General features: G+C 39.6%; 1 protein-coding gene across 2 annotated transcripts; it reads left to right on the forward strand.

The window, feature by feature from the left end:
- Positions 1–8201: 8201 nt before the first annotated feature.
- INTS4 (integrator complex subunit 4) lies at positions 8202–116847 on the forward strand. Of its 2 annotated transcripts, none has more exons than XR_004382146.1 (23): positions 8202–8430; positions 13260–13454; positions 29424–29541; positions 36738–36844; positions 54014–54199; positions 54790–54840; positions 58500–58588; positions 59789–59909; positions 67349–67420; positions 69156–69330; positions 75709–75914; positions 82898–83040; positions 85953–86068; positions 88774–88907; positions 89979–90136; positions 96520–96613; positions 97988–98068; positions 100300–100430; positions 105940–105999; positions 107511–107670; positions 107865–107901; positions 112515–112635; positions 116605–116715. XR_004382146.1 is itself a non-coding variant. In XM_032852984.1 (23 exons), the coding sequence occupies exons 1-23, from the start codon at positions 8377–8379 to the stop codon at positions 116781–116783; spliced, it is 2895 nt and encodes a 964-aa protein (XP_032708875.1). In that variant the 5' UTR covers positions 8204–8376; the 3' UTR covers positions 116784–116847. The 2 variants fall into 2 exon arrangements, 1 of the variants encoding a protein (XP_032708875.1); XM_032852984.1 differs by having other exon boundaries at positions 8204–8430; positions 107865–108008; positions 116605–116847.
- The last annotated feature ends 5049 nt before the right edge of the window (positions 116848–121896 follow it).

Raw genomic sequence — 121896 nt, forward strand, 5'->3', positions numbered from 1 at the left:
TATTTTTTATTTTCAAAACATTTTTCATGTTTTCCTTTTAGTATTTAATATGGCTGACAATTTTAAGTGAAAAAAATCCTGAATGTCTATTTGACCTTTTTATCATGAACCAATTCAACATTATTTATCAAGAACCTGAAAAAAAGTTTATACTCTTTGATCAGTAATCACATTTATGAGATTAGATTACCAGGAGACACTCTGTTCTGTAAGATCTAAATAGGATTGCTTAAAATCTCAGTTTTGCAAATTATGTAAAGGTCTGCATCCTCCTCAAGATTTCTGTACATTCCCAGATGGCTTGTTGTCTTATGGTCAATCCTGGATCTTTGCTTCTGCTGGATTCATGGATCATCTAGATGTCTTGAGCTTGTTTACCGCTCTTCTACACAATGCTCACCCAGACAGAACACACACATATTTTTCCCAATTTTTACAAATGCTACTCCCATGAGCTGTTTGTGCACACAGCTGACTGTGGCAAGTATAGGTACATAAAGGAGAGAGAGTTTACCAGACAGAAATGCAAATAACTTCAAATTGAGGACTGGTCTCATCTCTTCTTAAAGTCACCCCCATCACTAGGGGCTTTTCCCTAGCAGATTGTATTTGTTTCCTATTCTTTCTTCCCTCCCTGTTCTTGCCATGCTTCTCTGTAGGTGGGAGTAATTCTCCCACCCCAGTGACTTCACGCTTGGCTTCATGACTTAATCTGGCCAATGGGATATGCAGCAAAGTGACTGTGCCAGTTCTAAACTCAGGCTTTAGAGGCATGCCAAGTTTCCGTCAGCCCTCTTGTGCTCTTGTCATTTGCCAGGGGAAGACCACATTCCAGTTATCTACCTCTTTTATTGTTTTGGTTTAACCTGCAGGCAAGCCCTTAGGATCTGACCTTCTTCCTGAGCGATTTATCAATTTATTTTATTAAATAAAGGAAATTTCAATATCCCCTCCCATTCCCAATCCATAATACAGTTAACATAACATACTATTTTCATCCCACTTAAATTATAAAAGCTAAACAATGGGAAATAAGTCAAGCATATTATATTACCTTTATATAATGCAATGTTATACAGTGACAAAAATTATATTTATAGAGGCTTAAAATTATTGGGGAGGAGAATACACATTTAATGCAATGCAACTTAATTTAATCTGTGCTCAAAAAAAAAAAAGGGATTTAAGGTGGTGGGGCATAAAAGGCTATGAAAAAAAGAAATATCCAAAAAGATACAAGTAAGAAGTACATAAATGAAGGGGACACTCTCGGTTGCTTAGCCAACAGTACCATCTCCTCCCTTCCCATTTCCCAACAGAAAAAGCAAAATAGTAAAACACATTAATAATGTTTAAAAAACTATCTCTGGATATTTGTACGGGTACATGATACTTTTCCTAATCTATTGGGATTAACTAAAGAGAATTAGAGTCAGAGGAGGAAAACCTAAAAATGAGTGGTAAATATAACTGTCATTGTAATCCAAAGGAAAACACAAAGATTGAAACCTGTGAGAGTGCCCCACTGAGGCACACTAGTTCATAGCACTCTGCCAAGTTCTCAGGTCTCCATTGTCTTAGAGGACCTCCTTTTTTTTTTTTTTTTTTTAATTCTCTATTTTCCCATCCTTTCCTACTCCCCTCTGCCATCAATTTCTGCTGTGATCAGTGTCCTGGGAAGCTGGTCCTCCCTGTTCCTCTGTTTCCTAGAGTTGGAAAGTCCTAGAGTGGAAGATCAGTGACAAGAAGGCTTGAGGAGTTGGTATGTTCTTGGAATGGTGAAAGTATCTGTGTTTCTTACAAATGCCCACCAGAGGGCATCCATTCTAGAAAAGGCTCTAAAAAAAAAATGGACACAATGATATTACCTATGGATGTCAGTCAGCCTCTTTTTCCAGCTCCCCAGTGTTTGTTCAGTGGAATCATGAAAATGGTGGACACAATAGCTATGCATGGGCTCTACAGTATAGATTTTCTTTCACCAGAGCTGGTCTGGCTCCTGATGGATGTCCAACAGCAGAGACCAACCCGGTATTATATCTGCAGGATGGGGAGGGGGGTGGTGTGGAACTAGACACTTCTAAGTAATAGGTTGATGGCACTGCAAATAAGTTAGCTGTGCTACTCTGTAAGAAACCACTGGGAGTAACGCTGACATTTCTAAGCAAATGGCATTGACAGCTTTGTTTGAAGATGTTTGCAAATCTGCTTAGGGGTAGGGAGGAGATTTCCTTACTTAGAAAAATTTAAATAAATAATAGTCATAAAGATAATAAAGCTGAGGGGTGCCTGGGTGGCTCAGTGGGTTAAGCCTCTGCCTTCAGCTCAGGTCATGATCTCAGGGTCCTGGGATCGAGCCCCGCATCGGGTTCTCTGCTCAGCAGGGAACCTGCTTCCCTCTCTCTCTCTGCCTGGCTCTCTGCCTACTTGTGATCTCTCTCTGTTAAATAAATAAATAAAATCTTAAAAAAATAATAATAAAGCTGACATCACCCTTCAATTCTGGGGCTATTTCAGAATGATTAAAAAAACAGCCCCTACTGGGATGCCGAAGTGGCTGGTCAGTTAAGCATCTGCCTTTGGCCCAGGCCATGATCTCAGGGTCCTGGCATTGAGCCCTGTGTCGTGTTCAGCTCCCTGTCCCCCTGCTCAAGTACTCTCTCTCTGTCTCTCAAATAAATAAAATCTTTGTTTAAAAAAATGTCTCCACTGGGCTGGAAGGCAGACTTGTTTCCTGACCAGTATAATAACGTCTCTCTCCAGAGGGCTGATTTGCTAGCATTCCTCTTTTGAGATTGACGGTTTCCTAAACTTGGTGTTCTTCATCTGTGTTACAGACCTATTGTGTGCATTGTGTTCACCTGCATCACCTCCATGGTGCTTGGGGGGCAAAGGGAACCAATGGAAACATGAGGTTCATGCTGCCTTGCTATGCTGTGAACAATAAGCTATCTAAATTGATTTGGGCTTGTCTCCTTACCAGCTGAATCTATGGAAGTATTGCAAATCTACATCTTAGGGACTGTTTGACCACATGACAACTTTCTGATTCCAAACTTAATGCCTTAAGGCTATAATATTAATTATTTCTCACAAAACCACAGATTGGGCAATTCCTCTGGTCTTGGTTGGGCTCCTCATGCATCTGTGGTCAGATGGTGGATCAGCTGGGGTGGGCTGGTTTAAGATGGCCTCAGCTTGGTCACTTGGTTTGTTTCATCTGGTCACCCAATATCCAGCAGACTAGGTTGGAATGATTCTCATGGCAATGGTAGGGTTCCAAAATCAAACAAAATGTCTGGAGAATGTGTATGTAGATGGACCTAAGGCCTAGCTAGAAAACTGTCACACTGTCACTTATGCCATTTTCTATTGGCTAGTCATGAAACAAGCCCAATTCAAAGGATGGAGACACAAATTCCATCTCTTAATGGAAGCAGCTTCAAAGTTAGGGGCATACATACAGAGAGGGGAAGCATCGGGCCAATTTTGCAATCATTCTACCACACACTGGATCCTTTCCATCAGGGAAGAAGCAGTGATTTATCTCACAGGAATTGATACATATTCCAGATTCATATTTGGTTTTTCTACTGCTATAGACTGGATTTGTGAGTCTCCACCACCACCCCCCACCCTGCCCCAAATTCACAAGTTGAAATCCTAACCCTCAAAGTCATGTTAATACAAAGGTGGGGCCTTTGGGAGGTAACTAGGTCATGAGGTAGAATCCTAATGAACGGGATAAATGTCCTTATAAAAGAGACCCTAGAGAGATCCCTTGCCTCTTGGGCCATGTGAGGACTCAGTGAGAAGACAGTGGTCTATGAACTGGGAAGTGAGCTTCCGCCTGACAGTAAATCTCTCTGCACCTTGATCTTGGACTTTCCAGCCTCCAGAACTGTGAGAAATAAATTTCTGCTGTTTATAAGCCACTTGGTCTGTTATAGGAGTTTAATATCTATCTATCTACCCACCCACCTACCTATCTTCTATGGTTCTATTTCCCTGGAGAGCCCTGACTAATACACCTAACTGCAGTGTTTTCCTCAGCTCTGCTATGCATGGATACCTTGTGTATTTTCATGGTATTTCATACATTGCTTTGGACTAAGGAGTTATTTTTAAAATATTTATTTATTTAAGAGAGAGAGAGCGTGCCTGTGCGTGTGCAAATGGGGAAGGGACAGAGGGAGAGAATCCTGAAGCACACTCCATTCTGAGCATGGAGTCCCACCTGGGGCTCAATCTCATGACCCTGAGATCATGACCTGAACCAAAACCAAGAGTCAGAAGCTTAACTGACTGAGCCACCCAGGTGCACCCTACGGAGCTTATTTTGTGATGAAAGAATTATAGTGAAGAAACTCTTGCTTGGTCTTGCTAGGTACCCCAACAGCCAGAGGTTGCTGCTATGATAAAAACGGTGTATGACCTTCTGCAGACTCACGGGGCTAGCCAAGAGACAACACATTGTGAGTCTGGGGTGCTGTTTTTTGTTTTTGTTTTTTTTAAAGATTTTATTTATTTGACAGACAGAGATCACAAGTAGGCAGAGAGAGAGAGAGAGGAAGCAGGCTCCCTGCCAAGCAGAGAGCCCGATGCGGGCTCAGTCCCAGGACCCCGGGATCATGACCTGAGCTGAAGGCAGAGGCTTTAACCCACTGAGCCACCCAGGCGCCCCCTGGGGTGCTGTTTTACAGATCTGTGGTATATACCTTATGGCAATAGCTAAAATATAGCACCTTTGTTCCCACAGTTAGACTACATAGGTCTGGGGACTAGGGAGAGGAGGTAGGACTGGTTCTTGTCACTTTTACACCTAATAATTCCTTTATGAATTCTTGTGTTCAGAGGGTTTGGAGTATTTAGTCCCCAAGGGAGGGACAGTTCCACTAAGAACACTGCCATTGTTCCATTACATTATAGCACTAATGAGACTGCCCCCTGGTCATTTGGAGCTCTTTTTGCTGAGCCAACAGGCAGAGAAGGGGTTATTATACCAGTCTGAGTGAGTAACCCCAATTTCTAAGGGGAAATTGGGTTGCTGCTATACAATTGGGATAAGGAAGACTCTGTTTGAAGCTCAAGGGATTCACTGGGGTGCTTCATTCTATCTCCAAGTGCAATAATGAAGGTCAAATGAAAATATCACCAATCCAATTAAGACAGCTTTTCATTTGAACATTAAAGAACACAGAATACTCTTGTTTGTATACTGGTCCAGCCCCAGTTTCTCCCTGTATGCAGTTTACTCTCAATATAACCTGAATTTTCTTTCATTTTTTAAAAATTTGAGAGAGACCATGTGTGGGATAGCACAGACGGGGAGAGGGGGGCTGAAGGAGAGGGGCAAGCAGACTCCCCACTTAGCAGGAGCCCAACTTGGGGCAAGATCCCAGGACCCTGGGATCACAACCTAAGCCAAAGGCAGGTGCTTAACCAACTGAGCAACCCAGGTACCCCATGAATTTTCTTTCATTTTCTAAGTGTACCAAACTCCTCCCTGCAGCCATATTAATAATAACTATGTTAGTACTTTTTATAATTGATGCTTAGATGCACATTCAACGTCTCTGAAATCAGGATACATCTTAAGATTGCTGTTGGCCAATTGTTCATGTGTAGACTGGGTCATAGCAGTTTATGTCACCATCACTTCCCTTGAGCTCTACATCTGTTGTCTTTGATTGCCATTTAATGACTCTTCGAAGAGATTACCCTGTAATTAGCATTGAAATGAAAAGTTTTAATGTGCACAGAAAGGCAGGGAAATACAGCAGTATATGACAAAGGATATAAATATGTGTGTAAGTTTAAAAGAGCTCCTTCAGTAAATATACATAACAAATCTAAGCAATAAGAAACCACTGGTTTTAATTTTAGGGGTTTTTTTCTTAATTCTTAATTTCTCAATTCTAATTTTTTTTAAGTGAGTTTTCCTTTTTTTTTAATTTTTTAAGATTTTTAATTTATTTGACAGAGAGAGAGAGATCACAAGTAGGAAGAGAAGTAGGCAGAGAGATGGGGGGAAGCAGGCTCCCCACTGAGCAGAGAGCCCGATTTGGGGCTCCATCCCAGGACCATGGGATCATGACCTGAGCTGAAGGCAGAGGCTTTAACCCACTGAGCCACCCAGGTGCCCCAATTCTCCTAATTTCTTGACTGTTTTCTTAATTTTTATATATGTCACATAAAATAATGGTTTGTTTCACAATTGCTGGCAGCTTAGATTTGATAGAATATGGTAATGATAGTAGCTGCTAATATTTACTAAAGGCACAGTTTCTAAGTGCTTTTTATTTCACTCGACACATTTGTACATGTGGTAGTCTCTGTGATCTGGGATACCTTTCTTTCTTTCTGGAAAACTCACTATTTTGGGGGCGCTGGGGTGGCTCAGTCTGTTGAGCATGGGACTTGATTTCTGTTCAGGTCATGATCTCAGAGTCTTGAGATCAAGCCAGGTGTCTGGCTCCACACTGGGCATGGAGAGTGCTTGGGATTCTCTCCCTCTTCCTCTGGCTCCCCTCCAGTACCCCCACCCAACTCTAGCTCTCTCTCTCTCTCGCTCAAAAAAAAAAAAAAAATATATATATATATATATATATATATATATATAGTCACTATTTTTTTAAAAAGACTTTATTTATTTGACAGATCACAAATAGGCAGAGAGGCAGGCAAAGAGAGAGGAGGAAGCAGGCTCCCCAGTGAGCAGGGAGCCGAATGCAGGGCTCGATCCCAGGACCGTGGGATCATGACCTGAGTTGAAGGCAGAGGCTTTAACCCACTGAGCCACCCAGGCGCCCCAATAATCACTATTTTTAATGCCAGAGCAAAAATCGTTTCTTCGGTACTTCTATGAGGCACTGCAGGAAAACTTTTCTTTCTTCTAGTTTCTCTGGCTGGTCTAATAATTAGAAGACAGAACAAGAGGGGGGAAAAAAAAAACCAAAACCATTTCATTAGGTACAGGAGCCCCAAAGTCATGAGGCCCAAAGACAGGCACTTGAGGCTTCTACGCCACGCTGAGCTCGGGAAAAGAGGAAGAGGTGTGCCTCTTCCGAAAGTGGAGAAAGACAATTCACAGAAAGATAAGAGCAAATGTTTGGTGAACAAACGTTTGCCGGACTCTGTAGATTAGGCCTTGAGAAAACATTACCTGTGGTATTAGAGTTCTCCGGCAACAGGCCCTCTAAACGCTTTCAGGAAGTTAAGCGGAAGGTAAACAGCTCTTCTGAGTCTGTTGCGCCCCGACTGTCTTCAGCTATAAATACTCCCCACACCAAAATGGCACATTTTGTGGTCATTATTCTGCACCCCCAATCCTGAGGAAGTCAGTAGTTCTGTGACTCGCATTCCTGTTATCCAAGGATACTTGACCTCTGATTATGTTTGGGCGTCTCTCTTCCCAGTTATACCGTAGGGCTTTAGGGCAAAGACCGTTTTTCCGGGTGTTGGGGTCTTCTGCACCTACCACGGTATCCCGCGCCAGCGCTTCTGAAAGACCTTAATGAACAGCTAAAGCTTCATGAAGTAAAACTCGACCGCGGGTTTCACCAACACGACTAATCCACTTTCGTCTGCCAAATGTTTCTGCATTATTCCCTTCCACTGTCACTACACCTCAGTCAGGTCAGCTGGCGGAGGCTCTCTGTTCATTAAGTGCCAATCAAAGTCTGAAACTTGGGTGCCTGACCCTTGACCTCAGGGTTCTTTCCTCTCTCCCATAACTATGGGGGTGAGGAGGGAGGGCTGATTCCTGAAAAATAAATGGATTTCAAACAACTGGAATGAGACAGCAGGAAAAAGAACCCCATGGCAGGAGAGAGGTGTCACACAACTAAACCTTAAAGAGAGCTCAAAAAAGCTACAAGCAGCAAACGTGAACAGCCAAAGACGACCAAAACGCCAGCTGGTCCGCTCTCGCACCTCTCTCCTCCGAAAGGCCTCCCGCCGCTCCGGGTTTTGCCTCTAGCTCTGGATCGTCCCGCCTCTGACCTTTGCCCCGTACGTCCTCCCTCCCTTCTCTCAGCACCGCTGCCAGGCTCCCGACCACTCTGAGTCCACCAGCGAACCCCCGAAGGCTGCCATTGGCTCATCTGCTTCTTCAGTCCGGTCACCTCCTGCCAGAGGCCCCGCCCCCTCGCTCTGCGCTCTCATTTTCGTTCCGCCGGCACACAAGGAGTAGGAGGACAAATTCTGCTGCACCGCGGGGAGGGCAGTGGAGCAGCAGGAAGCGGTCTCTCTTTCTCGGAACTCCACTGCCTTGTGGGATAGTGGCGAGTTTCTCAGGCCCGGGCAAGTTTTCCGAATTCCTCCACCACCGCCTCCCTCGTCGAGTACGGAAGCTGAGAGGATACGCGGGCAGTCATGGCGGCGCACCTAAAGAAGCGGGTGTACGAGGAATTCACTAAGGTGGTTCAGGTAATTGATGGAAGGAAAGATCCTAGGACTAGTTCGGGGCGGGGAAGGTTATCCACGCTCCAGACACTTTGCCAAAACAGGCGCCGCAAACCTGGGTTGAGTGCCGACTACTTTGATAGGCTCTCCGAAACTACACTTAAGTGGGCGTGTTCGTTTGCAGCTGCTGTTGTCATTTTTAATATGTGCAATCTGACACTTAATAAAGTTATTAGAACAGAAAGCTCTTTACAATGTATGAAGATGTCTTATCCGTTAGCTCAGTTTATTCTGGTTACGTTAGCACTTCGTTCTACAGATGTGGCTCAAAAGCTTCTGTAGGGATAGGAGGATTCAGAGTCAAATTCTGGTGGAGCTCCTCCCACCTCCTGGTTCCCCCCAAAAAGCGCCCGGGGACAAGTTGGTTGTGTGCAAAACTCTAAGGGGTTGGAGGAAGAGTCTGTAGAAATCCTCAAGACCCAGCTAAAGCAGGTGAGGGTTCCAGGCTGTATAGGGGCAGAAGTTTCCATTTGTGGAACAGCTTACTTAGGAAGGAGAGCAGTTACTTCCTCCTTTTGGAGTTAAGGACAGGTGGTCTGAGCCCCTGTTAGAGCAGTGACTCTCCATGTGTCTCCTCACAGATGTTGCTAAAGTAGAGGTTATCTCGTGTGTCCTGCTTCTTAGACTTTTTATGCAAATCACCTGGAGATCTTGTTATAATGTAGATTATACTCAGTGGGGTGGGAGAGGTGGAGGCAATAATTTGCATTTCTGACAAGTCCCCAATTGATTCTAGTAGTTCAAAAGCATCCTTAGATCCCTAGAGTACCCCTAGGTCCTCAGACTTCTAGAGTAGCAGGATTTAGACCATCCAGCAGTAAACTTCTTAAATATTTCATTCATCCTTTCAGCAAGAGTTTGTTGAGTGGTTACTATGTATTAGGTATAGTGAAAGGTGTTGAGCTACAAAGTCCAATACACATTAGGGTCCTTGTCCTTTAAGAGCTCACAGCCTAGTGGGAGAGACAGAAAAGCATACCGGTGATTATAATACAGAGAGATTATTGTATTGACAAGTTAATAAATATAAATATATAAATATATTTATATTTATTTAAATATAACTTTGAGATTTAAGCTTGGCACTTTTTTGTTGCTTCATTTTATGTGAAATTCGTTTTCTTGAACTTTTGGAATGAGTCAATATTCAGGAAGGTTTTTCTTTTTAAAATTTTTAGATTTTTAAATGATCTCTCTACCCAGCTTGGGGTTCAAGCTCACAACCCTGAAATCAAGAGTTGCCTGTTGCACCAACTGAGCTAACCAGGGCCCCCTCAGGAAACTTTTTCTCATTTCACAGAGCTGCTCCTTCCGTGATTTGCTTTCTGGAATTTTCTGGGCCCGTTTCCCCTGCCCACTTTTTTTTTTTTCCTTCGTAATTGTGGTAAACTACATATATTACCATTTTAAACTTTTTTTTTTTTTGGCTCAAGGGGGGGTGCAGAAGGAGGGGGAAGAGAGACTCTTTTCGCAAGGCCCCACGCTCAGCATAGAGCCCAATGCAGGGCTTGATCTCACCACCCTGAAATCATGACCTGGGCCGAAATTAAAAGAGTTGGATACTTAGCTGACTGACCCACCCATGCACCCCCATTTTAAACATTTTTAAGTGTGTAGTTCGATGGCATTCTGTACATTCACCATTTTTATAGTGTGATTTCCTTTTTTTCCTGTAGTTCTTCTGTTCCCACTACCTAGCAATACTCACCCTTGGTCCAGCACGCCATGTGTTTACACTTCTCCAAACTCTTGGACCTGTTTTCTCTTTCACATGGAGTGCATGTCATTTTTCCCTTTATTTTTGCTTTCCCATTTTTGTTTCAGGACCCATCTAAAACCTCAGCAATAGTTTCGTCTCTTCCTCCTCTGCTTCCGTGGCTAGTACGCTGTTTGTACTCATCTATTTGTACTTACCACTCAGTGTTATCAGTTGTTAAACTTAAAAATAGTTCTTTTACCAGCCAAAATGTAATTATTTGGAAATAACAGAATGTGCAGTTGAGGACATGCAAGCCATGGCAAAACCACAGGCAAGTCCAACAAACAAAAAAGAGGACCCTTATTTTATGGAGAAGAAGGTGGGAGTTTTGAAGGGAAAGTCTAGGATGATGAGAGTTTCTCACTGGCTGAGTTGTAGGAGTGGCTAATTTCTTTTTTTTTTTTTAAATACTTTTTTTTTTTTTAAAGATTTTATTTATTTGACAGACAGATCACAAGTAGGCAGAGAGGCAAGCAGAGAGAGATGGAGAAGCAGGCTCCCTGCTGAACAGAGAGCCTGATGTGGGACTCCATCTCAGGACCCTGAGATCATGACCTGAGCTGAAGGCAGAGGCTTTAACCCACTGAGCCACCCAGGAGCCCCAAGAGTGGCTAATTTCTTGTAGGAGATGCAGTGTACATCTTTCTGTGTTGGGGCCTGTAATTGATGATTCTTTCTTGTTGATTTTTCTGTTGGGGTCTATAATCCACAGTTTTTTCCCTAATTGTAGAGTGACACTGTTTCCCCCTTCCAGCCTCCCCTTGTATCCTCCCTACTCAGTTTTCGTGAGTTTTCTCTTAAATAATTTAACACAGTATATATATCTCTCTACCAGTCTGGACTCCTTAAGGACAGAGATAATGCCTGGTTCATCCCTGTGTTTTTTGTTATGTGTAGGAGACTCTTGAGTTGTATGAATGGAGGTCTAGGTTCTTGGATTTCCCACAAAGATTTATGTGAGGATCCAGGCTCAAATAAAGACAGAAAGAGTGTAACAAGCACAAGCAGTTTATTAAGGATATTACACTCTCAAGAATGGAGAGTGTGCAGGCCCAGAGTGGCTTCCACATTGGAACTAGGGGTGTCTTTTTGTGTTTGCATAGATTCTGGGTCATAGCTATGGTGGTCTCTTACTGAGGTTGTTTCCAGTCATCTAAGGGACTCTTTCTACCAGTTGGGAGGGTGAGTTTTTGGCTCTACCAGGTTCTTGCCAGAACTGTCCTGGCCATCTTTCCCCATAGGAGTTGGTGGGGTTGGGGGTGGGTGTAGGGGTGGATTTGAAACCACAATGTAAGTATATTAAAATGAAACCCTGGGGCAGAGGTTGAAAAGGAGGGCTGCATGTTCTACACCTGTGGCTCTTGGTCTGTCAGCTCCAGGGTTTTGGAAGCCTTGCCAGGATGTTAAGAGCCACAGAGTCAGAATGTTGTGTCCTCAGGCTTCTCATGTGTCACCTGTTTATTACTACCCTTGCCCCCAGCTCATGTCTAACTACTCTGTCACCCATGGATGATCATAGGTCCTGGCTCACTAAAATGTTATTGATGGTTGACTGATAGCAGATAGTGGTTTGTCTTCCCCCTTACATATTCTGTATGGAAAGAAATCTTTCTCAGGTTTTGACCTGATTGGAGCCCAAGTAACACAGAAGACTGAATGGTGTAGAATAGGATTTGAGTGGGTAAGGATTTTAAGAAAAGAGCTCATTTCTTCACTTCATTCTGCATGAATCATTACGTTAGCGTGATGATATGAGATCTTAGTGCCTCTGATCTTTTCCCTTGCTATGAAGATGAGGAGAGAGAGGGAACTGGTATGTATGTAGTGCTTGTTATTATATGTGTGTACACACAAAGACATTGTACTTTAGACTTCTCAAACATCCGTATGATATAGGTATTATATTCTCTTTTATAGAGGGAGGACTGGCCTCTTCTCATGCATAAGTGGTTATTGAACCCAAATTCTCTAACTTCAAAACTCTTAGTCCCTTTATATCATGCCCTACTTTGTTCCCGACTAGAATAACCCTTATCTTTTCTCTGTAGAAAGGTAAATTTATAAAGAGGTGGTTGCTCAGGATATCAAAATGATGCATCTGATGTTAAGGAAAATTCTTGATTACAACATTTGTCTTACTTATTATGCTTTCTGTACCTACCCACAGGGCCTGACTTAAGCCTTGGAGGGACAGGTTCCCTTTTACATGAACTTTTTTGGCACCATTATACATAACGAATGCATCTAGAAAGCTTCTAGTTATGCACCATCCTTGGGAGAATTGAGAAAAGAGTTACTCAAATAATTGTGCGTGTCCTGTACTTCAGATGAGGATTCTTAGTTGGGAAAGACTGGTAGTAGTGTCATAACTCCCATTTTACAGATGATGAAAGTAAGAATTATGACTTACTTAGAATAGCAGAACTGGAACTTAGAGATAAGTCCTAACACTGAATAACCATTCAATAAACATTTGTTCAGTGGCTATAGTTTGTGAGCTATTTGACTGTATTTTTAATTTTTTTATACTACCATTCTTTTAATAGAGGGAGAATGGTTTGGGTAGTTATCTGGAGTAAGGAGAAGACTTACTCACTGTGAGCTATAGGTAGTTCCCATCAGTTCCAGTTTTCTCACCAAGAAAGATAAGCCTGGTGCATGTCTCAGCACAGTCTGAACATATTTATAAAATTGAGATTTCTTTTAAGGAAAGAATGGAGCAGATCCTTTGTGTGTCCTTTTAACCATAAAGCTACAACAGTTCTGAGAGATAGGCAGAACAAAATGTTAGTGGACCTACTTTACAGAGAAAGAAATTGAGACTTGGAGGAATGAAATGACTAGGCCACAGTGGTAGGAGCTAGTGAAAAGCAAAGTGGCGACTCAGCCTGGTCTCCAATCCATTGTCCTTTTCCCAGTTCATAATAGTGCTTTTCCCTAAAAAAAAGTACATTATTTGGTATAAGGGAGTGAGGCAAAGTGAAAATTGCAGACCCTGTGTTTTCATGTGTTATCTTTGCCTGCTCCTTTGCAGCAACAACAGGAGGAAATTGCAACCAAGAAACTCCGATTGACAAAACCAAGTAAATCTGCAGCACTCCACATAGATCTGTGTAAAGCTACCTCCCCAGCAGATGCTTTGCAGTACCTACTCCAGTTTGCCAGGAAGCCTGTTGAAGCAGAAAGCGTGGAGGGAGTAGTCAGGATTCTCTTGGAACATTATTACAAGGTAAGACGGTCTTGAGGACCTGATGGGAGTGTGTGTAAGAATTATATCATGTGTACAGAATGGCTTAGTATCACAAGATAAATAAGAAGGTGTTCATTCAGCAGTCCTTTACTGAGGGTCTTCCACATGCCAGGCACTGTAGATACAGAGATAAAAAAGATCCAAATCCTTTTCTCAGAAATTTGCTGCATCTCTGTGTAGATATAGAAGGTATCCATAGAGTGCATATGGAGACAGATGCGAACATACTGCTGGGGTAGTGTTGCCTGTGTTATGTCGTGTGTGGTGGGCATACAAAGGAGGACTTCAGCTGTGACCCTCTGTAACCAGCTTTGTCTCTGAAATATCATCCTGTCATCCTGCTCTTTCTGCCCTAATTCAAGGCCCTCATATCTAATTGCGATAGCCCTCTTTTTTTAACTTTTTTTTTTTTCCTTTGTGTAGTGGCATTTCATTTCTCCATGTATTTTACTGGGGTAGACAAAACATCAGTTTGTGACTGATTAAATGCAGGAAATAGTTTAAACAAATGAAAGTCACAAGATGTGTTTATTTTTCAGTTTGTATAAGTAAGATCTGAGGTAGAAGGGAAGACAAATTTCCAGATATTTGAATCATGGGTGAATCAAAGTTTTAAACTTTAGTATGAAAATTTTTAAGCCTATAGACAAGTTAAAACAATACTTTAATGATCTCCCAAATACCCGTTTCTAGGATTTAACACATAACAGATACCTTGACAGATTTGCTCCCTCTGTTAGTTTTCCTTAAGTTTTTTTTTTTGTTTTTTTGTTTTTTTTTTAGATTTTAATTATTTATTTGACATAGAGAGAGAGAGAGAGAGCACAAGTAGGCAGAGCGGCAGGCAGAGGGAGAGGGGGAAGCAGATTCTCCACTGAGCAGGGAGCCCAACGTGGGGCTTGGTCCCAGGACCCTGGGATCATGACCTGAGCCGAAGGCAGACGCTTAACTGACTGAGCCATGCAGACACCCCTTCCTTAAGTTTTTTTAAAGTATAATATATTTCCCAAAACAGTTCAGTAAGGGACTTAAAAAAAAACAAGTAACCACATCAGATTGAACTAGATTTCCTTAATATACTCTAACAACTAGTTTGTATTCAAATTTCTCTCATTTTCAAAATATTTTTTTATAGTTGATTGCTTCAAATAAAAATGCAAACACTATTCACACATGGCATTTGTTCTTTTTAATTTTTTTAAATTATTTTTTAAAGATTTTACTTACTTACTTTGTCAGAGAGAGAGCAGCCGACAGAGGGGGAGGGAGAAGCAAGCTCCCAGCTGAGCAAGGAGCCGATGCAGGGCTCAGTCCCAGGACCCTGGGATCATGACCTGAGCTAAAGGCAGATGCTTAACCAACTGAGCCACCCAAGCGTCCCTGGTCATTTTTTAATCTAGAACAATTTTTATTATTTTGGTGACATTGACCTGATAAACTCAGTCAGTTGATAAAATGTCTTGTTTTTTGAATTTTCCTTCCTTGAAGGTTAATTTGCTCCTCTCCCCCTTTTATTTACTAGGAACAGAAGGTTAGGTATACAGTATAGGCCCTGTTAGGTTCAGGTTAAGCATATATTTGAAGTTTTCTTTGTTTTTGTTTTTTTAAAGATTTTATTTATTTATTTGAGAGAGAGGCAGTGAGAGAGAGCATGAGCGAGAAGAAGGTCAGAGGGAGAAGCAGACTCCCCGTGGAGCTGGGAGCCTGATGCGGGACTCGATCCCGGGACTCCAGGATCATGACCTGAGCCGAAAGCAGTCGTCCAACCAACTGAGCCACCCAGGCGTCCCATATTTGAAGTTTTTAAGAATACTTTGTAGATGACGATTTGTATTTCCTTTTGCATCTGTCAGGATGCATGTAATGTCTTCAGGTGTTCCCTTGCAAAAGCTTCTTTTTCTTTTCAATCTCTTTTCTTTCTATAAACTATGTTTATTTAAATCTTTTAAATATGACATAAGGGGTGTTTTCCTTTACACATATAATATTCTAGCTTAATCAGAAATGCTTACAGTTTTCCAAAGATCTTGTGGATTTTCAGAAATCCATGTCTTTTCACAGCAGTTCTCCCAGTCTGTCTTCCACCCACTGCCCTGTGATCTGGTCTGCCACTTTCTCTGTCAAGCATATTCCTTCCTCAGAGTCTTTCCACTTATGTTTCCTTCCCCCTAGAACACTTCCTTCAGATGTTCATATGTCTAATTCCCACACTTTATTCAAGTCATAGCTCAAATGTCATTTTTTCATTAAGGCCTTTTTTTATCCCTATATTTAAAATTGAAACTGCCTGTTCCACCCAGAACCTCCTAGCTCCCTTCCTTGATTTTGTTTTCTCCATTGTACTTAGCATCTTCTCATATTCTTTTTTTTTTTTTTTTTAAGATTTATTTATTTGAGAAAGAGCGCATATGTGCCTGTGTGTGCAGGAGGAGGGAAAGAGGGAGAGGGTGAAAAATCCTCAAGCAGACCCTGTGCTGACCGGGTATCATGACGTGGGGCTTGATGTCATGACCCTGAGACCATGACCTGAGCCATAATCAAGTGTCCAACTGAGCCACCCAGGCACCCCCATCTTCTTTTATTTTATATAATCTTTCATTTATTTGGTACCTTGTCTATTTCCCCATGCTGGAATGTAAGCTTCTCTTAAGCAGGGATTTTTTTTTTTTACATTGATGAATCTGCAGTATCAAAAACAGTGCGTGGTAAAATTAATATCTGTTGAATGAGTGAGCTTATGCTTTTGTGAGACTTTTTACTCAGTTAATGAGTGTTTATATATCAGGCATTTTTTCTGGGCACTGGACAGACCTGTTAGCACATTTATTAGCTCTTATATAACCAGTGTTTGCCATATGTCTCTCTCCTTTGACGTTAAGCCCCTAAATTCAGGGACTCCAAATCTGTTTATCTCTGTCCCAGTTCCTGTCAAGGTCCCTGGAACAATGTGGGGGGTTAATAAATGCATGTTTTACATGAATGTCATCAGGGTTTCTGTTCTCAAGTTTTCAGACACTTAGTAATCTATTTTTAGTTACTTCTTTTCTTAGTAATATCCACCTATTATAGGATAATATAACTCTGTTTCCCATAATCATCTGTAATAATACTTCTTTTTTTTCTGTAATAATACTTTTTTTTTTTTTAAGATTTTATTTATTTATTTGACAGAGAGAGATCACAAGTAGGCGGAGAGGCAGGCAGAGAGAGAAAGAGGAGGAAGCAAGCTCCCTGATGAGAAGAGAGCCTGATGCGGGGCTCGATCCCAGGACCCCAAGATCATGACCCGAGCCGAAGGCAGAGGCTTAACCCACTGAGCCACCCAGGTGCCCCTGTAATAATACTTCTAAGAACAGTTAACATTTATATAGCTTGTTGGAGTTTATAAAGCTCTTTCCACATGTAATATTTTTATTTCTATTTTATTTATTTATTTATTTATTTTTAAAAAGATTTTATATATTTATTTATTTGCCAGAGAGAGAGAGAGAGAGAGAGAGAGAGTGTGCACAAGCAGGCAGAGTGGTAGGCAGAGGCAGAGAGAGAAGCAGGCTCCCTGCCAAGCAAGGAGCCCGATGCGGGACTCGATCCCAGGACCCTGGGATCATGACCTGAGCTGAAGGCAGTGACTTAACCGACTGAGCCACCCAGGCATCTCCTGCATGTGATATTTTTAATCCTAATGACACCACCATTGATATTTATGTAATCCAGCTAAGGAACTAAGCTTGGAGGGGCCCTGGGTGGCTCAGTTGGTTAAGCGTCTTCCTTCAGTTCAGGTCATGATTCCAAGGTCCTGGGATTAAGCCTCATGTTGGGCTCCCTGCTCAGTGGGGAGCCTGTTTCTCCCTCTCCCTGTGGCTCCCTTTGCTTGTCCACTCTCTTTCTCTTTCTCACTGTCAAATAAATAAATAAAATGTTTAAAAAAAAAAAAGGAACTAAGTTTAGAGCAGTTTAGTTTTCAGGGTGACCCAGCTAAGTAAATGGAAGGTCTGGATTTGATGTGGGTTTTTTTGTTTTTTTTTTAAACTTTTGTCATGAAACATTTCAGATATATGTACAAGTAGAGGGAATGGTTTCGTTAATTCCCATGCACCCATTATCCAGTTTCAGCAGTTACCACTGCTGAGTGGCCATGCCCCCACCCAACTGTCCATCTCTACTTCCTCCACTCTTAAGCCTCTCCACCAGATTCTCCCTGGCATCGTGTCATTATGTTCATAAATTTCAGTTTTTTCATCTCTAAATGGTACTCTTTTAAAAGACATAATCACAATACCATTATCATGTCTAAAAGAAAAAATGAAATTGGTATTGTGATGTCTTACCCTAGGCTCTCTAACCAGGCCATGCTGCTTGCATTAGTCTAGCAGATTCTAGCCTCAAAGAAAATGAGGACAGATCCCAAATGTGTCCAGTTCTGGATTGATGACCATAGCGCTTTTTATTCTTTGGTTTGTTATCCATAAATGTGGTCTCTTATATTTTAGTAGATAAGCTACTTGGGCTTTTGCTTCTCCTCCAGATTTTTTGTGGTTCAGATTTTATCTGAACTTCCTTGACATGACGGGTTCTTCACTTATGCTACTCTGCTAGTTGCTGTGGAGGATATAGAACTGTGAGACATGTTCCTTGTCATTGTGGGGCTAGTAGTATAGCTGGTAGACCAAATAATGTATGTAGTAAATAGATAGTAAGGGGTAAGGTTATTCATTTCTTCGTTTTCTTAAATTTTCTTAAAACGTCCTGAATACTAACTCTGTGCCAGGCCTTGTGCTAGTGTTGGATATAAGAGATAATTATGTGATCCCTGATCTGAATCTAGTTGGGTAGATACAGACACAATAAATTGATAATTACAGTACAGTATTGTAGCTGTGAAATCTGGGACAGGTTATGATGTGACCTTAAAGAAGAGGGCAGTCGGTGTGACTTGGGAGCAGGGGACTAGAATGGCGTTAAAGAGTAGAGTGATCATTGAGATGAGTCTTCTAAAACAGATTTGGGCCAGCTGGAAAACAGGAGGAAAGAAAGGTGTTTTAGAAAGAAAGAGCGGTTGTGAGCAAACACATGGAGATGTGAGATAGCCTGTCACATTAGAAGAAATGCAAGCAGCCGATATAGATTTTAAGTTGAAAGTTCTTTAAGAGGTAAGACTAGAAATCATGGAGGGCCTCTATTTTATCTTGTGGATTTTGTTGTAGAAATATCACTCTGGAAATAGGATGGAGAATGGAGGAATTGGACGAGGGGAAAATGGGTGTTAGGGTGACCAACAAGGAGACTCATATATCTGAAGCAAGGTGATGAAAGCCTGAACCAGGGTGATTTTGATGGTGAGAAGAGCAGTTATTAGAGAGGGCTTCCCTGGAGGCAGTTTGTTTTAAACTTAGGTGTTGAGGGTACCAGGGATAATTTCAGAAAGTAGAAGAACTTGGGTAACGTATCCAGATTGCTCAGGAGTGTTACTGGGTCAGATCCTGTTTTCTTTTTTGTGCCATTCTTGCCTCCTCTTGTCTGCTAGGCCCAGTACTTCTGCTTTCTGTGTAGCTCTCTTGTGTTTGGAGGTCTGTGACTCCATTCCAGACCATTGAAAGGCTATATAGCTCTTTTCCTGTCCTCTCTCACTGCAGGTTATTTTTTACTAGGATTTGACTAGTCCATTGTCTCAGAAAGATTTGATTCTTTGATACTTCAGTAATTTGAAGTTCATAAAATAGTTGACTTTTCTTTATATTCAAAACTGAATTCAGGATCTCCCTTCATTCTCCAGTCTACCTTATCTTGGGAAGTTGTCCCGTTATTGATATAGACCCTTAAATCAGAAACCTGAGAAAGATCCTTTACCTTTTCTTCTCCTCCTATTCCCTTCTTTTACTGAGTCTTGTTGATTTTACTTTTTTAAAAATTTTGTTATGTTAGTCACCATCATTAGTTTTTGAGGTAGTGTTCCGTGACTCATTGTTTGTGTATAACACCCAATGCTCTGTGCAATCCTTACCCTCCGTGCCCTCCTTCGTACCCATCACCAGGCTCACGCATCCCCCCACCCTCTCCCTTCTAAAACTATCCATTTGTTTCTCAGTCCGTGGTCTCTCATGGTTCGTCTCCCACTCCAATTTCTCTCGCTTCATTTTCCCTTCTCCTAATGTCAAAATATCTCTTGTTTCCGCTGTTAACCTGAGTAATCCAAGTAACATTTTGTTTTATTTCATTTTACTTATTTATTTGGAGAGCAAGAGCATGGTGAGCGGGAGTGGAGCTGGTATAGCAGAAGCAGAGGGAGAGAGAGAATCCTAAGCGGGCTCCATGCATGCACAGTGCAGAGCCCAATGCAGGGCTCAATCTCAGGACCCTGAGACATGACCTGAGCCGAAATCAAGAGTAGGGTGCTTAACTGACTGAGCTACCACATTTTAAAAATTTTATTGTGAAATACAGCACATAAAGAAGAACAGGTAGAAAAATGTCATACAGCATATTGCTCTATCATACTGTGAACACAATGTGTAACTACCATCCAGGTCAAGAAATGGAGGGGCACCTGGGTGGCTCAGTGGGTTAAGCCTCTGCCTTTGGCTTGGGTCATGGTCTCAGGGTCCTGGGATCGAGCCCCACGTTGGGCTCTCTGCTCAGCGGGGAGCCTGCTTCCCCCTCTCCCTCTGCCTGCCTCTCTGCCTACTTGTGATCTCTCTCTCTGTCAAATAAATAAATAAAATCTTAAAAAAAAAAAAAAAGAAATGGAATATTATCAGCCTCCCGTAAGCCTCTTCAAACTCCCCTCTAGTGATTTAGATCGTTCCCAAAAGATAACCACCAGTATCTTCACTTTCAGGGTAATAACTACCTTTTTCTTTTATTTTTTACCATTAAACCTGTACTCCTAAATACAGTTTATTTTTATCTGTTTTTTAAATTTCATGTAATTAAGGAATATAGTGTAAATCTTTTATGTGTGGCTTTTGCTCAAAATTCTACCTATATTGATATTCATTCATATTATTGATGGTAGCTATAGTTTATTCATTTTTACCACAGTATAAGGTTTCATTGTATGAATATACCCTGATTTATTTACCCATTCCATTATTGATGGACATTTAGGCTGTCTTCACTTTTTAACTACTATAGGAAGTAGTGCCATGAACATTTTGTACAGGTCTCTTGGTATGTATGTCTTACATTTCTATATTCTGTATCCCTCAGAGTGAAATTACTGAGCCAACTTTTTCATGTTTTTGTTTGTTTTTTTTTTTTTTTAAAGATTTTATTTATTTAAGAGACAGAGAGTTAGTGGCCAGGGCATACAAGCTGGAGGGGCAGAGGGAGAGGGAGAAGCAGGTTCCCTGCTGAGCAGAAAGTCCCAGGACCCTGGGATCATGACCTGAGCTGAAGGCAGTTGCTTAACGGAGTCACCCAGGCACCCCCTGAGCCAACTTTTTCAAAGTGGTATTACCAATTTAGACCCCCAATTTAGATCCCCCCCCTTATTGTTAGCGCTGTGAGAATTCCAATTCCACATATTTGCCAACAGTCAAAATTGTTGATCTTTTTCATTTGACAGTTGTAGTCCTTAGATTTGTAGTCCTTAGATTTCTGATGAAGTGGAACAATTTTGTAGTCCTTAGATTTCTGATGTAGTCCTTTGTAGTCCTTAGATTTCTGATGAAGTGGAACAATTTTAGTATACGTAATTTGCCATTTGGATATATATTTTTTAGGTAATATCTATTGATGTTTCTTGCATATTTTTCTTTTTCCTTATTGTTTTGAGTGAATTCTTTATATTCCAGGACAAGTTCCTTAATGGCTTTAATGGTTATATGTGTTTTCAAATATCTTCTTCCTTTTTAGTCCCTCCCACTATCCCCCACCTCTGCACTTTTATTACCTTAGTGTTGTATTTTGATGAAAAGAATTTCTGAATATAGCCCAATTTGACAATTTTTTCATTTATTTTTGGGCTTTTCTTATCTGATGTAAGAAGGGTTTACCTACCTTGAACTCACTAGACATTTTGCTGCATTATTACTAGAAACTTTATTATTTGCTTTTTACATGTGGGATTGATGTGTGTGTATGTTGCTTGGATATATGGAAATCCAAATGTCCAGCAGCATTTATTGAAAAGAATGTCCTTTCTCTATTTTTCTGCAGTTACCACCTTTGTGGTAAATGAAGTGTCTATATATGGGTATTTCAGGGCTTTTTATTCTATTCCAGTAGTTTGTCTGTTCTCGTGCCAGTACCATGCTATGTTAGTATAGCATTATATTAAATCTTGACGTCTGACAGGACAAGTTCACTCACCTTGTCTTCTTTAAGAATATCTTAGTTATTCTTGGTCTTTTCATTTTTTTATGAATTTTGATATCAGCTTGTGAAATTCTGCCACAAAACAAAATTTCAGCTAGGATTTTGATTAGGCTTGCATTAACTCTCATTCTGCTGACATTTAGGGATTAACATTTTACTATATTGAGTTTTCCAGTCCATAAACATGGAAGATTTTGTACATTTTTTTGCTAGTTACTCCTAGATATTTAATATTTTGTTATTGTAAATGCTAATATTCTTAAAATTTCATTTTCTAACACTACATAGCTGGTATTCAGAAGTGCAGTTGACTTTTATTTATTAACTCATATATCTTACAACCTTACCAAGCTCACTTTATAATTTTAATAATTTACATATAGATAATTTTGCATTTTTTAAATAAATAATCATCAGCAAATAATGGCTTTAATATTAATACAGTGAGACCAGCTATCTTTTGATTATAGTTTGTGTGATATACCTACTTCTACATTTTATTTTCATCTTTTTTATGTCTTTTTTAATTCAGGTAAGACCTATGTAAACAACATGTAGTTCTTAATTTTTATCTATTTACTTTTAAAGATTTATTTATTAGAGAGTGAGTGAGCAGTGGGAGGGGCAGAGGAAGAGGAAGATAAACAGACTCCCTGTTGAGTAGGGACCCCGATGTGGGGCTCAGTCCCTGGACCCCAAGATCATGACCTAAGCCAAAACCAAGAGTTGGATGCTTAATTGATTGAGCCACCCAGGATCCCTAACGTTTAGTTAGTTTTTTAAAAAATGTTTGTTTTAAAAATTAATCATTTATTTCATTATGTTTAATGTAATTATTGATATATGTAGATTTAAAGCTGCCCTGTTATTATATGCATTATATTTATCTTACCTGGTTAATGTTCTTTTTATCTCTTGTTTCTTGCCACCTTTTGAATTTTTTTTTTAAATTCTTTTCATCTTTAGCTTTGAGTTAAATATTCTTTTATACTTTCTTACTGGTTAGCCTAGATATTACAACATGAAATTTTAAAAAATTTGATATGAACATTTTTTTTTTAATTTTATGTATTTATCTGAGAGAGGGAGAGAGAGAGAGAGCAAGGGGGAGCAAGAAAGGGGGAGAGACGGTTGGGGGTGGGAGTGGTCTCCCTGCACAGCAGGGAGTCAGGTAGTGGGCTTGATTGCAGGACCCTAGGATCATGACCTGAGCCAAAGGCAGACACTTATCAGACCGAGCCACCCAGGCACTCCTGACGTGACATTTTAAAAAATTTAATTTTATTTTTATCAAAGTGTAATAAAATATGAATTCTTGACTTTATCAAAGTCAAATGTTTTATGGCACAGTAACCATTTTGGACAGTGCAAAGACTTACCTCCGCTTATCCATCTTCCTGACTTGTATGAGTGTAATTGTATATTTTAATTCTCCGTCTTTCACTCTGTAAGACAATGTGGTGGTTTTTTTGTTTTGTTTTGTTTTCTTTTTCTTGAGAGGGAGAGAGAGCACATGCATGCAAGGGAGTGGCAGAGGGAGAGAGTCTTTTTTTTTTTTTTTTAAGATTTTATTTATTTATTTGACAGAGAGAGAGATCATAAGTAGGCAGAGAGGCAGGCAGAGAGAGAGGGGGAAGCAGGCTCCCCGCCGACCAGAGAGCCTGATTTGGGGCTTGATCTCAGGACCCTGAGATCATGACCCGAGCCAAAGGCAGAGGTGCCCCAACAGAGGGAGAGAGTCTTATGCAGGCACCTTGGTCAGCACAGAGCCTGACACAGGGCTCAATCTTATGACCCTGAGATCATGACCTGAGTGGAAATCGACAGTCAAGACACTTAACTGACTGAGCCACCCAGGCACTCCAAGAGAGTGTTATTTTATATAGGCAATATTCATTTAGATTTACTAAATATTTATCATTTACTCCAATATGTTTATCATTACTTTTCTCTCCCCACATCTGTGACTATTCATCTGGGATTATTTTCCTTTTGGCTAAAGAATACCTACCCTCTGATATTTCCATTTATTGTAAGTTTAGTGGTGAGACTTCTTTGTGTTTCTTGTATGGAAAAGTTCTATTTTACTTCCATTCTTGAAGGATTTATTTTTATTATTAAAGATTTTTAAAATTGAGTTATATGTGTTATTAGTTTCAGGTGTGCAGCATACTTTTTTAACAACTGTATACATTACTCATTGCTTACTCATTGCTCTGCCTACTTGTGATTTCTCTCTCTGTGTGTCAAATAAATAAATAAAATCTTAAAAAAAAAAAAAAAAAAAGAAGAAGAAGCACTGTTTACTTGGCCCCTCATTTCTCCATTCCTCACTCTCCCATTTGGCAGAAGCCTGAAGAAAAAGCAGCCCCACACTCTAGGTGAACCTCCCTGGGTTCTTTCCTTATGTGGTCCTATAATTATTTATCTTTTAGTTTTCTAATACTTTCAAATACACATATGTTTATACATGCACCTATATTGTATACGTAGATATATATATACGTGTTTATCTATATGCGTATATGTTTGTATGTGTGTGTGTGCACATACTTTTTTTTTTTTTTTTTTTAAACATCCATGGTACTTTTCTGGTTTTCCTCAGCAGAAAGATTGGTCTGAATTAATCTAGCTTTTACCTTAGTGGAAGTGTAAGTCATGCCAACGTCTTTTGCTGGCTATTACAGTATACTCTTAATTTGTCTCTCTGTTTAGTTTTGCCCCTTCCAACCCAATCATTATATTGAGGCTGGATTGATATTTCAAAAATTAAAATCTGTTCATGTCACTCTCCTGTTTATAGTTCATCAAAGGATTTTTATTGCTCTTTGGACAAAGGTTACTCATTTGTTTATTCAGCAGTGAACAAATATGTGTTGAATTCCTGCTTCATGGTAGGCATTATCAGAGAGATCCTTGCCATAATTCTCAAAAAGATGTGGTGTGTGTTAGTCTTTTAAGCCTCATCTAGGGGCACCTGTCATGGTCCCAAGGTCCTGGGATCAAGCCCCTCATCCTGCTCAGGAGGGAAGCTCCTTCTTGTCTCTTCCCGGTGTGTACTCTCACGCTATCTCTGTTGCTAACTCTGTTTCTCTCAAATAAATAAATAAAATCTTAAAAAAAAAAAGCCTCATCTCCTGTCCATGTACATTCTAGCCACATTACCCAGTTTTTCAGTTCTGAAAGTTGTGGTATTCCTTCCTGACTGAGAGCATTGATTCATTCTTTTTCCTCTGCCTCAAATTAGATCAGGAACTCTTTGACCATAATATCCAGTTATTTTAAAGTCCTGTCTGATATGTCATATGCTTTCATAGAACTCTGTATTTTTTCCGTACAACTTTATAATTACTAAATGGACGTTACTTGATAAATGTCTGCCTTGCCCCTCAAACTGCAAGTTCCACGAGGACAGTGTATCCCCATGGCCTGGTATGGGGTGGCTCCTAGTGTGCAGGAAATCTGTGTTGAACAGATACGTAGATGGATTATTTACTGAGTGAATTAAGGAGAACACTTGGCTCTTCCTTTTCTTGTACTCTTTTGTTTTTATCAGAATGTACATAGTGCTTTCTTAGCATTTTGCTAGTCACTTTTGTGGCTCACAGGCCAGATGGGGGAATACGCAATCACAAGTAAATACAATGTACTGTAGTGAAGGGCATGATTAAGGGTTGTTTAAGATTGTTCCATGTCCAGTTCAGGACATGGAACTTTCTGGGGTTAATACACCTAAGGGACAGGAGTAGGTGGGTGTGGGAGAAAGGGAAGGCAGCCTAGGTAGAGGAACCATCTTAAGTGGAAGTACAGAAGCTTGAGGCAGTGTGGCATCACTGGTAGGGAATTGTGGGAGCTGACATAGTGGCCAGTCTTTGCAGGCCTTTGTGGCATGTAGAAAACTGGGAGCTTTTGAAGGGTTGTGTATATTCGTATAGATTTAAAAATTTACACTCTTTTTAAAAAATTGCAACAATTCGGGGCACCTAGGTGGCTCATTTAGTTAAGCGTCTGCCTTTGGCTCAGGTCATGATCCCGGGGTCCTGGGATCAAGCCCTTTGTCAGACTCTCTGCTCAGCGGGGAGTCTGCTGCTCCCTATCCTTCTGCCCCTCCCCAGCGCACTCCCCACCATTCTCTCTGATGGGTGCGCATGCTCTCTCTCTCTGTTAAATAAATAAAATCTTTCTAAAAAATTACAACAGTAATATTTACTGTAACAAATTCAAGCTCTAAACTGTAAAAGAATGAGAGTTCCCTCTGCAAATAAAAAAGTTAAAAAATGGGGTGCCCTGGTGGCTCAGTCAGTTGAGCATCCAACTCTTGGTTTCTGCTCAGGTCGTGATCTCATGGGTTGTGGGATTGGGCCAGATTGGGCCCTGCGATCAGCAGGAAGTCTGCTTGAAAGATTCTCTCCCTCTGTGACTAGCCCCCTGCCCCCGCTCTCACACTTGTTCTTTCTCTCTAAATAAATGAATAAATCTTTATTGTTGTTGTTTGTTGTTTCTTTTTGTTTTTTAATTTATTCATTTGACACAGTGAGAGGGAGAGAGAAAACAAGCAGGGGGAGCAGCAGAGGGAGAAGCAGGCTCCCCACTGACCAGGGAACCTGATGTGGGGCTTGATCCTAGGACCCAGGGATCATGACCTGAGCCGAAGGCAGACGCTTAACTGACTGAGCCACCCAGGCACCCCAATGATAAATCTTAAACAAAAAAGTTAAAAAACAATATGTGCTCTCTAGAGATTACTCTGGAAAAAATCACTGCTAACAGTTTTATACGCATTTTTCTAGAGTTTTATATACAGCATTTTAGAATTTCCCATATTCTGAGTTTGTATCTTTCTTCTGCCTGGAACGCTGCTTCCCTGAATCTTCCTATGGCTCTCTGTCTGACTCAGTTAAGTGTCCTCTCAAAAGTTGGGTCCTTAGAGTGAACTTTCCTCACTGTCCTATCTAGAATAGCCTCTCCACATTACTCTTTAATCCATTGCACACTTAATTTTTCTTCAGAATGTTTACCATGTGAAATTATATATTCTTTGCCAGTCTTACCCATTTGACTATAAGATCTGTGAGAGCAGGAATTGCTTCTGCTTTATTCACTATTGTATCCCCTGAGCTAGAATGATGCTTGGCACATACAATAAATACTTCTTGTATGTATGTTGAATGATTAAGTTAGTTACTATTTTAGATAGAATACAGTACTTTCATGTAATTTTTCCAAAAGGTTAACTTTTGTTTGGTAGCTTCACAAACACACAAAAGGAGAGAAAATAATACGAGCCTTCAGGTTTACCTCGTCTAGCTTCAATGGTTATTAGCTTTTTGCCATTCTTGTTTTGATGCATTTCCCCCCACTTTTGGGGGGGTAGGGCATATCTGAGGCAGCTTATCATTTCACTTGTGAATACTTATTTATCTGTGTTTATCAAATAAGGGCCTATTTTAGGACTTTAAAATAAACCCACAACAATCTTTAATAGCATATAATACCTGATCCATGTTCAGTTTTCACTGATTGTCTTTTTAAAAAAATTTATTTATATATTTATTTTTAGAGAGTATATGTGTGTGTGCATGTATGCATGAGCATGGAGGAGGGGCAGAGGAGGAGGGAAAGAGGGAGTCCTCAAGCGGACTCTGCATTGAGTGGGGAGCCCTATATGGGGCTCGATCCTGGGACCCTGAGATCATGACCTGAGCCAAAACCAAGAGTCGGACACTTAACCAACAGAGCCATCCAGGTGCCTCTCACTGATTGTCCAAAAGAAGACTTTGTATGGTTTGTTGGTTTGAAGTAAAATTCACACATTGTATTTGGTTTATTTATCTATCCCCTTAAGTCTCTTTTAAAAATCTGTAGCATTTTTGCCCTCCACCTTTTCTTTCATTCCCATGCCACTTTTGTTTGTTTGTTTAAAAACCTGGGCATGTACCCTGTGGAATTTCCAAAATTCTAGACTTACCTCTCATGTGTTTTTTACTCACTCTTTATGATACCCCTCTGGGTACCGTATTCACAGCAGTGCAGTTCAGGCTTTATTACCCTCTGCATGAAACAGTTGATGACCAGAGAGAGGAAGGGAGGAGGACACTCATATCTGACTGCATCCTATGTGCTATTGCTGTGCTAGTCATTTTCCTCTCAGTGTCCTTTGAGGTTATTACTAGTCCCATGTCACAGACGAGGCTTAGAGAGGTTAATTTGCCTGTTGAAGACATAGAGCTTATGTCAAGACATAGTGAGTCCAGGCTTTACACCTAGATCTGGTTAATTTCAAAGCCCTTTTTCTTCCCCACAGTTAAGTTCCCAAGAAAATGACTTTTCCAAAGTTATATACATGGCAAGCGGCTTGCCAGGATTCTAGGTCCTCCTACTCCATATCTGTTGCTTTTTGTCCAGCTTCAGGCCTCTTTGGTGTGCTTTGTCACTTCCTTAGAAACTGTAGGTGGGAGCTAGGGAGTTGGTCATATCAAGAAGGTACTTCATCTTATGAGCATACATTTAAGTAATTTTGTCTTTGGTATAGAAATGTGCTGACCTAATCTTAGCATTGGCAAGATACTTTTTTCCCCCATTGTGTGTGTGTATGTGTGTGTGTGTGTGTGTGTGTGTGTGTGTGTGTATGTATATATAAAAACATATTTTTATATATTTGTATGTTAAATATAAATATATATGTGTGTATATATATACACACACACATATATTTTCAATATGTATACCTACATAGTGCCACATATTGTGCTACATAGTTGAGATATGGTGCTGAACAGAAGGACGTGTTCCTTTTTTACTTTGGGAGAAATTTTTCACTATAGGAATGTTGGTGCAAATTGGAGACCAACTCCTAGTATTGTGGCCAAAAGGACCAGACTACTCATTTCTTAGTCTCCCTTGCCCCAGCAGCCCAGACACAAGCCCTAGACCCAGCCAATTAGATTCACCAGCCTCAGACTTCTAATCAGGCTATGGTGATCCAAAAAGCAGGTAGGGTGAGAGATAGATAGATGTGGTAGCTGCAGGACCAGATTTCCAGAAGCTCCGGGAACAGTGGTGCCACCAGCAATGTTGGGTGCCCAGTGCTGGCAGTGTTGGTGGGGCAGCTTGCTGCACTTCATTCTGATGTAGCTGCGCAGTGGAAAAAGGGTACTTTAATCCTAAAATCATGTTTCTGGTTAGGAAGTAATGGTATTAGGGCGCCTGGGTGGCTCAGTTGTTTAAGGGTCTTCCTTTGGTTCAGGTCACGATCTTAGGGTCATGGGATCAAGCCTGGTGTCAGGCTCCCTGATCAGCAGGAAGCCTGCTTCTCCCTCTCCTCTGTTCCTCCCCCTGGCTTTTGTTCTCTCTTGCTCACTCTCTTAAATAAACAAAATCTTAAAAAATAAAAAAGGTAATGGTATCAGGAAGGCATAGAAAAACTCCCATTCACTTTGCAGTAATTTAGGTCTAACATACTGATTGAAAAAAGCTCTTTCCCCTGAAGTTGATAAGATTAATTTTTTCAGAAATAAAACCTTAGAATTCTTGGATCATTGAATCACTTTTGAGATGTTAGTTTCCCATGTTCCTCTTTGTTGGTTAGGTGAGACTAGAGCATCAAGGTAACAACAGCTTCTTTTGTTCCAGGAGAATGATCCATCTGTGAGACTGAAAATTGCATCATTGTTGGGTTTATTATCAAAGACTGCAGGATTTTCACCAGACTGCATTATGGATGATGCCATTAACATCCTGCAGAATGAAAGTAAGTTATAATTTAAAAGCTATATAATCAGAGCAAAAATCTTTAGTTCCATCTATATAGAATTTAGGAGGAAACTTTCTTGTATTGGTTGTTATTGAAAAGGAATTTGAGGATGATTCAGTAAAACATGTACATATGTTTACATTAGAGATAAAATATAGTTTTGTCTCTTAATAGCTATCATTTATTGACTTTTACCAAGTGCCATATACTTAAAGTAGGTTATATATGATGGAAGATAGATATTATTGTCCCTATATTTTAGGTGGAGAAACTGAAGCTCAGAGAAGCTAAGTAACTTGTTCAGGGTTACTTCATATGTGACAGAAAGATGTTTTGTATGTATGTGATATTTTGTCAACTGTACCATGCTAATTCAAGCCATGAGAGGTGCTCTTCTGGTCACGTGGTCTCTCATAGTTTACTACCTATAAAAGTGACATTTGGCTCTCACATGTTGTTTTCCTTTTTGTTCCTCATAAATGCATGCTAAAATTATTCTCGGCTTTTACGTGAAATGGGAAAGCGTTTCACCTTTAAAATTCTTTTGAGGGTGCCTGGGTGGCTTGGTTGGTAAAGCAACTGCCTTCGGCTCAGGTCATGATCCTGGAGTCCTGGGATCGAGTCCTACATCGGGCTCCCTGCCCCATGGGGAGTCTGCTTCTCCCTCTGACCTCCCCTCTCATGCTCTCTCACTCTGTCTCTCTCTAATAAATAAATAAAATCTTAAAAAGAAAAGAAAAAGAAAAAAAATTCTTTTGATTATCTGGTTTTATTTATGTACAAGATTCTATTACAGAGTTGGTCCCTTGCTTGCTTTAATATTTATTTTAAAATTAAATAAAAAGACTGGGGCACATGGATGGCTCAGTGGGTTAAAGCCTCTGCCTTCGGCTCAGGTCATGACCCCAGGGTCCTGGGATCGAGCCCCACATCGGGCTCTCGCTCAGCAGGGAGCCTGCTTCCTCTTCTCTCTCTGCCTGCCTCTCTGCCTACTTGTGATCTCTGTCAAATAAATAAATAAAATCTTTAAAAAAATTAAATTAAATTAAATTAAATAAAAAGAAACCCTCTGTTTCTGTTTTCTGAAAATATTATAATTTTGTTTGAATTGATTATGGCTTCAAAGAATAGTTTTATTTGGGGTATACATATTTAAATAAATATCACTTTAAATATTAGACATTTCATTTATAAATATAAGAGATTATTGGACTAATAAAAGGCCAGGGAACTCAGAGATGATCCAAGTTCATTTATTGTATAGTGTTTAATAACAAATATCTTACATATGTTGCCCATTGCCTGATGTTGAGAATTTTTAAAATTTTGTCAGAAATAACTTCATGTTAAATTTTTACTTGTACTGGGATGTCTGGGTAACTCATTTGGTTTAGCGCCTGCCTTTGGCTCAGGTCATGATCTCAGAGTCCTGGGATGGAGTCCTGCCTGGGGCTCCTTGCCCAGCGGGGAGCCTGCTTCTCCCTCTGCCTGCCACTCTCCTTGCTTATGCTCTCTCGCTCTCTCTCTCTTTGCTAAATAAATAAAATCTTTTTTTAAAAAAATGAAGAGAAATAAAATTTTACTTGTACTGACTTTTGACCCAAGAGTTTTAATTCACAGGAAACAAAGAATACACCTTTTAAAATTATTTTTCAGAGGGGAGTCTGTTTTAATGAAATGCTACTATAATGACAATAAAGAAAAAAATTTAAAAATACTCTTCTTACTTCTGTAAAACAAGGTTTTACATATTGCCTTTTACATATATGCATTTTGTATGGTTGTACTTAACAGTGAATGTACTATTTTGTGTTTTACTATACTCAGACATTACATAAATTTTTTCCATGTTTCTGTATCATCTTCATAGCATTTGAGGTATTGATAATATATTAAATACCAACTGATACAGTAGTGTGTTTTTAAGTTTTTGCTCCTGTAGATAGTGGCAAAAAAATAAATCCATTTCTTTTCAAAGCACCAAAACAGGGATGCCTGGATGGCTCAGTCAGTTAAGCATCCGCCTTCGGCTCAGGTCATCATCTCGGGGTCCTGGAATGAAGTCCTGCATCAGGGTCCCTGCTCAGTGGGGAGTCTGCTACTCTCTCTCTCTCTACACCTACCCCCATTCATGCCCTCTCTCTCACTTGCACTCTAAGAAATAAAATCTTTAAAAAATAAAAGCACCAAAACAATTACATTGCCTTAGTACAAAAGTATCCTTTCTTTCCATGGGAAGTTCTTATAGAAGCTAGCTATATACCTGTACGCATTTCACACTTTAAGGTTCGGGATTTCATAGAGCCATAGACTTAATCAGCTATAAATGGCCTTTTAGAGGTCATCTTGTCTAATTCCTTCGTTTTGCAGATCATAGAAGTTTAGTCCCAGAGAGATGAAATGAGTCCAAGTGAGTTCATTTAGCTAAGGAGTTACAGAACTGAGAATTTAGTGCAGTACTCTTTCTTAGGGTTTAACTGAAACACTTTGCCTCTAAAATAGAAACATTATGAGAGAGTTAATTTGGATGCAAACCTCATCCTAACCTTAAAAAAGAAAGAGACTCAAATTACACAGTATACATGGAAATAGCTGTTTTGCTTTTAGTTAAATATTCTAAGGGTTTTTAAAAGAATTAATTTATTTAAAGATTTATTAATTTATTTCTGAGATAGATAGAGAGTGCACAAGTGGGAGGGGCAGAGGAGAAGGAGAGAGAATCTTAAGCAGAATTCATGCTGAGCTTGGAGCTTGATGTGGGGCTCAGCCCTACAACCATGAGATCACAGCCTTTGCCAAAACCCAACAGGCAGATGCTTAACTGACTATGCCACCCAGGTGTCCCTATTTATTTATTTTAGGGAGAGAGAGAGAGAGTGCAAGCATACATAAGTGGGAGTGGAGGGGCAGAGGGAGAGGAAAAGAATCTTGAACAGACTCTGTGCTGAGTGGAGTAGTAAAGGGCCAGGGAACTCAGAGATAGTCCCTTGATCTCATGAACCCGAGATCATGACCTGAGTAGAAGTCTAAGAGTCAGATGCTCAACTGACTGAACCACTGAGGCACCCCTATTCTAAGTTTCTTACTTAATTGTCTCTGAGAGATTTAATCTAGGTCTTCTGGTTTCCAGTTCCTGGTCTATCTAGATTCAGAGTGGGAGATAGAACTGGAAGGGACCATAAAGATCATCTAGTTCAAGCCCTTTATTTCATTGCTGAGGAACATGAACTCCAGGGATGTAAAGTGATTGCTAAAGTTACCCTGTATTTGTGGCTTAGAACAAGGCACAGACTAGAATTAGGAGTCTTTCATTTATCAGTCTAGTGTGCACTTTCAAATCCAGCAGTGTGGGCCACCCTCTGGACCAGAAGTCCTTCATTTCAGTTCATCGCATGTATGAGTTCCACAATTCCTTGGCAAGCACTGGACTAGGCACTTTGAGGGTGTCAGGTACCTCTGCTTCTCCAGTACATACCAAACCAGTAATGAAAACACAGAGCTTGTTGTAGAGGAGGTATAATCAGAATACTGTGGAAACAGAAGAGAGTGTGAGATGAGTGCTGACTGGTAGGGTCTAGAAAGGCTTAGTGAAGAGTTACATTTGGAAAGGCAGAGATGGGAAGAGTAGTGCGAAGAAGTAGGAACATTATGATAAAAGGTAGAGAACTGCGTAAGTATAAGACGTATTTGAAAACCTGAGTTGTTTCATGAGAGATCATCAAGGAGTGAGGGCTTTAGGAGGAAAAACTGGTAGTGTTTTGAAGCCAAAAGGTAGGTAGTCTTGAGTGCTGAGGATTTTGAACGTTACTTTATAGGCAGTAGAAACCATGTGAAGTTTTTTTGAGCAAGGGCATGGAATAATCAAGTCTAGTTTTAGAAAGCTAACTTGGTGGCTCTGAGGAATTTGGTTTGATGAACTAGATCATTTAGAAAAGAGATGTTGAGCGTTTATTTATTATCCATGTGGAGATGTCCATCCAACCTGTAGTTGTAATATTGGTCTGGAACTCAGGAGAGAGACTAAGACTCAAGATTTAGATTAGATTTGCGATTTATCAGAAACAAGAATTAAGCTTAGAAAGGTTTAGCTAATGGGGCACCTGGGTGGCTCAGTCAGTTGGGTTATGCCTTTGGCTTGGGTCATAATCTCAGGGTCTTGGGATCAAGCCCCTGCATCAGGCTCCCCACTCAGTGGGGTCTGCTTCTCCCTCTGCGCAACCTCCATCCCCTGCACATGCTCTCTCTCTCTCTAATTAAAAAAAAAGGGGGGGGTGTTTAGCTAACTTTTCATGGATGTTATGTAGAATCATTTTGTACAAATAAATTAAAGGGTGGGTGTAGTAGTGTTGGAAATTTCTAAATGTTTCTTCTGTATTTTCGAAGTACTTTTTCTCCTTGTGGCCTCTTTCGTATTGGAGACTTCTTGATGATCTTCAGTTTTGTGTTTAAATTTAAGATGAGGACGAGGAACTAAAAAGCTGATTGGTAGCTCTGTGTGAAGGGACTGGGCTTGGCAATTGGCAGCCTCTGTACTAGGATGACCCTCTTTGGAGGACTTTTAAAAATGTTAGTGACTTTCATGTTTTTCTGTGGGACCCATCCGTTTTTGCATTTTGGAGTTCATGAATCTGCTAGGAAGATAGACAGATGGCTGACTGCAGTGTTTTTGGAGTCAAAAAGCTGTTGAAGGGGGCTAGGGAGAGGGGCGAAGTGTCTCATTTATTAGTATGTTACTACCTCTTAATCTCCTCTTCTTCACTATGTCTTCTCCCCAGTCCTCACCTGGTATCCCCCAAATGGAGAACTTTTTAGTCTAATTTCTGCATAGAATGAACTTCCTATTTCAGTGGCCACTTGGCTGTGTAATATAGGGAGGGAGGCAGAGGTCCAACTCCTTCTTGTAGATACCTCAGATAAATCCTCCCTTATCCCTGATTTTTGCTTTTTGTTTTTGTTGCTTTAAATCTCCCAATTCCTGGATCTTTTTAGGGTGTTCTGGCTAGAATTCATTTGCTTTGTGGGGCTATCCTCCTCAGTAGGTGTTTACTATTAGATTTCTCCATTTTTCCAAAGCTTTAAAAAAAAAATCTATGATATTTTTCATCTCTGAAAAATTTGTCTTAAGTACTTACCTTTATTCCTCTAGGGTTTGTTTTAGGTTTTTGGTTTTTGTGGGTTTTTGGGTTTTTGTTTTTTTTTTTTTTTTTTGGTCTTCATGGGTTTATACTTTTTTAATTTCTTCACTCTTATACTAATGAAATTTTAGGGAAGAATAATAAAAGATGTGTTCAATATGTTATATTTAACTAGAAGTTTTATTAAGAGGTTATGTAGCCAGTGTCTTATCTTGTCTGTCTTCTTCTTCTTTTTTTTTTTTTTTAAGATCATATTTTTAAGTAATCTCTATACCCAACATGGGGCTTGGACTCCTGAGAGTTGCATGTTCTGTGGACTGAGCCAACCAGGCTCCCTGGCTGTGTTTTCTGAGCTTTAGTAATTTTATGTGTTACGTACACCATTTTTGATGTATTTGTCTTACATCTATACTATGGTTTACTTAATATTTTTAAGTGGACAATTTTTTTTTTTTTTTAGTTAAAGAGACTGTCTTAATAGGTAAAAGAAAATTAGTGTCCTGTGACATCAGTAGATAGTACCTGCAATTTTTATCATGTACATTAAAACATAATTACTAACATTAAAAAATGATTATCTGAATGCTACCTGAAATCCTCTTGTATGTAGCCAACATTAAAAGAACCATATTTGAGGGGCGCCTGGGTGGCTCAGTGGGTTAAGCCTCTGCTCAGGTCATGATCTCAGGGTCCTGGGATTGAGCCCCGCATCGGGCTCTCAGCTCAGCGGGGAGCCTGCTTCCGCCTCTCTCTCTGCCTGCCTCTCTGCCTACTTGTGATCTCTCTTTCAAATAAAAAAATAAAATCTTTAAAAAAAAATAAAATAGGGGCACCTGGGTGGCTCAGTAGGTTAAAGCCTCTGCCTTCGGCTCAGGTCATGATCCCAGGGTTCTGGGATCGAGCCACGCATCAGGCTCTCTGCTCTGCGGGGAGCCTGCTTCCTCCTCTCTCCCTCTCTGCCTGCCTCTCTGCCTACTTGTGATCTCTGTCTGTCAAATAAATAAATAAAATAAAAAGTAAAATAAATAAAACAACTATATTTGAAACAAAAAAAAGAATTTAGAGAAGAGAATCTGGCTGATTGGTGTTGAGTGGTTTGGGTTTGGCTCTTTGCCCACTTACTAAACCTTCATTGAGCATGTAATGAATGAGTGGTGCTGGATTCAGAGAATACAAAGGTGAATAAGACACAGTCATTGCCATGAGGGATCTTTCCATCTCTTGGTTTAGTCTGATAGGAAAATAAATAAGTTTAGTGAAGTGTTAGAGCTGATGTACAGGGTGCAGTGGAAGTGCACACAAGGAAATAGTCAATTTTATGGGGAAGGAGGAAAAGTTCTATATAGCAGGTGACACTACAAGATTAGTAGGTGCTTCCTGGGGAGTTGGGTTGAGAATGGAGTTGGGTGTAGGTGGAGGCATTCTGGGGAAGTTAGCCTGAGTAAAGATAGAGGGATATGAAATCATAGTAACTGAAAAAAAGAGTGCTAGATGAGACTTAAAGAGATGAGGCTAGAAAGGTAAGCAGAGCTAGTCCTCATGGAGGGACTGGTATGTATGTGTGTATGCCCTGCTAAGGAATTTGGATTTTATCTGGAAGGCTGTGAAAAACCCTTGAATTAATCAAGCACTAAATAGTTTTGGAGTACTGTGCCCAATCTTATGGAGGATTTGTGTTTTATTTTTTTATTTTATTTTATAAAAGATTTTATTTATGTGAAGATGAAGGGCACAATCAGGAGAGGGGCAGAAGGAAAGAGAGAGAGGGAGAAGCAGACCCCCCACTGAGCAGGGAGCCCAACTCGGGGCTCAGTCCAAGGACCTTGAGATCATGACCTGAGCCGATGTCAGATGCTTAACTGAGCCACCCAGGCGCTTCAGATTCAAAGTTTTAGACATGATCCCTTTAGGAACTTAGCTTTTGGTTGAGGGGAATTCAAGGATCAAATAGAAGAACCTACCTAACAAAAAGTTACATTTTTTTACCCAAGTAAATTTAGTTTCCTTAGTGATCGCCTTTTGAAATCCTGCAACCCAACTTTTCATCTTCCTTTCTAGAGTCTCATCAAGTCCTAGCTCAGCTGTTGGACACTTTGCTTGCAATCGGCACTAAACTCCCAGAGAATCAAGCTATCCAGATGCGATTAGTTGATGTAGCCTGCAAGGTAAGAGCATGATGGTTAGATACAGGGTTGCATCTTTCTTGAATAGTTTGCTTTGCCTGAAGAGGTAGTATGAGCTGTAAGATCTGTTTAACTCCATCCCAAATTTGTAACTGAGAATTGCAAAGGACGCTTAATGGTTTTAAGAGCTGCCTCATCCTTTTAAGCTGAGTAAGTTGTTACAAAATGAACTTCCTCATCCTCCCAAAAGAAATGGAAATCATTATAGTGGCTGCCGTGTATAGTGTGCCTAGTAAATGCACTCTGCTTATTAGGGTAGTTTGTATGCAGCTTTTCATGTGTTCTCTGCAGTCCTTTAGGTGAGTACTGTTATCCCTGTTTTACAGAGGGGGCCATTGCGGTTTAGGGAGTTTAACTTGCCCAGTTTTTCACAGCTAGGAAGTTGCAGGACCAGGGTTTCCAACTCGTTTCTCTGATTCTGAAGCCCATGTTCTTTTTGTTATGCGTTATTGCCTCAATAAACAGACCAATTACAAAAAAACAAGTGTTTCGGAAGTTTTTTTTAGTTTTTCTTTCTAACTATAAAAGAAATACATGTATATTTGTTGTGCCTTTTGATTTAATTTGCCGCTTTTAATTAGCCACCTTTTGTACATAACTTCTAAACCTTGTAGAATTGGTTTTAGTTTTGATGAATTTATTTTGAGAATAGAAAAAGACAAAGACAAATGTGTTTGAATTGTGGAAGAATATTATATTTATGGAATTAGAAAACTGTTTCTGAGCCCCAGGAAAAAGAGTGTGTCATTTATCTTAATAAACAATAACAACAACAAACAAACCCAGAACACTTTGACAAGTATAATTGAAAGTCTAAGTGGAAAAAACTAAGGATTGTGTATTTGAGAGAGTAAGTATATATCCGTGTAAGAGACTAACATGTCTGTGAGGTTGTACTTGTGAGAAAAGTGTCTATGAAGTGAATTGTTATGCTTGAGATAAGAGTTTCTTCAATTTGCTTTAAATAAGCATTTTATTATAAAGATTTATATTCAAGAAAGAACTGCACTTATAATTCACTGCCCAGAGGTGATCATTATTAGCCTTTTGGGATATTGCTTTCTAATTTTAACATAGAGCTCTAATCATAATTTATATGCAGTTTTGCATTTTGCTTTTTTATTGACATTACAACAGAAGTATTTTATATTGTAGATATTTTGTAGACATTTTCAATGGGTGCATGAAATTTTGCTCAATAATTAAACTATAGTTTACCTAACCATTCTCCTATAATTGGACATTTATATTATAACCACTTTTTAAATCATGAATAATACTGCAGTGAATATTGTTAGTCTAAAATATTTTCTGTATTTAGGTTTATTTCCTAACCATAGTAGAATTACTAGTTGAAAGCATTTAGGTTTGTTTTGTTTTTTGTTTTTTTTTTTAAGAGTCGATACTTCTTGCCAAATTGGTTCCCAGAGTGTTCCAGTTTTTATGACCACCAGCAGTGTATGAGAGTGCCTAATTTCACTGTACCACTCTAGCATTGGATATTACTGGTTTTTTTTTTCCCTCCACTCCCCTTCTTTTGGGCCCTCCCCTCTGGAAACCATCTGTTTGTTCTCTATTTTTATAGGTCTGATTCTCCTTTTTGCTTGTTTGTTTATGTGGTTTTGTTTTTTGTGTTTTTTTTTAGCTTCCATGTGTAAGTAAAATCATATGGTATTTGTCTTTCTCAGTCTGACTTAATTCACTTAGCATAATACCCTCTAGATCCATCCTTCTTGTGGTAAATGGCATGTCTCATCCTTTTTTGGTGGCTGCATAATACTCCTGTGTGTGTGTGTGTGTGTGTGTGTGTGTACGTGTGTACATGCACACACATATAGATACTCACACACACTGTATCTTCATTATCCACTCATCTTTCAATGGGCCTTTAGCTTGCTTCTATATCTTGGCTATTGGAAACAATGCTACAGTAAACATAGTGAAGCATTTGTCTTTTTGAATTAATGTTTTCTTTTTCTTTAGGTAATACCTAGTAGTAGAATTACTAGATTGTATGGTATTTCTATTTTTAATTGTTTGAGGAAACTCTATACTGTTTATAGTTATTTTACCAATTTAAATTCCCACCAACAATGTATGATCCATATCCTTGTCAACACTTGTTATTTCTTGTCTTTTTAATTTTAACCATTCCAGTAGGTGTAAGGTGATATCTCATTGTGGTTTTGATGTGCATTTCCCTGATGACTAGTGATGTTGAGCATCTTTTCACGTATCTTTTAGGCATCACAATCTTCTTTGGAAAAATGTCTATTCATGTCCTCTGTCCAATATTTTATTTTTAAAGATTTTCTTTATTTATTTTAGAGGCAGAGAACGCATGAACAGGGGGTAGGGGCAGAGGGAGAGGGAGAAGCAGACTCAGCCTCCCTGCTAAGCTGGGAGCCTGATGTGGGGCTTGATTCCAGGACCCTGGGATCATGATGTGAGCCAAAGGTGTTTACCTGAGCTGCTTAGGCACCCCAGCTCTGTCCATTTTTAATTGGATTGTTTTTTGATGCTGAGTTGTAGAAGTTCTTTATATATTTTGGATATTAACCTCTTATTGGATATATCATTGCAAAAATCTTTTCCTATTTAATAGATCTTCATTTTGTTTGATGGTTTCTTTTGCTATGCAAAGGCTTGTTCTTCTGATGTAGTCCTAGTAGCTTATTTTAGCTTTTGTTTCCCTTGCCTTAGGAGACATACCTGGGAAAATGTTGCTGTGGCCCATGTCAGAGAAATTATTGCTTATGTCCTGTTTTAGGATTTTTGTCATTTCAGATCTCATTTAAGTCTTTTTTTTTTAAAGATTTTATTTATTTATTTGACAGGCAGAGATCACAAGTAGGCAGAGAGGCAGGCAGAGAGAGAGGAAGGGAAGCAGGCTCCCCACTGAGCAGAGAGCCTGATGCAGGGCTCAATCCCAGGACCCTGGGATCACAACCTGAGCTGAAGGCAGAGGCCCTAACCCACTGAGCCACCCAGGCGCCCCTCATTTAAGTCTTTAATCCATTTTGAGTTTATTTTTGTGTATGGTGTTAGAAAGTGGTCCAGTTTCATCCTCTTACACATAACTATCCAGTTTTCCCAACACCATTCCTTGAAGATAGTGTCTTTTCCCCATAATATATTCCACAATATGTCCATGTTACCCAAAGTGATCTGCAGATTTGATGCAGTCCCTGTCAGAATACTAACAGCATTTTTCACAGAACAAATAATACTAAAATTTATATGGAACCACAAAAGACCCTGACTGGCCAAAGGAATCTTAAGAAAGAAAAAATAAAACTCGAGGTATCACAATTTCAGATTTCAAGATATACTACAAGTCTTTAATAATCAAAATAGTATGGTGGGTATTAAGGAGGGCACGCATTGCATGGAGCACTGGGTGTGGTGCAAAAACGATGAATTCTGTTACACTGAAAAGAAATAAAAAAACAAAAAACCAGTATGGTACTAGCACAAAAACAGACACCTAGATCAATGGAATAGAATAGAAAGCCCAGAGATAAACCCACACTTATCTAGTCAGTTAATATATGACATTACAAAGGAGGCATGGTTATTAATGTTTTAAAACAAAAGACAAACCCATTAATCTGGTAGGAGGAAAATGTTTTTCTTTAAATATCCTTTTTATTTTTAATTATTATTATTTAAAAATTTTCCTTTTTAAAGAGTACTAGTGAGGCTTCATATTTGTGTTTCATTTCTATTTCCTCTCTTCTGAATAAACTTTTCATAATCTTTTCTAGTTTCTCAGTAGGATTTTGTATGTTTTTTCACCATTTGTAGAGGCTCATAATGGGGTAAAAACTCAACCATTTGAAAATGGTAGATCTGTCAAAAGCTTTTGCAGACTCAAGTAAATAAAGATCATGATGCATAGTTACAGTTAGTGTTTTTATTGCCTAATGCTATTTTGTCTGTGATTTTGTCATACAATGTGCTTTGAGTAAAGAGTCACATACAGTAACCTTTTCAATAGAAATAATACAGAATATGTTCTCTAGCCACAATGGAGTGAAATTAGAAATCAGTAACGGAAAAAAATTTGGGAAGCCCCCTAAATATGGAAATTAAAACAACATACTCCTATAGCACCAATGGGACAAAAAAGAAATCAAAAGAGAAATTTAAAAATACTTGGAGGTGAATGAAAACTCACAGGATGTAGCTAAAGCATGCTTAGAGGGAAATTTATAGCTCTAAATGCCTATGGTAAAAAAGTCAAAGATCAAATCAGTAACCTAACCTTCCACCTTAAGACACTGAGAATAGAAGAGTGCACTAAATATAAAGTATGCAGATGGAGGGAAATGTGAAAGATTAGAGTGGAAATTAATGAAATAGAGAACAGAAAAACAGTGGGGGAAAAAAATCAATGAAACCAAAAGCTTGTTCTTTGAAAAGAAGAACAAAATTGATGAACCTTTAGGTATATTGCCCAGGAAAGAAATAGAGAGGATCCAAATTACCAGAATCAGAAAAGGAAGAGAGCACATCAATACCAATGTGATAGAAATAAGAAAAGATTTAAAAGAAAATTATGAATAATGGTATGCTAATAAAATAGATAAATGAAATGGACAAATTTTTATAAAGAGACAGACTGCCAAAACTGACTCAAGAAGAAGTAGACAATCTGAATAGACCTATAACGAGTAAAGAAATTAAATTAGTAATGAAAAAACAGAAACCTACTGACAAAGAAAAGCTCATGCTCAGATGGCTTCGTGTCAAACATTTAAATAGGAACACCAGTTTTTCACTTTCCCCCAAAATAGGAGTGAACACTTCCCAGCTCATTCACTGAAGTTAGTATGAGCCTAAAAACCAAAACCAAAGACCTCACATGAAAAGCAAACGCTAGACCAATTTTTTTTTATGAATATGGATGTAAAAATCCTTAACAAAATGCTAGCAAGCCAAATTCAGCTATTTGTAAATAGGATTATACACCATGACCAAATGGGATTTATTCCAGGGAATGCAAGTTGGTTCAACATCTGAAAATAAATTAAAAAAGAATAAAGGACAAAACTCCATGATTATCTCAGAATAGATTGAGAAAAAGCATTTGATAAGATCTGATATAATTTCATTAAAAAAATTTTTTAAAAACCTGGGAGTAGAATAGAACTTCTTCAGCCTAAGAAAGCCATCTGTGAAAAACTGACAGCTAACATACTAATAGTGAAAAATATTGGATGCCTTCCCCACCTAAGATCAGGAACGAAACAGCTATGTTCTTATGTCATATGTCCATTCTACATTGTACTAGAGGTTCTAGCCAAGGCACTTAGGCAAGAAAAAGAAATAAAAAGCATCTGTCCTGGGAAGGAAGAAATAAAACTATCCCTGTCTATTCATATAACAGGACCTTATACATAAAATATTCTAAGAAATCCATTAAAAAACTATTAGACATGATAAACAAGTTCAGGAAGGTTGCAGAATACAGTATCAATATAAAAAAATTAATTGTGTTTCTGCTTATTTGCAGTGAGCAATATGAAAATGAAATTAAGAAAATCCATTTATTATAGCATCAAAGCTAATTAAGTACTAATACATTTAATAAAGGAAGTACAAAACTTGTACTTGAAAACTGTATGGATTTTTAAAGGGAACCAAGATAGCCAAAACAGTCTTGAAAAAGAACAACACAGTAACAGGTACACTAGCATATTTCAAAACTTACTAAGCACCAATAGGTAGATGTAAAGATCGATGAAGTAGAATTGAGACCCCAAAATTAATCCCATGTGTCTTTGGTCAACTGATTTTTTTTTTTTTTTGACAGATTGCAAATAGGCAGAGAGGCAGGCAGAGAGAGACAGGAGGAGGAGGCAGGCTACCTGCTGAGCAGAGAGCCCGATGCGGGACTCGATCCCAGGACCCTGAGATCATGACCTGAGCCGAAGGCAGAGGCTTTAACCACTGAGCCACCCAGGTGCCCCTGATTTTTTTTTTTTAAAAGATTTTATTTATTTATTTATTTGGCAGGCAGAGAGGCAGGCAGAGAGAGAGAGGGAGAAGCAGGCTCCCCGCTGAGCAGAGAGCCCGATGAGGGGCTCGATCCCAGGACCCTGGAATCACAACCCGAGCCAAAGGCAGAGGCTTAACTCACTGAGCCACCCAGGCGCCCCTGGTCAACTGCTTTTTGAAAGGGTATCCATACCATTCAATGGAGAAGGAACAGTCTATTCGACATGTGGTGCTGGGACAACTGGGTATCCACCTGCAAAAGAAAGAATTTGGAAACTTAACTAACACCATATGTAAAACTCAAAATGTATCAAAGACCTAAATATGCCAGCTACAACTATAAATTTCTTAGAAGAAAATATAGTTGTAGATTTTCATGACCATGGATTTGGCAGTGGATTATTAGATGTGACAAAAGTACAAGGAACAACAACAACAAAAATAGATAAATTGGACTTCATCAAAACTGAAGAATTGTGTTGGAAGGACACTATCAAGAAAGTGAAGACAGTCCACAGAACAGGAAAAAATTTTTGCAAATTTTATGTCTAATGTCTAGACTATAGAAAGATTTCTTACAGCCTAACAATAAAAATGCAAATAACATAATTAAAAAATGGGCAAAGGATCTTAAAAAGGCATTTCTCCAAATAAGATATACAAGTAGCCAATAAACAAAAAAATGATGCTTAGCATCATCAGTCATTAGGGAAATAAGAATCAAAACCACAATGAGATGCAGTTTCACACCTTTCGGATGGTTATACTAAAGAAGGCTCGACCATACCAAGTTTTGGTGAGGACTTAGAATAATTGGAGCTCTCCTCCATTTCTGATGGAAACGTAAAATGCCTCAGCTGCTTTGGAGAACAGTTCAGCGGTTCTTCAAAAAATTAAAGATACAGGCTTACTATATGACCCAGCAATTCCACTTGTAGATATATTCACAGCAGCATTATTCATTATAGCCAAAGAAACAATACAAAGGTTGAAAGATTCACCACAATTCAAAGGGTGAATTCTTTATAACAGTTTTATTGAAATGTAACTCACATAGCATGCTTTTCATCCTGTTAATGTACACAATTCAGCGGTCTTCAATATTTTTATGCATGGGGACAATCACCATCACAGTTAATTTTCCAACATTTTCATCATTTCAAAGAGATGCCCTTGTGTGACCAAGCACATAGATATCCCTCTATCTATCCCAGCCTTCAGTACCTACCTACTGATCGAATTTCTGTCTCTGTTAGATTTGCCCATTATGGAAATTTCATATAGATGGAATCATATAAGTTTTTTGTAAGTAGCTTCTTTCATTTGACATGTTTTTGAGATACATCCAGGTGTTGTATATATTAATATTTCATTCCGTTTTATGCTCAAAGAATATTCTACTGTATTTTGTTGATCCATTCATCAACTGCTGAGATGGTCATTTGGGTTGTTTCCACCTTTTGAGTATTATGAATATTGTTGGTATAAACATGTACAAATTTTGTGTGAAAATGCTTCAGTTCTCTTGATAGATGTGTTTAGAAGTTTTGGTTGGAAGTATGTTTTCAGTTTTGGGTTTTTTTTAAGATTTTATTTATTTATTTGACAGAGAGAAACACAGCAAGAGAGGGAACCCAAGCAGGGGGAGTGGGAGAGGGAGAAGCAGACTCTCTGCCGAGCAGGGAGCCCAATGCCAGGCTCAATCCCAGGACTCTGGGATCATGACCTGAGCCAAAGGCATATGCTTAATGACTGAGCCACCCAGGCGCCCTATGATTTCACTACTTTTGGGTCTATTTATCCTGGGAGTGAAATGGCAGGGCCATTAAACCTATATTTAACTTTTTTGTTAAAATTTTTTTGAGTTGTGGTAAAATACACATGAATTTTTTTACTTTAAATAAATTGAATATTTTTTTAAAATTAAATAAAATATGCATAACATAAAATTTACCATTGTAATCATTTTACAGTGTACAGTTCAGTGGCATTAATTATATTATCTTATACCACCATCACCATCATTCATTCACCCATCTCTTCACTTTGCAAAACTGAAACTTTATGAGTTAACCAGTTATTTCCCATTTTGCCCTTACCCGCAGTCCTTAATAAGATGCTAGGTGCCTTTCGCTAAGAAAGAGAATTTTGGGAAAGTATTGGGTTGAGACAAAAATCCAGACACTTCAGCAATTTCAGACTTATTGCCAAATTATAAAATAATGTACGGCTGCCTGGGTGGCTTAGTTGGTTGGGTGACTGACTCTTGATTTTGGGTGAGGTCTTGATCTCAGGGTTCTGAGTCCAAGCCTTGTATTGGGCTCCCTGCTGGGCGTGGAGCCTACTTAATAATAATAATAGTGATGATGATGATGATGATGATGTAAAGAATTTCCATATATCCCTCTTCCTGATTCACTAATAGTTAACATATTCCCACATTTACTTTATGATTATCGCTGTGTATATACATATTATCTTTTCCTGAACCATGTAACAGTAAATTGCAGTCATAATGCCCTTTTTCCACCAAAGTAATACTTAAATACTTAAGTGTATTTCTTAAGAAGGGTATAATTTTGGGACATCTGGCTGGCTCATTCAGCTAAGCATCCAACTCTTGATTTTGGCTCAGATTATGATCTTAGGGTTGTGAGATCAGGCTGTGTGTGGAGGTCCACACTGGATGTGAAACCTGCTTAAGATTCTCTCTGTTCCTCTGTACCTGTTAACCGCCCCCCACACACGCATGCGCATTCTCTCTCTGAAATAAATAAATACATCTTTTAAATAAAAAGGATGTAATTTTTATAAACACAGTGCTGTTCTGAAAATCAGGAAATTTAACTTCATACAACACTAATACTAATCTCATCCTTTATTCACATTCTACTGATTGTCCCAATATTATCCTTCATATAAATTTTTCTTTCTGGTTCAAGGTCACAGAATGCATTTAGTTTCCATCCCTCTTCTTTAATTAGGAACGGTCCCGCATCCTGTCTTTGTCTTTCATGACCTTGACATTTTTGAAGAATATAGACCATTTATTATAGAATTTCTTTTAATCTGTGTTTATCTGTTCAGTCTGTATAATCTGTATTTCCTCTGTTTAGATTCAGGTTATATATTTTGGCAGGAATACTACATAAATAATATTTGTTCTTAGTTTATCACATTATAAGGCACAGATGAGGTTTGACTCATTATTGTTAACTTTGATACTTGATTAAGGTGATGACTACCAGGTTTTTATTTGTAGAGTTATAATTTTTCCTGTGATTAATAAGTGGTTTATGGGAGATACTTTGAGTTAATGTAAATATCCTCTTTCCCATCAAATTTTACTCCCTGTTTTAGGGGACTATTAATAAATTTTGCTGAGTCAGTTGTTAACTCTGGTCATTGCAAAATCATGATTTTCTAATTCTTATTCCTTATTAGTTGACATACTACTGTAAATAAAGCTTTCCCTCCCTTCCTTTTCTTCTCTCTCTCATTTTATTCAATATATTATAATTTATTTCTATCATTATTATTGTTTGAAGCTCAGATTGTTTCTTTACATGTCTTTCAAATACAGGGTATGAATCTGCCATTTTTTTTCACAGTAGGAAGAAAGTCATGCCTTCAGGTACTCTTAACTCTTCAAAGTTCTTCTCATTTTATATTGTCAGTAATCCTTTAAAGTACATTGTACAGCTAATTCTCATTTGAAAAGAACTGGTTCACAGGTTTGGCTAGGAAATTAATATTCTTTTCATATATGGCATCTGTACAACCAAAGTTGGAGATCTGCTTTCCTTCCTACCTATGAAGATTTTTCCAGTAGAAAAAAATATTCTTGTCATTTTTTTTAATAAGGCTTTCTTAGAGCCTAGTTTTAATTCTTGTCGTCTCTATCTCACCTTTCCATCCAGTCTGTTTCTTTTCTGTTCCTTTAATTCTGTGGCGTAAGTATAGTAGACTCTTAACAGGCAGCAGATAGAACCATATAGCATTTTTATATTTATAAAACTCTACTCAGATATTATGTATGGTTTGTCAGGAGAGTGTACCTGTTAAAATCATTTGCATACAAAGTACACTGAGTTTTTGTCTGTGCTTGAAAACAATCCATATTGAAACTGAATGAGTCATTAAGTTATTTTTGTCTTACTTAAGGTACTTCATTCTCAGATTTTCTTGATACACTTAACCATTGATTTTTTTTTTTCCCTTATAGCAATAGTTTTAAACGGGTTGGTTTAGCTTATTTTTGGCACAGATTGCTCTTATTCTTGGGGATGTGGTTTGCTTACTCACTCCATCAGTATAAAAATGATGTCACTTTGGTGGCCTGGGTATAACACCAAAATAGCATCATCTGCAGAGCAGACACGCTAGGAAGCTATTAGTGATGATGGCGTGATGCAAGAAGTGACCTGTATGGGAAGGGCATCATAGAACTGTAATTGCTGCCCTGAGGGTGTGATGGAGACTTCCGCCGTCTTTCGGCCTAACATTCAGCATGCAGGAATAGGCTGGTTCTATAACAGTGTTGCCTGGTTACCTTAATAGACACAGGAAGGTTTCAGTTTGTTGTTTGAAAATCAAAGTATTTGTTACAGTGGAAGCAACCTTCAGGGGTTGGTGCTTCAGTAAACAGTTTAGTTATGAGAAATATGTTTTCATACTAAAATGGTTTGTTAGTAAAATCCTGCTTTATTAACTGAGAGAGTCATTGTCACCTTCGTATCTAAAATTTCTCATAATTTCTCAGTTTCATTGGCTTAATTTGATTGATAATTTTGAGCTTTATGTACAAGACATTCTGAGGACATGAGTGTTAGTTTCACATTTTTGCAGCCTAAATAACTTGGAGGCAAGAATTAACTCTGTTCTAAAATGTTTGAGTGAACCATTTTTATAATGAGAGGCTTTGTTTCTGAGCACCCCACCCTCAGCATAGTGGCTTTCTTCCTAGGTTTCCTTTTTTCTCTTCTCTAAGTAAGCCTACTTGCCCATCCCATATCCACATGGGACATAGCTTCTCACCAAGTCTAGTTTCCTGCTTAATTCAGGAATCTTCTCCTGGAGCATTCTGGTGTGAACCAGTAACAGATGCTCTCTATCTTTCGTGACAGACTGCCCTGTCTATCCGTCACTAGAAAGTTCATGCTTGTGTGTTCTAGATCAGCAGTCCTGTTTCATCCAGGTGCCCCCTCTTACCTCTGACCCTTCTCCATTTATCTGATTTTTGCCATTACTTGGTCTTCTTTTCCTTGCCTGTTTTCCTTCTCTTCTTAAGTAGGTTGGGTGTTGTTTTTTTAAGTACATGCTAAACGCTCGGCACTATGATAGGCGCTTGTACTTACTGAATGTTTGTTATGTCCCATACACTATTAGCTAATTTTACATTCAGTAATCATTTTGGGAGATGCTGCAGGGAGGGAGAGAGAAAGCGAGATCGAGTGAGTGTGAGGGCACAAGGGGAGGGATGGGGAGAGGGAGAGAGAGAATCCCAAGCAGGCTCCATGCCTAGGGCAGGCCTGGATCCCACAACCCTGATATCATGACCTAAGCTGAAATCAGGAGTTGGATGCCTAGCTGACTGAGCCACCCAGGCGCCCCCATACGGTAATTATTAAATGAGTTCATTTAGTATACTCACTATAAAACTTCATGGTAGAGGATATTATCCTATTTTTACAAAGTAGGGATTTCTATAAAAACTTGTGGGGTTTAGTGAAGATCACGTAGAGACTATGTAGCAGGGCCAGCAGTTAAACCTAGGTCTGTCTGACTTCAAACCCTGCTCCTTCAGCTGTGATACTTTGCCTCTCAGACAAGAGATGAAACGATTAATGGAATCCACTTTGTCTGCAGAGCTCCTACGCTTCCTTGAGGTATTCTCTGAACCTTTTTGGGTGTGGTGCTGTTACTGCTGCCTCTTTCTTTTTATGTTCTTAAAAATACATTTATGATTCTTATGGATAATGTGATATTTTTCTTTTTTAAAAAGATTTTATTTATTTACAAACGATTTATTTATTTGAGAAAGAGAACATGCATGCACACACACAGCGGGAGGGGCAGTGGGAGAGAATCTTCAAGCAGATTCTCTGGTGAGCATGGAGTCCAATTCAGGGCTTGATCCCACCACTCATGAGACCATGACCTGATCCAAAACCAATAGTTGAACCTTTAGGCAATTGAGCCACCAAGGCACCCCAAGATTTTATCTTTAAGTCATCTCTACACCCCACATGGGCCTTGAACTTACGACCCCAAGATCAAGAGTCACACACTCTACCGACTGAGCCAGGCAGGCACCCCTGTTTTTCTAATGTTTATGAAACTGTTTAGTTATTTTATTTTTACTCATGTGTATTTAGACTCTTAATTTTTTTTTAACTTTTTTATTATTAACATATAATTATTATTTGTTTCAGGGGTACTGGTATTCATCAGTCTTTTTTTTTTTTAAGATTTTATTTATTTATTTGACAGAGATCACAAGGTAGGCAGAGAGGCAGGCAGAGAGAGAGGAAGGGAAGCAAGCTCCCTGCTGAGCAGAGAGCCCAATGCAGAGCTGGATCCCAGGACCCTGGGATCACAACCTGAGTTGAAGGCAGAGGCTTTAACCCACTGAGTCACCCAGGCGCCCTGGTATTCATCAGTCTTACCCAACACCCAGTACTCACCACAACACGTACCCTCCCCAGTGCCCATCACCCAGCCACCCAGTCTTTCCCACCACCCTCCTCTCCAGCAATTCTCAGTTTGTTTCCTAAGATTAAGTCTCAAACTTGCAGAAAAATTGCAAGTCCGGTAATAGAGAACTTTGTTTTCTTGTGAACTATTTAAAATAAGTTGCTAACATAGTGCCCCATTACTTTTGAATACTTCATTGTGTATTTTCTATAAAGATATTTTCCTACAAAGATATTTCCTTCAGTGTGATCATCAAAATCAGGACATTAACATCAGTGTATACTACCATTTGATCCTTAGACTTCACTCAGATTTCACTATTTCTCCCAATCATGTCTGTTACTGGTAAAGGAGCCAGTTCAGAACCACATATTGCATTTTAGTTACATCACATCTCTTTAGTCTTCTTCAATCTGGAATAATTCCTAGTCATTACTCGATTTTATGATTTGATGTTTTTGAAAATTATAGGATAGGTATTTTGTAGAACCTTTCTGAATTTGTATTTGTCTGATATTTTCTCATAATTAGATTTAAGTTACCACCTTTGGCAAGAACTTACTGCATCCTGTTAGGTGCTATGCCATTTTGATTTGTCGTACTACTAATGATGTTAACTTTGATCACTTGGTTAAGATAGTGTCTGTCATGTTTCTTCACTGTAAGGTTACTCTTTCCTTTGAAATGAGTAATATTTTCTGGGATGGCACTTGGAGACTATGTAAATATTCTGTCACCAAACTTTCAGTTTGTTTATATTGGTTACAAACTCACAGATTCCTTGTTTATTCAGTGGATCATAGTCTGTTACTATAATTGTTCACCTTGATGTTCAAATTTTCCTGATTTGAAGAACAGCAATAACAACAACAAACTGTTTTCCTGATTTGGCCAAATAAGAGCCCCTTTAAGCTGGTTTCTCTGTTCTTTTGACTTCTTTTATGTTTGAATACTTCCTTCTTTTCTGGCAGAATAAAATAATCCAGGCTCATCTTGTACTTTCTGTACTCTAGCTCCAGGATCAGCTATACTGTATTTACTCATCTGATACATCTTCCTGTTTGTTCAGTGTGTGTGTGTGTGTGTGTGTGTGTGTGTGTGTGTGTATCACTTATACAAAGTATTGGTAGCCTAGTTAGCTAATCACAAGAATTGGTTATTAATTTAGTGTCAGTATGTTTTATCACATAGTAATTAGAAACTGGAGTGATTCTTCATGCCAGAGACTGGTGTTATTTGGGAGTAACAGTATAAATATATTTGAGGAAAACGGATGTTGTGGAGCTTTTTAAATATTTAAGGTGCAAATGCCCAACTCTGTACATGGTGACAAAGTTTTCAAAATCATGGAGTTATTTATGCAGCTGAGTGGGGAAATGAGCTCTAGGCTGAGTGGGTATCAAGAGTGTTCTCTATCAGCTCTTACACTAAGTTATCTGTGTTTTAGACATATCCCTTAATCCTTATGGTCCTGTAAAATAGGGGATTGGCAAATAAAGGCAGGTGGAGAGAAATGGGTGATTATTGAGCGTACTTCCAGAAGCAATTGTGATTTCAAATCAGTGGTTTCATTTATAAATAGAAAATCCTAGAAAATCTGAACTTGAAGGGAGTATCTAAAGATACCTGTTTTTGACATTTATGTGTATAGTTATCCTGTAATGAAACCATATATATACTTTATCTGTGACCATCTACCTTTCTTACTATTTTAGATTATGGCAACAATAGCTAATAATCATATTAAGCTTGTAGTGTATCAAGCTTTGTTGTTTTTTGTTTTTCTGTTTTACATTTATATCCCTATTTGAGCCTCATGATAACCCTGTAAGTTAGCTGAGACACCTATGACTGTTCTTTCTTTATAGATGAGGAAGTGAGGCTTTGAGAGAAGTGACTTTTGACTCTTGACTGATTTACACATATCATGAGTCACAGCTGAAATTTGAAGCTGGTTATATATATATATACACATATATATATAAAAAAAATGCTTTATATATATATGCATATATATACTCTATATTATGGAAATTGCAGATTTACTGTTATTTCCAGTTTTGAGTGTACATTTGACAATTTTTTATGCTGTGCAATCTTTTCATGGATTTTTCTCCTCTCACTTTTTGTCTTTGTCTGACCCAGGATTTTGGTGTTTTTTGCTCTAGTATTTTAAAGCAAATCGCTGACATCATGTTACTTAAATCATAAATACTTCAGTATATATTTATAACTGATCATTTTAAAAATTATAGCCATGATACAATTATTAACAGTACTTTGTATCAATTCATACCAGTTCATATTAAAATTTCCTTAATTGGATTAATCATATCTTTTTATAGTTTATTTCTTTTGGTTTAACATCCAAAAAGACCTATGTATTGCATTTGGATAGTCTCTTAAATTTCTTTTAATCTGTAACAGTGCCCCTTTTGTTTTTATTTTTTCTTTAAATGCCATAAGTTTATTGAAGAACCTGGATCATTGGATCTTTTTTTTTTTTTTTAAGATTTTATTTACTTATTTGACAGATGGAGATCACAAGTAGGCAGAGAAGCAGGCAGAGAGAAAGGAGGAAGCAGGCTCCCTGCTGAGCAGAGAGCCCAATGTGGAGCTCGATCCCAGGACCCTGGGATCATGACCTGAGCTGAAGGCAGAGGCTTTAACCCACTGAGTCACCCAGGCGCCCCTGGATCATTGGTCTTAAAGAATGTTCTCTACTCTGGATTTGTTTGATTGTTTTCTTTTGGTGTAATATCAATGTTGACAGTGGGAAATGCCCTACTTACTGGTTTCTTTGTCCTTTTGATCTGGACTCCATTAATCCTTGATACCATCCTTGCTTTCTGGGGCAAGGTGTCCCAGGCTCTTACATATTTTGCCCCAGTCCTGAAACTAGCCATTTCTGTAAAGAGTCTTTGAACCCAGATTTTAAAACTTCAAGTCCCATTCACTTTTCTTTATACCAGTGTCTTTGAAACTGAGCATAGTGATCCATTGGTGGGTAATGCAACCAGTTTTATAGGCCATGATTAGTATTTTTTAAAGGATTTTATTTTTAAATAATGTCTACACACAATGTGGGGCTTGAATTTAATAATCCTGAGATCCAGACTAGTCTGTGTACCAAGCCAACTAGGCACTCCATCATGATGAGTATTTTTTGAAAATCAAAATAAAAATATCCGAGTATATCAGAAGATGTAAGGCTAAGTAATATTTTATTAAACTTTCTATATATATATTTGTATGTGAATACTGTGTTGAAATATAATGGATATTTCTTCCAGTGGATCTAAAAAGTTTAAAAGTCAGAGTTCCATGCTATATTAGCATGTACTATACAACCTCATTTCTTTAAAGTATTTTCAGTTCCTGTTACTGCATTATGCAAATAGCTAATTTCAGTAGCATTGGACTAGGTATAGCAATAGATAACTGATAATTTGTTAAAAATACTAGTGAGAAGAGATAACGTTGAAAAAGATTGACAGTACTTAAGTGTTGACAAGGATGTGGCACAATTGGAACACTGTTTATCACTGGTGGAACTGTAAATTAGTCAAGTTAGTACAACTGCTTTGGAAAACTGTTTGCTACTTGGTGGTGTCTTCTTAAGCTGAACATATGCATCTGTGATGCAGCAATTCCAATCGTAAGTTTATATCCAACAGAAGCCACATTCAAGCTACCATAGTCATGCTTGCATTATTAATAGATAAAAACTGGGAAAAAAAAACACACAAATATCTACCAACAAAGGATTGTGGTGGTTTCACAAATGGAATACTATATGGTAATGAAAATGAATTAACCATTGCTGTATGCCATACTGTGGATGACTCTTACAAACTTAATATTAAGCTAGAAAAGCCAGACACTCTGATTTTACCAAGTATAGAAACAGGCAAAATAAATCTATGTGTTATAAGTCAAGATAGTGGCTATTTTTGATGGTGGTGGAATAATTAGTGGGAGGAGGGATCAAGAAGGGTTTCTTGGGTGTTGGTCATGTTCTGTTTCTTCATCTGGGTGTGTGTATGTCATTGTATGTGTGTATTTATTTTGTGAAAATTCCTTAAGCTGTACACTTAAGCTTTTTACATTTTTCTATATAAATATTCAAAGTTTTAAACATTTATAAATTTTTGTTTTGTTTTTAGATTTGATAGCATATAAAATACAACTTAGGGACCATTTTTAAAGTACTTTCTCTTAACAAGGCAAAGTGCTAGCTTTTGGGAATGCAGTGATGAAAATTGGGGATCTTATTTTTAAGGATTTGTTCTTTTGGAAGACACATACACAAGTAACATGATCTTATAGAGACTGCAGTGAGAATGCAGTGTTTGAAGTCATTCCTAAAATTGCTACAATGCTTTCCTTCTGGTTTTTTGTTTAGTTTAAGCGATCTTAATCATATCCTTTTGTTCTCTTTTCTTTTTGTAGCACCTCACAGATACCTCCCATGGTGTAAGAAATAAGTGCCTGCAGTTACTTGGTAATCTTGGCTCTTTGGAGAAAAGTGTCACAAAAGATGGAGAAGGCCTAGCTGTCAGAGATGTCCAGAAGATTATAGGGGATTACTTCAGTGACCAAGACCCACGTGTCAGAACAGCAGCTATAAAAGCCATGGTAAACATGATCATGGAAACTAAATGGTGACAGTTTTGTTTGTTTCATTTGTTTATTAAGTTCATGGCTAATGTTGGATGCTTTCTGTACCACCCTAAGATATACCTTATGCACACTTTGAGGAATGTGATGATGACATTGAGATCACAGAACTCAAAGGTACACACACCTTGTATAGCAGGAGTGCTTTTCTTCGGGCCTTTCTGGTTGCTTCCACCCATATTTCTGAAACGTGGAGGGTATAACTTAGACCTGTTTCAATACTGAGTCACATGCTTCCTCCAGGTCCCTGGAGGGGGATGGTGCTTTGTAGGGGGAGGTGGTATTAACCATTTCTTCTTCAGCCTTCTTGTCATTATTGAGTATTTTTCTAATATCCCCTTGGGACACTTCATGGGTTAGATTTATTAAGTCTCTGAGTGTTTCTACTAAAAAGTCTTTGACCAGATTTCTTATTTATATAGCAGTGATTTTGGCTAATGGGAACTATGTTAATCTGATGTAATGGGGGAAAATACATGAGATTGTGGAGATTGTGGGAATATTGATCTTTTTTCCCCAAATACTTAAACTATATTTTTATTACCTAGTTGCAGCTCCATGAAAGAGGACTGAAATTACACCAAACAATTTATAATCAGGTACCTTAAATGATTACTGTCTGGAAGGGGAGGAGGGATAATGAAACTGGGAGAGTGGCAAACTAGTTGTCAGAATTTGAAAACCTAGAACAGCAACTGACAACATTAATTGGGTTGAATGTGAAGTTGTATCCAAAACATACATTTTAATAAAAGGATGGAGGATATATAATTGAATAGCACTAATACATGTAAAAAAGACTTTTAGGAGGATCTAGGTAGCTCAGTATGAGTACCAGAGTACACAGAGAGAAGTATAGTGTTCAGAATAAGGAAAGTGGTGGTCTCACTGATCTCTGGTTGGGCCAAACATGAAGTCAATTCTGGGCACCATACTTGACATACTAGAGTATTTCTGGAGGAGGATGTCCAAGACCATGGGATTGAAAGGCACAATGAATTTGTAGTATCACTAGGAGAAGCTAATTGACTGCCTAATGAAAAGGCCTTACAAGGTGATGTTTCTCTTTTAGAATAATTGAATAAATCTAGAGACAAGCAATCTAAATCCGTGTCAGAAATGAAATTTTGGACCAAGAATGGTTTTATCTTTCAGAGGAAGATGGCAATTAGTTAAATCCCTGAGACTGATGTATAAACGAAGTTTATTCTTTTACAAAATGAAATAGAATGAGCTTAGAATGGTTATGTTGGTGTGACCATCACCTTCTCTCCCTGTAGGAAAACTCTTTGGGAAGCCAAATAATTAAAGGAAACTTAGAGAGTGAGGACTCAGAAGTTAGTTAGATGATTTAGATATTTAATGGCATAAGACCATGTCAATAAACTAGGCAAGCAATGAGAGGTCTTCAAGGAAGTAAGGGTGGAATGTTGGGGTGTTTGAGATAGAAGGATTAATTAGGAACCATAATTAGGTATATACTGGTTTTGATTATGTTAGTGTGAAGGGTTGGTGGGACACCCATGAGGAAAATTCTGGGCTGTAGATAGATATGAAGGTCTGGAGTTCAGGACAGAGCAGAGCCGGAGGGTGGATAATTGAAGTCATCACCATCTAGGGGGCATGTGGATACTTAGGGAGAATAAGAAGATTGAAAGAGACCAAGCATGGAAGCCATGGGTGAGGTCTAACATTTAAGAGGTAGACAGAAGAAAGGAGCTGAGAAGCAGCCAGTTGGAGGAGGAGGAAAAGTATATTCCAGAAAAGTCAGGAGGGAGTTCTCATAGTCAGCAGTGTCAGATGCTTGTAGGAGGTCTGTAAAACAGAACTGAAAACTACCTATTAGACCTAACAACAGGGTAGCTGTTAGTGAATTTGAAGTATTAGTAAGATTCTTATTAGTTAGAGTGTTGGGGATGGAAGCCAGATTAGAGTCAATTGAAATGAGGCAATACAACTGTGATCAACTATACTTTAAAGAAATTTGGCTGGGGGCACCTGGCTGGCGTAGTTGGAGGAGAATGTGACTCTCGATCTCAGGGTCGTGAGTTTGAGCCCCACGTTGGGTGTAGAGATTACGTAAATAAAGAAATAAATAAATAAAAATTTTTTTAAAAGATTTTATTTATTTATTTATTTGACAGAGAGAGAGAGAGAGAGATCACAAGTAGGCAGAGAGACAGGCAGAGAGGGGAAGCGGGCTCCCTGCTGAGCAGAGAGCCCAACACGGGACTCGATCCCAGAACCCTGAGATCATGACCTGAGCCGAAGGGAGAGGCTTAGCCCACTGAGCCACCCAGGCGCCCTAAATAAATAAACTTTAAAAAATAAACTTGGCTATAATAGGATGGCAGGATGGAAGATGATAAAAAGAGAGGGCTTTTTTTTTTTTTTTTTAATTTAATTTTATTTTTTTCAGTGTTCCAAGATTCATTGTTTGTACACCACACAAGGAAGGGCTTTTGTAGTTTATTTTACTTTATTTAAGATTTTATCCATTGTATTTTAAAGATAGCTGCTACCTATGTTTATGTGTTGAAGGGAGAGCCAGTTTTTAGGGAGAAATTGATGATAGACAAAGGGGAATAAATGGTGAAGTAAGTCTCTTGAGGCAGAAAATCAGATTCATGAGCTGATTCATGCAAAAATATTAATGAATACGTAATGCTGGTTGTACAACACTGAGCTTGTTGGATAGGATCCATGCCCTTCACTTTCTCTTGGGTGAGATAGGTGAATAACAAATAAATAAACACAATAATTATAACATGTAAGTAGTACAGTAAATAAATAGGGTGCTGTAATAGAGAATCACAAATAGTACCTATTTTGGAGGATGTTAAGGAAGGGCCTGTGTGAGGAGATGATGAAATCCATAGTAAAAGTAGAGGGATTAGGAATTAGGATACTTTTTTTCCCAGACATTGAGGAAAAAGTATGGGAGAATACAGGTATAAATGAATTTATAACCGTTATGGAATAGTTGGGAGAATTTGTGCCTGAGAACTTTGATTTTTCTCCAATAAACATATGGCCTTATGGCTGGAAGTGGGATAGGGGCCCAGCGGGGGAGGTTAGGACAAGCTGCCTTGGGTAATGGAAGTGGAAAGCAGGGGTGTAAAAGATTTCAGAGTAGGGCCAATAAAGTTCCAGATCATGAGCCACCAATCCCCTAGAGAGTATAGTCTTTGCTAGTGTTCTGCTGCCCTTGTGAGCAATAGAGAAGGTGCTGGGTTTTTAGAGCAGCTGTAGTGGAAGTCTTAAGGGAGTTGTAAATGTTAAATGTTAACGGCGCTGTTGAGACTGAAGTAATAGAAGGGTATGGAGCAAGGAGAAGGTGGCTCATTTGGAGAAAAATGGTGGGATTAAAGCAGCGGTTCTCAGCCACAGTAATTTTACTCTTCAGAGGATATTTGGCAGTGTGAAGCTATTTGGGCTTTTGCAGCTGCTTGCGAGGGGAAGAAGGTGCATTGCTATAATCATCTAATGGGTAGAGGCCAGGGATGCTGCTAAACGTGTTAACAATGTAAAGGACAGCCCCTCACAGGGAAGAATTTTACTATCCAGAATGTCAGTAGAGCCAAGGTTCAGAAATCCTGGCTAAACAGGTAGGTAGCTTAAGTGGGACTAAAGAGCAAGTGTGATAGATTAATTCATGGAAATGGAAGAGCTGGTGGAGTAACATGTTATGATGAGAGCATGGAATGTAGGAGTTCAAATTCTAGAAATGGAGTAGTTCTGGGTGTTGGTTAGGTCTAGGGTGTTACCATACAGGTGGAGTAGGGATATTCCATTTCAGACCAAAGGAAGGCAGAAAAATCTGGCCTCTTGTGGCAGCTTAGCATTAAAATTCTACATTTATTTAGAATGTTTGAGTTTTCAGATTGTCAATCAGAAATTCATGCTTTGATTCTACAGAAAGGGAAAAATATCCATATTTGGTGTTTGAGTCTGTTAGAGCAGCACTGTGGGCTCCCAGCAGACTTTGCTAGGATTGATGCTATTCTAAATGGCTTTTGTGCTGTCAGTCTGTGGTTCTGCCTTCGGAGGTGGGGTGGGAGTCAGATCACAGAACACAGCCAGAGCAGCTGACAGAGGCCAAGAATTCTTTGTTGGGCAAAGGTTCAAGAAGTTAAAACTACCCACAAGTATTTTAATTGGCATCCTTATCCAGCCACCCTGTCTTCATTTTGAAAATAGTTTGAACATCACCTGGGAGGACACAGATCTAACAGACTTGTGGAATTCTTATTTGCAGGCCTGTAAATTGCTGTCTGATGACTATGAACAAGTGCGCAGCGCTGCAGTCCAACTTATCTGGGTTGTCAGTCAGCTCTATCCTGAAAGGTCAGTGTGGGTGTAAGCCAGCTTTTGTTCATTGCTAAGCCATTCTTCTCCCATCATGCAAAAAGCCCTCCTCCAGAAAAGGAATGTTGGTTCGATTTTTAGAAAGCATTGTGGAATAGGGGGGGAAGTACAGATCCTGATAAGCAGGATGCTTGGTCCTTCTTTTTCAGCTCTGCTGTGAACTTTCTGTGTACTCTGGGAAAGATACTTCCTCTCTGGGCCCCAGCCTCCTCATCTATAAGTGAAGAGATTGGATTGTCTTTCTCAAGTGTTATCTAACAACCCCCCAACACACCCTTTTTTTAGTCTTCAAAATTGTTTGGGGCCCATTTTAGTAAATAGAAATGCCCGATAAAGATACTAGGTGAGTTTGAGAATAATGATCCCTTATGCAGTGTTTTCCTCATTAAAAATGTTTTTGTGGGGGGCGCCTGGGTGGCTCAGTCGTTGGGCGTCTGCCTTCAACTCAGGTCATGATCCTGGGGTCCTGGGACCGAGCCCTGCATCGGGGTCCTGGGACCAAGCCCCGCATCGGGCTTCCTGCTCAGCGGGAAGTCTGCTTCTCCCTCTCCCACTCCCCCTGCTTGTGTTCCCTCTCTCCCTGTGTCTCTCTCTGTCAAATAAATAAATAAAATCTTAAAAAAAAATGTTTTTGTGGTAATTAAATCATTTTCACAATGATTCTTTGAAGTAGAAAGACAAATATTATTTTATAGAAGAGATCTTTCTATAAGAAAAAGAAGTGATTCTTTTCCTCTGCATTAAACTGCCTTCTAAAATTGGAAAACCAGAATGAGTTAATAACCTATAAATTCCCCCTCCCAAAAAAAAAGAAAAAGAAAAAAGAAAAGACTAATTGGAAATTGCCTCTTATAGGATCAGATTTGCAAGTATGTTTTGTATTGTTTTATTCTATGGTTTACCATTTTGACCGCAATACAATTATAGGAGAGAATAAACTTAAAGATTTAAAATACTCTGTGATACCTAGTTTTTGGTATCATTGCAAACCTTTTAACCTTTGGTGGGTTAAACACTTTTTTTCAAGACACTGAAAATTTGCACTCTCGGATTTGAATTACTCCATTGTCATTTTGTGTGTGTGTGTGTGCATGCCAGTTTTCACTGGTCATTCTCAGTTTATTGAACTTGCAGCTTTAGGCTCATGTTTTGCCTTTTGTGGTTTTTCTTTTAATTTAGCATTGTCCCAATTCCTTCTTCTAATGAAGAAATTCGCTTAGTTGATGATGCGTTTGGAAAAATTTGTCACATGGTCAGTGATGGCTCCTGGGTGGTTCGAGTTCAGGCTGCAAAGCTATTGGTAAGTTATGCTTTCTTTAATGAACACATTGCCTGTTACACTTGTATAAATATTTTGAGAAACTACAGATAGGGACAGGTATAACACACTTTTAGAAACCTTAGTATTTCTGAAAATAAAAAGAAATGGCTCACTTTCCCATGGAGAAGTAGTCTTTTAGACTAGAAAGACTTTTAAAGATAAGCCTGTTTAATCTTGTTAGTATAAGAGACAGTCAATGCCTAAAGAAAAAGGAAAATAATAATAAAAATAGTTGCTTTACTAAGCACCAATTATGGCCTAGGTAGTTTGTTCTCAGGCCATTTATATTATCTCATTTACTCTTTGTAGTAACCAGCAAGATAACTGCTTTTAAAAGATTTTACTAATTTTTTGACAGACAGAGATCACAAGTAGGCAGAGGGGAAGGGAAGCAGGCTCCCCGCTGAGCAGAGAGCTCTATGTGGGGCTCGATCCCAGGACCCTGGGATCATGACCTGAGCTGAAGGCAGAACCTTTAACCCACTGAGCCACCCAGGCATCCTGATAATTGCTTTTATTGCCATTTTTCAGGTGGGAAAACTAAGGCTCAGAGATCTTAAGTAAATGATTCAACTTATACTGATACAAAGTTGTAGAATGTGTTTTAGATCCTAATCTCCTGACTTTTAGCTTGCTTCTTTCCTCTGTTTTGCCTTTGGTGATTCATGGTACCTTTGTTTAAATTAAAAAAAAAAAAAAAAGTTTAACTTTTCAGAGATAAACTGTTTTATAAAAGAAAAAGTATTGGTGTATTACTACTCACCCCTATTTTATAACTGTGTTATCTTGGACATATCACTTGATCTAGTCTCGGTTTCCTCATCTGTTAAGCTGTTTGTAATATTACCTCATGTTTACCTCATAGGGTTGTCATGATGCCCGGATGTGTTACTAAGTATGGAAATACTTATAAAGTACTAGACTTTGTAATTATAGGAGATGGTTATAGTATGTAAATGTATACACACATACACACACACACACATATGTGTTTATAAAAAGGTATATAAATGTCATAGCAAGAAAATCTAAGATTCTTTTTGGATACTTCCCTTTTGAGGGCCCCCAGCTCTGCTAGTCTTGGTAACATTTTTGGCTAAATACTTTGAATCTAATTGTATGGACACAGATCCAGTGATAGGCCCACTCCCAAGACCAGTATTTATAGGGTAACTGCTAAAACTTGTGTGGATTATTTTCATGGAATAATAAATTTGGGTGATTTCAGTATTTGCTGCTTATAGATCATTTTGCTTGTCTGTAATAAAATACAGAGTTAAGCAAGCCTGTTGTTACTGACTTTAGTTTTGAATTTACTCCTTTTTTGGAAAGATTTTATTTATTTGTCAGAGATAGAGCGGTAGGCAGAGGGAGAAGCAGGCTCCCAGCTAAGCAAGTTGCCCCATGCCAGACTCACTCCTGGGACCCTGGGATAATGACCTGAGCTGAAGGCAGATGTTTAACTAGCTGAGCCACCCAAGTGTCCCTGAATTCACATTTTATTTATTTATTTATTAATGATTTTATCTATTTGTCAGAGAGAGCACAAGCAGGGGAAGCAGCAGGCAGAGAGAGAAGCAGACTCCCTGCCGAGCAAGGAGCCCCATGCGGGAGTCCATCCCAGGACCCTGGGATCATGACCTGAGCCAAAGGCAGACATTCAACCAACTGAGCCACTCAGGCGTCCCTGAATTCACATTTTAAAGCTTTTGGTTGGTGAATATTGAAAAATTCAGAACAATTCAATCATTCATCAAATTCTTTCATTCAACATTTATTGAGCATCTGTAGTGTCCTGTATGTGTATTTGTGAGGGGATGTTTTAGAGGGATAATTCAGTGATACATCTTTATCTGAGTTGGCAGTTTAGAAGAGTAATTCTTGTTTTTTTTTTGTTGTTGTTGTTGTTGTTTTTAAAGATTTTTATTTTTTTATTTGACAGAGAGAGATCACAAGCAGGCAGAGAGAGAGGAAGGGAAACAGGCTCCCTGCTGAGCAGAGAGCCCGATGCGGGGCTCAATCCCAGGACCCTGGGACCATGACCTGAGCCGAAGGCAGAGGCTTAAACCACTGAGCCACCCAGGTGCCCCTAGAAGAGTAATTCTTAAGGCAGGATCCTTCACAATTTTCATTTTTGTACTCCACAGGATCTGAAATTTATCTATGTAAAGCTATATGAATAATGAATTACAATGGTGAGTTGAAAGGGTTTCCACTTAGATGACTTTAACTTGAGTCAGGTGCTTTCTGTTTTAAATTCAGTGATTTGATCCAAATAGCTCCAAATTATATAAGTAATTAGGTTTGTATTTCAAAAATAATTAACAATTTAATCTTACTGATAACAATCATTGTTACTATTTTTTTTTTTTTAAGATTTTATTTACTTGACAGAGATCACAAGTAGGCAGAGGCAGACAGAGAGAGAGGAAGGGAAGCAGGCTCTCCACCGAGCAGAGAGTCCAATGTGGGGCTCAATACCAGGACGCCGGGATCATGACCTGAGCCAAAAACAGCTTTAACCCACTGAGCCACCCAGGCGCCCCTCATTGTTACTATTGATAGAGTCCCTAGCCTGCCAAGCTAGGCACTTTTAGTTATATGCACATATTTAGACATATATACCCTCATAAACACTCAGTTTTTGCAAATAATTTTGATTTCTTTTAAATTCTTGGAGGTAGGTGTTCCATTATTCATTTTATAAGTAACAAAATAAGGTTTAGGAAAGTGATGTAACTTATCAGAGGCTACATAGATAGTAAATGACCCTTCATGGTCTAAAACCCATGTGGATTCTCTTCCTAGTGATGGTCCAGTTACACATTGAGAACTGTGGTTGTACTGTTAATGCCCTGATTTACTAGTTCCACTGTGTAAACAGAGGTAAACTCCCCCACTCCAACCCTTGAGTAGATAAAACTGTCATCAGATAAATTGCATATAGTTTTCAGAACACATGTTCATCAAGTCAACAAACACTGAGCATAGTCTCTGTCTTCAAAAGAGTTGATAGTCTAGTAAGTTGACATAAGCAATCCGTTAATTACATTTCCTGCTACTCCAAGGAAAGGGCACCTAACATAGTGAAAGAAAGCTTCGTGGAGAAGGTGATTTCTAAACTGAGTTTGGAAGGGTAAATATAAGTTAACTAGGTAAATAAGTTGGGAAGGAGAAATATAAGCAGAGATACAGAAGGAGTACAATTATCATGCATGCTAATTTACTAAACTACAATATCATATAATATAAGCAGTTAATACTTGTTGGTTTGGGGGTGGATAATGTTGAACGTGGGGGATGTGCAACAAGATAAAACTCGAGAGGAAAGCAGAAGCCAGGTTCTTCAAGAACTTAAATGGAACGATAAGTCTTTAAATTTAAGTCCATCTTGTACAAAAAATCAATAGTCTCTATTCTCCTTGGCTTCTAGCAGGATGAAAAATTTCAGATGTAGCTTGTTTCAGAAAATTCAAAACCATGTGAAAGGTGGGTTTTCAGTTATCCATAACTTTCCTGCTGAGGCAAAGAAAGTTGATTGCCAGGTATGCAGGTCCATGGGACAATTTAGAATACAGCTTTACTGTGAAATTGATCATGGTAATTGGTATTCTATCTAGAATATAGTCCTTAGTTCAGTGATTTCTTCTTAAGATGTTTAATTTCTCTTTTCAATAAGGGTTAAACCTTTTTTTATAAGACTGTAGAAGTGTTTGACCTTAAAAATGATAATATTTTCAGATAGGTTGTAGGTTGTTATGTCCATAGCCATAAGAGCTAGTCTTTCCCAGCATACATGCAGATGTCTTAGTGGCAGTTTTATATCTCACATGGTAGCTCTTTTTTGAGGGGTGGGGTAGGGTTTACTTTTCTTTGTCACCTAACTGGGTAGAAGCTAGAGGCTAGTGCATAGACTTAAGTTATTGTTGAGCAGCTATGACTGAACAGTTTTGTTCTAAAAGCAGGTTCAACACACTTGTTTATTAAATATTATATCATGGTTTTCTTGGTGTTACAAATACAGGTTGTTAAGTAGTAGTAATAGTACAGTTGGAGAGATCTTACTGGAATGTATTTGTTTTGGTTAAAGTAGACAATGGGGCACCTGAGTGGCTTAGTGGGTTAAAAGCCTCTGCCTTCGGCTCAGGTCATGATCTCAGGGTCCTGGGATCGAGTCCCTCATCAGGCTCTGTGCTCAGCAGGGAGCCTGCTTCCCCCTCTCTCTCTGCCTGCCTCCCTGCCTACTTGTGATGTCTCTCTGTCAAATAAATAAAATCTTCAAAAAAAAAAAAAAGTAGACAAGAATGTAGATGTTTTTCTGATTTGTGGGTTGTACTTCATGATGAATTCATCTTTTTGGTCCACATCTGCTCTTCTAGCACTTTCACGAATGTGGCATCATTTATCCAGTTGAAAACCCAGAGGCATTTGGGAATTCTTTCTGTGTCCCATATCCGGTGAATCATCAACTCTTAACAGTTCGACCTTCTTGTCAGCTCTGGAATTGCTCCCTTCCCTATTTCTACTGGGTTTGTACTAGTTTAGGTCTCAACATTTTTCAAGCGGATTTTTATGTTATAGGGCTCTTGGTAATTATGGACTAAAATGGAAAGCTTTACATATTCTCAGGTAACACAGGAGATTTGTTGCAAATAATGATATGTAATTTTTTGAGGCTAGAATTTGGATAATACCCTTTCTTTGCTACTGTGTTGGGAGACAGCTCAGCTAAAGGCACTGGAGAGGGCCCTTGAGACTAGGGATTTTGAGTAGTTCACTGTGATGTCATTAAAACTTCATTCTTGGGGCACCTGGCTGGCTCAGCCAATAGAGCACATGGCTCTTGATCTCAAGGTTGTGAGTTCAAGCCCCATGCTGGACGTAGAGCTTACTTAAAAAACAATACAAAACAGAAACTTAATTCTTTTTTAAGAAAAAAGTGCCCCCTAAAAAGCCAACTGTTTTTTTTTTTTTAATTTTAATTTTTTTTTTTAACATATAATGTATTATTAGCCCCAGGGATACAGGTCTTTGAATCGCCAGGTTTACACACTTCGTAGCACATACCTTCCCCAATGTCCACAACCCAACTACCCTCTCCCTACCCACCCACCCCCACCCCCCCACCCCACTCCCCGGCAACCCTCAGTTTGTTTTGTGAGATTAAGAGTCTCTTATGGTTTGTCTCCCTCCCGATCCCACTTGTTTCATTTATTCTTTTTCTACCCCACAAACCCCCCAGATTGCCTCTCAACTTCCTCATATCAGGGAGATCATATGATAATTGTCTTTCTCTGATTGACTTATTTTGTAAAAAGCCAACTGTTAATGCTGGTGGTGAAATTAAAGAGAAAGTTGAGGAGATCTTGAAAATTTAGAGTTCTTATTCATAAAATTGATGTTTGAATTAAAAACATGAATGTTAGATTTGATATTGATCAGATCTATTTAACAAAGAAGGCAATCAATGGTACCATGTAGAAATAAGAAAAAGTAGATTTGAAACTACTTAAGTGAAAATAGTACAACAGTTGCTCTCCTGGAGTTGTAGAAAAGGTATTAACTTGGGTAAGGCTATTCCCATAGAACATGTGAGTTTCTGTGGGAAAAGTGATTGGAGAAGTTTGATCCTCTATAAGAATTTCCATATTTACTAACTTAGGAATTAGAGAAAGGTGCCAGTATATTCTTGAAGATTATCTAAGACCTGCTCTAATAGCCTGCCAAACTGTGTCTCTGATTCATTTTGATTTCCTTCTGGTCCATTAGCCACATAGCTGCTAAGATGATGCTTATGAGGTGTAAATCTGTGTTTTTCCCTTGTTTGAAATGAGCAAGTTACCAAATCTCTCAGCCTCAATTTCTCATCTAAGAAATGAGGATAATTTGGAGTGCCAGGCTGGCTCACTTGGTAGTGAATGTGACTCTTGATCTCAGTGTTGTGTTTGAGCCCCACGTAGGCAGAGAGATTACCTAAAAAAAAGGAAAATAAAATCAGGATAATTTATATTCTTCAGGGGATTATTAGAAATAAATTTTTAGGGGCACCTGGGTGGTTCAGTGGGTTGATCCTCTGCCTTCGGTTCAGGTCATGATCTCAGGGTCCTGGGATCAAGCCCTGCATCGGGCTCTCTGCTCAGCAGGGAGCCTGCTTCTCCCTCTCTCTCTCTGCCTGCCTCTCTGCCTATTTGTGATCTCTCTCTGTCAAATAAACAAATAATATCTTTTAAAAAAAAGTTTAAGGGGCGCCTGGGTGGCTCAGTGGGTTAAGCCTCTGCCTTTGGCTTGGGTCATGATCCCAGGGTCCTGGGATTGAGCCCCGCGTCGGACTCTCTGCTCTGCGGAGAGCCTGCTTCCTCCTCTCTCTCTGCCTGCCTCTCTGCCTACTTGTGATCTCTCTGTCAAATAAATAAATAAAATCTTTAAAAAAAAAAAGTTTAAAAAAAAAGAAATTTTTAAAGTATGAGTAAAATACTTTGTACACTATTGAGCTCCTTATTGAGAAAAGATTATCTGGTTATTCAGAATTATAGCAAACTCCTTCCATAACAAACATGACAAAGGGTCATAACAAAGGCCCTTTATGATCTGATCCCTAACCATCCTGCTTCATTTTTGGCTCCTCTGTCCTGCCTCCCATTCATAGAGCCACTTGATGTTTCCTGCATGACATTCTCTCTTTATGCATTTGCACTTGTGATTACCAGTTCCCCTGTTTCCTCTTTACACTGCTTGTTTTCTGAGTTTCCCATATGCGTTTGTTTCTATGTGTATTGTAACATTTTATACCATCATACGGTTATCTATTTACTTGTCAGTTTCTCTCACTAGTCTGTGAGGTCATTAGGTGTGGAATTGATGTCTTTCTTTTGTATTGCTATTCCTGGTAACTGTAGGCATATAACTGAGTGGCAGCTAAATAAATATCTATTTAATTGAATGAGTGACTGAATGAACAAATGAATGGAAAAACTAGAATGAAAGGGAATGCAGAGACTGTGGAGAGTAGCAGTTGAGGCAAAGGATTCGGGAAACTTGGTTTATAGCCCACCTCTGTAAATTATACTTCTTATGACTTCAAATGAGTCACTTAATCTTTTTATGCCTTTTTTTTTTTTCAACTTTCTTTTCTTTTTTTTCCCCCAATATATAAAATGGGACTAATAGTAGTATTTACTTCATAGGAGAACTAAATTAATATATGTATAAACAGTGTATGACATAGTAAGCTCTATTTAGCTGCTAGCTGCTGCTGCTAATGTTTTTATTATTTTGCTGATGATTCAGAACCTGTAAGCATCTTTACTGTCAAGAAATGTTATCTTTATGCATTTAAGTTGGCTGCAAACTTTGAATTTTAAGATAAGATTCAGACCTTAAAAGTTGTTTAATTTGCTCTTGATTCTTTGTTTTTACAGGGCTCAATGGAACAAGTCAGTTCTCATTTCTTGGAGCAGACACTGGACAAGAAGCTCATGTCTGATCTTAGGGTAACTTGAATTCTTTGTTATTCAGACTGGGTTTCTGTAACTAATATCAGCTATCTGCAAGCTGTGTTGATTTAATTTTGCAGCCTAGATATTTATCAAGTAAATGTTGGGTGACTAGACTATACTTTAGCATAAAATCTTAGTAACTTGAACCAAATTACAAGTTATTTCATTAAATTTTAAATTATTTTAATGTAATACTTTGCACAGGTTGTGTTTTACAAAGAGGTAAGATTAACTTCCTGTTTGTTAGAAACTACAAAGATGTGTTCTTGTTTTGTGAGACTGTATGACTGACAGGTCAGGACTCCTTTTCTACAGCAGTTTCCCTGAAAGAGTGAGTAAATTCTTTCTCTGAACAGTAACAAAGCACTGGATACCTTTCAGCCTTAACCATGTTCTCTGATGTAATTGTCAGGACTAAATATGAGTCAATATTGTCATTATCTTAATCTTTAAATTATAAACATGATAATAAAGAGATCAGAATCTTTGACAAATAGAAGGAAAGCAAACAATTTACCCATATTCCCACTACTCTAGGACTCCTGTCATTTTGGTATATTTCTCTCCAGCTCTTATGCATATTTAAACACTGAATCATTGTATTCAGATAATTTAATAGTCTACTTTTATGTTTATCACTATATCATATGCTTTTTTTAATATAGTCAACTTTATACTTAGCATTTTTACTGATTATGTAATATATTAAGTAGATGTGACAATTTTTTAGCCCTATCTTATGCATTTAGATTCTTCCATTTTTCTACCATTATAAAGGAATATCATCTTCATGCATATTAGATCTTTTCTTCTTTTAAGTCATTCCATAAGATAAGTTTCTAGGAGTGGTTGAGGAGTTTCTGTCTATGCTTAATGAAACATTGCCATATGGATTTCCTGAAGGGTGTTGCCTTCATTTGAGGTTGGTGATTAAGTGTTCTTTGTATATGCTGGAGTAGAAATGTAAAAAAACAGCATGCTCTTGGTAAATGGGGAAGGATGGATTATGCAGGGGTTTCTAAGATACATCACAAGGTACAAACTTTACTACTGGGTCTGGCCCACATCTTTGTAGGTTTGGGTACTATATTTCATCAGTGCCTTTGAGATACTCAGCCATAAGGATGTGGACTCACACCAGGAAGGTTCATAAGAGGCTGATATATAAAGCAGAATGGCAGTTTATTCATGATGAGATCCATATCGTCGATTGGACTGGATATTTACTTTAGCTGACCAGTATATTCCCTCTTTGGCATTCTAGGCAGAAAGTGAATTTACCAGAAGGTTGCATGGTGAGTGCAGTGTTGCTCAAATAGAACACAGTGTTTCCAAATTCAAACTCACTTCTGTTGGGACTAAAAAAAAATTCTTTTCTAGGGCCAGTTTATTATCAACCCAGGATGGTGTTAGAGGGACACTGCTATTATTTACCCCTCTGGTTCTCCCTTTCCTGTGTTCTGTACACAGTGAAAAACATAACCACTTACCCGATCAACACATTCTTTTGCTATCTTTAATAAGATTACATCCGCTGTGACAGACCTGTGAACCTTTGGTCTTTCTTGACATTCAGATTGCATTTCTTTGTTCTGATTGATTGAGTACTTTTTATTTTTTTTAATGTGGCTGCCAGAGAACAGTCATATTTCCTACCATGTTCTCAGAATACATCTTACCATTCCCTCATGAGCTTCCTGCAAGTGCTAATTGTCATTGTCCTATACAGAGAAAACGCACTGCACATGAACGTGCCAAGGAGCTTTACAGCTCAGGAGAGTTTTCCAGTGGCAGAAAGTGGGGAGATGATGCTCCCAAGGAAGAAATAGATACAGGAGCTGTGAACTTGATTGAGTCAGGAGCTTGTGGAGCCTTTGTTCATGGATTGGAAGATGAGATGTATGGTAAGTATGACTGCATCATAACTGTGCTGTTTACTGAGTGCCTGCCATGGATCAGGCGTTACACTGGTTAGTGTACATGTAGGGTCTCATTTAGTCTTCACAGTCACTAAATTTAATTTTAAAAGCAGAAGTGACGGGGTACCTGGGTGGCTCAGTGGGTTAAAGCCTCTGCCTTCGGTTCATGGTCCTGGAGTCCTGGGATCGAGCCCCACATCAGGTTCTATGCTTAGCAGGGAGCCTGCTTCCTCCTGTCTCTCTGCCTGCCTCTCTGCCTACTTGTGATCTTTGTCTGTCAAATAAATAAATAAAATCTTTTTAAAAAATTAAAAAAAAAAAATAAAAACAGAAGTGAGGCCCATGTGGTATATAATACAGTGGTTAAGAGCAGGACTTTGGGTTCAGTCAATCTAGGTTTCCAGTATTTCTATAAAACAAGGTTAATAATTAGTGTTTCTGAATTGTGAGAATTAAACGAGATTATATGTGCACAAAATACTTGGCATAATACATGACCCATTTGGGGCATCTGGGAGGCTCAGTGGGCTAAGCCTCTGCCTTTGGCTCAGGTCATGATCTCAGGGCCCTGGGATCAAGCCCCACATCGGGCTCTCTGCTCAGCAGGGAGCATGCTTCCTCCTCTCTCTCTGCCTGCCTCTCTGCCCACTTGTGATCTCTGTCTGTCAAATAAATCTTTAAAAGAAATACATGACCCATTTATAATAAGCACTTAATAATTGGTAATAAAAATTGATATTACTGATATTGATAACAATAACTTGTTATCGGTCACCCAGCTAGTAAGAGACAGAAGCAAGATTTAAACCAGGTATATCTGACCTCAAAGCCTTTATTATTTTGACTAATGCAGATTTTCTTTCACCTTCATTTTTTTTTTTTAATATTTTATTTATTTATTTTAGAGAGAGAGTGTGCAAGAGTGGGGAGGGACAGAGAGGGAGGGATGGGGGAGGGAAGAGAATCTCAAGCAGACTGCACTGAGCATGGAGTCCAATGCAGGGCTTAGTCTCAAAGCCCTGAGATGAAATCAAGAGTCTGATGCTCAATCAACTGAGCCACCCAGGTGCCTCTCACCTTCATTTTTGAAAGATATTTTCACTGGAAATTGAACTCCAGTTTAATAAGGTGGGGTTTTGTGTGTGTGTGTGTGTGTGTGTGTCCCACCCTGCCATGTTATAAAGATGTTCCATAATTTTCCTGTTTGCACTCTTTCTGTTGAAAAGTCTGCTGCCATTTTTTATATTTGTTGTTTACATGATGTGTCTTTCTCTAGTTGCTTTTTTAAAATTTAAATTCAAGTTAGTTAACTATAATATATTTTTTAGAATATATTATTAATATATTAAGTATATTAATGTATTATATACTAATTAATAATAATATAATAATACTATATATTAAGTATATTAATATATTATTAGTTTCATTTTAGTGATTCATGAGTCCTATTACACCCAGCGCTCATTACATCAAGTGCCTTCCTTAATGCTCATCACCCAATTACCCCATCCCTCCTCCCACCTCCCCTCCAACAATCCTCATTTCCCTATAGTCAAGAGTTTCTTATGGTTTGCCTTCCTCTCTGTTTTCATCTTATTTTTCCTTCCTTTCCCCTGTGTTCATCAGTTTTGTTTCTTAAAGTCCACATATGAGTGAAATCATTTGGTATTTGTGTTTCTCTGACTGAGTTATTTTGTTTAGCATAATACTCTCTAGTTCCATCCATGTTGTTGCTAATGACAGTGGTCCATTCTTTTTGATGGCTGACTAATATTCCACTGTATGCATATACTGCATCTTCTTTATCCATCTCTAGTTGCTTTTAGGATTTTTCTCTTTGTCATCAGTTTTAAGCAGTTTAACTGTGATGTGTCTTGGTGACATTTCTTCATATTTCTTATGCTTGAGGTTTGTTGCTTCTTAGATTTGTGGGTTTATAGTTTTCATTACATTGGAAAATCTTTGGCTGTTACTTCTTCATATATTTTGTGGTCTCATGTTTCTTTGGTGACTCCAGACACACATATATTAGACTACTGAGGTTGTCCTGGAACTCACTGATGCTCCATCCCCCCTACTTTTTTAAGAGAAGTAGTGGGGGGAGGGACAAAGGAAGAGAGAGAATCTTAAGCAGGCTCCATGCCCAGTGTAGAGCCCAATACGGGGCTTGATTCCACAACCCTGAGATCATGACCTGAGTAGAAGTCAAGAGTCAGATGCTTAACCAACTAAGCCATCCAGCTGCCCCTCCATCCTGATTTTTTTTCTTTTTTCTTGTTCCTTTTGGATAATATGTATTGCTATGTCTTGGGAGTTCATTAATCTTTTCTTCAGCCATGTGTATTCTGATTTTAATCTCATCCAGTGTATTTTTCATCTCCGACCTTATAGTTTTCATTCATACAAATTCAATTAGAATTTGGGTTTGTTTAGTATCTCTCATGTATCTGCTTAATCTCCTTGATCTTTCCTTTAACTTTGTCAGCAGAGAATGCATTTACAATAACTATCCTAATGTTTTTGTCTATTAAATCTTTGTGTGATTTCTGTGTTTGTTTTGATTGATTGATTTTTCTCCTTATTGTGTATATTTTCCTACTTCTGTGCATAGCTAGCAATTTTCTATTGGATGCCAGCCATTGTGAATTTTACTTTGTTGGGTAATGAACATTGTTATAGTCCTATATTCTTGAGCTTAGTTCTGGGATGCATTTATTTCAGGTCTTATTTTTAAGCTTTGTTAAGAGGAACTGAAGCAGCACTTAGTCTAGGGCTCATTTTACTCCCAACTCAAACAGGTTGTCCTGGAACAAGTCTTCTTGTAGAACAAGTCTACAAGAAGCAGTTGTAGACTATTTATGAGCTTTGGAGATTGTTCCCTCTAGCCCTGCTTAGTGGTTCTTTCTCAGACCTCAATTTCTTAACAGATCAGGACTCAGCTGATGACTTGAGGAGGACCCTCTGCCCATCTCCAAAGTGCTCCCTGTGTGGTACCCTCTGTTTTGGTACTTTGCCTTATGAACTCTGTCCACATTGGCCTTTCCAGACTCCTAGCTCTATCTTCTCAATGCAGGGAGACCTGGAACCTGGAAAAGCTTCCCAGATAATAAACTTGTATAATTCTGGAGCTTACCTAATTTATTTCCTCCCTCTCAGGGATCATTACCCTTTATTATCTGATGTCCAGTGTGTTGAATACTGTTGTTTCTGTTTTTTATTTCTGTTTTTAGTTGTTTTAGATAGATAAATCCTGTAGAAAGAAGTTCTGCAAAGCTCTTGTAATTTCTGTTATATCTATCTGTCTCACATAAAGAATGTCATTGTTTTGAGGTTATTGACTACAGCCATCTCATTTTCAGTAATTGTAACAGATCGGGAGAGATAATGTTGATTGTTCAAATTTTGTAGTAAATTTATATCAGAGGATTAGAACTCAGGTCTTTAAAATGCCTGTAAAAAATCACCTCAGAGTAGAACTTCTTAGAAGGGCAAGAATTACTTTTGAAAGATCATTTTCTTTTACAAGATATAAGAATTGGGTTTCCTTCTCTAATTAGGTATAAGGTTTTCAGTGTACAGGTGTCTTCCCCACTTCCTTAAAGTTCTCTTTATGCCACTTTGCTTTCATGAAAAAAACCTACATTAGTACCCGTTTTTGTTAACCAAAAGAAATCCAAAAGGAGTTTTGTTTTTATGAAAAAAGTCATTACCATACCCATATAAGTCTTTTCTAAAAGTGAGGTGACACAAAGTGAACTTTTGGAAAGTGGGGGATACTCTGCTTTACATCATTTACACTCTGCTTTACATTGTTTCACCTAAATGAAAGGTTTCATTGTTTCACTCTTTTTCTGGATAATGGGGGAAACTTGTATAGAGAAATTAGTTAAAGCAGCCTCTCCTTTTTTGTTTTCTGTGAACTGGATACATGAATTACACTTTAAATGGTATTTCATAATAAAGAAGTCATTATTAATACCCATTATATCCTAAGACAAGTAACTGGAGCCTATTTTATTTAGTTTCTGCTAGCATTTTTACTTTATTTAATTTTACAAATTGAATTTCATCACTATTAATATTTATGTTATTTAGTTCTACATAAGTTTGTCACTAAGGTTTTTTTTTTTTTTTTTTTAAAGATTTATTTATTTATTTATTTATTTAGAGAGAATGAGTGGGGGAGGGAGAGTGGGAAGGAGAGAATCTCAAGCAGACACTGCACTGAGCACGGAACCCAACGTGGGGCTCAATCTCATGACCCTGCGATCATGACCTGAGTGGAAACCGAGAGTCAGACACTTAACTGTCACTAAGGTTTAACTTAACTTTGGGACTTAACTTTGGAAAGCAAATATATCATAACCAGTATCAGTTATGCTGGCTTTCTAATTTTATCATATTTCTAAAATTCTGGGTGAATTAGGGACATGCTGCTGGGAATGAAACAGTGCCTTATTTCATTAGCTATGGACTCTAGATTATACATTCTTTTAGTCCTCTAGAAGGGAGGCCTTCTTCCTTTCTTTTGGCTTAGCAACTCCCTTAGGTATTGTTTTAGAGGTCACTTGTTCCAGAACGTTGCCTCTGATCCAACTTAGTGGGCTACATAACGCTTTTGCATTTTCTTATACTCCCTGTGCTTTTTACTGTACTGCTCATCAATCACTTTGTAATCCAGTTAACTATTCTTGTCTGTAGGCACTGGGAGGCCGTCTCTTTCTTGTTCACCCTTGTGTCTTCAGTACTAAGCACAAAGCCAGGATTTGAATGCACATGTTAAGGCAACAGAGGATTTTTTTTTTTTTTCCTTCTCTTTAGCATAGCTGATTCCTTTTCCTCTGCCCTGGACCCTTAAAGAGACTGTAATACATTTTCAACATTCCAAAGAGTCCAGTAGAAATTGTTGATTTTCCAGACTACACATACAAAGAGCAACACAAAAGTTTCTTTGTTTCTGCTTAGAATTGTATCCCCTCATGTCCACACTGATTATCTGCTGATGATCAGGAGTGTCTCTGTGATTCACTTTGTGGACTTGCAAGAGTTACGCATGATTTAGTGTGGTGTAATGGGTAAAGCCCTAGGCAGAGGACCCAGCATTTAACACATTTGGCCCATTTCTGGCTTTCTTTGTAATTATTAGCAATCTCATGTTTAAATTACCTTATTATGAAGTGTAGCAAATCTTTCGGTTCTGATGAAGGGAAGAATTCATTGCTACCAAGAAAAATCCGAGTCATCTTGCTTTAATGTAGTAACTCTGCTTTTAAAGTGTCTATAAAACCTTTCTTACACACACAAAAAATTATATTTGTGAGTTTTAACCACAACTTGAGGAGTTCTTTCTTTTTTAAAACTGTACGTTTTGTTGCAGAACCATGTGGGAACCTTTGGAGCAGAACAAGCATGTATGGAAATCTTGTGAGCATAGTCTGTAGCTTACTTACCTCTTATCTTTGTATCAAGGCTCTTAGCTTTTTCCTAAGGCTCTTAGCAAGGCTGTTAGCTCTGGGCATGTAGTATGCATTCAGGAAGTATTACTAGTGAATGAATGAAGGGCTTCCTGGAATCAGTGGCTTTACTGTTATGTGTTCAGGGCATACAGGGAGGTAGAAGACATGCCTCTGTTTTCATGGTGCTTATAAGATCCATACCTGTGCTGTAGCTAAGATCTCCTGAGCTTTTAACATACCCCAGCCTCTAACTACTCTGTAAGGAAATGAGTATTATCTCTGTTTAAGGTGAAAAAATTGAGGTGCTAGGAAGTAAAGTTACTTATTCAAGATCACCCTTCAAGTTAGTGGAGGAATTACTCTTCACAATTTACTGTAAGACCTTTATCATTCCAAAGCATGTATCCTTAACCACTACATGATGGTAGTCTAGAATCAGCAGACCTGGGTACTAGTCTTATCTCTGCTCTCACTCATTTTAAGGCAAGTTAATTCACTTTGCTGAATCTTATCTCTAAGATGAGAACATGATATCTAGTCTGTTTTAATCTTAATTATTTAAAAATTGCTTTTTGAAAAAAGTACTGAGTGGAGAACGGTGGTTGTTGTACTGAGGTAAACAAGAACTTAGTTTTCAAGGTGCAGTTACTGAAGACAGACATGTGACTTGATCACGTCTGCATGTCAGGATCTAAACCTCAGTCCCCGTGACACCAAAGTCCTTGTTCTGAGATCAGTGTGAAGGTGGTAGCTGAGTCTGTGGGCATGGAGGAGATCTCCCAGAGAGAGTTTGTTAATGGAGAGGAGTAGAGAGTTAAAGATAAACCAGAAAGAGAAGGAATCCTTGGATTTGTCCCATGGCTCATAACCTAATGCACAGCTTTATTTGTCCCCTTTTGTCTAGAGGTCCGCATTGCTGCCGTGGAGGCTCTCTGCATGCTGGCCCAGTCTTCACCCTCTTTTGCGGAGAAGTGCCTTGATTTCCTGGTTGACATGTTTAATGATGAAATCGAGGAAGTACGTCTGCAGTCCATACACACCATGAGAAAAATCTCCAACAATATCACTCTCCGAGAGGATCAGCTTGACACTGTCCTGGCTGTGTTAGAGGTGAGTCTTCATAGTTTGTTACTCATTTCTTCATCGGTACCTGTGGAGAGCCACTTTATCTGTAAACCGGGCACTATGGGGCGCCTGGGTGCTGTAGTCTGTTGGACGTACTACTCTTGGTTCCGGCTTAGGTTGTGATCTCAGGGTTGTGGGCTCGAGCCCCATGTCAGGCTCCACACTCAGCACTGAGTCTGCTTGAGACTCTCCCTCTCGTTCTGCCCCTACCTCCCCCGCCCCCATGCATGCTCTGTCTTTCTCTCTCTCTCTCTCAAATAAATAAGTAGTCTTTAACCCAGGCGTTGTTCTGGGTACTGGTGATGCAGTAGTATATGGGCAGTGTAGTTCAGCCTTCTCATCACACAACTCCAAGGTAGAGGAGACTTGCTGTTAAACAGGAAACTCAAAGAAAGCTTAGCATTGCTGTCATCAGGAAAAGACAGGGTTCCCTGCGGTAAGGTTGTGAGATGGGGAAGGAAGAAGGAATACTGTAGTGGACACTTGGAGGAGGAGTGAGATTGGTAAGGCCCTTTCTTAGGAAGAAATGGCACTGATGGTAGGGTGGAAGGGCACCAGAGGGAACAGTGTCTATGGATCCAGAGGTAAGAGTGGGTATGATGCATTTAAGGAATTAAAAGGAGGGGCCCAGTTGTTAAGCATCTACCTTCGGCTCAGGTCATGATCCCAGGGTCCTGGGATCAAGCCCCCCCATGGGTCTCCCTGCTTGACGGGAAGCCTGCTTCTCCCTCTCCCACTCCCCCTGCTTGTGTTTCCTCTCTCACTCTTATCAAATAAATAAATAAAATCTTAAAAAAAAAGGAATTAAAGGAATTCACTGTAATAACAGTGTGGAGCTGAAGTGTTGGAGGAAAAGTGGTTATAGATAAGGCAGGGGCTAAATAATGAAGAATTCTTTTTAGCCTTTGATTTTGTTTAATGCTTCTAGTTAATCTTAGGATGTTATAGCAGGAACAGATCTTAGGGAATCAACTCATTCAACCCTGGAGTTTTACAGAGAAGAAAGTAATTTGTTTGAGGTCACACTGTTGGTAAGTGGCTCTGCCAAGATATAAACACAGATTTGCCTCCCAAGCTGTACAACTCGATGTGGCTCTTGAATTATTTTTTTAAAGTATCTGGATTTTATTTGTGAGTCCTGATGTTTTTCAGAATATTAATAAATGAGATTTGGCCTCTGGGTTTCTTTGTTATTTCAGTTTGGTTTTGGTTTTTCAGATATTGTGAAAGAGATAGTTATTGGGTGTTTTAGTCATTATTACAGATTTCTGCTCCATACTCAAAAAACAGATTGGGTGCCCTGATTTTGAAGTTCCCCATCAGTTTTCTCAGCTGCTTAGCACTTCTGATAAGATTTTTCCTGAATTATAAGTCTGTGTTTATAATTTTTCACTCATTTTTTCCTAAGAAGATAAGTTTGCATTTTGTGCATTATTTTCCTTGGGTGGGCTCTCTACCCTAGCCCCGCCTTTCCTTTTTTGAATTCTTTCCCACCATTCCTCATCTTGAACTTGATACTGGAGTCACTCCCCTAATCATCATGCTTTTCCTCACCATTTTTCTTTCACTCTGTTTTTCCCCTCTGCCTGCAAAAACTGCCACTTTTCACCTCGTAGACTTCTGCTTATTCTCAGATCTCTATTAGGCAGTGTGTTCCCTAAGTAACTCCACCCCAAGTGGGTTAAGTAGCACTCCTCTGTCTTCCTGTGTCACCCTGTGTCTAGTGTTAATTAGGATGTTTTTGACAATTTAATTCTTTATTTCACAAGACTGAGAGCTTTGCACGATCCTGGCTTCTTTCATTTTTTTATTTCTAGTGCCTTATAGTGTCTGAAACTGCTAGATGCTCGGGAAATGTTTGCTAAATATCTGAGCTGTGTTCCAAGCTGTGTTTTGATGTATTGATTGTTCACAGAGCCATAAGCATACTTATGCATTTCTTACTATAGTTTTCCTATTTTATCATTAATAGCAGGTTTTGTCTCAACTCCCTCTCCCTGATGTGAGTATGAGCTACCTAAGGAGAGTGACCTTGTTGTACCATTTACCATATTCCTTTCAGGGTTTGATGTGGTAACTTTACAGAGTGGATGCTTCGTAAACATGTCCTAAAACAAATCTGCATGGTCAACTGCATAACTAGGAATTTCTTAAGGAACGTAGTCAAAATTGTTCTCTTATTACTTTGAATATTGTTTTTTCGATACCACCTATCAGTGGTGGTGATTTGTTCATACAGGAAACATTTTATCTGATGGGTAAGTTGACAACATGCAAAACCAGACAGAGCTGAATCGAACTGTCAGTCCTTGTCTTTGGTCCCTGATCTTTTTACCTGAGTTTTTGTTTGTTTGTTGTTTATTTGTTAGTATTTATTGACCACCTTTTGTGTGCCAGGCACTATGCCAGTGAGCAGAAACCATGGCGCTGCTCTCATGGACCTTACAATTTAGGTATGAGCAAGATAGACAGATATGACACAAATGAAGGTCTAATAATTAGCTGAGGCGTGCATGGCAAAAAGGAGTGAGGTCCCATGGGCTTCTCTCATGGAAGCACTTAGTCTTTGGGAGCTAAGGGGGTGTAACAATCAGGGACAGCTTCTAAAGCTGATCTCTGAAAAAGGAATTAGACCCTGACTTGGTAGGAAGAGTTGGGAGTATGGGGTGTAAGAATATACTAGGCAGAGGAGCAGCAAGTTTAGAAATGATGGTAGGTGGAAGAAGGCATGGCATAGTGGAGGGACCAACGGAGGGCCCGGCTGTAACAAAGAGCTAGTGTGAGGGAAGAGTTAGGCTGGAGCGGTGCATGGGACCAGCTCCTGCAGAGCTTTGCAAATCCTGTTAAGGGAAGAGCACCTGAAAGTTATTCAGGGTACCCTATCAGCTTTGTGACTTTGGACAAATTATTAATTCTCTCTGGTACTTGGTTTTCTCATGTATAAAGTGAGGATAATTCCACATATTCATATGTTTCTTATAAGAATGGAAAGAGAATTCATGTAAAATGCTTAGCATGGTAGTAGTTCGTAATATTGATTAAGTCAATCAGGAAATATTTACTTTTTTTTTTTTTTTTTTTTTGCAGAGCCAGGTTCTGTGCTAGTTTCTGAGGATGTGAAAGTTGACAGTACTAGCTGTTACCTCTGAGTCACTCACAGTTTCATAGAGAAAGCAGGGAGCAGTATAAGCCAGTAATTACAAGATAATATTAAAAGTAAGCTAAGGAATGACATTCTAGCCACAGCACTAGCATGTGGCCACAGGTGTAGGCTGGGAGGGCAGAAATGGCACAGCATGGACAGGGATGTTGAGAAGTGCACGTGACTCTGAGGGAGAAGTGAGCCGAGAGTGGATTGTGAAGGACCTTGCATGCGTGCCCGGGAGCCTGAGCTTTGTTGAAGAGGTGTGGGGAAGCCAACCGAGGTTCCTAAACCGAGCAACAACATGGTCAGATGTGTTTGTTAAGGTGCTGGCGCCAGTAACTATACAGAGTGAAGAACTGAGAGACCTGCAGGCTGAAAGAGGGTTCCCGGAGAATAAAGAAGGCATGTCTCCAACCTAGCTTTGGAGAAGTCTCTGAATCTTAGGTTTTGCTCTGTGGATGCATATGCATCCTTTAAAATTTTTAGTTTGATTTCTTATGTATTAAGTAAAACTAAATTTTCTATAAAATTAGAAAAATTTAAATTTTAAAATATTTTCAAATATAAAATTAAAAAATTTTAAATTAAAAAAGTATTCTGTAAAACTTTTAGGAGAAAATATTTGTGACCTTGGTTGGATTAGACAAAAATTTCTTACGCCACCAAAAACTTAATCCATAAGAGAAATAACTAGATAAATTGGACTTTATCAAAATTTAAAAGCTCTTCAAAAAGATACTTTTAGGTAATTACAAAGACAGCACAATAATGTAAATGTATCTAATGCCATAGAACAGTACACTTAAAATGTACATTGACTTAAAATGGTAAACATTATGTTGTATGTATTTTACCACAATTCAGAGAGAGAATTGGATCAAATCAAATGTATATAATGCCTTTAATGTATAAACTGTACAAAAAAGGTGGGATGGACTTAGATACAGAAACATGCATAGAGGAAAGGTGATGTGAAGACATGGAGAGGAGAGAATGCCATCTACAAGCCAAGGAATGCCAAGGCTACCAGAAGCTGGGAGAGGCCTGGTCTCAATTCTCCTTCATAGCCTCAGAAGGAAGCAGCCCTGCTTATATCTTGATTCTGGACTTAGGCCTCCCGAATGGAGACAATAAATTTCTGTTTTTCTTTCTTTCTTCCTTCTTTAGATTTTATCTTTTTATCTGAGAGAGAGAGAGCACTAACAGTGCAGAGGGACAGTGGGAGAAAGAGAAGCCGACTCTCCATTGAGCAGGGAGCCCAACATGGGGCTCCATCCCAGGACCCTGAGATCATGACCTGAGCCAAAGGCAGACAGTTAATCTGGTTGAGCCACCCATGTGCCCGAAATTTCTGTTTTTCTAAGTCAAAGGAAAAAAAAACATGTTTTTGAAAAGACATACCACAGACTGGGAAAAAATACTTGCAAAACATGTATCTGATAAAGAATATATGAAGATTTCTCAAAATTCAGTCATAAGACAAATCACCTGATTAGAAAATCAGCAGAAGATTTGAATGGTACTTAAGGAAAGAAAATAAGCAGTGCAAATAATAAACAAGTGAAGCATACTTAACATCATTAGTCATTAGGGAAATGCAAATTAAAACCACACCTATTAGAGGTATTACAACACCACACCATTAGAATGCCTAACCAGAAACCAAAGAAATGTTGACAGTGTCAAGTGCTGTGAGGACAGGGAAATCTGGCACTCTCATCCACTGCTGATGGGAATGCAAAATGATAGATTTGGAAGTTTTTTATAAAATTAAATGTAAATTTACCTTGATACTACATTCCCACTCTAAAGCATTTCCTAAAGTGGATTGAAAATTTTATGTTCACACAAATGCCGGTATGCAAATATTTATTGTGGCTTTATTTACAATATTTCTAAACTAAACACAAATCCTTGATTTGGTGAATGGGTAAATAAACCAGGTACATCTGTACAATGCAGTATTAGTAATAAAAAGGAACAGGTTGCTGATACATGTAACAACACAGGTGAATCTCACATGCATTATGCTAGGTGAAAGAAGCAGCATACTCTGTGATTCCATTTCTGTGACCTTTTGGGAAAGACGAAACTGTACCAGAAAAATACATCAGTGGTTGCCGGAGACTGTGGGTGAGGGCTAGACTACAAGGGGACACTACAGAAGAGTTTGGTGATAGGAGTGTTTTATATCTTGATGGAGGTGGTAGTCATGTAACTATATGGATTTGTTAAACTTGTGGAAGTGTTCACTGAGAAGGATGAATTTTACAGAATGAAAACTCTGTATCAGTAAACCTGACTTAAAACAATGCTTTGGCGATCTCATTTCCACTAAAAGGTACCAAAATTCCTGAGAGAAATGGCTGATTCCAGGTCTAGTGCAGGAAATGTAACAAGATGAGCTTGTACTACCTTATCATACAGAAAGCAGTTATTAGCTATCAAAGACCTCTAGGATCATATCAGAAAGACCCAGGAGACACATCATTAAGGGTTATAACACATCATTAAGAACTGTTAACTGCAAGTATGTTTAAATGCATGATTTTGTAATGATATTTAAACAAAACACTGCATTAGTCATCTTTGGAAGATGTTTAGTAATCAGCTTCTTATTTTAGAAACTGGTAAATTAAAGAATCAAGCATTAATCCTTCTTTTTCCCATTTGAACTATCAGTCCCAAACTGAACTTCATGATAACCAGCTAGTTGATAAGGGGAAGTTTCTCTTCTTAGAAGTATTCTAGTTAATAAATTAAAGAATGATAGATAGGATTTGTACATCATTGTTTTACAACTTCATTGAATTCGTAGATCTAGGCAGTGATCACCAGTGGTTACTAACTTCACAAAAGAGAAACAGACATCATATAGTTCCTGAGAGAAGTATACCGTACCCCTGTGAGATGGTCTTACAAAATAAATTGAACGTGAATCTGATCAAGCTTCTAAATCTTAACTATCATAGCAGGATATACAGAGAAGAAATTATACGGGGAGAGTGTGAGATATACAGTGATTTTACATATTAAAAGATGCTTAAGGAACATATTGCCACATTGCTATGTGTGGACCTTAATTGGTTCCTGACTAGAACAAACTTTTTGAGTCAGAGGAATTTGAGTACTCATTGGATAGTTGATATTAAGCAGTTATTACAGTTTTAGGCAGGATATGGGTTTTGTGATTTTTAAAAATAAGGAATCATCTTAAAATATATTTATGGAAATATTTACCAACGAAATGCTGTGATTTCTCTGACTGACTTCAAAATAATCTAGTTGTGCGGAGTGGGTAAAAGTTTAGATCAAACATGATTGGCTATGAGTTAATTGTTGAAACTGAGGAATTTATTAATTCTACTTTGTATATATTTCAAAACATCTGTATAAAAAAGTTTTAAAAAACTGACAACAAATGCTACAGAGATCGTCAAGAAGAATAGAACTGATATGCATCCATATCTTTTAGCTTTAAGAAGTTGTTGGTGACCTTTTCCAGTCATTTTGGTGAGGTAGAGCAGATATTGAGAAGGGAAGGGGCCATCTCTCCAACATCATCTTGTAATACTGTCTTTTTATTTACTCTGCCCTGGCCACAAGCTTTATTTATATGAATGAATGAGCCAATGAATGAAGTCTTCAAATCTGAATTCAAACGTTACCTCTTCTAGTGAAGTCTTCTCAACTCCTAGCCTCTCGCCTCCAAGAAAATTCAGAGACTCTACCTTGTAGTCCCATTGTAACTTGTACACTCTCCTGTAATAGCAAATTCACAGTGATTGCTACTATTATTATTATTACTTTTTTTTTTTTAAAGGATTCATCCAGAGATATTCGAGAGGCTCTTCACGAACTTTTGTGCTGTACTAATGTTTCAACCAAAGAAGGGATTCATCTTGCACTGGTGGAGCTGCTGAAAAATTTAACCAAGTACCCTACTGATAGGGACTCCATATGGAAGTAAGGACTTTTTTGCTCATTTGCTCACTGAGTCCAGTAATGTGGTAAATGTATATTGAATTATCCAGTAGTAGATCATCATAGATTGATGGTATGGCCCTTAGTTTGCCTTCAGTCTAGCAACCTGATTCAGCTTAACTCTCAGGAGTCTGATTCCTAAATTCACTATCCCATTTTAGATTATTTGTTTATTTTATTTATTTGTCCATCCATCCTCTTAGCAGATGGTATGTGCCCTGCTACTGTACATTCACTATGTGCCCAGCCCTGTGGTAAGTGCTGCAGGCAGAGATGAGTTGATTAGATTCCTTTTGCTCCTCTATCCTGTTAATCACTTCTTTGTCTATTTTGCATTATCTACAGGATCATAGCTGTCATTGTAGAGATGAGAGGCAGGACTGGCACTTTGTCTACAGATGGAAAACCACTTCATTTTTTTCCTTGATTACCCCTACCTTTACTGACTAGAGTCAAAATTAACATTGTTCATGAATTGCTGTTTGAGGAACTACTTGCAGACATTTATTATAAAATGTTTGTAATCGTGCTCCACGTATTTAAGTGAGCTTATGTGATGAGATCACTCCAATGGTATAGTTTATTGGATTTTCCGAAAAAATTTGTTACTAAAAGTAGAAAAACTGTGGGTCAGATCAGGTACTTGCAAGATCTATTTAAGACTGAAAACACCAGGGGAGTTTTCAAGGAGCACTCAGTCCTTGGGGTGTGGGGGTTGTAGTAGGGAGAAAAACTGGTGTCAGTGTCTGTATCTGGGATGACATAGAAGGAATGATTAATTCTGCTTGATGGAAGGGATTGTTATGGAGTGTTTCACAGAACATTCTTCTTGCCTTATAGTAAGACAGGTGGTTATTTGGTTCACCCAGAGTATTTATTTAAGACTGTCTTTACTGCTGACTGTAGACCAAAAGCTCCTTCATCTTGTAGTGTTTGTAGTGCTCCAGAGGATTTTGAAGTTGCCTATTCTAATAATCATTTGATTTTTCATTTCTTCCCACGAATGGTGGCTTTATTTAGAAATACCAAAAAAGGATGTGATAAAAGAGGGAAGGAATAATCACAGTGGCATGTTTTTAAGACATATTTAAAGGTAGATACATAAATGAAAACCTGGAGGGGAGGTAGTTTGTTATGTTTATATAGCTTTAGTTCATTCAGCAAATGCTTGGAGCACTTGGCTCTATAACCCAATTGCTGTGTTGGTGCTATGGAGAGTTAAAAACGGATTCAATTCAGAGGCCTAGCTTTCAAATAGCAGGAGGGAAAGAAGTAGGGAATATGTAAGTAGGTACGTAGGTAGATAGATAATTAGAAAAAATATTACAAATCAGAATTGAAGTCCAGTTTCAGAGAGGCCCAGATGCTTGAGCGACCTGAACAAAATAGGAGATAAAATAAAGGGGTGGCACCTAGAGGCCAGACTACAAGATTTACAATGTCCCCTGAAACACAGTGAGTAAAAGGGCTGGGAGTTCAGAAAAGTAGCCATTCAGTTCTTTTCACATAGAAGGAAAAGCAGAACTGGGGAAAAGTATACTTTCCTAACAATATCACATGTTTTAAATGGGATACCTATCCTACTCCATATATCCATGAATTTGTTCCTGGTGCTTGCTTTCTCTCTATTGCCAGTCTGTTTGTTCTCAGTCCCTAAGGAAGTCCCTTCTCCTTTGTGAAACTTCTGATCATGGTGATCTCCTCTACCTTTGACAAGTGGAAAGCAGGGGAGTATCATTCATTTGATAGTTCATTACCTTGTAGTGTTCATCATTTTTGCCCCAGCTGAATTATAAACTCCACAAGAATAGAGTTAAGGATTTATATTTCTTTTCAGTTCGGCACACCTTCTAAAACAGAACTTAAAAAATGATAATAAAAATGCTTAGTTACCAGTGCCATGTAGTGATATAAGCCATGTAGTGCCATGGCTTATAAAGGGTTTTCATGTCATCATAATAGTTAACTAATAGCTACTTAATAATACCTAATTGAGTTCTTACTCTGTGACAGACTCTTTGCTGAGTAATTTTTATTCATTATCTCATTTAATGCTTATAGCAACTCTATGAGGTAAGGATTTTTTAATCCCATTTTGTAGGTGAGAAGCCTTTCTGCCCAAGGCCACACAGTTACTCATTTTCATGTTTCAGGTCAGGTCACTTCTGATTTCAGAACTTCACCCAGGATATCAGTTATAGTGCTTTTGCCTACAAGTAATAGGAAATCTGATTAAAAGTGGTTTAAACAATGAAGTCTAAATTTTTGGCATAACAAATCAGGAAGTCAGTTATAGGATTGGTCATTTAACAGCTTAACAGGGTTATTAACACTGTGGTTTCTCTGCAATTCTCTTGGCATTTTTCTCATAGTTGCAGGATGGCTGCCTCATAAGACAGTATCTTAAGGCAGAAAGGAAAGGGCATTCCTTCTCACACATTTCTTTTTTTGTCTAGGAGAACATTCCTGAGTAGCTCCCCACCAGACTTCCCTTCTTGTTCCTTTGAGCAGAAATGGGTTACTTTACTACCTGCAAAGGTAGTAAAGTTTAAACCACTTGGTGCTTGAGCCCTCAGGCTGAGTCTCCCTTCTCTGAGCACCTGCCTGACTTGAGTAAAATCAGTGTTCTCTTGGCAAGGAATTTGGAGAAAATAGCTATTGGTTAAATAATCGGTAGTAATTTATGCCATACCAGCTCTTTAATTTTCATAATAGCAATTTTTTTTAGATAAACTGAGTTCCAGAATAATTGAATGACTTATTTGAGGTCATAGAGGTTACCAAAAATGGGTGGTTGGGAATTTGCATTTCTGAATCAGGTTTTCTGATTCCAATCCCCGGTACTTTTTAAAGCATTTGTTAAGTTATTAAGGCGAACTCTCATTTTGTTTCAGGTGCTTAAAGTTTCTGGGAAGTCGGCATCCAACCCTGGTGCTTCCCTTGGTGCCAGAGCTCCTGAGCACACATCCATTTTTTGACACAGCTGAACCAGACATGGATGATCCAGCTTGTATCCTCTGCTTAGGAAAGACTGGGCTGATTTGGTGGGCTGTTTTGGCATCTTGGAGGGGGCAGTCCTAGGTTTAATTTTTTTCATTTCTTTTAATTAAGAGTATATTCCGAGGGAGCCTAATCGTTGTTATTCATAGCTTTCATTCTTGTTTTCACAATAATTCACATTTGCTATTTAATACTATTATTAGTTTTTAAACCATTTGTTCAGCATCTATTATATTCCACACTATTTCATGCTTTATACATTTACAATGTATATGTAAATATGCATATTTACATATGCAAATCTCCCAAACACCCCTGGAAGGAGGTATTATTCCCAGTTTGCAGATGAGGAGACTGAGGCTTAGAAAGGCTAAATAAGGGGCGCCTGAGTGGCTCAGTGGGTTAAGCCTCTGCCTTCGGCTCAGGTCATGATCTCAGGGTCCTGGGATCGAGTCCCGCATCAGGCTCTCTACTCAGCAGGGAGCCTGCTTCCCCCCCCCTCTGCCTGCCTCTCTGCCTACTTGTGATCTCCCTCTCTCTGTCAAATAAATAAATAAATAAAATCTTTAAAAAAAAAAGAAAGAAAGAAAGAAAGGCTAAATAACTCCCCAAGCAGCACATGTGGAATTCAAAGCCAGGCATCTTTGTTATTTTATTTTGTTGTTATTTTTAAAGATTTTGCTTATTTATTTAATAAAGAGAGAGCACAAGTAGGGGGAGCAGCAGGGAGAGGGAAAAGCAGACTCCCCGCTGAGCAGGGAGCCTGATGCGGGGCTCAATCACAGTACCTTGGGATCATGACCTGAGGGAAGGCAGATGCTCAATGACTGAGCCACCCAGGTGCCCCCATCTTTGGTTTTAAGGTCTATGAATGACCGATCTTCCTTCCTTTCTCTATCTCTCTTTCTTTTTTCTTTTCTTTTATTAAAGATTTATTTATTTGAGAGAGAGAGCACAGTGTGAGAGCGAGCAGGGGAGGGGCAGAAGAGCAGAATCTCAAACTCCAGGCTGAGCCTGGAGCCTGACATGGGGCTCCATCTCATGACCCTGAGATTGTGACCTGAGCCAAAACCAAGAGGCAGATGCTTAATTGACTGAGCCACCAAGGGACGCCAGTTTATGAACTTTCTTAATCTGCAGCCTGAAGAGGGGATGGGTTGAGCTAGTCTGCAGGATTACTTTGCCTCCGATGCAAGTTGAGTGGGTTTGTGACAGCCATGGGCAGCATGCCATGCAATTAGATTGTTTTCCAGTAATGGGAATACATTTACATCAGTGCACCCACAGTCTCCTATGGTTCTTTCTGCTCTACAGCAGATTGTTGGTGAGGTTTAGGGGATATTTACTGAGATGCAGAGATCAGCCAAATAACTGGCTGTCATAGGATGACGATTGTAGTCTCTCTTCATTCTCTTTATTTTCAGACTTTTTGGAGAAAATTTTTTTTTAAAGATTTTATTTATTTATTTGACAGACAGAGCACAAGTAGGCAAAGAGGCAGGCAGAGAGAGAGGAGGAAGCAGGCTCCCCACTGAGCAGAGAGCCCGATGCGGGGCTCGATCCCAGGACCCTGAATCATGACCTGAGCCGAAGGCAGAGGCTTAACCCACTGAGCCACCCAGGCGCCCCTGTTTGGAGAAATTTTTAACCGTTTGTTTAGTTTATGTACTAATCAATGTCTGACTTCGTGTTTACCTCTGAGAAAAGCTTATTCCAGACCTTACCTCTAAAGGTACAGTACTATAGCGGCTTGAAATTTAGCTCATCAGAAAGGGGCTTACGGGCTAGATGTTATCACAAACCTCACATGATGTATTGAAGTGCTCAGAAATCTGAGGGCCCTTTTTACTTTTACTTTAAAAAAAAAACATTAAACACTTTTGAAAGGCTCTAACGTTGGGATACTTTTCTGGGCAGTTGAGAGATTCTGTTATTTAGGAAATATGTTTGGCTGTGAGTAAAAGAGATTGCCCCCAAATGAAGCTTAAATGAATTAAGATTTTTACTTTTCTCCAAGGTAGAAGAAATTTGGAAGTACAGAGTCTGTTGCTAGTATAGCAGCTCTACAGTATTCTTGCTGATCCAAACTCCTTCTGTTTTCCTGTTCAGCCATTTTCACTTGTCCAGCATTGCTGCTGGAGGTCCAATGATCAGGCCTAGATTCTAAGGAGAAAGTTAGAGGATATTTGTGTCAAATCAGTATTCTGTTAGCAAGGAAAAAGGGAAGAATGGATATTGGGTAGGCAACTAACAGGGTCTTCCACAGGGATACATAGAGAAGATTGGAAACTATGTTTACCTTTTAATTTCTGATTTTCCCTCTGTTAAGAAAATATACATAGAAAGTAAGTCCAAAAAATTGAAAGAAGAAACTTCATACTGAACGTGCAAAGTCCTGCTAGAGTAATCGACCATTAGTATTTTGGTGTATTTCCTTCTTTTTTAAGGCTTGGTGTTGGGATTTTGTTCTTGTTTTATTTTTTTAACATAGTTTATCTCCTCATCAAATATATGATAATAGATGGCTTCTCTCATATCCTCTGTATATATTAGCAGCTGCTTTTTCACTTATGATACAATGTTTGTGATACAATATTATAAATTTTTCAAACATAGAATTTTTAATGATTGCAAACGATTGAATTGGAGGCACTTCATTCTGGCCAATGTCAACCTTTTAAACCTCCAGGTTTACTTAACCCAATCATCCCTCAGACATTGCAGTTTTGGTTCTTATTTTTAATGCTGCCAAAACCTGTCCAACAATGCCAGCACTGTTCTCAGATCATACCTTCAGACACTATGCCTACCTCCGAGACAGTCTTTCTCATCTTGTTCCTGCCTTAAGGGTATGTTGAAAACAACTTTTGTCATTATTTTTGGTGTTTTGTCATTATTTTTGGTGTTTTAATTTTGGGTCCTTTGTGGTTGTTAAATAGCAAAGAGCAGGCTATATTTTCTCTGAAAACACATTCATTCATTCTCTTTCTCTCTTGGGCTCTCTCCCACTGTTTTGTACTTTTTCTTCTGTATTCGTTACTTTTTAAGAAGATTCATATTCTAAATGTCCCTGAGTTCTTCACGATGTTATGTTAGGCAAGAAAAAGGAATCTAGAACAATATATTCTAGACCAAGGATTAGATTGTGCAACATTTTAACAATTACATAAAGCCAAAATTCTCAACAAATTTATTTTTTAATAATAAAACCTTTGTGACGTTTAAAACCTTAGAGATACAGAAAGAAAAACTTTATGAACCATGAGGATAATGGCAAACACTGAAAGCTGACTGTGTGCAGACACTTCTCTAAGCTCTCCATTTGTGTTAACTCATTCCTGTTTAGGTGACTCCCAAGGACTTTATTTAGAATAATATATGTACATGGTTAGAAAATCTAAACTGTGTATAAGGTACAAAATTAAAAGTGAAATCCTCTTTGCTCTCTTCCATCCCTTTCTTGAAAGGTAAGCACTTTTAGCAGTAAGAACAAGAATTATAATTATCATCCTATAAAATGTTTTTATAGCGTGCTATGTAAATTTATTTGGTAATAAGCCATCATTGCCCTATGAAGTGAAAGATCAAATGAAATTTAAAAATAAATGTGACAGCAGATTGATTTTTAGTCCCATTTCTGTGGTTACCTCATTTACTTCAGTTAGCAATAGAACATAATATTATCCATTCTCTTTTCATTTTCTCCTTGAAGTGGTTGTATTGTGTAAACCATATGTATTCTCTCTGTCTCCCTTTCTCCCACTGAAGCTAGGGAATGAGAGAAAGGTTATTTACAGAATCACCTTACCTGTTTTCCCTTTCCTGTGTTTGACTCCCTTTTTTTTGTCCTGATTTCTTTGTATTACCAGAAGCTGAGCCACAGAATTTGATGGTCTTATAACCCTACTATGTTTGCTTAGTTACCAGGTAGAAAACTAGTGTCATCGGCTGTTTCCCCCAATATCATGCCTCATGAGGACCCTTCCCATCAATTTCTGCAGCAGAGCCTTGAAAGAGTGTACAGTCTTCAGCACCTGGACCCTCAGGGAACCCAGGAGCTGCTGGAGCTCACCATCAGGTGAGGTGACCATCTCTTTACTTTGACAGAGTTAAACTTTACACTTATGCTCAGCTGAGCTGTTTTGATTTCTGGTGTCGGCTACAGGCTAGTTTTTCTGATCTGTTGGCCTACACTCACACGTAGTTTTATGACATGTTTGTATTTGCATTAGATTGGAGTTTGAACATATTACAAAGAAAAGCTTTTCATGCTCATGACCGCTTTGATGATGAGTGCAAAGCTGAAGAGTTACAAAGAAGCTGTTTTAAATTTTTCTCTCCTTGTGTATTAGTTAGGATGGGTGACAGAAAATGTAAAGAACTGTGGCTTATCTAGGAGGAAAGGTTAATTCTTTCCTGCAGGGAGGGCAGAACTACGATGTTTATCAGGTCCTTATGTGCATTCTTTCTCCATCTTCTGCATCAGGTTCTCTGCCTAAAAATCCAAACTCTGACTATCCCTCTGTTTTCCAGGCTGCAGAAAAAAGGAAAGAGCAGGAGAAGGGCATCATCATTTCTAACCTTACCGCCTTTTAAAGACACTTCCCCAAAGTTGCATGTTCTAATTTTACTTACATCCCATTGACTAGAACTTAAGTCAAATGACGGTATCTTGTTGTTAGGAGCTAGGAAATGCAGTCTTCGTTCTGGTGACCAGTGCTTAGTTAACATTTGGTGACTCTGATACTCAAGAAGAAGGGGAGGATATTGGGGAACAACCAGCAGACTCTTCCAGACCTTATTAGGATGTTTTGAATGATATGAAACAAATTGAAATCCATTTGCCTTTAACAAAAACAGTTTCTGTCTGCTTTTGTGAATAAGGTTTGTGGCAGAGATGAGTAGCGCCACGGACACTGTATGGTCTGCAAAGCCTAAAATATTTACTATCTGACCCTTTTCAGAAAAGGTTGGCTGACCCTGAAGTGATGCCTCGGTCATGTTTTTTTCTCCCGCTCCCTTAACAAAGTGATTCGTTTTTAGAGGCCAGTATCTGAAGTTGTTGGCTCCAAGCCCAGGAAAATAAGTTACACTTTCTGACTCATCCCCACCTTAGTAAACATTTAGGTTTTGTTTTTGACAGTTTTTATCCTGTTGGCCCTAAAGCAAGTACAAAATGCCTAAAAGCAAGCCAATTTGGTCATCAGATGCAGTGCTGGCTATTAGTGGGTGCTGAGTAAACACCTATTGGTCCGACTTGTCTGCATGTAGTCCTGCTGGGCTTCAGGCTGGTGAGACCACTGTTCTAGTGCTATGGTCAGTCCTGGATACTGTTTCTAACTTGAGTGCATTCTGATGAGGGTGGCCAGGGCGGTAAAAGATCCAGAAAGGAAAGCAGATGGTGGAGTAGTTATTGATGACTTACTCTGTTTTGCAAACATTATTGCAGTTATTGTTACCATTTCACAGAGAAGAAATGACAGTTTGGGGAGGTGAAGCAATTTGCTAAGAAGTAGCAAAACCAGGCTTTGAATCTGGTTTTGTTTGACTCTAAATTTGAGACTTTGTGACGTGTTGCAGTGAAGATGATTCCTGTTAGATTGGGTGACTTGGGGGTTCTGCAGAAATTACATTTTTGGTAGTTGTGGAAAAGGGAAATATTAGAGTTTCATACAGAAGTTTCTCTGATTAGGACTCTGATCACTTGCTTATTGGTACTAGTTTAAAACAAACTTCACTGTCATATGCAAGCCATCACCTTTGTTGTAATCCCAAAGGTCATTTAATCTAATGGGATCTCACCTGTAGAAAGTATGCTTCAGCTGGGGCTCCAGGAGATGATTTGTTTGTTTGTTTCTAGAATTTGACATAACTGCTTTGTCTTCATTGTACCTGGGGTACCATATAGGAGCTCAGTAAATGCTTGAAAACTGTTAAACAGGAATGAAGATTTTAAGATTTTTATAGGTGGCATTTTCTTCTGGCTGTATCACACCTCCAGATGTATGTAGATATGATGTTTGTAAGGCTCTGCTGTCCTTGATCATAATAAGAGCTGCTGTCTATTCAAAGTGCTTACTATGTACCCACTCTTCTAAGTGCTTTATGAGTTGAATTTGGAAACAGTCTTATGAAAAGTACCCCATTTTTAAATGAGTGAAAGAGCTGGGGGTCATTCATTTGTTATATGGTTTTTGAGTATTTGTCATATGCTAGGCAGAAGTGGCACGGTGGTGAACAAAACAGTCTTTGTTGCAAGGGATCATACAGCCTGGTTGGGGAGGTAGCTAGGGAAACAAGAATTGTAATATTGTGCTTTCCATGCTGCAGATGGGAAGTTCAGGGTTCTCTAGGAAAACAGAAGGGGGGAACCTAGCCCCTCCTTAGATGGCTAAGCAGTTACCTGAAGACTGAATAGAAGTTCTTCAAGTGAAGAAGGGAGAAGGCTGTCCAGGACCAAGAATGGCAAGGTCATAGATTAGAACATAGGTCTAACTAGCACTTCCTTTCATCTGGTCACACTGTTCTGTTTCTGATGAACAGTTTGTAGGACACAAAGGGTCTAGTATAATGAAATGTAAAATGCAAAGGAATTGGTTCAAGCCTTAGTTTTTATCATTTCCTAGGTACATGATCTTGGGCCTCAAGTCCGCCCTCATCTGTAATTTGAGAGTACTATGTAGCTGGTCATAGGATTGTTGTGAAGGTCATCATCATGACATGTGGAAAGTATTTTGAGAATAACAGTTGGTTAGGTAACAGTTGGTTATTTCTGAAATTTTGTTTTTAAAATTTAAGTTGTGAAACAAATTAAAAATAATAAAATTTAAATTGCCACTCATTTGACACAGTAGACATGCTCTTAATATTTTTAAGTAAATCCTGTCCAAATGTTATAAATGCTTATTGCCATCATGTGGATGAAGGATTGCTAAAGTGTATGTTCCTGGCAAGGGCACTTTTGCCCTCCCAAATCCCATTTGTAGAAATGTGGCTTAATATGCGTCTGGTTTTAGGGGCGCCTGGGTGGCTCAGTGGGTTAAAGCCTCTGCCTTCGGCTCAGGTCATAATTTCAGGGTCCTGGGTTCGAGCCCCTCATCGGGCTCTCTGCTCAGCAGGGAGCCTGCTTCCCTTCCTCTCTCTGACTGCCTCTCTGCCTACTTGTGATCTCTGTCAAATAAATAAATAAAATCTTTAAAAAATATATATGCATCTGGTTTATTTTTTAAAGATTTTATTTATTTATTTGACAGAGAGAGAGTGTGAGAGAGGGAATACAGGCAGGCGCTGTGGGAGAGGGAAAAGCAGGCCTCCCCCTGAGCAGGGAGCCCAACACAGGGCTCAATCCCAGGACCATGGTATCATGATTGGAGCAGAAGGCAGACACTCAATGACTGAGCTACCCAAGCACCCTTGCGTCTGGTTTTAAATTGGTTTTGGTGTCATCTGTATTTGATGTAGTTCATAAATAAATGAAAGAGTTTAATGACAAATAAATAAATGAAATATATAGTTTAAAGAAAAGACTTGGAGTTCAGACAGACCTGAGTTCAAGGCCTATTTTTGCCACTATTAATCCTGTGACCTTGGGCAAACCGATTAAACTCTGATCTTCCCTTTCATTCTCAGTGACATACAATTAATTGCAATTCACATTGTCAGGATTAAATGGGCTCAAGTAGGGAAACACCTAGCACACCTAGTATAGTGCACACAGAAGGTGATCTTTGTACCTTCTCATTAAAGAGTTCATAGTTTCCTGAGGGATGTTTAAACTTAGGCTCCCCAAAGATTGTGGGCATAAAGAGGTACAGAGAGGAAACAGTAGGATAATAGCATTTTGTCCAGGAGTAGCAAGTTTCTTTCTTTGCTTGTACAGTAGTTCGGCTCTCCCATGGTTGCTTGGATCACATCTTGTTCTGTGCAGTTGAGAACAATTGCTTCAGTGCTAGGGCTGTAGAATAGCTTATCTGGCGGCCGCCAGCTCATGTGTAGTCAGCTGCTCAGTGTTGTCTGTCATCAAAACAGAAGCCAGAATCTTCCTCGAGAGGAAACATTCAGAAATGGAGTGATTCAGGGCTGCCTTTGCAAGGGAAACATCGGAGATGTGAAAGAGAGAGGCCAGCTGACCACCTGTGCAGCGTTTCACAGGTGCGGTTAGCTAGGATGGTCTTGCCTTTTATTGTGCTGGATTCCACGCATGAATAGGCTCTCCAAGAACCTCTCAAGCCACCCAAACTCACAAGACATGATATATAAGCCACAGGCCCCAATTTCTTCAGTCAGTTTGGGAGTAATTCATTCTGTGTCTCTTCCCAGGGCATCTCCTTCCTGATACCAAGGTCCATAGGATGCAGCATTAGCTATTAAGAAAGTCGTGTATTAGAGGGAGGGGCTTAGTCAAACAGACAGTTTTGTATAGGCTACTGTGAAACTTTCTATGTTATGCCAACCCTGCAGCTCCGCTTCCCTTGTGACCCAAATCACATTTTCCACAGCTATCATTTCTGTATGAAATTTTGATGTTGCCATTAAAAAACAAGGTAGTTTTCCATGAATGCTTTCTGAGATGGATTATTAGGTCATACACACACATGCATGCATGCATACACACACACACACACACACACACACTCCTCTCCTCAAAAAAGAAGAAAGGAAAACAATAATTTTTTTTGTTGGTCTATTGTGTTATCTCCAAAAGAGAAAGAAAGAAACTGGTAATGGTGGTTGCCTATGGGAAGGGTGTACTGGTTTGCGGTGCCCTGTTATAGGAAGGTGAACTAAGTTAGTTGCATATCCTTTAGTATCTTTTGAATTCTCTTATCTTATTGGTTTAATTGTATAGCTAGGTATGTATTATCTATTCAAAAAATTAAAAATTTTAAATCAGTAATTCCAGCCCCCACACAGCTATTGACCTGTGTGTGGCACTTTCTATTTTCTTGCCTCCAGGCAGCTTGGTTTTATATTTTTGCAATCACTTTGTCTATGCCAGTATCCAGTGAGGATGTTTTTCGCTTCGGGTATCTGGGAAACCTTATCTCAAACAAGCTTGCAATGATTTTTTATTTTCTCATATGAATAGAAATCCGAGGCAGTTCTAAGTATGGTATGGTCATGTAGTTCATTTATATTATTAAAGACCCAGTTCTCTGTCTCTTTGGATTTTTCTTGTCCTTAGCATTTGCTTTATCCCAAAGCTTTTTTCTTTTGGAGTTACAGTATGGCTGCCAGTGGCAGTCAGTACCGTAAGTGCTCTTGTTCAGTCTAGGGCATGATGGAGATGGAGACAGACATACAAACTACTATCAGGCCTGCTCCAAGTATGGAGTATAACTCTTTCAATTAGGACTGAGAAGGCCAACTTAGGTCACATAACCTGGGAGATGACATATACTAATTGGCTTAGTTCAGTCAGACTCTACCTGGGGATGAGTTTGAGGATACCTTGCCTTGAACAAAATCAGAGTTCAGTAAGTGAGGAAGACGTAAAGAATGGCTAACTGGGTAGGGAGCCAACAAAGCCTACTACAATATCTTAATTTTTTTTTCCTGGTAATAGAAAAAATACTCATCTGTTTATATAAACACTTGAAAAATAAAGCACAGTTGGGAGAAGACAATAAAAAGAACCCTCATACCTCTCTCAGAAAACCACTTTGCTGTATTTTTCTCCTACATACAGTTTTTATATAGTTAAGGTCATATACCTTATTGACGTTTTATATTTTAACATCTGTAGAATATTCCACTATAATAGTGACATATTGTGGGGCATAAAACATTTCATTTCTGTTGGATATTTCTCTTAGAATTACTTCTCAGCATAAAGGTACTGATCAAAATATTTGAAAGTACGTATGGCTTTTATAATGGTACAGTTTTACTTTACAAAAGAATTTTATCAGCTTAAACTGTTATCAAAGCATGAGTGAACCAGTTTCATTATAACCACTCCATCATTGGGTGTCATTGTTTTAAAATTTATGACCAATTTTACTAAGTGTAGAATGGTAAAATGCTTTTCTTTTTTTTTTTTTAAGATTTTATTTGTTGGGCACCTGGGTGGCTCAGTTGTTAGGCGGCTGTCTGCGGCTCAGGTCATGATCCCAGGGTCCTAGGATTGAGGCCCACATTGCGCTTCCTGCACAGCAGGAAGCCTGCTTTTCCCTCTCCTGCTCCCTCAGCTTATGTTCCCTCTCTCTCTGTGTCAAATAAATAAAATAAGATTTTATTTATTTATTTGAGATTGAGAGGGACCAAGAGAGAGAGCACAAGCAGGGGGAGGGACACAGGGCTTGATCCCAGGACACTGGGATCTGACCTGAGCTGAAGGCAAACATTTAACCCATTGAGCCATGCAGGTGCTGCTAAAATGGTAAAATGCTTTGGACCTGATCTTTATATGGCTGTCATTATCCCTATCCACTGTTGGGCTTGGGGTTTTCTTTACTGCAGGGATCTTCAAAGACTTGGGGAACTTCAATCTGAACTAGCAGGAGTCGCTGACTTCTCTGCTACCTATCTTCGGTGTCAACTTCTTCTTATCAAGGTTGGTTTGGATCCTTTATGTTTGTATTTTGTGATTACTATGTGCATAAAGTGCATAGAAAGCACTTTAGTGGATTCAGCAGTTCTTTCTTTCTTTTTTTAAAAATTTTATGTATTTATTTCACAGAGTGGGGAGGGCACAAGTGAGGGGAGCAGCAGGCAGAAGGAGAGAGAGAAGCAGGCTTCCCGCTGAGTAGGGAGCCCAATGGGGTCTTGATCCCAGGACACTGGGATCATGACCTAAGCCTAAGGCAGAGGCTTAACCGACTGAGCCACCCAGGCGCCCCCAGTGTAATGTTATGTACAAAAAAAAAAAAAAAGCATACACAATTCTGCTTTTAGACTACAACTGTATAAAAAGCATATATATAAAAAATGATTGGAAGTGAAACAATAACTGTTATGGGTAGTATGATTTGGATGCTTTAAAAATTTCTCTATCTATAGTTTAGACCTGCTGCTGTCTAACTGGATAGTCACCAGGCACGTGTGACTATTGAGTACGTGAAATGTTAGTTCAAATTGAGATGTGCTATAAATGCAAAATACGCACGGATTTCCTTACTAGGATGAAAAACAATGTAAACTATTAACTTTTAGAATACTAATTTTATACTGAAATTATATCTTAAATATACTGGGTTAAGTAAACTATATTGTCAAAATTAATTTCATCTGTTTCTTTTTACTTTTAAAAGTGTGGCTACTAGAATATATAAAATTATATATATTGTGTGTGTTAATTTCTATTAGATATTGTTAGTCTAGATCTTCTATAAAGCCATTAGGTTATGTCTTTAGGGACTACAGCAGAGATTTAGAGAGATGAGAGTTGGGGCCATACAGCTGTGAGGAGAGGGATGGAAGGTAAAATTGTGGCTCTGCATGATGCTTTTGAGCATAAAGAGATTGAGGGAGAGGGAAGAATGTAGAAAAGCTTCTTGATTTCTGGTGTGACATGTCAGTAAGGGGAGGGGCTCTTCAAAGGATAGTGAGCAAAATAAAAGGACCATAGTCAAGGAAGTTGGGTCTGGGCTGCCAGAGTAGTCTAGTGGCTCTGGGAACAAGAAGGGCTGAGAGCCATGGCTTTCTCTCCCATTTTAGTGAGACCTGCGTGACTTCTGCCATCTGCTTGCAAGCACTGGTCTGATCTGGATATAGGGCCTTTGGGCGGGGAATTGGATTGAATGGGAAGAAGTTCAGCCTTTGCTTTCCTCCTTCTCTATAATAGGCAGGGTTTACTAGCTTAAAAGAATAAGATTGAGAGGAAGTCGTGACCCAGGAGATTTTCAAAGCAAAACATACACAGAGGCTTCAAATGATACACCAGTCTTGGTGACCTCTGTGTTCTGTGTCTCCTGATTTGTCTGTGTAGGCCCTGCAAGAAAAGCTGTGGAATGTGGCTGCCCCTTTGTATTTGAAGCAGAGTGATTTGGCCTCGGCAGCAGCAAAACAGGTAAGCATTTTGGGATCTTCTTCTCAGATGGATCTCTGTCCAGGAATTTTCTCATCTAAGATGGAGCCAGAGGCTTTCACATGGCTCCATGCCTCTGCTGTGCCCTTCTCAGTTCCAGCCTGTGACAGATGTTAGTGATTTGAGAAGCAGCATAATTAGGGGACACAGCACTGGCTTTGGAGTCAGGGGACCTGGGTTCTAGTCCCAGGTTGGCCTCTAATATTGTGATATTGAGGCTGCTTAACCTCCCTGGATTTTTCCTTCTCTGTAAAATATAGCTATTTCACTGGATGATTTTTAAGATGCTTTGGTGTTCTGAAATATTATCAGTTTGGGGTGCCTGAGTGGCTCAGTGGGTTAATAAGCCTCTGCCTTCAGCTCAGGGCATGATCTCAGGGTCCTGTGATCAAGCCCCATGTCAAGCTCTCTACTCAGCAGGGAGCCTGCTTCCCCTCCCCGCTCTGCCTGCCTCTCTGCCTACTTGTGATCTATGTCTGTCAAATAAATAAATACACTTTAAAAAAAAATAAAATATTGGGGCACCTGGGTGTCTCAGTAGGTTATGCCTTTCCCTCTGGCTCAAGTCGTGGTCTCAGGGTCCTGGGATCGAGCCCCACATCGGGCTCTCTGCTCGGCAGGGAGCCTGCTTCCCCCCTCTCTCTGCCTGCCTCTCTGCCTACTTTTGATCTCTCTCTCAAATAAATAAATAAAACCTTTAAGAAAATAATTAAATAAATAAAACTATTATCAGTTTGTATTTCAGATATATTAAAATCCAGTAAATATTGTCATGAACCTTTCATCTGAAAATGTAGCTGAACTCCTTTTGAAGTTGTTTATATTTTTAGCCTATACCAACATTTGAATGTTGAAAGGTCCTTATGTACTCTTTAGTTCATTAAGTAGAATTTAATTATATTTGCCTTGAGTTTCTTCCTTTCTGACTTTAAGCAGTTTCCCTTCATTCTTAGGTATTGGGATTTGGTGAACTCTTCTGGGTCCTGTCTTTCAGGTAGTGAGTCCATCTGTATATGACCCAGTGATTATGACCCAATAGCAAGCTAATGATTGTTACATTACAGTTCACTAAATGATTTCATGTCTGTTTTAATTAACACAGTAATCCCATTAGGTAAGAATGAATATTAAGTCCATTTTATAGATGAAGTTGTTGAGGCTCAGCAAGGTTAAATTTATAGAGGTATAAGTAGTAGAGTTAGGGAATTGAACGCAGATCCTCTGGTAGCCACTATGTTTTCTTCCCACTACTCTACTGGATCTGTCCTCTGAACTAGACTTCCCTTCAGACCTGCTGTGTGGCTTACTGTAGGGGAGTAGAGCCTAATGACTAGAGCCCCAGAGTGGGAGGGGTGGGACCAGGGAGCAATAGTTTGGAAGAAAGAGGGAAAAGGAATTACTGTTGCTGGGTACCCGATACTGTGCTAAGTGCTGTCCATGCTCCATTTTATCCTTGAAGTTTTATGACTTTAGGGCTACTTCTTCCCTATTTACAGATAGGGAAGTTGAGGCCCTGTGTAATTAGGTAACTTGTCTTTCTGGCGGTTGTAGGAGAGCCTGGAGTCATTTCTCTGACCCCAAAGCCCTCAAAGGAAGGGATGCACAGAATGGGGAGAGAAGCATCATTTGGATGGGAGTAGCTGATTTGGATCGAATAGAACAAGATCTTAGTGAACTGGGCTTGAGCTGAGGTCATAGACATTGTTTTCTACACTTGTTCTCCTCTCCATATTCCCAACAACAGACCAGGCCTGTAGAACAGTCTGTCTGGATGATTAACATGTGGTTAATAGTTCCTGGTGCTAAATTCTTGAGGACTTTTCCTAGGGTTGGGTTTCCATATATGGTGCTCATTCGTTTGTTCCTACAACACACTAGTTTGGGGTTAGGGTAATAAGCAGTGCTTTACGATTTTATCAGTGATTGAACTATTCATATCTTGACATCATCAACTAAGATGACTTTATTACTGGATGAAAATCTTTTTTTTTTTTAACTGACAAAACAACTTACTCTGTTTTCATAAGACATACTATATTAATTTCCTCAACACATTAATTTCTCTCAAATTATCCTCATTTCTCTTACCATAGGCACTTAAATAAAGCACAGGCATTAAAAAAACTCAGTTTAAAGAATTTCACCTAGAATTCTATGCTGCTATCAAAACCAATATGATATTTTTATTGATCTTTCATTACCTTTCCTTATAGATCATGGAAGAGACCTACAAAATGGAGTTCATGTACAGTGGTGTGGAGAATAAACAGGTGGTGATTATACATCACATGAGGCTGCAGGCCAAAGCCTTGCAACTTATAGTAACAGCTCGGACTACTCGAGGGTAAGATGTGTGGCTGCTGAAAGGGGAGGCACCATCCTTTCAAAGACTCCTCCAAATAAATGCACTCAGAGATCTCACCAAGGTTAATGGGAGGTGAAAAGATAACTTACAAAAAATTTGCTAAACAGTATGCAAACTCTTCATTTTTTCAGATACTCCAGGTTCTATCTTTGGGTCAAACTGGATCTTTGGAAAGATGCAGTGGCTCTCCGTTGCCTACAGTACAACATAGGTCAACAGGCAACAAGGACATTCCTTATGGTCCTTGATTGATTTCTTTAAGAATTTAGCGCCGGGAACCATATTTTTTCTTCTGAAGAGATCAGTAAGCTCTCCCAGGCAGTAAAAACAAAAGAAGAGAATGTACTGTGCAATGAGACTACCTTGGTCAAACCCGGACCTCTCCACTTACTAGTTGTTTGATTAGGGATGGTATTTTCTTAGCCTCTCTGTGCCTTGTTTCCCTGTCTGTGAAAAGAGAATGATGACAGCATCTGTCTCATGGGGTTTCCATGAAGAAAAATGGGATGATACATGTGGAAGTACTTAACATGGTACATGGTACATAGTAAGAGCTCACTATCAGACTTTCCATTAGAATTGCCATATTTAATCGATTCTAAAATGCACATTTTAAATTTAAACTCTCTGAAATTAGATATTTTGATGGTGTGGCACACTTGGATTGAAAGCAGTTTTTTTTTTCTTTCTTGGTGTTTTATAAAATAAAGGTGCCTCCTAAGAGTGATGGCATCCTAGACTTGACACAATGCCGTAGCTCGTACCCAGGTAGAAGATGTGTCTGATGCTCTGTCTGGCGGTGGTATTGGTCTAAAAGTGGCCTAGAGAAGGAAATAGGAGTGTTTAAGTAAGTGCTGAAAAATACCAGGTCAGAAAGAACATTCTGAATGTTATTTTACTTCTTCACTGATTTTGATAGTGACCTGATAAAGTCAGGTAGTGATGTAATCTTAGAGATAGCCATCATTCATTTAACAGATGTTTAATCCCTACTGTTTGCCAGTCACAGCTGAGCAAACGCAGGTGCTTGTGTTGGCATCTACACTTTTTTTTTTTTTTTTTTTTAAGATTTTACTTATTTGTTTGAGACAGAGAAAGAAAGAGAGGACACAAGCTATCCCAGGATCCTGGGATCATAACCTGAGTGGAAGGCAGATACTTAACCGACTGAGCCACCCGGGAGCCCCTTGCATCTATACTCTTTTTATTTAAAAAAAAAAAAAAAAAATATATATATATATATATATATACATATATATATATATATGTATATATATATACACACATACATACATAAATATATTCTTCAGTTTATGTGTGATTATTGTAAAAAATTTAAATATTGCAGATTAAGTGAAGGTCCCTGACAACCTACCCCTTCTGAAACAACTGTCAATAGACTCTTCCCAAGGCAGATAAATATATATAGATTATAAATGTGTGTATTAATATAAGTAGAATCATAATATACTTTGTGTTCTGCCTCTTTCCATTTCATCCAGTGATATTCCATTTTTCCATGTCATTATACAAAGACTAATAAATTTATTCTTGTGCTATAATATCTTATACTTTCTGCTTGTATTCATTTCTGCCCTTTTTTTTTCCTTGACTTTTGCTAGATTGGTTGTTTTCTTTGTTTCTTTGTTTTTTCCAAGGGTTTGAAAGTTTTAACCCTACATCTGAACTTTTCCAGTGAGAGGCAATAGAACATAGAGGTTAGGAGGGCTACGGTTCCTTGTTTCTTAGACTCATATCTTGACCCCCACCATTTGCAAACTTAGTGACCATGGATAAGTTGCTTTAAGACTTCTGTGCCTCGGGGCGCCTGGGTGGCTCAGTGGGTTGAGCCTCTGCCTTTGGCTCCCGTCATGATCTCAAGGTCCTGGGATAGAGTCCCGCATCAGACTCTGCTCAGCAGGGGGCCTGCTTCCCTCTCTCTCTCTCTCTGCCTGCCTCTCTCCCTGCTTGAATCTCTCTCTGTCAAATAAATAAATAAAATCTTAAAAAAAAAAAAAAAAGGCTTCTGTGCCTCAGTTTATTCCCCCTAAGTTAAACTGGGATAATAATAGTATCTGCTTCACCCTCACAGGGTTATTGTAAATTATTAAATGTAAAGCTCTTAAAATATTGCCTCACTCATTCAGAGTAAACACTTGATACATGTTAGCTTATATTTGTTTATATGTAAATAGTATTTTTACTTGTATTTTTAATAAACATATTCAACTTATATTTATCAACATAAAAAGTTAAATAGACTTTATGATTACCTCTATCAAGATCACCTCAGATCAAGATAAAATTTTAATATGTTTTTGATTGTCTCATACTGTTAAATCATTTGGAACTCAGTTTCAGCTTATTATATTTTTATAATGTATTTCTTATTTGAAGAATCGGTTCTTAAAGTATTCATTAGCCTTTATAAGTATTTTTTCAAAATTCCAAATTGCTCACTACTTTTTTTTTTTGTACTGTAGTTGCTTTTTGACATTCCTTGTTCTAATTCGCTATTTGACTGGAACACATTCTAGCTTTCTAGTAATTGTTTTTCTGAATAAATATATAAGAGACCCTGCGTGTCTGAAACTGCCTTTCTTTTGCTCTTATACATAACTGGAATTCTTCCAGAGCTCTGTCAATATTGCTGTGTTACTGTTTAGTATTTCGTATTACAGTTAGGATGTCTGATGTCTGTCTGGTTCTCTTTCCTTTGGTAGGAGGCTTATTTTTCTGGTTCAGAGCTGTAAATTTTTTTTCCTTTTTAGAATTCAGAAATTCTACTCAGATATGTATGTGGTGTTTTGTGTTTTTTGATTTTTGGTTTTTTTTTTCAGTGTTCTCACTGACTTTCAGTGTAAGCTCTGCTTTTAGCTCAAGGAATTTTCCCCTCCATTATTTCTTTAATCACTACTACTTCCATCCGCTCCAGTCTGTCATACTGGATGCTGTGTCTTCTGGATCTGTTTTGCCTGTCTCTCTTTTTTCTCATAATTTCAGTTTCTTAGTTTTTCTACTCTGTATTCTGTGTAAATTCTTCAGTATGCTCTTTTAAGCTCTACTTCAATTTTCATCATTTTTAATTGTAGTATTCTTTTTTTTTTTTTAAGATTTTATGTATTTATTTGACAGACAGAGATCACAAGTAGAGAGGCAGAGAAAGAGGGGGAAAGCAGGCTTCCTCTTGAGCAGAGAGCCTGATGTGGGGCTCGATCTCAGGACCCTGAGATCATGACCTGAGCCGAAGGCAGAGGCTTTAACCCACTGAGCCACCCAGGCGCCCTTCATTGTAGAATTCTTTTACTGCTGAATTGATTTCATTATTACTGTTCATTTCTGAGTGTGTTTTCTTCTGTGTACCCCTTTTCTAACAGTTTCTCTTGCTTTATCAGTGTAGTGTCCTTTTAGATCTCCTCTTTAATATCACTGACATTAGTTATTAGAATTTTTAGTAAGTTTTCTGTGCTTTCTTGCCTTGACTTTATCTCATTGAGGTCTGCTTGGTCTCCTTTATAGCCCTGATTATCTTTTTAACATCTAATAATTTCCCATTGTCTTTGGATACTTATAAACAAAAGTCAACTATAGGTCAGTTGAGAAGTCAGTGGACTTCACTTTTCCCCCGCTTTCTTTCCTCACACCAAGAAAAAAGTAGATGTTTTTCGTGCTAAAGCCTACTTCACATAGCATGTAGGTGAAGCTTCCTGCTCTGTTTTAGGTTTAGAGAGAGTTCCCAAATCTGTATTTTATTTAGGCCCTCCAAGATGACTCTTTATAAGCTTGACTGAATTACCTTCCTTTCACCCCTGCTTAGCTGGAGGTCTCCCTTCCAGCCTTCTCACTGCTGGAGATCTTTGGTGGGTGAACCTCACTATTAAATTTCAGTTCTATTTCTGGTAGTTTATCAGAGTTAAGAAAGTTTCTAGTGTTACCTGCTTTTTAGGAGAAGAATTCAAATGCATGTTGCTTGTAGAGTAAGTTTCCATTTGTCATTTCTCATTTACTTGTTCATTCAACAAATATTTATTGTCATAGCTTCTCATGTCAGGAAATACATCCTGTATCAAAATGATTAATACAAAATCCCTATTTTCATGGAATTTACATTTTAATAGAAAGACTAAACTAGTTTATTAGGAACCTTAACCCCAGGGGCGCCTGGGTGGCTCAGTGGGTTAAAGCCTCTGCCTTCAGCTCAGGTCGTGATCTCAGGGTCCTGGTATCGAGCCCCGCATCGGGCTCTCTGCTTAGCGGGGAGCCTGCTTCCTCCTCTCTCTCTGCCTGCTTCTCTGCCTGCTTGTGATCTCTGTCTGTCAAATAAATAAATAAAATCTTTAAAAAAAAAAAACAAAAAAAACCCTTAACCCCAGTGGAGTCCCTGGGTGGCTCAGTTGGTTAAGGAGCCAACTCCTGGTTTTGGCTCAGGTTATGATCTCATGGGTCATGGGATTGAGCCCTGCATTGGGCTCCATGCTCAGCATGGAGTCTGCTTCAGGATTCTCTTTCTCCCTGTGCCTCCTTCCCTGCTTCCCTGTTCATGTTCTCTCTCTCTCTTTCAAATAAATAAATCTTTTTTTAAAAAATGAAAGTTAACACCATTTCTTACCATGTTTTTATGTAAGTAAAGAGTATTTGTTTTTCTTTACTGGCACTTTACTCCTCTAATGAATAATATATTAATGAAAATAAATGGAAAGTGTCATTCAGAAATTACAAGAAATAAAAAGAACCAAGTGATGAAGAAAGAACATAGTCTGTGTCTGTGGGCAAAGTAGTAACAAAACCTTTTCCTTTTCGTCATGAGAATCTGACCTTTGGTTAACCTTCCAGGTCTGTTCGCTAGAAACCTGGTAGCATCAGCTGTATTACTCGGTGACAGTGCCGTAGTAAAAATGATCACTGATAAAACTGCATGTAGACCAGAAAGAACTATCAATGAACTGTTTTCTTCTGATGCAGACACCATAGCTTTGGGCTTCATTGAGTCAGTGGAGCATGAGGCTTCTAAACAGGATAGTCTCCAAATTGACCTGGTGTAGATATCCTCTCCTTGCACCCGAGCTTTCCATCCTGGGCCAGTTTAGAGCTCCCAGACGGCCCTCTGGACTGCTGAGTAGAGCGCTGCGAGGAGTCCCACAGAGGAGGAGCATGATGCTGCACTGCCCACAAGCTCTGCTTCTGTCCTGAATCCTCAGTCAGTCTGATGCCAGGCATGGCCTAGAATAGCCCTTGACTTTGAGCGTTCATTGAGCCCAACAGTCACTGCAGTGTCTAAATTGGGTCTTGGGATCCTGGCAGATATTTTCCCCCTGGGTCAATTAGATGTCTGCTCTTTCTCTTAGAGATAATTTTGATAGTGTACTACCTTCATTCTCCTTTCATGTAGACTCCGGTTTCTGGGAATTTGGTCCTAATTCCTCAGATGGAAATTACAGAAGCAAAATATGCGTATTGTTTGTTTGTTTGTTTTTCTCTTTTTCTACAGAGTTGACCCCTTATTTGGGATGTGTGAAAAGTTTTTACAGGAAGTGGACTTTTTTCAGAGGTAATATTTTCATCACCTTCTAGCTTACTAAACCTTGGTTATGCAGAGAATAGCACGTACAGGGCAACAAGAGCAATCACAAGCCAGAACCCTTGATTTAACTCATGCAGCCAACGTGTTTTCTGTAGCACTGTGCCCTAATTGTGTATTTTCTTTAGTGGGTATATAAATTTCTTTTTTCAGCTAAAATTCAGCTAAATTCAGCTAAACATACAATGGTATATTGAAAACATCAGGAATCATTTGGATTCAGCATTCAGCTGGACCATGAAAAAGACAAGTACTACATGGTAAAACAAACTTTTTTTGTTGAAAAATTGTAACTTGTTTGTTCTTTTCACCACTGTTCTGAAATTTCCATATTTTTCTATAATCTACAAAAAATTGTTCCATAAATCTATCAAGAACTTATATTCTGCAGTACAGCTGTGTTTTCTCAGACTTCTGTATGGAGTAAATTAGTTAAAACAGATGCAATAGGTGAGTGGAAGTCTTCACGAAGAAGTAGTAGTTTAGTGACCAGATAGGTGGTGTGCTGCCAATATAATACTAGGAGGAAGGCATTTATAGGATTTTATAGTCTGACATTTATTAAGTCTGATACTTCATTCTTCTACCCCTCGTCCTTGCCCCCATGAACTTCACCAAACCTGAAGTTTCCATGACTCTATACTTGCCAGTCTTCCATGTAGAGCTGAGTTGCAATACCATACTTCACCAATAGGCGCTGCTCTCTAGCAAATGATTCACTCTGCTTGGCCCTTTAAGAGCCTAGCTTCAAATTGCAGCTAAGTTCATTCCTTACTTTTGGTTTTAGGTTCTTTAAGGTGGAGAGTCTGTTTTTGCACAGTTGGGTTGAGGAGACTTTTGGTAAGGTGATAGCTCTGGTGTGCCAAAGTTCCTCATCTGTCGTGTAGGGTTGGACCGTCTTTCTTCATTCAGTCCCAGCGTCCCTGCATTGATATCACCTCCTCAGTGGAAGATTTTTTGACTGTCTCCTTCTGTAAGGCAGAAGTATTGTGGAATCAGTGCAGGGAATGAGTTACTTAACTTTTTAAAGCCTCAGTGCATCATTTTCTCTGAATCTCAGTGTTCGTATCAACAAATATAAGCCTCATTAAGATAGGCATTTTCTTCTCTTTTGCTCACTCTTACGTCCCTGGTTCCTGTGATAGTACTTGGCACTTGCTAAGTCTTAAAGACATATTTCTTAAATTAAGTAATGAATCTATTAGTACAAAAATAATTCCAGCAGTGCACAGGATTGCTGGAAGGACTAAGTAAGATCACGTAAAATACGGAGTCTACCTGGCACATACAGATATTCAGTAAACAGGTCTATGAGGATGGTCACATCACCAGGGCATAATTATCTAGGTGCCTGGCTTTCTCAGTCAGGAACTGTGAGCTCCTTCAGTTCATCATTTCTCATCCCTCAGGGTTTGGCATATGTTTGGGGTTCAGCCTGCATAAATGAATGCCTAGTCAGTTGCTTCTGTTTGTTCTTCCAGGTGTTTTATCGCTGATTTGCCCCACCTACAGGACAGTTTTGTGGACAAACTTCTTGACCTTATGCCCCGACTTATGACATCCAAACCGGTAGAAGTGGTCAAAATTCTACAGACCATGCTGCGGCAGAGTACCTTCTTGCACCTCCCCCTTCCAGAACAGGTCAGGCCACATCTGTTGAGATAGTCAAAACTGTTCGTCTTGGTGATCTTTGACCAGTTGAGCATCTGGGCGAGGGCCCTTCCCCTGATGGGCTCCCACATGTCCCGCTGCTCATGGAGACAGTGCACGGATCATGTTTTGTTGCCCAGGGATGGCCTGGCTTTAGAATCATTGTGTTTTCTTCTCGCTTACAGATCCACAAAGCTTCGGCCACCATCATCGAGCCAGCAGGCGAGTCAGACAATCCTTTGCGGTTTACATCCGGGTTGGTTGTGGCCCTGGATGTCGATGCAACCCTGGAACACGTGCAGGACCCTCAGAGCACTGTGAAGGTCCAGGTCTGTCAGGGTTTGGTCCCCATGGGGCTTCCACACTGACCGTAACTCCAGCAGCCCTGTGATTTCTGTCTAAGGGACAGAAAGTTGTGGGGGGTGGAGAGTCTTTCTGAGAAAGAGTCTGGGTGTGAATCCCATCTCTTCTGCTGACTGTGGTTTGGAGCAAGGTACTTTGAACTCTGAAGCTCAGGTTCTACAACTAACAAATAGGAGCAATCGGCAGTGAAAGGAGATAAAGTATATGTAGTCCCTGGTACCTGGTGAGGGCTTACCGGATGACGGGGGCCTTTCCAGTTTTGTAACAGTAAGGTGCAGACTTGGTATTTTCAGGGCCACAAGCAAACTTATTTATAATAAACGAGTCCTTTCCAGGCTGTGGGTGGGTCAGCTTGGTGAGCAAAATTTAAAGGTTGAAAAAAGCAAGCGCTAGGGAGTATTTTTTCCTAAGTTAGCTATATTAGAGACACATGCAAATGCAGTAGAGACGCCAGTTGATTTAGACAGTCTGCAGTTAAGCCCCACAAAGAGTACTGCTCACTCATCCATCCGTCGATGTAGCAATGCTCACTCTGTTGCACATGATAAGCACTAGGGTTGCAAACGTGTCAGAATTCCTGCCCTCAGGATGCGCAGTACCAATGAAAGACCAATGAACATGCAATTATAAAACAGAAGTTCAGTCATCTCTCAGACGAAGACAGGAGAAGAATACTGTGGCCTCTTACTAAATACCTGATTGCTCACATACTGTAGGCCTAATTTTGGGAACCCATCGGCAACACTGCCTTCTGAAATAAGACATATGTTGAAATGGAGCTGACTTACTCTCAAGATTAAGAGACTAACTGGTTCAGTGAAATAATGGAACTTTGTACTAACTCAACTTGCAGAGTGTGAAACTACTTGGAAGTTTCAAGGGCAGGAATGAAGGGGATCACAATATGCCACCGCAGATAACTCTTTGGCATAAGGATTATTGATTGGGACAATTATTTTCAAGAGGCTGAAGACACAGGAGGATCTCTGAAAACGGAGAAATTGCCCTTTTGTGAGATAAATTTACATTTATAAGGGAGATCATCCTTTGTGAAGGATGTACCAGGAAGAGAAGGATGACAGTCTCTAGAAACTCTTAACAGTGGAGCAGGCATCAACTTAAATTTGCATAACAGGGGTACCTGGTTGGCTCGGTTGGTGGAGCTCGGCTCCACGCTGGATGCAGAGATTACTTTAAAATTTTTTTTTGTTTTACAACAATCTTACCCTTGTTTATTGTGCTTGTTCATTGAGCCAAAATTGTTTCCCTTCCACCTCAACGCCTTTCTTTTGTCTTTAGTGGAAGATGGTATTTAAGGTGATTACCTGAGCCATTTCAGGGAGTTCAGTTTTCCTGGATATTTCCCATGTATAAAGAACATATACAGGGGTGCCTGGGTGGCTCAGTGGGTTAAGCCGCTGCCTTCGGCTCAGGTCATGATCTCAGAGTCCTGGGATCGAGCCCGCATGGGGCTCTCTGCTCAGCAGGGAGCCTGCTTCCTCCTCTCTCTGCCTGCCTCTCTGCCTGCTTGTGATCTCTCTGTCAAATAAATAAATAAAATCTTAAAAAAAAAAAAAAGAACATATACATGTTATTAAACTTGTGTTTGGGTTTTTTTTTTTCCCCTGTTTATCTGTCTTTTATTATAGGAGTGATCTTAGTCAAAAACTTAGAAGGGTAGAGGGAAAATTAATTTTCCTTCCCTACAGGTTTATTTCCAGTTTTTAGTTACCATAAAAAATTCTGTAATATGCTTAAAATACACATGCACATGATGGAGAGAATTTAATTTATAGAGTGTGGTAAGAGGCTGAGGAAAAGAAGGACTTTGTGGAGACACCAGTGCATGGGGAGGTCTGAAAGGATGAGTAAGAACAAAGGATAAGGGCTCGAGGAGGTATTTATGCAGAAGGGCTACCAGTAAAAGAAGGTAGATTGACAGTACAATCTGAGGACAGATAGCCAGGGACAGGCAGGGAAGCCTTCCTGGAAGAGATATGAATGAGTCAGGCCCTAAAGATTTGCTGTGGTGACAAGAAAGGGGAAAAAACCTCTGGCTTCCCAGTAGGAATTCCTTTTTTTCTTTTTTCTTTTTTTTTTTAAGATTTTATTTATTTACTTTGACAGAGAGAGAGAGAGAGAGATCACAAGCAGGCAGAGAGGCAGGTAGAGAGAGAGGGGGAAGCAGGCTCCCTGCCAAGCAGAGAGCCCGATGCGGGGCTCGATCCCAGGACCCTGAGATCATGACCTGAGCTGAAGGCAGAGGCTTAACCCACTGAGCCACCCAGGTACCCCTACCCTAACCACACTTTAAGAAAGCATTAAAAAGTACAGGGCGCCTGGGTGGCTCAGTGGGTTGAGCCGCTGCCTTCGGCTCAGGTCATGATCTCAGGGTCCTGGGATCGAGCCCCGCATCGGGCTCTCTGCTCGGCAGGGAGCCTGCTTCCTCCTCTCGCTCTGCCTGCTTGTGATCTCTCTCTGTCAAATAAATAAATAAAATCTTTAAAAAAAAAAAAAAGTAATGATGCACAGGCCTCAGCTTATACCAGTTAAATCAGAATCCTGAGAGTAGGGCCCATGAGTACCAGTACCAGTAGAGCCACTGGGGGTGGCTCAGTCATTAAGCATCTGCCTTCAGCTCATCATTATCCCAGGGTCCTGGGATCCAGCTCCCTGCTCAACGGGAAGCCTGCTTCTCGCTCTCCCGCTCCCCTTGCTTGTGTTCCCTCTCTCTTGCTGTCTTTCTCTGTCAAATAAATAAATCCTTATAAAAATAATAACAACAACTCTTATCTGACTCTAATGTACAGCTAGAGTTGAGAACTACCGTTTCACGTTTATCCCTGAGAAAAAGTTCAGTGACCAACTGAGCATAAGTGAAGTTGCAGGCAGATTTTGTAAGGGTCACCTTCTAGACTGTACTGAAAAGTCTCCAAAGTCACTCTACCATGTGCACGGTCAGACTGTTCTGGTGCCTCTGCAGGTGTGTGTGGGGGGGACTCACGGCTCCTTGTGGGACAACTCTGATGGGAGGAGGGTGCTGTCCAGACCATTACTGCTTCTGTTCTGGGCAGGTGAAAGGTGATTAGTGTAGCTGGGGTACAGGGGTGCAAGGGCACCTGACCCTTAAGGGTCCCAAACAGACCAGGTTTGGCCACTCGCTGGTGACAAAATCCGAAGACACAAAGGAGCAGTGGTGAAACAAGACAAAATTCCTTTCAGTGAGGCCAACTCTGGAAAGACAGTGGACTAGTGTCTCAAAGACAGTCTCTGAAGGTCTGAAAACACTTGCAGGTTTCTTTGAGGAAATTGTGGGACAAAGGTCGGTGGGTACTTGCAGGTGGGCAGTGAAGCTCAAGTCATGACTGTCTTGGAGTCAACCACAGGGCTCTTGTTGGCTCAGGGCAGTGGTTATTGCTTGTTTTGGTTACCATCAGGGAATGTTTTGCCTTCTGGGTCTTTTGCCTGAATTAAGAGATAAACTGGAAAGAAGAGCTTAAACAGAAAGTTTGAGGTCAGCATGGAGGCAGTTGAAGTCTTCTCTCATTATGGGGCAGGTGGGCTGAGCCGGGCCTCTCCAGAGTTTCAAAGTTGAAAGGCATGTGCAGTTCCCTTCTCTGTTTCCATAGTAGGTAGGTAGGTTTCCATAGTCGAGGCCCTCAGTTCTCGGATAAGCTGCATCTGTTGGTTTGGTTCATTTGTGCAACAGGCTGTCCGCGCAGGTAGTGGTGAGGCTACCCTGGGATGTGAGGAAACTACTCTGGCCCTGTGTGAGATTTGAGAACTGCCCAGCTGTTATAAACAAACAAACAAACAAACAAACAAGAAAACAAGTCCAAACTGGAGTCATTTGCCCCCCACAACAGGAAACTAAGACTTAATTACAGTTTCATCCTGTTCCAGGAATGTGTCCTTCCCATTTTGTCCAGCTCCTCAGAGCATCTCTGTACTTGCTAGACTCTTAATAAAGCCAATTATTTCTTCAAGTTTACTTGGCTGAATTTTGTTTTTTAACTGAGTAGACCCTTCTTTGACAGAAAGAGCAGTAGAAAGTGCTTCTTAGCAAGCTGTAACCTAGAGTAGAGAATGCAGTTAAAAAATTATTCTTAATACTTTTTGGTTGGTGGTGGATCCTGGCCCATGAAGTGATTAAGAGCTGAGGAAAGAGAAAGTCATCCTGATGGGGGTGCCTTTTCCATCAGGACTGGTATTTTTACCTGTTTTTGTACTTAATAGAGGCACTTGACTTGTCACTTCTTCACCATGAATTCAGGGACATTTACCAAACACTGCTTTGTGCTGGGGCAGGGAATACAGAGATGCTGACAGTGTTGTCCCCCGCTCCAGGAACAGTTCTTAGTGAAGGCTGGTGTCTTCTGTTCCTCCTCTTTTGAGGTTCACAACAGATGGCGCAGTTTTGTTGAAAACTCATAGCCCCTCTGTCTCTTTTTCTCATTTCTCTCACCTCTTAGGTCTTATATCCAGATGGCCAGGCTCAGATGATTCATCCTAAGCCAGCCGACTTCCGGAATCCTGGCCCAGGGCGCCACCGGCTTATCACTCAGGTGTACCTCTCCCACACTGCCTGGACAGGTAAAGGGTCAGTGGACCAGGGTGGACAGGAAAATATGCTCCTAGAGATCACACTTACCTGTAGGCATTTGGTTTTTTGTACTTTTCAAAAATACATGGTTCTATCAGGCCTGCTGAGGACTGTACTTGATTTTTAAGGAGTTTAAAACCCCAAACTGGCTGTACTTAGACTCATTTGCTGCATTGCTTTGATTGCTCAAGGCCCAAGATTTTGTCAGAAGATGTACAGGAGTTATAATAGAATGGAATCTCGTGGAAAGAGCTCTCAGCTGGATACCAGCACACTATTTTCTTGTCCTGTCTCTGCCACTGACTTGCTACATAGCCTCGGACAAGCCATTCTGCCTTCTGAAACTGTTTCCTCACTTTCAAAATGAAGATGATCGTTCTCCACCTAGGAGTTAGTTCTGAGCCTTGCTCTGTCTGGAAGTTAAGCAGTTTTATATTTCTTACCCCAAATTAAAACTTTTCTGTTTTTGCCTATGAACCATTCAGTTCATTCCCCTGAAACAAGTAAAACAACAACTATTACTGTCCTACCTTCCCACAGGACTGGTTTAATGTGATACTTTAATAATTTGTGAAAAGATAGGAAGGTTACATAAGTATTTTTAAAAATTCTTAAGAATAAAATGGGAGAATACAAGCACATGAGACATTACATTTCAAGTGTGTAAGGCTGCTTTTGAAACTTGAAATAGAGACTCAGTCTACAAAACCTAAAATGTGGGGGAGAATTGGCCTCACCGTATTTCCTAAATCACTAAAGATGATTCAGAAGCATGATTATTACTGGAGAAAGAGTTTCATGCCACCAAATTTGGTTTATTTTAGAAATAGGTGGATGCGTTCTGGAATTTTTTTTCACTGAAAAAAAATTTTTTAAGACTTTTTTTTTTAAAGATTTTATTTATTTATTTGACAGACAAGAGATCACAAGGGCGGGGGGCGGGAAGCAGGCTCCCTGCTGAGCAGAGAGCCCAATGTGGGGCTCAATCCCAGAACCCTAGGATCATGACCAGAGCCGAAGGCAGAGGCTTTAACCCACTGAGCCACCCAGGCGCCCCTTTACTGAATTTTTAAATACATGAGTAACTAATGCCATTATTATTGGTTTCCCTCTATCAGGGGTATTAGGTGAGTATAAATGACATAATAAAGTTTTCACAAAGAGAAAGTAGTGCTGTTAAATATCAGGGCAGCTCCTTTGGGGGTCTAGTCAGTAAGCCTGGGCCTGGCACAATTGGGAAGCATCCAGCAACGCTTTACCCAGGATCTTCCTCCCTGAGCATCCGTCATTTTATATCCTTGTTGCCTGGAGTGTTCTGCTCTACCACAGGAAGGCAGAATTTCTTATTCTAATCTGTTCTGATAAAGGGATCCTAGACATGGACACGATATGCTAGAAAGATATGCCGTGGCACAGCATTGTTGAGGAAGGCCCAAGGTTCAGAGAAGCACTTAGTTGCACGTTAGATCTCAGAAGAGCCTCAAAGGTGTTGGCAGGGCCTAGTGACTTGCCCCATTCCTACAGTAGCTCCTTGCCTGAGCCAGGGCTGCCATCTAGGCTGTCATGAGCCTGAAGAATTCTGATTCGTTCAGGATCACCTCCTCTGAGAGATTGCTATTACAGATCTCTCTTTTCTCAGCATAGCACTTTATTAACCAACTGAGCCACCCAGGCGCCCCCCTTTTTTTCATTTTAAGATGCATAAATGGAGGCCCACGTAGTGGATCATGGGGCCACTGAGGCTGGCATGCAGATTTCCCAACTCCCAAATCCCTTGTGTTTTCATTCTAACATGTTCCCTTCTGACGTGGGATGCCTGGGACACTAGTGAGATGTGTTCTCATTCTGAATGCCCTGCGCTGTCTTTGTGCTAATCCAGGAGATAGGGTCTAGTGCTGGGGAGCATTTCTTCCATGCAGTCCTTCAGCAGCTCCCTGTCAGGGGCCTCTCTTCTGAGAGGCAGGCTACTGCCATGTCAGAAGCTTGAGTCACTCTGACTTGGTTCTAGATCTGCCTCCCTTGCTGTACCATCCCGAGAAAGTGGTTTTACCTCTCTGTCTCATTTTCTTTAACTGTAAGATAGAAGCAAGAATATATACCTCATAGGAGAGCTGTGCTTCCAGGCATGATGAATAGGTTGCCATGATTTGTCCCATATAATCTTTTGTCTTTTTCTCCCACTGTCTCTCATTTTCTCTCCCCTCTCCTTTCCTCTTATGGCAGTGGTTTGAATTGCCATTCTTACTACATGCAGGGAGGGCACAACAAACAGTTGGGCTGAGTCCTTTGATCTCACCAGGATTTGGCTGAAAGCGCTGTGAAAGTTGGGGCTGGGTTGTGGTTGAGGTTGGCAACAGCCATCTGGGACAAAAGAGGGGAGCATAGTGGGAGAGCTGATACCAGACCCTGATACCAGAGTGCAGCACTGGTTTCATTACAGATACACCCCATATTACACAGTTGTGTTCGCACCACGTGGCTGGTAAGTGGTGGTGCTGAGGCCGCTCTCAGGCTGGCAAGGTTGCTCTGGCTTCTTGGGAACCTTCCCCTTCTGGAAGGACAGCAATTCGGTCTCTGTTTTCCTCCCTACAGAGAAGTGTGGAAGTGACTAGGAAGAGGTCTGGAGAGGCATCGAGAAATCCTGGGACCTCTGCCCTTGTTCATTTAGATCCATCCAGCTCTCACTTTTCTCCTCTGTATTTCTTAGCATTGGGCTAATCTTTAATACTTGTACATTTTGCTCCAGTCACATGAAATATAAGAGGATATCCCAAGCTTACTCTGTTTCTGGCCCTTTGCACCTGCCCTTAGGCTCTTCTGAAATACTCTCCCTGTCCTTTGTAGAAGCCACATGGTTAGCAGAAAGATTAATTGCTTCAGTGTATCAAGTGGGTTTAAATACTGCCACCAGCGTGGATTTGCACATTCACTTAGAAACTTTCAGAGCCTTGGGACTTTTACGGGGGGAGGGGGGTTTGTGACAGTCTTTTGTGGTGTGGCAGGGTAAGAACTCTTGGGGTTGTATGCTTGACACAGAGCAGGTGTTTTATTCTAAAGTCTTCCTGGGGACATCTAGATGGCTTAGTCTGTTAAGCGTCTGCCTTCGGCCCAGGTCATGATCCCAGGGTCCTGGGATGAAGTACTGCATCGGGCTCCCTGCTCAAGTGGGAGCCGCCTTCTCCCTCTGACTGCCACTCCCCCTGCTTGTGCACTCTCTCTCTGACAATAAATAAATAAAATCTTAAAAAAAAAAAAAATTGATTAAAAAAATAAACAAAGCCTTCCTGGGCCCCCTCCTCACTGTCCTTACAGATTTGATTAGAGCGCTGTGCTCCTTTTGTAACTGTCTCTGTTGCCAACAGATGGGCAGCAATTCCAGAGAGGGCTTACTTGCTCACTCGGGCCTGTTACATGCATGAAAGAAAGGAAGGTTTAGTGACATGATTTTAGGTTCCTGAATTGTGTTCCTGTTCATTGGTGAGAATTTCTTGTCAGAACTGTTTCCTAATCAAATCAAGGTTGCTTCTCCAGTAAGACGGTAGCGTCTGCGGTGTTTGCGGCCCTGATGCCCAGCCTCAGCCACACAGGAAGAGGCTGGTTATCTGGCCATGAGAAACAGCCCTGTGCAGGCCATGTGGCCCTCTCTGGAAGCCAGAAGGCCTGTGAGGCAAAGTTTTTAGTCATCTCTGCTCAGCCACAGATCTGAGCTGCAGAGAGCCCACAGGGACTGGAGGAGGAGGTGGTGGAGAAGCAGCTCGTCTGTAGGCTCAGGCTCAGCCTCACAGGATTCAGGCTGGGAAAGTGTCTTTGTTTCGTGAGGGGGAAGGGTTGAAGACAGATGAAGAAATGTTTAGAAACCTTACTGCTTCTGTCTTTGATGTGGCTTTTACTTGACATTTCTTCCCAATTCCTAGCAGTTGCCCAGTCATAGAGGATTTCTTTTGTCTTTTTTATTCCAGAACCATGCCAGGTGGAAGTCAGGCTGCTGCTGGCCTACAACTCCAGTTCTCGCATTCCAAAATCCCCGTGGATCGAGGGTGGTGAGGTGTCACCCCAAGTGGAAACCAGCATCGAGGGCACCATCCCCTTCAGCAAGTCTGTGAAAGTTTACATAATGCCCAAACCCGCAAGGCGCTGAGTCACCAGCAATCTGTAGAGCGGAGGCCGGGAAGGCCCTTCTTAGGTAGCAGAGTGAGGCAGAAGCCTGGGGACAGCATGTAGGCATGAGCACCATGACCTGTCTGGTCTCATCTGGTATCAGACACACAATAAATTATTTTGCATTAAAAAACCAAAAACCTTCAAGTCTACACCTCCTCCTTCCCTGACAGTGCCCCCCCCCCACCAATAAAGTTGAAAAAACACCTAGCTGTTCTAATTCCTGGTCCTTAAAAAAATTATGTGGCTGTAGGTTCAATATTTATATCACATGGTTATGTTCCTCGAGTGTCAAACAAAGTTTTGTAGCCACCTCTAAAGAACGGCTTACTGGAGCATTATCTTGTTTTTTAAATCAGCAGTCTGTTTACTAGGGCCCACTCCTTTCACAGCTGTACTTTCTCACCGCCGATGGTTCCTGAATGGCCTTAGACATCACCGTCTTGCCAAGAAGCTCTCTCCCTAATGCAGGCAGTAGCTACGCCAAGGACTGGATGAATAGCTGGAGAATGAATCGTTTTCATCCCTGAGAGAGATTCTTGATCTTGCCTGACATTACCCTTAGAACCAAAATTATGCATGAGGGCCATATTTTAGGAGATCAAGGATTATGGAAAAGTGATCCAGTATAAGAAATAAAGGCACTGCATCTTTGAGGACTCCAGAGTCGGAGCTGCATGTGAGTTACAGGTGTAGCTGCGGGGTAAGAGCAGTAAATGCTCCTGAGGCGTTAACTGTGTGCGGGCCCTGCTACCTGCCATTTAATCCTTGCTGCAGCCAACTGAGTCTCCCGGAGAGCTCAGAGAAGCCTGGGAGGAAGCCTGGACAGTAAGTAGTAAAGCTGTTTTCATTCAAATCCAAGATGGTTCCCAAAGCCTGGGCTCTACCACCTCTGGGAAAGTATATGGAAAAAGCCTTTACATCTTCAGCTCTCTATACCTGGCTTTCCTCAGCCATAAAATAGAGGTAATTATGCCTTAAGTGTTGTTGAATGGGTTTAATCAAATAATGCTTGGTAGAATCTGAATCTGCAGCCAGTCTTGATCTTATGTGGTACTTGGAAAGCTTATAAAAATAATAGCAGGATTATAGAACGACTCAGGTGGTGCTGGAATTTGAATTCAAGCATGTTTGGCTTTTGGTTTAATGCACTTGATTTGTGCCTGGCAGTGATAAGAGCCTTTTCCATGAATTAACTCATTTAACCCTCACAGCTACCCTATGAAGTAGGTACTGTTTTCTTTGTTTTACAAGCAAGGCAATTGGATTTAGAAAATTAGGTAATTTGGCCTCAGTCATACAACTAGTAGATGACAGAGCTGGGGTTTGAACCCAGGCAGTCTGGCTCCAGAATGCCATCCCTGCCAGAGTGGCACTAAGGGAAGCAAGCTCTTCAAGGAGCTAGGTTACTTTTCTAGTGGGCTTGCTTGTTTCATGTATCTCAGGAATGTGACATCAGTGAGCTCTCATGTATCAAAAAGATACCGTAACAAAAGTGCGTGCCCTGGTGATAAAGAAGCTGGGAGCTAGGCCAAATCCTGTCACTGCTCTTACCCAAGCACCATCTGATGATGGCTGGGTCAGAGCTTGAAGACATTGAGACCCATGGCTGCCCACCGACCGAGCGCCTTGTGCACTCGCTATAGGAAGTGTGAAGGCTTCTGCTTGAAGGCTGTGCTGCATCCTCTTCAGCTATGGTAACCCTGCTATAGAAATCCTCAAGTCATCCCCCATTTCAAAGGTGGGGAAATTGAGGTTTTGAGGTAATGTTTTTCTCCTAAAGGAAATGCCAGGACTTTATCCTAGGTCTTAACACGCAAAATAGAGTATTTTTTTTCCACCAAAGCTAGAGATAAACTAAGGGGCAGATTTTTGTGTACTTTTAAGAGAAGTTTTTAAAAACTGTGTAAGAATAGAATGGGTTGCATTAGGAGATTAATTGTCCATGTTGGATTTGTTTAGCAGAGGTTGAACAGGCTCCTGACAAGTTTCTCGCAGAGGAATTCAAGCCTCTATATATAAGAGATTGGACTTGACCTTTTAAATTCCTTTGAGGGGCACCTGGGTGGCTCAGTGGGTTAAAGCCTCTGCCTTCGGCTCAGGTCATGATCCCAGGGTCCTGGGATCGAGCCCCGCATTGGGCTCTCTGCTCAGCGGGGAGCCTACTTCCTCCTCTCTCTCTGCCTGCCTCTCTGCCTACTTGTGATCTCTGTCTGTCAAATAAATAAATAAAATCTTTAAAAATAAATAAATTCCTTTGAATGTTAATTAAAAAATAAAAAAAATTTAAATAAAATAAATTCCTTTGAAAACCCTGAATTATCAGATTCTGTGAAACATGAGACTGAATTCATGGTAATGCCAAGGCTGGAACCCAGGCCTCCTGCTTTTTAGTCCAACATGGTTTCCGTAACGGGTCTGTTCTGTGTAAGTGGTCTCCCGTGTATCCAGCAGTCAAAGCCAGAAACCTGTGTGTCACACTGGACTCCTGCACCCCTCAGATAAACAGGCCCTTTAGATTCTGCTTCCTTAAATATTTCTCGACTCAATCTTCTTCTCATACTCGGTTTCTATCCTAGTGCAGAACACCATCATCTCCTAAAATGTGGCATTAGCCGCTTAAAGATCTTGCCTCAGATCCGCTCCCTTCAGCCCATTCTTCACACAGCTTGCAGAGTGATCTTTCTAAAACCCAGATCTGTTCGGGCCGTTCCCTTGCTTAGTCCCTTTGACTAAGGCCCACTGCTGGCCCCAGAATTAAGTCTAAAGTCCTGTTCTCAAAGGCTCTTCATGCCTCTGTCATCTCCAGCCTCATACTGCCTGTGCCACACGTTCTGTGTACTCTGGCAATAGAGAATTCCTGTAGTTACGCCCAACACTCACCAGGCTGTCTTGTCTCAGACCTTTGGACCTCCTGAGCCCTGGAATATATTCCTCAGAGGGTCTCCTGTGGCTTCTTCTCATTCTCCAGGACTGAGCCTCATTCTAGAGGGTATTTTGTGTCTCCTGTGGGCTTGGCGCATTGCCTCTGTGTTCTGACAGCCTTTTGTATGTTCTTGAAGCATATTTATTTAAGTATCTGTTGCAGGTTCACAAATGGAAACCTGTTTTAAAGAAAGGTAGGCAGGAAAAAAGGAGTCAAGTTGGCCTGTTGGAAGGCAATAGAGACTTCCATTGTCTTCAGTCAGGTTCAGAAGGTAGTTGCTCTTCAGCTCTGCTCAGTGGATTCTAAGCGTGGGCCTGGTGATATCAGATCTTCTGGTTCTTCCAGAAGAGCCAGAAATCTGCATTTTCATGTAAAAAAAAAAAAAGCCCAATTAAAAAATAAATGAGGGGCGCTTGGGTGTCTCAGTGGGTTTTAAGCCTCTGCCTTCGGCTCAGGTCATGATCTCAGGGTCCTAGGATTGAGCCCCACATCGAGCTTTCTGCTCAGCGGGGAGCCTGCTTCCCCCTTTCTCTCTGCCTTCCTCTCTGCCTACTTGTGATCTCTCTCTTTATGTCAAATAAATAAATAAAATCTTAAAAAAAAAATAAACGTTAAAGTTATCCTGAGATAAAACTGCTCTCCAGGTAGATTTGTGGCAGTTTGCAATGTCCGTACCATCACCATATGTTTACAAGTCTGTCTCTTCCAACTAATCTGAGTCCCTGCATGGTAAGAACACGTGTGTGGTATCTCCAGCACAGTGACAGGCACATACCAGGTGGGAAAAGAGTGAATGAGTCTATGAATCCGGAGCAAACTTAGCAGTACCATGGCATGCCTGCAAAAGCCAGCCCTGGGAATTCGGGTTTCCAAAAGGACTTTATATTTGGCTTTGACATGATTGACTTCTGCAAAGAGAATTATAGGGCGCATAGAAAGCATTTGGTAGAATTCTTGTCTTAGGAACCACTCAAGCTAGAAGAAATTAAGTGTGGGCAGAGTGAAGGCTGTGCTACCTGCAAATCAAATCAAAGGGCTTAATGATGAAGACATGGGACTAAGTGTAGTGTCATGTGGAAAAACAGCTTCTCTCCAGGTTCTATCCATTTTCAGCAATGACCATGTAGAACAGATTCAGAAATAGGAGCTATTTATGAGCAGGTTCTATACAAAGTTTAATGATCTCAGTGCCAGAGATTTCTGTCTCTAAGAAGTTTGTGCTAAGTTCTCTCTGATGTGGAGACAACTTGCTTAGGAACACGGATTACACCCACACCTAGTCCAACACCCACTGGATGTCTAACTTTACATTTCACTTAACAAAAAAAAAGTCGATTGCATCAATAGAGAAACAATCTGAATTTTATCAAATACCCTCCTAGCTACATAGGTGCCTGGCTTTTTGAGCTGAGATCTAGAAAGATCCTATATCTGCCAACTAGCTGGTTGCAGAAAGGGCACTAAACAGGACTTGCCCAGACCTCTAGGCTGGGAGTCAGGTCTGTGAGGATCTTACTTCCATGGTAAGTTTTTTTTTTTTTTTTTTTTTTTCTTTTCCTCAAACTCTACGCCCAATGTGGAGCTTGAACTCCCAACCCTGGGATCAAGAGTCATATGCTCTACTGACTGAGCCAGTGAGGTACCCCACTTCCATGGGCCTTTTAAGGAGGTGTATAGTAGAAAGAGATAGACACAGCATCAGGTTCTAATCTTGGCTCTGCCACTTCCTTGAAGGGTGAACTTGGAAAGATCTCTTTGCTTTCCATTCCAGTGGTCTTTGCTCACCTTTTCTTGCCAAGCCCCATCTTAAGTTGCTGTTCAGTCTGTGGACTGGCTGCATAGTCAGATGCCCAATTGGGCCAAGCCTGTGACAGGATCACATGGAGCAAAAACCAGCTTTCTGTGGCTGTGACTTCAACAAGGGCTGGGATATTAATTATGGTTGTGATAAATACTTGACCTTGTAAATGTTTAGTTAAAAGTTGTCAAATGTTTGGTGAATAAACAAATAACTTATTTTTTAGGACTCAGCTTGTGTCATGGTCTTAGTGATGTCTTCCTTACTTTCCCTTCCATCCTGGTAGGAGGCCATCCTTTAGGCCATCATTGGACCTTGTAACTATTATAATGTTAACACACTGTATCAATGTCTGTTGAATTTTCTCTC

The sequence above is a fragment of the Lontra canadensis genome, unplaced genomic scaffold, assembly GCF_010015895.1.
Source record: "Lontra canadensis isolate GAN:19392208 unplaced genomic scaffold, GSC_riverotter_1.0 scaffold7, whole genome shotgun sequence".
In the NCBI taxonomy this organism is placed as follows: Eukaryota; Metazoa; Chordata; class Mammalia; order Carnivora; family Mustelidae; genus Lontra; species Lontra canadensis.

Excerpts from the sequence above, each read along its gene's own strand:
- INTS4 (XM_032852984.1), top strand. The coding sequence starts at position 8,377 with ATGGCGGCGCACCTAAAGAAGCGGGTGTACGAGGAATTCACTAAGGTG. Across the intron at positions 58,589-59,788 it reads AGTCAGCTCTATCCTGAAAG|CATTGTCCCAATTCCTTCTT; the intron begins GTCAGTGTGGGT and ends CTTTTAATTTAG. Across the intron at positions 90,137-96,519 it reads CTGCTGGAGCTCACCATCAG|GGATCTTCAAAGACTTGGGG; the intron begins GTGAGGTGACCA and ends TCTTTACTGCAG.